At 38.8% G+C, this 139,892-nt stretch overlaps 1 protein-coding gene across 4 annotated transcripts; it reads right to left on the reverse strand.

Moving 5' to 3' along the window:
• Window positions 1-21,276: 21,276 nt before the first annotated feature.
• Window positions 21,277-93,595, reverse strand: LOC137100340 (protein shisa-6). 4 transcript variants are annotated; one of them, XM_067478110.1, is made up of 9 exons: window positions 93,373-93,593; window positions 92,059-92,964; window positions 86,656-86,813; window positions 80,970-81,065; window positions 80,445-80,513; window positions 32,321-32,383; window positions 31,324-31,344; window positions 29,239-29,397; window positions 21,277-25,102 (listed from the first exon to the last, which is right to left on the reverse strand). In XM_067478110.1, exons 2-9 carry the CDS (start codon window positions 92,625-92,627, stop codon window positions 24,498-24,500), a joined length of 1,740 nt encoding a protein of 579 aa, XP_067334211.1. In that variant the 5' UTR covers window positions 92,628-92,964; window positions 93,373-93,593; the 3' UTR covers window positions 21,277-24,497. The 4 variants fall into 4 exon arrangements, with proteins under 4 accessions (XP_067334211.1, XP_067334213.1, XP_067334212.1 ...); XM_067478112.1 differs by having other exon boundaries at window positions 29,269-29,397; window positions 93,373-93,590; XM_067478111.1 differs by lacking the exon at window positions 31,324-31,344 and having other exon boundaries at window positions 93,373-93,595.
• Window positions 93,596-139,892: the final 46,297 nt, after the last annotated feature.

Consider the following 139,892-nt stretch of genomic DNA (forward strand, 5'->3'; position numbering starts at 1 on the left):
AACTGCACTAACTGACAAAAATGTAACTATCACTAATCATAGCTTGAATCTGCTTGTGTGTGAGTCATCATTGTGCTGTGACAAGGACATGATCCCCCACTGGCTTTCCACTGTAAACACTTTTACTGTGACATGGTGCACAGGTGTTTTTTTGTCCCCTTGGCCCTGAAGGGTCCAGTCAATGTGTCTCTGTAGGCCTTGTGCCAACTAGAGGATTTTCAAATATTAACTGACGAAAAGTGGAAGACCACCAGTAATGCATTTTTAATACAACCTCAATTCAAAAAAAGTTGGGACCATGTGTAAAATCGAATCTAAAATCAGAATGCAATCATTTTCAAATCTCATCAACACTTATTTTATTCACAATAGAACATAAACAACATATCAGATGTTGGAACTGAGATGTTTTACCATTTCATGGAAAATATTAGCTCATTTTGAATTTGATGGCAGCAACACATCTGAAAAACATAACAGGGGGATGTTGACCATCGTGCAGCATCCCCTCTTCTAAAGAGTTTTTTGTCTTTAAAACTGTGAGACGACATAAGAAGCTCACTGGTTAGTATTTTTTTTTTCCTACAGGAAAATTAGCAAGTAGTGAACTACTACAAAAGAAGCAACCACATTCATTATTAGGTGGCCAGACACGCAACTCCAAACTGATGCCAATGTCTGCGTCTGCCAGGAAACAGAGGTGTAAATAAGCAACTTCAAAGGTGATGTCAATGTTGTTGTTGTTGTTACAGCTTGTTTCTGCAGCTTCTAAATACAAAATAAAAAAACATATCAAAGTTTGATTGTGTTACCCCTCTTATCTGTTGTACAAATTATTTTAAATGTGCAATAACTGTAAACAAGATATTAGGATTAAATCACAGACAATCTACCTTGTGAATAAATAAAGGTCGAAAAAGGGACACTTCTTCTCCCTAGAGAGCTTATTATGTTGCTGTTATACATATGAAAATATAATTTTTAATTTAAAATATACTATTTGAAAGTGAGATAAAATTACAGCAGCACAAAAATGAAGAGCAATTCATGGCTTGCCACTTTAAAGTCTGAATAAAGATTTTCCAGTATTTCTAGAGACCATTGGATAGTGTTGTGTGTCAGAAATTAAAGGAGATGGAGGCAGACAGGTGAACCTGTGCTGCAAATATCAAATTTTCAACATGTCATCTAAGATCAAGTCAGGTTTTTGGAGTGTGAAAAGCCCTTTCATGTACACCAACACAGGCCTTGAACCTATGTGATTTGAAAAGAAATGCAGCGAGGACAGATTATTTACAGGCCCATAAAATTGGGAGGTGACAACCACTTCTCATTGCAGTAAAGTATTTTACACAAGATCTAGTGATAAAAGGCACAGATATACAAACAGAAAATGAGATGAAAAGAAAGAAACTGAGGTAGATGACCACTGTTTCAAAAACTTCCAGCATGCCATCTTGGGTTTTCTATGATCCTCTTAGAAGCAATAAAACCCTAATGATGTCAGCTCTAAAACAAAGTGGAGAGAGTTTGGACCAAACCAAGTGAAGCAATATACAGCAAGTTATGACTCTGTTACACAAGAAAGTCTCTGACATCTAATTTCATATATCAAGAGAGCCTGGTTTCCTGAACCATGGGAAATAAGAGCAATCTAGTAGGGGTCAAACCGATAAAGGCCAGCTCACTATTCCAGGTCATCTTAAAAACTGAGATCAGTTTGCTATAATGCTGAGATTTCCACAATGACCAGGCTGTAAAGCTGCCTGGTGTTTGACGGTGTCTTTCTTTGCTGAAAGCACAGAGATCACAAGTCAAGGCTCTGACATGTCTCACCTTTGATGGATAAACCCTCCTGTAGACACAATGTCAGAGTTGTTGCTGGAGTAACTTTTGAAAGGCTAATTCCTGTCAGAGAAGTGGGGACTAATCAATAATATTGACCCACAGGCACATCAGAACCCTGCTGTCATATGGGTAAGTATTTTACATCCTGTTTTTATTCCTTCATAGACTTCTACATCTTGTATGTTTGCTAAGCAGACTCATCACTCATCACCAATGTTCAGAGGCTGAGGCTGTACAGATGTTTAGACCTAATCAAGACAAATGGGAGCATTTTGTTGCAGGCTGAAAATTCAATATGGTGGTCTTTCTGAGTTACCTGGAGAAGGTCCCAGTGGACTTCTGAGGCCTCAGCGACTTTAGATTACTCAGGGGAAACAGTTCAGGACATCCAGCAATAGGCAAGTTTTCTTCTACGGACTCTGGTTCTGCTATTTCAGCTTTAAAGTGCCACATCATTAAAGATTTAGAAAATAATTTAGTTTTTTAAAATAATCTAAGTTATCCTCATCTTATAAGTCATAAAGTACATTTGGTGTGTCTCAACTGTTTTGGTACACTTAAAGGAATGTGCTGTTTAAAAAAAACTGCAAAGTTTAGTTACAGTAGGCAATGTTTTTGTCTTTCAAAACATTACAGTATCTTAGTGTGGAGCAGTGCTCCACATAAAGTCAGACTCACAGAACAGCACTGGCAGTGACATGAGCACATGCAAAAAGCTTTGACAAGCGAATTATAACAATTTCTACTTGATCAGTAGATTTTGCAGCATTCATAGCAGGTGGTCGAAGAGCATACTGGAGCAGGGAGAGGGGGGCTGCAAGATGCAGAGTAGACTGATCTCAAGTCTCATTCTGGTGCTTGCTTGAACTACACATTTTAGATTGAAGTAAAGTGTTTCAATTTTGTAAATTTATGACTTGACTATGACTTATGACAGGATTTATGAAATTTATGAATTTATTTTTACAACATACAGTGTGATTCATTCATATTATCCTATAAAAAACAACTCCATAGGCTGTTTTTGCAAACATCTAATTATAACCCAAAATGATGTTTTATTGTAATTAATTTACATCTAGTAATACAAGAAATACTCAGGTCATCAGACAATTCAAATGAAAGTAGCACTACCATAGTCTTCAAATATTCTGTTAAAAGTGCTGCTTTTAAAACGTAACTTAAGAAAAATTATAAAGGGTATTAGCTGAAACAAAAACACTCTTCAGTTCTTAGGATAAAATCGCAGCCAATCTACCTGTGAATAAATAAAGGTAAAAAAAAGAAACACTTCTTTTCCCCAGAGGGCTTATTATGTTGCCTTTTTTTAATTTTATTTAATTTTTTTGTCCTTTCGGCTTATCCCGTGAGTTCAGGGTCGCCGCAGCGAATCATTGTCCGCATGTTGATTTGGCACAGTTTTTATGCCGGATGTCCTTCCTGATGCAATCATCCCATATTATCACCGGGCTTGGACCGGCACTGCACAGCTGGTGATAAGAATGAGCCGTTGGGCATTCAGTGTCATCCCCAGAGACATACAGCCACGACCGGGGATCGAACCACTGACCCTATGGTCCGTGGATGACTGTATGTTGCCTTTATACATGTAAAAATATATTTTAAAAATGTACTGTTTAAAACTAGGTAAATATCTCTTAATGTTCTGATGACTAAATGTCCTGAATAATTACACTTTGAATTACTTTATGTACTGCTGGATAGCATTTGAAGTCTAAACAAATATACTGTATTTTGAATTATTAGATTATGAGAAGTAGCAAATAACAATAGTTATTAAATACATGAGTAAATGTATAATCCTTGTCTCCGCGAATGAAGTACAAAAAAGTACCTTAAAATTGTACTTAAAAGCGCAGTACTTTAAGTAAATATACACCTTAATTGTTCATGTCACCTGAGACAGACAGAAAAGCAGAATGTTTTCTTTTTTATATTTAGCCTGTCACATGTGAGGGTGTCAGGTTTTATGTATGAAGGGTCCCAAGTAAAGGGACGGCGAGAGGAGGTGTGTTGGTAGGAAAGAACAGCAAAACACAAGACAGGGCTGGTAAATCTAAAAAATCTAAAGTGACCAAAAGTACAGGAGTGTGGAGACTAAGGTAAAGTGGAATAATGGGAGACTAAGAAACTAAACAGGAGCACAAAAGATAATCAAGGAAACTGCATGAAGCGATACGAAAGACATTAAATGAGACAGTTCCGGGTAGAAGAGAATATGCACCTACAGGGAACTACCCGGGGCAGGTATTAACAAAACGAGTGAAAATAAATCAGACTATGCTCATGTAAAAAGGCTGATCAGAGGCTCAAATATAAATCAATAAGGGGAGATATAAACAATTAATCAAGCCTCAGACTAATACTTTGAGTAAACAGAGTGCATTAACAGGAGTCAGGTCAAGCAGAGCAGCTCCAAAACAGAATGAAAACGGTGACAGATCTGGAAGCGGGTCAAGGTCACAGAGGGTTTAAATGGACAGAGGCACAGCTGAAATGCAATCAGGGTTAATGATGAGTAGTGAAGTTGTCAGGAGAAGCTAAGTGCAACAGGAAGTTGGGAGGAGTGACTATAAAATAAAGAGACAGGAAGTAGAGCACAAGAGAGAGAGCGAGAGAGTGGGGCTGGGAGAGACAGGGAGGGGGAATGCAGGTATAGGAACAGACGTAGAGCTGGGTGTTATGGGCAGAATGGGGCAGAAATGGCCAAAGGTGAGGGTACACAGAGTCCAGGGTATGATTCCTGACAGAGGGAACCAAAACCTAAAATCCCCATTTGTGGGTGTGACCACCGATTGTGACCACAGGGACCAGTTATAATAGTAATAATCCACACAAGCTGCTCTGGGCTCTTGTGCCTTTATGTATAGCACAGTGTTAAACCACCTGTTAAAGGTAAACCACCTGTTCAGGTCCATTTTCTTGTGTCAGTCTGGGCAGAGAATAAACTGCTTTTATGTAGTTCTACGTTAAGCTTGTCAATCAGTGTAATATATGGACAAAACAGAGAGCAATTGGTGGCACAGATGAGTCACTTTATGACCTGCTTGGCACTTAATCATAAGCACTACTGTCTCTGTAAACCTCTTATTTTAGGAAAATATAAATAGCATAAGATGAGCGTGAGGTATAATTTAAGTTTGATACTGTTTTGTTGCCACTGTGGCCATTTTATCTTTGAGCTCTTCCATCATCCAGATGCTTGGATTAAGAAATGTACTGATAAAATTCCTCTCTGATAATGGCAGTCTCACTACCTCTCTGCTATTTGAGCTGTAAAGATTTCATTCAGCACTTCCCTGACAAACAAGCAGAGGAACACTTACTACCTCGGATTATGTCAATAAAATTGATTTTTCCCTCTCTTCATTTTCATCTCTCTATTGAGACAACCATTGATTTCTTTCTGGGTTTTTTTTGTTGCTTCAATTTGAAAGAGGAACAGGGATATAATTACAGCAGCTCCTCAGTGTCTGACGATTCAAAACAAACAGTTTTTCTCCAAGAAATAGTTGCTTGCCTGAACATGTTTATCGATCTCAAACTGTATATCTGTATTTGTCGCCTCCTTTCTGCACGTTCACGCTTGAGTTTCGTAATTGACTCAAACATTGTCAGTATCAACACGTTCTTGGCAGCTTCACTTTCTTACACTCATAGTTCATTATAAAGTGCTGTTTGCTGAAAGACTAACATTTTGAATTATTCATGAGTGTACTCCGATTTCTCTCAAATCTGTTTTTGTTTGCTCCAGACTGTGATGCTGCATTTGAATTATTCCATAACCTCTCCAGACGTACAGAGGAAACACAAAAAGTTTAGACCTTAACGGGGCATCTTATGCAATATGAGGTCAAAACATTTTTCTTCATTTTTTATTTGGGATATTAGTTGTATTGATTTTCATAAAAGTTTAATCAAACAAAGAGGCTGAGCTTGATAAAAATGTAGAAACAGTAGAAAAATTATCATTGAGATGTGGCACAAATCAGATGCCAAAGAGAGAAAACTCAAACTAAATTAGTTTTATGCCTTCAAGTGCAAGTAGCAACCTCCAAACTGGCCTGAGTCTGACCGCCCCTATGACACAGGTCTGGATCTGCCATTGAGAAGTAACAAAACCTAACAAATTCAAAATGTGATCTGAAGTGAAAGAAACTCTGAAGTGAAACTGTTCTAAAAATTAAAAAATTCTTGGAAGGTCTTTACTTTTTAACCAGATTTTGGATTGTTTTTCCAAAGTTGCCCTATACTGGACAGTCAAATTCATCCACACCAAACTGCAGTAGGAACAACTGGACCTGGAATTTGTACATCAGATGATTGTTATGTTGGAACAGGAAAGTTTTCCAAATTATAGTGTCGTAGCTAACATATCATATTATAAAACAAAAAGACAAGACTCTAATCAACAAATCTCAAGTCTCAAGCATAATTGAGAATTGATTAAATTTTAACAGGTTGCATTGTCCTGCATTATGGTTCTCTTTTTATATTCTCACTGTAAATGTCCAGTTAGAATAAAACCTCAGTGGTTTTGTATCTCAGGGTTAGATATGTGGAAGATAAAGTGTAAATAATATTAATTTCGCCTTTTAAAAGTGCTGCTTAATCTCTGAACTACTGTAATAATTCGTATAATTAATGTGAGTCTACTTTAAATCAAAAGTGTATTTGTGCTTAATTGATTTTCTTTGGATTAAAGGAAACTTTATGCCCTTGAAATGGACTTTATCTCCATCTAACATATTCTTTGCCAAAAGCATTCAGCATTACTGGAGCATAAACACAAAAAGTTACTTGATAACAAAGGAAGACACATTTTTTCAAGGCTTTAGGTAGCTTGTGCAGTGCTGGGTGAAATTAGCACTCTGTGATTTGGTAAATCACAGGAGGGAAGACATGTTAATTAGGTTAGCAGTTAGCCTGGTTTCCCAGAATTTTTCACTTAGCAATTCATGAGTTTCGTTGTGCCTACTCTCTCTGAAAGGATTTCACTTTGAATAGTTTATGGCAGGTGACCTCGTTTAAATTCGATTACCCCAGGTAAATTTGCAACATGATGATTTCAAGAACAACTCTCAAACAACATTAAGTGACCCTGTATGACTTTACACCCAAGTTAATACAAAATGCAATTTTGTTGTTTTTTTTCCCCCCATAAAGACACTTTTCAACTAATCATGTGAAGGGATGATTGCCTCCTCTAAAACTTCTGATCAATCGGAAAATTATCCATTTTTTTTCTGCTTTTTGAGGATGTTTTGTTGTGGCGTTGAGGTGTCACTGTTACGGTTAGTATGAGTAATTTTGCAAGGACCCAAGTAAGGAGACGGCAAGAGGTGGTATAAGGAAGAGGGAATTTATAAAGAAACAGGAGGGGTTAACACAACTTAAAAATCCCTCCACAAGGAGGGTAACCAACAAAACAAAAGGTCTTTTTTTTTTTTCAGTCGAAAGCTATTCAAACAAACAGGGTGCACACATACAAGTTAGACAAGGTCATAACTAATTCAAACACACATAAATAATAGGGACTAAAGAACAGAACTAAACAGGAATAGACAGACAGGAATAAAAACAAACAAACTAAACTAGAGGCAAAGGGAAATTAACAGGAGTAACTAATACAGGGAACAGTGTAAAACAACCAGGCAGAGGATAAACTAATGCAAACCTAACAAGAAATAACCAAACCAAAGAACAGAGCTAAACAGGAGAAACTAACATGAGGAGCAGGATGAAACAAACAGGGGGGGGGGGAATAAACTAATGCAAGACATAAAAAAGGAGAACCTAACCACATAACAAGGACAGACCAACCCTCAGAACAAAACCTTGACAGAATCCAGACAGGGATCAAGCACAAACTTGTGTAGAATGCAAACCGACACATACTACAAACTGGCAGAGAACAGTGGGGAGAGCAGGGTATAAAAGGACTGAGGAACAGGTGAAACAAATCAGGACAAAATGACAAAGGAAAAGACAAACAGACTCACAGGAAGAGACACAGGAGGAGCAACAAAATGAAAGCCAAAAACAGGAAATAAAGTTAGACAAATAAACACGGAGACAGGACTGTAACAGTCACACACCACCCTGACTTTTGAGAACCTGAATGTTGGACAGCTTCTTTGGGGCTGACAAAACGATTCAATAATAACTAATCTGTTAGACTGGGATTACATGGACAAGAATATTGTAAGCTGTAAGTAAAAGTAACAAGCAGATACCGGTAAATGTATAGCATTTTATCCCTGTATCAAAACATTGATCTTTTATAAATTAATGACAAGGCTTCTTTGGACATACAACCAGTGTTGGGCAGAGTTTGATCAGCCTTTATTTCACTCTATGCAACAGTGGGGGAGTTCTTTGGTCTAAAAGTATTAATCACAGTTAGTATTTACTGTATTTGGATGCAGGCTTTTGGATCTGTGTCCACCAGCTTCCATACCAGAGCAGGCTGTACCAGATCAGACTAACACAAGGTGGAGCTTTTCTTTTATGCTTAAGGAAATAAATGAGAATTCTGTAGGGTTTTCTACTGTACAAATCAAGGCCATTCAGTGTCTTTACAATCTGGGGCACTTGCCCCATGAGACAAGCTGTTCATCCACTTCATATAAGCAGTTCTGGAAGTTTACACAACCTCTAGCTGTCACTGCTATACAACTAGCTTATTGCATAACTGTATCATTCAATCTGAGCTGGCTTTTTAAAATACTAATGTTAATTCAAATGCCTCTTTACTAACACAATCTAGTGAGACACCAAAGGACTCTGGTCCTCATGATGCATCACTGCAGTTGATGGATAAGTTTGTGATGTAAACTCCTTCAGAGCTGTTTACTGCAGAAATATGGACTATGGATCATGATTGAGTATTTTCCTATTCTTTTATGTGCTAACTTCTCCAGTTAATTCCTCTGAGAGACTTCATCCTAGTTGCCCAGATTTAATATCAGTTTGTAAGTTGTTGGTTTTAGCTGACATGCAACTTTTAGTTCCTCTTGCTGCAGATAAATCTAAAAATATGACATTTCAGACGTTTCGTATTAATCTGCTCGCTTCCACCTCAACAACAAGACAATACAGAAATACAGTGTGAATATTACTGACACATTTATATAGACAAATGAGCAAAGGCAAGCACATGTGCATGCACACACAAAAACCTCTCTGTAATCAAGTGCTGGTCTCTGTTGGTGGCTCCCACTGTCAGACAGTTCTCAGCAGGATACAATCAGATCAGCAGCATCTTGTTGACAGCTTGGGAACATCCACGTTTCATCATGTTCAAACAGTAGGAAGCCTCACACCTCACCTCAGCCCTCCCCTCACACACAGGAAAGTGGAGGTCTCACTTCATAGTCCTGTGTTACCACCAGAATCCAGATATCATTCAATCTACAGCAGTGCATTATTACAGTCTTTATGAAAAATAGAGCACTGCAAGTCTGCTCTAGAGCAAAACAGCATGATTTTCTGCAGTTCTACCTGCTTTGGATGTTATCAACCACTGAGTACTGGGGGATTTGATAACATTCACCCCGTCATAATGCTCAGAAATCAACATGACTTCCTCCTTCACTTGACTTATTCCAACTCAAATACTGTCTAAACTGCTTCGCAGAGGACACTATAACCTCTACACTTCATGCACATCTGGATAAGAAGAACACATCTATGGATGGTGTTCATTGATTTCAGTTCACACTCTAAAACCATCATCCACCACACTTGGTACACTACTCCTGAGCACCCACTGTGCAACTGGACAATAAACTTCCTTATTGACAGACCCCAGTCAGTTTGTGTTAAATTAAAAGCTTTCACAAAATATAAAAAATAAAACTGTCACACGGAACAATGGTGCCCCCACGGCTGTGTGCTAAGTCCACTCCTCTTCACCGCTCCTAACCTATGATGTTGTGCCAAACACAGCACAAGTCACATATTATATTTTGCGGATGAAGCAACAATTGTGGGTTTCATCACGAAAATCATAAATCAACCTACAGGGAGGAGATTAACAAATCAGTGGACTGGTGCAACTAAAACAACCTTTCCCTGAACATCAACGCAACAAAGAGATTAAGCATCAAGTTCAGTAGAAAACATGCAGACAACACCCCTCTGTAGATCAAGGGCTGGATCAGTCAAGAGCACTAAGTTCTTGGGTGTACAGTTCCCTGTCTGTCATGGAGGCTGCAGTGCCTCAAATTAAAAATCCATGCAGAAAGTGGGGAGGACAGTGGAAAATCCAGGACCAGGGCTTGCCACTTTTACTGGGGATAGAAACACTGCATGAATAGAGCCACCAGCACCCTCTTGCCTTCTTGCAAACAACAGCAAGGTATTCGGACCAAAACAAACTTAGTTTCTGCAAAAGCTTCATCCCCTGGTATGTCAGAATCCTAAACTTCCCCTAACTCCCCTCATACTGTTGAAAGAGTGAAATTTGTAATAGTGAATAGTGAATAGTGATCTACCAAACCATAAGCATGGACTAAGAACTACTAATAAATCACCATTCCAAAGCAGGGTATTGTTTAATCGGCTTACATTTCCAACACCTTTCTAATAATTGTGGTGAATTGTTTTTGTTATATTCAATTAATTATTAAGCCTTAGGCAAATCTATCTAATTATTATATATTTTATTATTATTTTTAGCTTCTACAGACTCCGTATAAAATACTGTATATAAAATGTGCTTTCTGCGAAAGCTAATCTCTTTGTCTGGCTGTTGTTTGGTGTTGGGTAGATACAGTGTCTTTATTAAGGGCTGTTTGTTGAGCTACATCTAGTAAAAGTTAATAACAGTGCTGAAAATAAACTGGGCAGTGAATGAGCTGCAACAACAAAAATACTGGTATTTCTCTGTGGATCTATCATTTTTTTAATTTCGCTGAAAGATATCAAGAAACAAGCTTTATTTTTACAAGGACTTTTATTGGCCTTTTTGCTTACCTATCCACTTTTTAGTAGCTCTTCTGAATTTTGTCATTTCAGGTTGACATTACAACAAGTGCTCTTTTAACCTTAGGCAAAGGTATAAATTTTAACCAACACATTTGTTTAATTTAGAGTTCATGTATTAGCAAGAAGTTGGCAAGAATGATAATGTCCTAATGCTCTTTCATTTTAACACAAGGAGTAAATAGTGTTTTTATACAATTACTTTTATTCTTTATAGTTTCGTTTCACATTTGAATAAATTGATACATTAGTAAGGCTTAGACCCCGGGCAGGACCTAAACTGATCCACTCTGTGACTTGAACTGTCCAAAGTCTGAGAGTTCAGCATTCAGCTTCACTGGTGGAGAGAGAAAAAACAAAAACAAAATCTATAAGTGACTTTAACCAGAAGATGTAAAAAAAATCTGAAGCTAAGGAGAGGAAGGAAGGAGGCAGAACATTTTACAGAGAAATAAGAAACCAGTGTATAGAGATCTCGCCTCTGTTATCTTGGTAGCAGATGGAGAATGAATTCTGTGTATGTTTTGTGATTGATGAAGGTGCTTGTCAATAAGACAATGCAGGTAGGATATTCATTTGTCAGTCTGGCAGGACACTGACTTTAGCTGTAAAACTGGCCTTAGAGGGAGCTGAACACTGGTTTGTTGTGCTCAATGATCATAAAAAGTCGCTGGGCCCTATTCTTCAACCCCTTCACCCTAGCCTATCATCCAGGTAGCAAAAACACCAAGGCATATTTGATCCTAACCCTGGCTTGGAAAAAACTAATTACTATCCTGCCTCCCTCTCTCTGGTTACCCCTCAATCGACTGGAGATTGTCATGAGCTCAAAATAACATTCCAGTTCCTCCCACCTGCCCTGATTGTCTCTTGTTTGTTCCGGCCCAGCTCAGATTGAAGTTATTAGATTGGTGTCACGAGTCTCATTTATTCTGCCATCCAAGCACCATGTTTGTTGTATGTCGGCGGTGCAACTGACTTTGGCTAAAGGCGTCCGTGGATTTGTGTTCGCTTGCCCTGTCTGCGTCCAGCACAGACCCAATCCCTTCCCCCTTGCTGGTCTTCTTCACCGGATTATAGCAGATTTGTGTTTTAGCTTACCTAAAGCAAAAAACACTCCCACAGTTCCATTATCAATAGCGATTTGTGCAAACTGCCTACACGTTTTCATGCAGCTGCAAGAGACCATCAAACATTTGGAAAATGAACTAAGTGAAAAGAATGAAGTTATCTTGGAGTTTTCCAATGTTGCCAATGCTGTTTCCCCAGTGACCCAGGACCCTGATGTCACGCTGCCGTGGTCTGGCTCTGTAACCTTTGCTGGAGACACAGTGCTGACCGCAGTCTTCTGGGCCTGTTTGAAAACCAATGGCCTGCCCTGATACGGGCCTGTTCCTCGCCGCTGACACAGGAGGCCTGGATCACGGCTAAAAGAAGACAAGACAACACCTGCCGCACCTCATCTGGTCACCGTGTTGGAACAGTCCATCTTTTTCCGGTCCAGGTGGATAACTGGTTCACTGTGCTAGTGGAGCTGAACAGACTGACCTCCACAGCACCGGCTCCCTCCGACCACCCGCCCTGTGAGATGCCAGACTGCTCGGTCCCCACAGGTGGCTGCTCCACCTCCCACAGTCAGTGCACCTCACTTCACTTCACCCATCAGTGTGGTTGGGGCATGCTGCCAGGGCCTCGCCAGACCAGATATGCCACTACCACCACCATGACTCCAGAGAAGAATCCACATGCTGCTCCTCGGCGCACCTCTCAACAGCGGCGTTTAAGTCGTCGTAGTAGTAGCAATCCTCCACTCAAGCTTACCAACAAATCCTTGACCTAAACGTAGTTATGACTCATTTGATAGCCTAACTCTTTTACACCCAAACTGGAAAACTCAAAAACCACTTCTATCTGTTATTGCCCCTCCAATCTTTTCTGACTGAAATTTCATCTTTTCTTCAACATTCATCTAGATTGGAACAGTTACACTGCCTTAACACTGGATTTAATATGTTATTAGATTCAATTGTTTTTTCCCAAAATGTAAATAAACCCACTCACTGTTTTAGTCACACCCTATACATTTTCCTTACATACTGCATCAAAAATTGATAATTTAACTGCATTTCCTCATAATTCTCTTTTATCTGACCATTTTCTGATAACATTTGAATTTACAATAATGGACTATAGAGCAGTTAGAAAAGAATTCCACTAAGGCAGGTGCTTAAGCGAAAATGCTGTGAACAAATTTAAGAAAATGATTTCATCATCATTTTCACCACCATTTGTCAAAGTTAGTAGCCATCTTTATTTTACTCCTGTACAAGTTGATTGTCTAGTTGATGTTTACGCAGCCTCACTGAATATGATACTAGATACTGTTTCCCTTCTAAAATAGAAAGCAGTGAATCAGAGGAGATGACGTCCATGGTATAATTTACAAATGCGCAGCTTAAAGCAGTCGTCATGTAAGTTAGAAAGGAAGTGGAGTTCCACTAATTTAGAAGAATCCTGTTTAGCCTGGAAAAACAGCTAAATAATTTATTTTAAAAAAGGCCTCCGTAACACCAAAACAGCATTTCATTCAGCACTAATAGAGTGCAATAAGAACAAGCCTCGGTTTCTTTTCAGCACTGTAGCCAGGTCGACTAGGATCCATAGTTCTGTTGAGCCTAGTATTTCCTTAACTCTGAGCAGCAGTGACTTCATGACTTTCTTTAGGAATAAAAGTTTACCTATTAGGGAGAAAATTTGCCAGATCCTACCCACAAATACAGATCTTCATGCCGCCATTGCATGACATTAACTTTGTGTCTTCTCTCTTCTGTAGCTGTGCTTCTCCCCTCTCTACCTCCCTCTCTCTGTCCCTCTCTGCAGGTGTCCCCGGCTTTGGAGCTGTCTGTTTTCCAACGTGCAGCTACTGGTCCTACCGACCTGCCTAATGTTTTTTGTTGATTTTTGTTGCTCTTTTCTTTTCTCTCTCCACTTTCTACTCAGCCCAACTGGTCAAGGCAGATTGACGCCCACCCTGAGTCTGGATCTGCTGGAGGGAGATTTTCCCCTGCACTGTTGCCTAGGGCTTGCTCAAGGGGGATTTATTGGGTTTCATTTTATGTAAAGTGGCTTTGGATGACTTTGTTGTGAATTGGAGCTCTATATATATTGTTGAATTGAATCGAACCCTTTCTCCATTCCCATGTGCCCATGGTCCCATATATCATTAGATTTTGTCACTGGTCTTCCCCCGTCGCAGTACCACATGGTTGTTCTCACAGTCATGGACAGACTCTGTGGTTCAAATGATTTGCTTTATTCCTCTTCCTGCTCTACCATCTGCCAAGGAAACAGCTGAATTACTGGTACATACAAGAGATCTGCTTACAGACGCCGTAGCTATACGCCTCAGTATTGGGTGGGCCAGCGAGTAAGGCTCTCCGCAGTGAACATCACCCTCCATGAGCAGAAAAACTGGCTCCCCATTTCATCAGTCCATTTCCCATCATCAAGACTGCCAGGGTCATGCAAGATTCACCATACCTTTCACCTTTCAAATGTCAAACCTGTCATTTCTAGTAATCTGATACTTTGTTTGTTTGTTTATTTTTATTACATTTAAACGAGTCAGATTTGCGAACAGATATATATTTACTGATTATTGCCTCAACTCAGTGTCCTCTATTATCTTCAGTTAACATATTGCCTCTCATATTGTCAATCTATAGTATGATTTCACAGGTTAAGTGAACAATATCAGTGCGTCTGATTTATTGAGAAGGAATGGTTTCTTTTTCATTTGCCTGTGATAAAACAAATCTACCGCCTAGTACATTCTTTATCTTAAACCATAATAATGAAAAAAATAAAGTCTGAATAATGTTATATGTCATTGTTAGTAGCTCATAAAACCAAAAGAAAAACAAATGCAGTTACACATTTTTATTTATTTTTTAACAAAATCTTTTCTTCCTCCCTCATTCAGCAACCATCCATTCCACTGCAGATACACTCGGGGCAATCTCAGAGACAGCTCTGCTATTGACTGCTCTCATTTAAGCAGTGGTGAAGCAGTGTGTCAGAGGGATCAATAGCAGCCACCTTTGAGAGCTGTATGTGTGGGTGGGTGGGCAAGTGTGTTTGTATGTGTGTGGTGCAGGAAGAACTGCCTCAGCCTATTAGCTGCATTCATCATCAGACTCTCATGACAGTATGACCACTAGTGAATGCCGTGGTGTTTACACACTCAGGCTTCTTCAGCACCCTGGTCTATTAACTCGATGCATTTACATGATGCCCACATCCATTTTGTTTGTTCCCTTGAGGTAGGGAGCTGTAGATGGGAACCATAAATAACATGAATTGTCCAATTTCTACTCAGGTTGGATGCTGTTGCTATTATTGCAGCTCAGATAATAGGCCCTATTTCTGTCGAGGTGGTTGGTCAGTAGTGGAGAGTAAATAAGTATATTTATTAAGATTGTTTAGTATTTCCTTTTTAATTTTAAGTTTTCTAATTTTAGACTAACAGTAGTAATTATACAGAATTAGATTTTATACACAAAATGGTTGATTATTAGTATATATAAAGTCACAATTGTTATTAATTGATATAGACAATAATTCTTGTGAAAAATTATTTAGACTGAATAAAATCTAAGGAAAACCACTATGAAAAGTATTAAAACGAAGTTGATAACATATTTTACATTTTAAGGATACTAATTAAAATTGTAATGAATAAAATCTTAGACTATGGAATACACGTCTGAATACTAAATTAATGTTTGCGAATATTGAATGAAAATGTACATGTACTGCAAGAAATTTGAAAGACAATTGTGAAAGTATTGCATGAAAGTGCAAAATAAATTACTGACAATTTAAAACTGCTGGGTGAAAATTTGATAATTAAAGAGCTACTTCACCAATTTTCAACTTTCTTTCTATGGGTTTAGTTTAGAATATAAATGTACACTGATGCTTTTAAATGTCCCTCTGACTTCCCTATGTTAAAATATTTGTCGGCTTCTAGCTAAAAAAATTCCTCCAGATAACATCATTCAGTGGAGTTTTTAATAATTATAAGCTCAGATGATGTCATTTGGTGGAGCTCTGGAAAAGCAGGTTGAGCATGATAACCAACTTCAACTTATGAGCAACAAGATGACATAATCTGAACTGAAGCTTCCTCAAAGAGATGTCATCTCGAGGCGTCTTTCAAATCCATTTCAGTGGCTGTGAAAAGTTGTTGTCAGCACCATATTTAACGTCCAGTAGGTACCTGCCCCATGTTGAAGCTGGATCACTAGATAAACGATATGCACTGCAATTTTGCTTCATATTGTAATCAAAAAAACAACAACACCAAAAAAAACATGCCTTTGGTGATATTTAGACACAAAAACCAGACAGTTTGGGTTAGGGATAGATTGTCTTATCTCACCCAACCATCTGTCCCGACCACCTATGTGGTGACACTTTTGTACACTATGAATTACTTAGCCAAATGCAACTCTGGTCTTTACCAAAACTGCTAGATTTCCACAGTTTTTTACATGTAACTGATTATATTTTGCCAGTATATAGTAGCAGGTGACAAAAAACATAGCTATGGGCTGATAATGAGCTTGAATTGACTGACATGTTAAGAATAATAATATAAAGTAAAATAAAAGCAGATATACAGGCTTCATCCCAGTGGTTTGAATGCTATTTTCATTTATACAAAATGGAAAAGCATCTTAACAATACAGACTTTAGAGTTAGGCATCAGTTAGACATCACCTTTGTTGGACAGTACACATTCATGCCAATGTCAGATAACCAGGTCAGTTATTCACTTGATAGGATGAATATTGGTGATTTGGTTTACCTGACAAGGACACTGGAAGAACAGTATTCAGTTGTTTAATGGCCAAACATTTGACCATTGCTCCTCCGTTTGGGCCACATTTCTCCAAATAGCCTTGTTCTTTTTCCATCTAAATGCAAATGGACAAGTGTTGAAGAAAGTGGAAACCACTGCTATTTGCTATCTTCCCATTTGTGTGTGCACTATTGTAACCATAAGGTTGTGTTCTGACATTATAAGAAATGCACAGCACGGTCATTCCTCTATGAATTTCAAGAAGGCTTTAGATGGGCCAGGAGCTGATAGGTACAGTAGGTACTAATACTGCGTCATAAAAGCAATGGGAATCATCATACTTTCTGCTGATGGTGTCAGTGACCAGGAGAACAATGATTTACCAGCTTGTTGGGATTAGGAAAGCTGGGCTATGATTTTAGGGAAGTTTATTATTTGTTCATTTGTATTTCCATGGTAACAAAATACATGTGATGGTAAGAAAAACATTTTTAATTAACCATGGGTGGGAGCACAGTTGCCACTGCTGAAATTAACAAGCTTAAAAATGTTACAGAAATGATCAATGTTTATTTTTCTGTCAAATGCCTTTTTCTTTTGCTTTTATTTAGTGGCTCTAATAAGTGTGCCTCTCGGAATAAGATGAAAAAGAGTCTATTCTGCTTTGTGAGACTTTAATCCAAGAGCTGTTTCTAAGGCAAGATTTATGCTTCATGCACACAAGAAGGGTCACATTGGCAATGTAAGCCTGGAGACAGTAGGTTTTTATTTATGGCTGAATTTCTCATAGTAATACCAATACTGCAACACTAGATGGATGTATTTTATGTGATCAAATTGTCACTTGGTAATTATCTTATACACATTCATTTACTTTACATTATTTCATTTATTATATTATAAAAGCTGGCGCTGTGTTGTGCATGAACGAATAGTCCTAGCAGCAAATTTCAGATGCTGATGTCACACTCTAAGGTTGTGTCAACATGAGAAACCTGCCAAATCCTACATACACACACTCCTTTTCAATGTCAAGAAGTTGCAATTAAGTGAGGTACGCAAAACCCTATTCATGACAAAAGAATGAATGAAGTTCGACTGATGATTTCGTTTACATCACAAGTGAGGTTAAGCCCACACCAGAAATGCACAATACAAATCACACCCTTTTGGAACAGAGCCATGGTTGACTGAGCAGCCATGAAACCAGAGACCTGTGTCTTTATTGATTCTGCAAGATGTCAGACACACAGTCTGTCTTAAACAGTAAAAAAGGCGTTCCCTCCCAACTGCTTTCTCTCCAAGGAGACTTGAGAAAAACTCACTCCACAAGGTCACAAGTATTGACTTGCATTCTCAGACATAACAATCACAGATGTAACACCAACAAACCAAATGGCGAATGAAAACGGTTACCTATTGACCACATCTTTCAGACTCTGAGAAGATAAACTGGAATAAAGCTAATATGCCACAAAACAGCCTTTAAGTAAGTGGTTGTTCAATTACAATCTGGAATTGGTTTATTACTGTCAGTCTTTTGATAGTGTGGGAACTGCAAAGCACCAGTCTTCAAAGAGTAAATTGGATTACATGGCTATTTGGTTTGTCTAAACCTGAGGCTGAAAACAAAAAAAACTTGGCTTGGCTTTTTAATCGCTCTGTGGTATTGGAAGAACCCACTTACGTTGTATCATTAGAAACATAAAGCTACTTTACAGATGGATGGGGGTGGAACTGCTGAAAAATAGTAGGTTCCTGCAAAGCTCTCACTTTGAGAAAAGAAGACTGAGTCTCAGAAGACTGAGAACAGAATGAATCCAATATCTCTGAGCCATTTGAAAAGTTAAGGGTTGATGTATGGTTAATGGCTAATATGTACAATGCTAAAATAATCAACTAGTAAATCCACTGTGAAGCAGCACTATGAAGATAACTGAGCAGCAAATAATAATATGTTTATCCTGTTTAATCTTAAATGTCAACGCTTAACACAGGTCTGACTTTAAACTTTTAACTAAACTCCCATTTTAATTGTAATCAGTTAAGCCAATGGAGCCTTTAAAAATGTCAGTACACTTCTGGGATTAAGCATTAAAATGTAACCATGTTATTTTCCCAGTTTTACAGCTGCATTACATGGGAAAAAGAAACAAGACAACATGTTATTTTTCTAAAATCGATAAACAGACCCCTGACATTAACATCTTTATTTAGAGTGAAAAGATCAAAATATTGAATTTAAATATATTATTATTATATATATTATAATATATACTGAGCTCCACAAGACCCATTGTTACCCGAGGGGTCGGATTCGGTTTGTACAGAAATTTTTAAATTACGTTGGGTTGAGTCGCATAGGTTAGCTAAACAGGTGTAACGGTATATATCTAGACCATGGGTTGGGACCTTAATGCTCCTTAATGTTTTTCAATGAGATTAACTGGATCAGGTGTGTTCATCCAGTCATGCACTGCTGGAAGAGCAGCGTATAGGTCAGGGATACCTGGAAAACAAGCAGTAATGAGCAAATAATGGCCACAAATCAGAGTTAACACTTGTCAAAGCAGGTCATTGTTTTGGGCCCCTATCCTAGAAAGCCCCCAAAACATTTACCGTTTTTTGATAAAACCAAAGTGCTTTGTTATTAATAATCATATACAGCCAACTCTGAAATATCCAACCCAACCCAAAGGCACCATTATTTATCATCTACCCTTACACACCACCCCCACACATTACAAGAAAATGGACTATTCCTTAAACAAGCCCCTGCCAGCACTGATAGTTTTAAAATACTACCACCATTTTATGTCACCTGAGGTAAGCAAAATCTGACAGTAGTTTTCCATAAGCTACAAGTGCCTCAATTTCTTATAATGTTCAATAAAATGAATAAATTACACAAAATATTTTGTTCTCCAAACAATTGTTGTAACAAATAGATTACATTTCTTAATTCTGTGTTGAGAATGGAATGCTTTTAATTTGAAAGAGCAGCAACAGAAAATGTTTGGATAGCATTGCACCTTGGCAAACAGAGGGATGATCATAAACAAGGGACAGATGTTTTATTTTCTACAGCCATTTTCTGTGTTCATATTGATAAATCTCAGATTAACATTACTGAAACTAAATGAAGAGAGACTGTGGGCAACTAAAAGTGGGAAATTTTAGTCTGTACACGACAAAACGTAAACATAAAACCCTTGACAGATCCTAGGGACATTTTGTGCCATTCCGTTATTTTCAGGCCATTTTGACTGTGTTGAATGAATATTGCTCAAATTGGAGGATATTCATTTTAATAACAGTTTAGAATTGTTTATTCATTCATTTATTCATTTATTTTAACTTAATCTATTTCATTTCTTTAGGTTAAAATTTCATTTTGAACTACAGGACTTCTATTTTTAATTTTCATATTTGTTCACCAGACGGTGTAACTTTTTCCCATTTAAAGCATGCAGAAACATTTTCCACTCATGATTTTATGCAAGGGCGCCTGGCTAATGAAATTATGCATGTGTGTCACTACTGATGTTGGATTGATGATGCGTGATGTGTGTAGTGTGTGTGTGTACATTGATAATTGCATCGAAACTTTGTTTTGATAAAAAAATTATGTGCAAACATATTGGCTTTTAAAGGGTTAAAAACCCAAAACTATAATTAATATTTGATATGTTTATTTCAGGCTGAAGTGTTCAAAGTGAAAAAATGTATTAATATATAATGTTTTACAGCGGTTTTTGGGAAGGTGACATTTTTGTCATTAGGATTAGGTTAAATCTGAAACTGACAGTGGTGGCTCAGTGGTAGAGCATTGGGTTGGGATGCAGAAGGATGTTGGTTCAAATCCCACCCCACCAGATGTGGCCCCACCCAGCCACCAAGGGCAACCTTGGCTGGTCTGAAACCCAGATAAATAAAGGTGGGTTACAGCAGGAAGGGCATCCAGCATAAAAACACATGCCAAATCAATGTGCTGAACATGTTCTACTGTGGCAACCCCTGAAGGGACAAGCTGCAGTTTTTGGGAAGGTGACATTTTTTGTCATTAGGATCAAATGTGAGTTTTTTAAAGGACATCTTAAGGGTTAAGCGGTCAGTGGAGGAGGGAATGAACGATCTGTCCTCTAAGCCTATAGCTTTGGCCAAACCAATTTTATTTTCAAATTCTGGACACTTAAACTGCAAAGCACAACATACCTTGTATAGAATTCAGTTCATGTTCTGCAAAGAGGAAGAGAAACATGTGGTTTAAGGTAAGACCAGTCAGACTATGTGATTTATGGCTGATTTTGGTAATGCAGAATAGAAGTATTATGATCTTAGGGATTTGCACCCCATTGCACACAAAATACACAGACCCTAGCACCAATTCTTTGGTGAGAGGTTTGGAGAGAAAATACAATCTACGGTCTAAGCTGAAAGGACTGGACTCATTGCAATTGGTATCAAAAAGAATGAGTCATTTTGTTTATTAAATTGGTTGTCTAATTCGCTATACTGCTATTTCAGAAAATATGAAAGTATAATTGATCAAATAGATGTACACAACACACAAGATGTGCTTTAATAGTTTGTAAACAAACATAAATAATGCACAAGAACAGTCAAATTTTGTTGTTTGAAGCCTTTAGGTTACTCTAATTTGTGCAGTTACAGACAACTGTTCATTCATACCACATTTAGTGGTGTTATAAAAAACTCCTCATTGACTATGAAAGACAAACAGTTCTAAATCAAAAGGACAACAAAGCGTTAATGGCAGCAAATGAAACTCACAATATTTTAAAAAGAGTAACTGGCTATAGAATTGTACAGCATGAATAGGAAATATTGCACATAGAGAAAAAAGGCTCCTGGGGTGACATCATTATTAAGTGAAAAGAAGAACAGATGTTTGTCTGAAGCGGACCACTCAACAATTAACACCCCTAACTCACTACACCACCCCTACCTAACCTTAACTCACCCTAACTACCAAACATGCTTTATTACCTGCAAACACATCCAAAATGGAGGAAAAAATATTGACAGCAGTTTTGGGCAAAAATAATCTCTGACATCATTTAATGCAGACCTGGTAAAAAGGTCAAGGTAAAGAAATACATTTGCGGAACTCAAGACATTTGGCCAGCCTTTCACATCTTCACACTGTAAATCATAATTGATTTTTGTAAAAAGACTAAAGAAAAACATGCACCATGAGTGTACTTAACATTAAACCAAAGACTTATGTGTAATAAGATGTTGCTTTCCTGCCACTGGACTTTAAAAATTCTAATCACAGATAACATTATGTCTTTATATACAGCTCAAATATCTGATAAAAGACACAGCAATGTTCCTGATGCTTTAACTTGTACAGCCAGGTCACACTGTAATCTGGTGGATATTATCACAATTTTTTTTCAATAGACTTTCTACAGGTTGTCTGATGGACTATAGTCCCTAAAACAGTTTGACAATCAGTGGAACTTGACAAAGTTGTGTCACTTGAATCACAATTGAAATTAGACCCCTGGGAGATTTACATGATTTTATTTGTAAAATTATCTATTTAGTTCTTTCTTTTAACTAAGGATTTAATGTTTATAACATGGTACATATCATTTTAACTTGACTGACTTGAGTATATTCTTTACGTTTCTTAACATGAGACTGCACTGCCTTTACCTGGGACTTGAAACAGGGCTTCACAGCCAAGACTTGACATCTTGGCATCTAATTTGTAAATGGCCACCAATATAGGGCTTTTATCCAAAGCACTTTACAATGTTGCTCCTCATTCACACATTCACACACACCCACACAAGCTGACAACAAAGCGGCTGCCATGAAAGGTGCTCACCCGACCCACCAGGAGCAACTTTGGGGTTCACGACACTTCGACACATAGCCAGGACCTGTGATTGAACCACTGACCGTGTAGTTTGTGGAAGACCGCCTTACCGACTGAGCTACAGCCACCCCATTAATTTGGCTGGTGGCAGCATGATTCTCCACAATTAACTTGCAGTTCAACTTTAAAAAACAGTAAAACTTTTTGCACTTTATAGTTCACACAATCAATTGGTCTTTAAAATGTGTATTCTTCTATTATGATTGTGAAACACTGAAAGACGCTCTAAAAGAATTAATTTGGATTTAGTTGGTCATTAGGCATATTGACTCAATTTGATTAGATAGCATTGCATTTGGACCCAGTCCGACTCTTGCCCCAGACTGGGTCTTGACTAGTATAAACCAAGTAAACCAAAAAAGAAAAATTCCAATGCTGCACTGGGTTTGAAAGAACAGCTGAAAATAGAAGCACTTTTACTAAGGTACCACATAAGAACCCATAACCTTTAAACAAAGGTAATTCTGGTTAACAAGTTTCCAATAAGAATACATTATAATGATGGAATTGTGTTTAAAGTTGGAGAGCTTTCAATTTAGATTTGCCTTGTTGAGGTATATGTACTATAGCCTCTATCACTTTATATATTGTTACTGCTGGTTCTGCTGGTAAATAAGATTAGAAATATTAACAAAATGCCAAGACACCAGGACATAACATAAAAGCAAATTTCTTTCACTTAGGGGCAAATGGAAACAATAAGGCATTGCTTTAGTGAAAACATCTGAACCAACTGTTCACAGTTTTAATTAATGCTTGATTGACTAGTGATTATGTCATCCACTTTATTACTGATTGTTTCAGTCATCACATCAGCACAAAACAAACTATAACTGCACCTGCAAACTCCTCAGTTTCATCTCAGAGTATCTGATATGTTGAGAAGGAAGCAGCTGGCCAGTGACAAACCAAACAAGGTGAATGGAACATATGAACAGAAATTAATTCATACTCAGCATTTTCACCAGGCAGCATTTTCACCTGTGGATTTACATACTGTATGTCTACAGACATAACCTGCCGATGGTGAAATGTTGTTTCATACACAATCATTCTATGCTACAAGCACAGTTAAAGTAAAAATACTCCCCTTATGCATATTAGATCCACATACTTTGCAGACATCTGTGGAAATAATATTAATTTGGGATGTTTGTCTTATCTTAAATTAAAAATATTAATTGTGAATCCACTGTAGATTCCAAGTGGGAAAAGAAAAGGGGCCAGCTTTTCTTGTTTAAATGCTGCTAATATAGCTTATTTACACTTATCTATTGTATGCAACAGAAATAGCCTCTGTTTTCACTAATAAGCTGATATGTTCTGGCCGTTTACCAAAGAAGAATAGTAAAATGAACCAAACCCAAAAAAAAGGGAATTCATAAATTGTGCTTTTTAACCCACAAATCCACTTCATCATTGAAATTGGACAATTTTAAGAGGCACCACTTGAAGTGCTTACATCAGTCAATGAGAATCTCTAAAGCTATAACAAGGACTGAAAATACAAATAGTAAATATAGTATATTTATATATTTATAAATTTGATACAATTCCCTTCTAGTCCCATGTTTAGTTTAAAAAATATTTTTATCACACTGTCAAATGTCTGACACGAAGTATCCCTCTTTGTGTCAATGCGCAAAGCCCTTATGATGCTCTAAGAGAGAAAAGTCTTTGCCAGGTTTGTTTTGAATTACCCAAGATCTGGATGACACAGGAAGCTTGTGCTAAAAGCGGGAATAGTGTGTAATGTAGGAGGTTTTTTAACAGGACTGACCACCTCTGCTTAGACGCTCTGATCTTAAAACAAGTCTGTCAATGTCCACGTTGTGACTCAGCAATCCTTTAACTTTGTGGTTAAACAGTTACCTCATTCTTACTGGCAGTGCGGTATGTGTGGTGGTGGCCAGGAATATACTGTAGGTGGTCCACTGTGTGTGTTCGTCGGGAGGCAAATGCCTGCCTCTTAGACGTGGTCACTTGGTGGTTGACCGTCAGCGTGTTGTAGGAGTCGTTAGAGGCACTGGGTTGGGAGTGCATCTTGGTCATCTTGTGGCGGTCCATGACAGGTGTGGTGGGCATCAGCATGTCGGCCTGAGACATTGCCCTTGCCATGGCCTTCTCTCGAAACTTGTCACGCCTCATTGCTGGGGACAGCAAGGGATCCTGGGAGTGGAGGCGGTCTGCTGCCAGTAGCTGCTCTTCTGACAGGTGTCGGCTGCTTCCGTATGCAGCAGCTGCCATGCCACCATATGAAGATAACCCATAATCTCCACGACGGGGTGTCCTGGGAGGAGACAGGACGTGGTCCTGGGACATAGCCCTCTGGACTCGACGGGGCCGTTGTCGCTGCTGGTGCTGCTGGGGATCTGCATTCAGTTTTACCATTTGGGTTGGTCCCCTGCCACCAAAGTCAGGATGATGATGCTTCCTTGTGTAGTAGTCATCCAGGTCCTTATCACCTGAAGGGTAAAAAGATAAACATATTGAGAGTGACACAACAGGAACAAACTGCCCGGCCTTGCTTTGAAAAAGCCCATCCTTGCACAAAAGTAGAATTTGATTTAATTGATTTGAGAAATTTTTTGTTTATTATAAGGTGCTTTAGGTCTTGCAACCCATACATGATTATGCAAAAGCCCTGCAATAATTAGAATCTAAATATAAGCAGCGCTCAGAAATAACCTTTTTGAAACAGGGCCCAGACCACAAAGTATGCAGTCAGATTTTTATGCTTAGTTAAAATACCCTCTCACAGAAATGTATGAAACTTCATAAATTCAGATGTTCTGCGCATCTTCTTTCCTTTTCTCTAGTAGCACATATTCCTGAAAGCATCCTCAAAGATTTCTGTCCAGCCACAAAATTGACTTAGAAATTGATCGGCCGCTAAATCGGAACCATTACTGGCAGACCCCCCACACTAAGGGTGGAAGAGGGAGGGGAAATTAATCTTTATCATAGTATGTTTGTCCTACACCTTCTGGCTGCTGTTGAAGTAATAACAATAACTTTGAACACAACAGTTGAAAGGTCCAAGAGTTTTGTTTCTTTATGAAAAACAAAAGAACAACAAACAGCCATCAGCATCAGCTAGTTGTCCATCAGAATGGACAGGTATCATCAGAATTCTGCAGTACTCAATAGTTTATGCACTTCTGGTGCATGAATTGGCAGCAATTTATTTAATTCCTTTGCAAGAAACCAAGTTGAACTCTCTGCTGCATGACCACACACCTAATGGTAAATTCATTAAATTAACCAAAGGCAAGAATGAGCTTTCAGCAGACTTTTATCTACCTGTTTTTGGCAGCTTTGGCACTCAAGGGGATATAACATAGAAGCTCCGTGATTCACTGCTGGAGATGAGGGGTTGGTACCTGTGTAGTAGTTAATTATTGCAGAACACAGAGGTCATACGGTTGTTTTAGGACCATACCATGCTTTACCAAGTCGAAAAAGGCCAATGAGAATCGTTGGATCCTCATCTCAAAGGGAGAGGTGTAATGCCTGGATACAGAAGGGCACCTTATTGTCCCTCCATGAGGGGTTTCACACCCACTGCTCTGTGCATTCCTAATGAAGTAAGCCCAAGTCTGGCCTGTGGCGATGCACTTCAGCATTTTTCCCTAAAGGTTTCGTTTAGATTTGACATTATGGCAGAAAATGTCAACCAAACCGGAGGCTGATATATACAGACAATTGACAAGCCATGGCCCATAGCTCCATTAATAGGTCAAACTTGAGTGTCCAGTCACTTTGAGAGATCTGTAGTGATTATACACTCAAATGTTAATGCAGCAGAAATGCATTATGTCTCGCACAGATAAATAATAAAATGCGCCATGAGTTCTGAGATAAAAGGCATGTACCAGGAGTTAGGCTGACACACAAAGCTTATGCTTATGATATTTGTGCACATGGGTGATGATATGTACAGTATGTTAAAAAGACAAACAGTAGGACAAAGTGTTGGTAAATATGAAGTGTACACGTTGCACAGTTTACACTTTAGGTGACTGAATTGATTTAAGAGAGACGGTACATAATTCTTGATCTCATCTCTGTGGTGCGGAAAAAATGCAGCACTTTACAATTACCATGATTGCAAGGGGCTCAAAGGGTCCCAAACGTGGAGCGAAGCTACAAAAGCAGCAAATTGCTAGCAACAGGTAATTAAACCCCAGCTCCCACTCTGCTAGATTAAATTCAATATAGGCACTATATTTATGTGTCAGCTATTGATCACAGGATACTGTAATCATATAATGCACTTATATAAACACTTGTGAAACTGGTGGAACATCAATTATAAAGTGATCTTTAGAGGGGTTTAAAGCAGGAGGTGTGAAATTTCAAGAGGAAAAACAGCAATGTGGCTCAGACTGTGCACAGCACTGGCACAAGTGCAGGTAAATTTCCCTCTAAAGTTTTTTGTGTGAGGCTTGCATTTGTAACCAGGGAATTTCAATTATTTCTAATTGATAGGTAACTTTTGGAGAATTCTTGTATCCTACCTGAAGCACTGGGTAGAGCTTAGTGGACCATATATTGAGCCTCATGCTAGCACTATTGCATGTTGTTGTGACTTTTGCAGCATCCTTGGAGGTGCTCTGTGGTTTATTTTAGAGCAGTGTCCTCAATCTCTACCTCATTTACATCACCCATGGAAGGACAGGATGGAGTTTTACAACAGACATACACACATCTGCACACACACTATCATTTAAGATTGGAAATAACCCATACTAATTTAATTTAGTCATTATCATCTGTCCAGATGGTTTCATTTAAATAGCAAGTAATTACATTACTTTTAGGCTTGTTTCCAAAGACGTCACTCATGCTTGAACCTATTTAATTTTTGTTTGAGTGGAAGGGCTTTCAGTAAGGGATGAGTTTGCTACCTCGTTTAACAAATTCTGCAGGGCTCCTGTTTCAAAATGGAAAAGTCTTTTTGTAGTTCAGCGTAATTCATCTCTGTGATTTTCTGTGTATGTACAAGGCTCCAGTGAGATAAGAGCAAAGCCTCCAGTTGATAAGGGAGAGAAAATGCAAATGTATAAAAGAAGAATGTTGAATGAGCTGAAAGGAGATTGCACTAATGCATGTTTTTCTATCACCGCTGTGTAATGAAAAAGGGACCAATGGCACATTTAAATGACTCTCTCTCAGTGTGTAAATTCTCAGAGAAGATTCAAGGACAACAAATGGCTACGTGTTCCGAATAAGTGCATAGCAATATGAAAAACGGCAATGCATTGAATTTATTCCTGCAAATGCTTTTAAGGAAAGTACAGTATTCTACTCTGCGTGTGGGTAAAGAGGGTAAAAATGTTTCCAGAAAAGATTTACTGTTGAATCTGTTATATGTGATAACTTAATACATTAGCAAGCATCACTCGAGAGTCACTCTACCAACAAACATGATGCCACTCTTAACAGCACACATTTAGTGTCTGTTTACTTAAGTATATTAAAAGAAGTCTGAAAGCAAAGTCTGAAACATGGTGGGAGGAAATAGTGCTATTTGATTAGTTAACTGATTTAAAGGAATTTTCATGCTCAAGCGAGAGCAGCCCAATTGCAACCACAACTTCCCCTCCAGTGATCTCATTGCTCTTCGGTTCATCTCAAGAATGACATATGAAAAAGAGATGGTCTTATGAGGAGATTCTGAGCGGTAGCAATCAGCGGAAAATGTTGGTTTTTATGAAAAATTTTATATTTTCTGGCATCTTAAGAATTCCGTTTGAACCAGATTGGTGAAACCCTCTAGAGCTCAGTTTGCAACAGAAGAAAATAAATACACCCAGAAATCTCTGTGTTACACTTTTACACTTTTATTCTAACCTGCATGTCTATGGTCTATGGGAGAAAACACAGGCAGTCATGGGGAGAACAAAAAATCAACACAAAAGGGCCTCAGCTGGCTGGTGAGGTCACAGTATTAAGCACAGGTAAACTCCTGACTAAATAAGCAATTGGCCATCTTATAGTGTAGTCAACATCATCATTGTGTCTTTTTTCAATGTGACTGTGGATCAACTAGTCTACTAGGCATGCACTGGTCATGAGGTTGAACTGGCAGCATCCATGTCACCATAGAGCAGAAAATGTCATCGTGAAGATAATGAACTGTTACATTGCTGAGACATTAAAGCACCATCTTTTTGGCATATAAAAGCCATTCAGCAGAAAAGATGTCTCTTAATATGTCATTAAGGGACATTAGCAACATGACACGGGCTGCAGATGGAGCCATATTACACGCCAATTAGATGTCAGTGGACAGGCCGATAGGCAAAGTCGATGGGAATGAGTATGGAGGCTGTAGCATGTTGCCATGCATTTTAAAACGTTTATTTCCCTAAAAGGTGAAAAAGCGAGAAGACTTTCTGCATGATGAGCCTCCAAACATCTGTGGATACTTATTATGATGCACATTTCTGTAATGGACATAAAGACTTTCATCAGGCCAGATGCATAGAATGTGGCAACCCTTTGATGCACAGGGCACAAGGGTGACATCATTCCTTTTCTTTATTAGTGCATCAGACAAAGCATGATGATGGAGGACGATTGAAGGACCACCTACTTAATCTGTGGAGAGAGGAGGAGTATTTACTTAAGTCAGACTTGAGAGCCAGCTCGTAGGACGGTGGCAGATGGCTCAGGTTCTGGAAGGATCTGGAGAGAGACAGGTCGTAGGGCTCCGTGGCTGAGGTCAGAATGTTGTTCATCCGCTGTGGTCTTTCTACAGGGGACAGGGGAGTAAGTGCCGCAGTGGAGTGAGTACACAGTCAGTCAAAATATGGGGTTCAGACACTGGCATTCTGCACTAGGGAGAGAAAGATAAGCAGATAGAGAGGGCAAAGGATGATGTACTGGAAGTATGAGTCAGTGTGATGGGTGTTTGGGCTGGAGGTCTTCAGCTATCGGGAAACAACAGCTCTGAACATTTTTTGCTCCTTTAAATCTAATGTGATTTGGCAACTTTGCTCCAGAATGAATAAAAGAAGCAGTCTGTGCAAACAACAAGCCTCCTCAAAATATTTTTCCACAAAAAATGTAATGTGAAACAAACTTGTGGTGCACTCATTTGACGTTTTGTCACCTGTACCTGTATTTGATTCTTGCGTCTATGCAAATGTGCACTAGTGTTGTAGAGACATTCGCATAGCTGTTTTTTTTAAATAGCTTGCTTGTACAAATTGCTTTTTAACAAGCTTTTGGGTCAGCCTATTGGAGGAAATAGGTCCACAAAAAGATAAAGCAAATTAGCTTGCTGTTGTAATAAAAATGCCATGTCTGTTGCTTTTTATGTGTAAAACTGGTTTTAAAATGCCAGGTTTGTAGAATGCTGCATGTTAATTCACAAGTCAGTGCTGTTCACCTCTGCACCCTAATAGTTCTTGTATCTCAGAAAGTACTACCTCATAACTAGGGACATTTTTTTAATGGTATCGCTAAACTAAAGTAAGAGCACGTTTCTATTAGTGAAAACTAAGCTTATTATTACATTAAATATTGGAATGGGCTCAATCAAATATTTTTGATTTCACTTTTTTATATGTGGTCCTTGATCTGATTCATATCAGAACAACGAGATTGGAGATTGGAGATGTTGTTTCATATTTGTTATGTATTATGTTTATACTGATTATCATAACCACATGGTTTTTGAGGAAACTGCACGTCTTCTAGAATAATGTTGCAGTAACATGTGGGTTAAATTTCAGTTAAATGCCCTCAACTGAGCTACATACATGTAAGTTATTGATTTGAATGTGAAAAACCAACATAAAACCATTGAATCTGACAGAAAATATCAGAATTGAGCATAAAGGCTTATAATGTTAATGTAGTGTAATTCTCTAAATATTCCCATTACCTGGGAAAACTGTCCTAGAGGATTGAAGAGAGTGTAATGACCTTGCACTTGTGCATATTGTTTACTGAATGTTGAGAGGTTGCAGCATCAGTAACCTATATAACTTAATAACTTATTAATCAGTTTTCTTTCCTAAAGGAAAATCAGTGCCAGCTGGAAACTGCATCCTTGAACTCTTTGTCCAAGCCGCTCAAGTGATGCCCTTAGAGAGTGCCTTTAACAGCTCATTTTAGTTTGTCACATATATGTGTGGCTCCATTAAGGCTTCTTGCAATGTATGGAGCTCCTGTGGCTTCAGTATTTGGGACGCCCTGTCATGGGTCAGGAGGCACAGTGAGTGGGATGGGCTCAGATACGGACAGGGACTTTGGTGCTGGATTTAAAAATAGATGTGGGCGACCACTGCAGCAAGGAGGACGTGGACACACAACACCAAGGTACATAGCGTATAGAGGGGTGGCATTCACTAAGAGAAAAAGTGTGTGTGGGTTTGTGGGTAAGACAGAACCAGTTAGGTGAAGTGAATGTGGGAAAAAAAATGTATGAAGAAAAGATTTTGAGATTGGTCTAAAGGTCATGGATTATAATGCAGCAGTGTGAAGTTTTGTGGTTGCAAAAAAAACAAAACAACAAAAGAAAATACCTCACAAGCTAAAAAGAAAATAGCAAGGAGAATAAACAATGACCCCCAGGGTGTTGGTAAAGATTTTTAAACTCTACATGATATATATGGAGGAAAATGTGATGAAAAAAATACACATAAACACCATGTGCATGTGTATTACTTACCATATCTCATTTGTCTGTGGGCTAACAAATCCAAGTGAGAAAGAAAGGATCAATGACAATCAATGTGCACAGTATGTTTTAACCAAACCCACCATACTAGAGGTTTCCCTTCTTCAAAGCCAATATTGAATGAATGTTGCCACAGGTTAACACAAAGTCCTGTTGAATTATGCATTGCTGCTATGATCCTCATCAGAAGCTAAATAGCCTTCCAAAGTGCTGTTTGAAAAGTTTTATTTGATGCCAAAAGTACTTCTAAAACCCATTTTCCCACTGAAAGGGTTGTCCTGTTTAAGTGGCGGGGATTCACAGGCAGGATATGGACTAGAGCGCTCCATTAGAGTAAAAAGAGTTTGTATAATGACTCAGTGACGATCTCCTAGTTTTGACCTGAAAACACTGACAAAAACACATCGGTGTTTGCAACATTTATAATATCATAGGGGAGATTTCTGTAAGAAATAATACCAGATTTCCTCTTTAATTACTCGGTGTTTCATTTCATTGCCGTTTAGAGGCAGTGCCATTCAATAATTCCACACTGAAAGAAGCTCTCCTTTTACAGTAAATAACATTTAGAGAAGTAGATGGGATGCAATAACTGTAATTGGGTTTTCAATAACTTCAGCCAACTGCACAGATGATCCTTTGATTATTATAAACTTTTTGCTATTCATTTTCTCAGAGGGCGCCTTTATCAGTTGGTCAGATTTTAATTTCCTTGTGGAAGACAATAATTGTTTAGCTAAAGTTAATTTGGAGACAGATAAGAATCCATATCATTTTGGAAAGTCAAGTCATGTCAATCACCACCATCAAATATTGCTAAAACTCAGAGTAGCCTGTTTATAACTTTATTTAATTTTAACACTTTTCAAACTAGTTTTCTGGCATGCATTCCGATTTTACATTTGCAGTATAGGATTAATAAGAGAACTTTTGCACCAACATGTAATGGCACATCTCCAATTAATGGCTAAATTATTGTCTTTCTTACCAAGTTTAGGTGTGAGCGCAGTCAGATCCAGGTGGCTGTGCTGGTAGTCATGGTGGTGGTTTCCTATTGTAAAAAGAACAGAGTTAACACCACCTTTCAAGATGGTACACTTATGTACTGCGTATGTCGTCTTTGTCCTAGATTCTGAGGGTTCAGTTCACCTAAATAATCCCCTCTTGACCTTTGGAACATCTAGCTATGCCCAGTGGGAAATTTCTTTCACAGCCACAATACAATGGAGGACATTTGAACATTTTATCAACCACAGGTGCCTCCCTTTAAAAACACCAATTACCAGGCCTTTGAATTTGCTACTAGTGCGTCACAGAAAGAGGCGCAAAGTGCTACTGTATGTATATTAATTTAATGTAAAGCTTCCAGGACACTTGTGTGCTAAATGCAGGATAGCACCTGGTCTTTCACCATATATAAATCATCTTGACCTTTTAGTTCACATAGTATTGGTCTGTCATCCAGAGCTATATATGGTTGGCCAGACTGAAATATATCAAAAACTCTTCTATATACTATACTCTTCTAGTATCTACACAGCCCTAATTAGCAACTGTTAACATGACAACTAAATTAAAGTAGTTAATATTACATGTAGCAGCATCATCAAGTTACCATTGTCAGTGTGAGCACATAATCATAAACACACTGATGTTAGCATTCAGTTCACAGAATTCCAGCGCCTAAGTAAACCTTCGCATAGCCAGGAGACTTAATGTAATACAAAGAGAAATGTTCTCATCTTCAGAGTATCAGTCAGCTTCTCCATCTACTGCAGTCAGTGTTTGCTTATTCCCCAGATATAAGAGTTTTGATTTGTTTAGCGTGTCTCAAGTGAGTAGCTAACTGTCACTGCTCAGTTATGTGACTGTGAGTGTTTGATCCATTTGACAGCATCCACAGCGATTTACCAAAACTATTTATCACAGCCTCTTTACACAGGAACATGGAAGCAACTACACGTCGTGGTGATCCATCTTTGCTGTAAGTGAGTCATCTGATTTTGCAGTAATATTGTTGTTTGAGCGGTTAAAGAACAAAGCAACATCATCTGAGACCTCCAGCACTGAGCAGCAATGGAAGTTAAAATATAAAAATATTGCCTATTGCTAGAGTGAAAATATTGCCTTTATTCAATTATGCCGGGTGTTTCTGACACGGCAGAGCATATACCCACTCACACACACAAACACACACACACGGCATGGATATGTGATAGTTGTACACGATTTGCATTTAAATGTGTTCATCTATCATCGTGTAAGAGTGGTACAGGCGAGAAAAGCAGCAGTCTGATAGCTTAAAACAACATACATGAGCTCTTTAAAATGCTTTTAACTGATGACGGGGGGTTGTATTCCCCTTTTGTTAAAGATCAGTGGCAGAATAACAATGATGCTGCTTCCCCAGCGGGTGGATGTGACATTTTAGACAAATGTTATTTGACTTATGCTAAGATCCAAACCAGTATGGGGATTAATCTAACACATTTAAATGTGGTGATAAATATAAACAAAATGGAGAATATAATATCAGTCTCACATGTACACATTCTAAACCTTGGTCATTACTTTGCTGATGTTAAAGCCTTCAAAGATGTTCTGTTTGGCTTACTCACATTCAGCCACTAAAGCATTAGAGAAGTCCAACACTGAGGTCAAACAGGGTCATTGCCACATTGAACCATCAAAGGGTCTTCCCACATCTGCTGTCACAAAGTAGGAAAGCTCTCAAATGTATCCAGTATCACTGAGTTGAGCTCTTGGAGCAAATATACCTAGCCCAAGATAGAAAAACAACCATCCCAGAACAAAGTGCACAAATACGGCAATATGGCATATGACAATCTTTCAAAATATTTTACACGTTAGTAATTTAAAAAAACATTACTGCTTAAAAATATGGTTCAAATGAAATGTCTTCAAAATAATAGAAGAAAAACATTTATATATATAGGCAAATGTACAAAAGGAGTGTGCACAAATTGATTGGTGAAGTATGTAGCAGGTTTCACATATTCCAGTGTGTGCCCATAAACTTCTTCAATCACATACTTGTGGCTGGTTTGTGGACCTGGTCTCTTCATTGAAACTATGTATTAAACACAGCTGGAAACTGGAGTCAAAGATGGCAACCCATGACCTGAATGCTCATCCTGCACCCTGACACAACAACTTCCTGTTCCACCTCCTTCTACTGATAGTAAGTTAGAAGTGGATTTATGAGGACCAGAAACGCATGAAAGCAAGTATAAACCCAGCAGATGTGTAAACAACACTGACGTACAGGCTCTGCAAACGTAGCCTCATGACTGGCCCACAGTGCCCACTATAGTGTGAGAGAGTATCAGTGGGTATGTACTCACATGAATAACATTTTTTTTTTACATACATTTTTTTTACATTTTTTTACACATTTTATTTACATATTGGTTGTTTGTGATAGAGCACAGACGTCTACCGGGAAAACCTGTGTGTATCCAAACGGACGTGCATAATGCAAATATCAAATACCTGGAAATAACAACACCCTGAGAAGCATACATTCTGCTATTGACCAAACCATTAAATTTGACATACAGATATACAGAAAAAGACAGGCAGCCAAAGTCTAAAGATGAGCTGTAAGATATGCCTGGTAAACAAACCAGAAGATTAATCTTCAAGACAGTTTCCCCAGTAGTTTTGAGATGTCCTAAGTGCAAAGGGAGGTAACACTAAATACTGAATTTTGCCTGTAGCTGCTTTGTTCAGAAAAAAAATGTTTTTTAATGTTGTATACTCATTTACTGTGTTTCCTGATTATATCTTAATAAAAAGACCTATAATGGATTCCACCCTTCTTAAAAACAGCAAAATCTTTACATGCAATTATTTTCTTGCAAACAATCACTAAATAATCTTAAATACTGTATTACTAATACTAAGGCTGGTGTTAAAGATTTTACTACTGTAGACCCACCACTACTCACTGTCAAAGCATTTCTCCCTCATTTTCTGAATATCAGTTTTAGCATTCAAACTGAGGCACTGACATCCTGAATTCGTCTGTCACAGAGCTCAGCAGTATATAAAGTATACGGAAGAGAACATACCTGCTAAGTGTTAATACATAATGCAGCAGCTCTCACTGTCAGTAAAATGTGTCGCACGGATTGGCTGTAGTAATGAAGGCTGCTCTCTCACAAATGAGTCCAATGCTTCCAGGTTCCAGCGGGTGGACAGGGGGGATCCCACTGTGACCCAGATCCATTTTAAACGCCTCGCTCTGGGGAAGCTGATGGACAGACGCTGGCTTCTGTGAAAGAGCCCGTGCTATGTCATTATGCTGGCAGAGTATGAAGTACCATGTGGACCTGGTGGGACAGATCACCTCATTTTGCCCTTGTGCATATGTATACTACAGTCTGTGTGTGACGGAGAGGCAGAGTGACAAGGAAAGCAAACTAGAGAGAGAACGACTGGAGGAAACTAATTTTAGGTTTGTTTCACAATGGAATTCTGTATTCAGAATCGGAAGTAACAGTCAGATTCACTCTCTTAGTGAAGTCCTGTTTGTTTTGTTGCAACTTTATTCACATTGAACTAACACAAGGAGAGACTTCACAATTTATTCATGCCATCTTTCTATGGCAGAAGCAAAAAAACAAAAATAAATAGTTACAGTACTTTAGAAAACTGTATTGAATACTGATAAGGTGCATCAAACTGTAAAGGCTGTTGTAAGTCAATTTACAGAAGCAGTGGCTCAAACAGAAACAGACTTGTCCAATGTTTAAGTGTCTGCATGAAATGAAATGGAAATTGTGTCAGATTTTCATTTTATGTTATGTAAAAAAAACACGACAAGATGCTCAAGTAGCAACAAGAAATAAGTGTTTTTCTTTCTTTTTGATAGTCAGATACAAACATTGAGAGATTTATGGTCAATGAAATTCCCACTGCATTTGTAAATTAAATGTTTCATCCACCATTTATATTCAAATTTCTGAATTTGAGAGCAGTGAGAAGAACTGTTTACCAAGTTTCAATCTCATCAGTTTTTTTTCTGCCACCTTCAGTGGAACAGAAGCTCAAGAGTCATTTTAGGTAAATGGCCACTTATATACCGCTTTTATCCAAAGCGCTTTACAATGTTGCTTCCCATTCACCCATTCACACACTGATAGCAGTGGCTGCCATGTAAGGTGCTCACCTGACCCACCGGAAGAAACTTGCGGTTCAGCGTCCTCCCCAAAAACACTTCGACAAGTAGCCAGGACAGGGGATCAAACCACTGTGGCTGTGGTCCATGAACAGCTGCTTTACCAACTGAGCTACAGCTTTTAGCTCTTCTAGACTTCATACACTGTACACCATGAATTATCAGTAGGCCTGGCTCCATTACATATATTTATTAATACTTTCTCTGACTCTTCTGAGTCTAAAAACTTTTAATTGTTACCCCCTACATTTCCATTTTGTCAGTTGTTTTTAATGCAAAGTAAAAAATGTGAACAAGTGTGTGTGGGAATCCACTTACAGTCCAAACTGCAAAACATTCTGAAACAGGCAAAAGGTGGAATTTTTTTGTGGCAGTTTTGTTTTAGATGTCAAGTGAGAAATAGCAATTTTTTCATTGAGTTAAACACCAACGAGCCTCTTAATGGCACATCTCACTATCTTGGGTAAAAAATAATAATAAAAGAAACTACACTCCAAGCATTTTCCATTTTGTGTGCTCATCTCAATTATGGATTTTCTCTGTGCACATGAATAACTATTATATCTGTTAAAAACAGAACCATGTACAAATCATCACATCCTGCGGTGACAGGTCCTTCAAAAATATTTTTACCAGTGACAATAAATCAGTTCTTTTTCCGCTCTATTCTGCTGCTTTTTACCCTGTAAAAGGATTCTCTTACATTTGCATTTATTCAGATGTGCACAACAGAAACGATCAGTCCACACAAACACAAGAGTCTGTCAGCCTTACCCACACAGTGCCACGAGCTTGACCGACGGCGTCTGGCGGAGTACACTTCTTGGAGCCTGTGAATTACTAACAAGGATAAGCACAGATTTATCTGATGTCTTCTTCGATATGTCAGAAGTAACATCACACAAAGCTGCCGTTATCCTTGCCGTCGAATAAAGGACTCCATCAACCCGAAGGCAGAAAACAGAAGAAACTGGAGTATCAGAGTTAACAGCTGAGCCTAGAATGATGTCTGTGTCTTCAGAGAAAAACCTGGGCTGTGATAAGACTCTGCCAAAACCAAACTGACTAACAGGTTGGCTCATATATTGATATTTTACACTGCTTCCAACTTTGTGTCAACACTTGAGGTTTTGCACAAAGCCAGATAAAGAAGAGTTTCCCACTGGTCTGTACACAGCTCTGAACGCAACCCCATTCAACATCTCTGGGATGAACCTGAACCTGATCCAAGGCTTCGTGGCTAGATGTTCAGATCAAAATGATGTAAAATGCATTTTCAAAACTAGTAATGAAACAGTAGCTGTGTTGGTGTGAGTGCATTGCTTCGGGTATTAGTGGGATGATGAGATAATATCCAGGACACACAGACACACCAAACTCAGCACAGCAGAAAATGTAAAAAACACACATTTTCTGTTTACCAAGAGGAGTACGCCTCAGGAAACCCAGCCTTACTCCGTAAAAAAAACAAAGAAACTTGCAAAGGCTTAGTTTATTAATTTTACAGGAATGTGTGTGCATGTATTTCTGGAATTGTGGCAAAACGATTTAACTTTTTTGCAGGACAAGCCAAGCTTTTGTGACAGAGCTTTGAAGGTGACTGCCACTTCATGAATGCAGTGTCCTCACTGAAATGCAATGCCAATGTCTGTCTGATGCTGCATTGATGTCATATCATTTAAATGGTAATTACAAGCAGCCAAGTGTGAAAAATCCTTCATGTCAGCCTCCGATTTGTAATTTGACTTGGAGATTGTGAATTTCTAACACAGGCGATCTCTGTGGGGAATAGAACTACAGACATATTGACAAGACGTTAGCAGAACGCTCGCAAATCCACCAGTGCTGCTGCAATGTTACATCCAACTACGTTACAATTGGGACTAATACAATTGATTAAGCTCATTTTATAGGAGCTGTGTATAACTCCTGGTTTCATTTGGTATTGAAGTATAGCAAAACAGAGCACAGCCAAAGTAGCAAACCCAGGACAAGATGACTAATAGAGTAAAACCTTAATACCCTGCTCTTTCATTCTGCCAACATTGTGTGAATGAAGCAAACATACAACCTTATCAGCACACATTGGGGTCGGACTACATTAATGCTTTGGGGGAAAATCACAGCAACCAGGATACAAAACCTGGTGGAACGTCTAAAAGCAAAAAACTCAGGCTTTTACAACAGCAAAGTGTTGGACACTGTGGTGAAATGACATGTTCAATCTCCTTTGGGTGTTCACAGAATAAAAACGTTACATTTAATTGAAAACTGATAAGTGTTACATTAAATAAAAGTTTGCTCCTTACAGTATGTCACACAAAGACAGGATTTCTTTTGTAGCTTATATTTCTCTTTTGTACATAGAGAACATCCACTGACTTCTTGTGGAAATAGTTTAATGATGAAACTTTGACGGTTCCAAGCTAAAAAGTAGACTTTAATAAGCCTCATGGCACAAACAGAAGACAATATGTGGCAAAAGCAATTAAGTGAAGAAGCACCAAGAATTTTAAGACACTCTTATCACGTTGTGCATAAAGGAAAAGCAGCAGAGTATTCCAAAAATGAATTAACCAGTAAGTTATTTTCCATAATTATGCTCCATGTTTTCCTGTAATTACGTTTGTAGCTTGGCACAAAGCAACTGTTGATAAGCGCGTTGATGAAACGATTAAATGAACGAGAGATAGCAGGTTTTGTGAAGACACCACAAACTGGAAAATTACAACCGAGATCCTTTAATGACTTTGCAATTATGGGCCGAACTCTGCAGCTTGTTGGCGTTTGACAGAGAACATGCAGAATGTTAAATCTAAATGTTTACATCTTTCACTTCAATTTGGCAAAGCGTTTTAGTTGAGACACAACTAATTAAAGTTCAGGTGAGTTCACACTCTGTTCAGACACAACTCCCCTGTCAAGAATTATATAAAATTCATGAACTAGAAGCAGTGAACTAGAAATTCACCCTGAAGAAACGACTTGTTGGTGGATTCCGATGTGCACTTTTAAGAAGTTTGGACCAATAAGGACGCTTCCAGTTCAGATGTTCATATTATTGGCTTTTCGTTTGTGTTCTAGGACATTCTCTTTGTCCCATTTATGTTTCCTACCAGTGTGGTTCAGACAGCTCTCCCTCCTCTCTAAGAAGAACAGAGACAGGAGAACTGAGGTAAACGGCTTGGCATTACACATGACGACAACCCTCCCGAGGCCCCTGAGGCCAAGGATTTTTGTTTCTTCATTATTGATTAGGGATTGTGTGTCACAGCTTCTGGCCACGTCATGCACTCCTGACATGCTTTTTCCAGTCAAGTGCAGGCACGGTCTATTGTTTCCCCCCCCCTTCAGGCTGACCTTGTGACTTTAAAGAAATACGAAATGACTGCAGACAAACTCTTGAGCTCTCCAGAGACTTCAGGCCAAAAGAGCAGCAATAAATTATCACAGAGTGACCAGGAAAAGAAGAAAGAAAAAAAGCTTTTTAAATAGATGCTGTTTGAAGTTGTATCCATCTTTGGATCTATGTTGGAAAATTAACAGCGGTTATCAATATCCAAGATCTTATCATAATTCTATCTGTGATTTTATTCTAAAATATTATGTAATTATATTATACCATCTCAAGAACATTTTGGCCTAACAGAAATCAAACCTTCTCTAGTAAGGATCACACGTACCGGCAGGCTATAGACTAAAGAAAGAAGAATAAGACAGAAACCTAAAACCACAGTGTGTAACTGTAAATTGTTTTCTAGAAATATACTCCAAAAGATATCCTACTGTGGAGAGCAGGGCTGGGTGATCTAGACCAAAAAAAGATATCTTGGTGTTTAAGGGTTGAATGGTGATTTATATCTTTTGCCTCTCAAGGATATCTCATATATTTCTCCTAGGGAGTTTTATGAGAAAACCGTGAAAAACAAGTGAGGTAAAAACAGAAAAATTAAAATGCTAAAATGACAATGACAACTTATGCCCAGTAGAATAACAGCATAATTTTACTCTTGGGAGTTGTTAGGTTTCCCTTTAAATGCCTTAACACTAAATATGAACCACTAGACAAAAGTCAGAAGATACTGCCAAAAGTTAAAGTAGATGTATCATAAAAAAACATATTCACACCAAGCTGATGTAATCTGATGCCCGAAGTTATTAATACCTGGAACAAAAAGTAACAAAGACACCTGCACTTGTAGAGTGTAGCAGGAGGGAGTGTGGCAGTGACAAGCAGAATTTAATGACATAAGTGAGCCTACTTTCTTTGGGTCACCGCTAAATTGTTCTGGAAATCTGCGATCTAGAAGAAAATTTGTTTAAATCTCTCAAGATATGAGTCATTACTAGGGAATATCCACAGTAAAATTGATGATTTGGGAATGTCCAACATGATAACACAATATATGTGTAACAATATAATATATGATAACATGCAATATATGTGGGGGTGATGCCAGTACAATATTTTTTTAAGAGAAACTTATGATTTTGATACACAGATATAATGATTCTGCCCTTCCCACAAGTTATGAATGCAGTTAACTGTAAGCGAATTTATACTTTGCAGATTCAACAGCTGGAGTATTGTTGAGTTTGAGGTCTTAATAGACATGTTGATAAAACTTGCTCCTACTCTTTGTTTGGATTATAATGTGTGACTCGCCCCAGCATTTCTCTGGTTCTCATCCAGACAAGGTAGATTTATTGCTGCCAAAATGGATCGTATTTATTTTTATCTATATTGTCCTGAAAGAAACAAACGATTGGTTAAAGTGTTTCACAGATTTATTAAATCACATCACTCTGTGGAAGCTCAGGAGAAAAGAAAAGAGTTGAGTTTGACAGACTGAGAATCACTGCAGCCCAGTACGACTAAAGTTTCATATGAGTCTCAGGTGAACTTTGAAGTACATTTTGAGACAGAACGAGGGCTGTACAGCATGGTCCTCATTTCTTACAGTGTAGCCACAATCCAGGTGGAAACATTCACAGAGACTGTCAAAGCTGGAAAAGTTTTAATGGGGAGAGAAGTCACTTAAGTTTCTGTTAGGACCAGCTTGAAGGATCCTGAGCTATTGCTCTAAATTCAGATTCCAATAGTATCAAAGTGGCCCCAATTCAAAGGTTTTTTTGTATAAATCGATCATGAAATATGATCTGATATTCACCAAAGTCACTAACCTACCAAGGCGAACAAGATGTGGCCATTAAACCAAACCAGCGACCTGTTAAATAATAAAAAAAGAGGTCTGTTAAACTGAGGGGAACTGGAGAGTTGAAGGAGCTTCATGTTGATTCAGCACTGTAAGTGACCAATTTCTAATTTGATTAATTTTCAAGATAGAAAATAATGACTTAGTCACATAATAGTTTCTCCAAATGATTTTCCTAATCCTGTGTTATTTCAATTTGTACATTTGGATGTTGTTTTTGTGCCTGAAAAAACAAAAATCTATACATTTTCAATAAAACGTCTTTACGAGTTTATTTAGTCGCAGTGAGTTAACAAGATCCAGTATTAAAAGCTGCAGACTGGGCTTGTGACTAATATGACTTATAGCAGGAGACTCTTTTTTCTTTCCAAAACAGGATGACCCAACCCCGGTGTTCCTGGAAGGCAAAAACTAAACAAACAGCATTATTGTCTCGCCATTCAGTGTGAGAATCTCTTATCAGGGAGATTTTGAGTAAGTGGGTGTTATTTTACAGCCATTTCAATCAGTGCAGCATTTCTTGGCTACATGCTGCACGTCTTTGAGTGGCTTTGTCTCCTTCACACTTCTGTCACTTTCACAGAATTAAAGCAACAAGCGCTTTTTTCTTCCCTGCCTCATGAGTAATGTGTGATGATTAGAACAGATAATTACATCTATTTACATATAAATGTGATTGATACTTGTCCTACAGAGTTAAGCTTCCTTAAGCCGCTGCAGGAGCCATTTGCCTGTGATCTTATTATAATCTATGCATAATATTTGGATCCTCCATCTGAAGTTACCTAATTAAATGATCATTCGCGACAAGTAAACAATCGGGGATGATGATACTAATTAACGATGGCTGAAGACTGTGAGGCGGTACGTGTTAAGAGTTGCCACTATTGCATTCGACTAATGGTGTTTATTAGGGGAGTTATGATTAATGATTAGAGTCAGATCTGTTTCTCTCAGTAGCAGAGACACGGAGACAAGTGTCTTTAGCCACGCACACTGTCTGAGAGGCCGTGGGCACCTAATTGATTAGGTGCTGTCATCCACAATATCGACCGCCCTCATAAGAATCTCAAATGAACACTCAAGTGATAATGCCACCCCTCGTTAAAATTTGAGCACAGTGGGACTTTTGGAAATGTCAAGATCAACCCAAATGCTTTCAAAACAGAAGGACCTTTTTAAATAGATGTCACAAATCTCATTTTCATAACAACTAGCAGCAAAATCTTGATTGTGTATTCATATATTTACAGATATAATCAAGTACTTCTACCTGCTGTGCGTTTTAATTTTATTGGCCCTGCATGAAGCCCCTGGGTAAAGGTATTAAGAACATTTGCTCACCTACAGTAGCCTTGTGTCAAACATGCCCTCTGGTCAGGTTTCGCCTCAACAGGTACACAGTCAGACTGCTTATTAAAAGTTTGGCTTTAAGCCCAAAGAGCCTCTGGGTTATTTTGATCTGGTAATGTGCCTCCAGCTTGCCAGTGGGCTGCAGGTGCAAAGTGTTGGATGAAAAGGTGTATGGTAGGAGGTCTGACCCTGGGTCAAAGTGTCTGTTTCCTTTGACATAAATGTGCAATAATATTCCTGACAAACTGGATGACAAATGTGGCATATGTCGTGATGTGCCTTAGTTTCCTAGAAAATGTGTTTATATAATAAATAGTTTGCCCTGTTATTTTGCCGTGAGAAATATAGTCACTGCCTGAGTTATGAATGTTTTTTTTTGGCCAAGCAACAACATTTGGTTGTGGAATGGTGTGAAGCCTTTAAAGATCACCTGAGTACAGGGTTTGCATCCTAACCTGTGGAGCCCTGGAGCTTTTGTAGATCAGATATAAGGTGGAAAATAAATAAAATACATTGTCATTGAAGATTGCCTGATATGCCAAGAATAAATTATTTCTAAACTTCTGTTTCTTAACACACACACACACTCGTGATCATTCAAAACGGGTACAAGTACACTAAGTACTAAATAGTGTTCTGTCAGAAGCTATTGCTGAAATGCCTCTTGTGTACACACCATTAAGAAAAAGCATACAGACTATTTGTTCACAAGCCAAATGCCTTCTGGTATAAATCTAAACTCCCCCTCCATTTGTTTTTACATGAATGTACATCATAAAAAGCTCTTGAGGACTAAGACATATGACATTTGAATTGACAGGCACACAGCTTGACTACTACTCTGTATATGACATGTCGGGCTTGTGCTGTGAGCCACAAACCAAATGTTAATACTGCAGAATATCCAGTTTCCTCTAATGATCGCCGCTTCAAGCTTTATCACTGTAACTGTTTTTGGAAATGATCTTTCGGTCCTTTACCTATGCTACTCATAAAGATAAACCTTAAAACGTTAAAATAATTTGAACTGGATGTCTCAGTTAATGAGTTGGAAAGAAATCGAGCCCGCAACAACATTTACGTCTAATATTGTGGTTGATTATATCGGCTTATCACCATCCATCTTAAATTCCAAACTTTTCCCATCTATCGACATACGTCTGTTTGCCACTGGTGTGTGCAATTAAATTTCCACCATGCAGTAATGTTTTACATTAGGTTTAAATTGGCCCTTTTCGCAAAAAAACTCAGAGTTATTACAACAGCAGCGTGTTCTCTGTAATTTTCCCAGCACTAAAAAGGTACATATGTATAAAACCCTGCTGTTCTTCTAGGAAGCAATTTAATTGACTTGTTTCTCCAGGAGGTCCTTTTGTACTCGCTGTGTCCAGTTGTTGGTTGTATACCCAGCACTCAGTCCACCCCCCACGGACCTGACTGCAGGACTGACTACTAATTACTTGAAATGACTTGAAACACTTAAAAATATAACTTTTTAAAAATATTCCTGTTGCTCAGTGTTCTGCTTAAACATGATACTGGCTTAAGGCAGGTGGGTGTTGAAAATATGAAAGAAATAGAGCCAGATCTGAAGCAGTGTTGTTTCATATGGCCTACCTGCAAAAGAAACAAGATGAAATCGGATTATCACGGCAGGATAAAAGATTTATTTCAAAGAATACAAATGAGAAAATGTTTCACGACTCTTTATAAAAATGAAGAAAATACTTTTCCTTACAAATTCTAAAAAGGTTGAATCAGAAAGGGAAGAGATCAGATTGGAGGCACAGGTAACAAGGGGGCGATAAGGAGTAGATGAGAAGCTGGAGATGAAAGAGAATGAATGTGTATGAAACAGTGAAGTGATTGTTGGGCTTTGTGTCAGAGCTTTTGAAGAGCCGTCTGGTTTGCACAAAAGGAAAGGTCAGTGAACAGATAAGAGTAGAATAGGAGGTCTGTTCCACGCACAGGTGAAGAAATCCCACACTGCCAAACAAAGAGAATGAGAAATACAGGGGAGAGCAGCAGATGGATGCAACTCTCCAAGCGATGCGAGACATTTCCTGACACAGGCAACATCAAAGAGGTGAAGATGATGAACGGCAGGAGCGAGTGAAGCCATAAATCTGCCTTACAAGATTAGTTCTTGGCTTATACATAGGGTTGAGTAGAAGATACTTCATCTAAAGTGTGTCTTGTTTCCAGAATGAAGCTGTTGACTATGAATCAGTGGGCACCATAGAAGATTTAAGGCAGCTATACATAAAGTTTCTATGACATAGCATTTTTCAACTCATTCTGTGGCAATTTTATGCTGTCAGTGTTGATTAATCTCACTTGTGGGATGCAGCTGATGTCTGTAACAGCGTAGTACTGTTATTACTATACTGTTATTATATTACTCCCAACACCACAATGTTTTTAAAATGCTACTACTACTACTACTACTACTACTACTACTACTACTACTACTACTACTACTACTACTACTACTACTACTACTACTACTACAACAACCAGTTCTACTACTACTACTACATACAGACTGCAACACTGCATGTTTTGGTGTGTATACAATATCTGTCTAGTTGCCCATAGTAGCCCACAAACAAATTAGGATTTAGACACTTGCTATACGTTATGTAAAACTCAACAGCAGCAGGAGGGTTCAAAGGAAACAACCTGCGTGAAGACCATCGATCATTGTTACTGCATCATGTAGTACAAGGAAAAAAAAAACTTTTTACTCGACGTAAAAATTATCTGCCAACAGAATAAGTAATATGTCACTTTTCAGAGGGTATATTATTTTTGCTTGACAGATACATTTTGTAGCATTTATATTAAAACACATAGCAACCACAAGGCAACCACATTGCTTTTTCAATGAACAAAATGTGAATATGCTGTTAAGTTACATATCCAAACTATACTAAACATTTAGAAACCAATCAACAAAATCTGATTTTGCAGCACAAAATCACCAGTGGTGACTGCAGTATCATTTTTGTCACATTTGGACAATATTTTCTATTTGACTAAATTTAGTTTAATTTATAAACATTTAAAATGTTTAATCAAACTGCTTTAAAATCAAATCTTATCAAATCTGACCAACAGAGCAATGTTATCAAGAGACTCCTGCTATCAGTGAGCCTCCACTACAGTCACATCTTGATCTTGGCTTTCATGTCTCACTCGCCTTTCACTAACCCCCCCCAAACAAACATTTCACGTTTTTTATTAGACGTACAAAAAAGTTGCTTCACTTTTCACGTGTGTTCTTCACTTGAACCTCAAATACAGTTCATTACTGACTAATTTAGATCAAATTACTGATGAGTTTACTACAAATATGACCTGTGCTTCGAACACACGGATGATCACACGAATAACGATTTATATTAGTAAGAAATAAAGAAAGAAAAAGGTAAAAATGAGCAACAATAACTCTCAAACAAAAATTGAGCGCAAGCTGATAAATAAAAAAAATAAAACACACACACAAATTCACACACACTCTCACACACCTTTGTGCCTAAAAGTACAAACATCCAGGCACTTTTCACAAAACAGAGTGATGCACTAACAAGCCCCCGTTTTTCCACACTCTTGCTGTTACTTTTCATTTTGGGTGCCAGACACATCTGTCTCCAAGTTCTTGGGGGTTATAATTGCTTGGAGATGAAATCCTAGTGGGCATTGCATGACTGGAATCCAGGTTGTGATTTAGGCTCCCGTCTGTGTCGGCTGTTACTCCTGACAAGCAAACACGTTGCCAAAACAGAAGCTTTCAAGGACAGCAGACTAGAGGTAAAGATAAGAGCAAATGTTTACAATGGATGGCTTCACCGAATAAAATCTATAGGCCATAAATCTGCTGGAGATCAATATTATTAATTGGTTAAGACTTATAAACCCTCCCATGCCTGCATTTTGTACTATGCTTTATGTTCGGCTATAAAGATAAAGATTTCATCTCCACTGCAGAAAAGCATACAGACCAGCATGTTAAAACTATTGTGCTCCGACCCCTGTTTTGTGCAGAACTCTATGGTGCACAGAGCATAGTGTGAGTGCAGTGAAAGTTCAAAATTGTTGATCTTTGATCTTTGCTGCTCTGACCTTTGTAGGCCCAGCCAATCATTGTTGACCACCGCTTGAACAAACAAAAAGTTAATTAGCTTAATTGTGTCTTAGGTTTACAGAACTTTACTGTCTAGGCAAAGACAGACATGATAACATGACAAGGGTGCTTGACTCTTTTAAATGTATCAGTTTACTGCTGGCGACATGTGGTGGCCCCTTTAAATGCAGTGGATATCTCTGATAATGTAATTTTAATGCTGCAGTATTCATTGAAAAGACTTTCCTGCCATGAAAATCACAATGCTCCCATGCACAAAGTCAGGTCCAGAAAGGATGCTTTTTTTATTTTATCCAAAGCGACTTACAACTTAGGTACAATGTTGGCAAAAAATATAAGTCATAGAGAAAAAAAGCAAAGTGCAACAGTATGAAAGGAAATGTTTCCATTTCATAAGGCACAGATAGGATTTTTAGACGTTCCTTCCACTGGTTTTGTGAGGGACACGCTGTGTGGTGAAGATAGGACTTGTAAAATGTAAATATAAATGTAAATGTGAAGGGACAACCAGACACCATCCGTTAGCTGTGTGCAGTGGGCAAGAGGGATAGACCTTGATGAGGGTGTTTACTGTTGAGTTGACCACTCTGTAGGCAAGAGTCTGAGCTTTGAACCTGAGGCAGGCAGCCAACAGTGCAGAGACCTGAAGAGTGGTGTAACGTGTGTCCTTTTTGGCTGATAAAAAATGAGATGTGCTGCTACATTTTGGATAATTTGGAGGGGTTTGATTGTGCATGACAGTAGCCCCATCAGCAGGACTTTGCAGTAGTAGAGACATGATATGACCAGTCCTAACTGCACTGAAATGCCCAAGTCAGAGAGCGGAGACAGGAGGATCTAAGATAGACTATGATACACTAAGTAGGATTAAAACGCCTGAGATTGAGCGACAGCTGTTGCAGCCCACAGGGAATCCAAGACCATCAGGAGGACTGTTTGTTTCGAATGACCACTCCTAAAGCCAGACTGGTTGACATCAAAGAGGTTGTTTAGACAATGAAAATCTGAGATTTGATCGGTGACTGCTCATTCAAGGGTGTTGGGCAGAAATGGAAGAGACTGGTAATTCTCCACAAGGGAGGGGTCAACATTAGTGTTTTTAAGCAGTGGAGTAATCTGGACCTTCTTAAATTTATTTTCTTAATATGGGAGCCCTGGCCTCAGCCTGATCTTCACCTTTGAGACCTGGAAATCTGACTTGTGGCTCAACATTAGTGCTGGACAGTGCTTGGAGGACATGTTCCATGATCTTTTTCCCTTGAATATCACAGAATCTTATATTGGTCAGCATTTTTCCATCAGTTGGCTGTTTCACAAATGTTTTAATTCCAGCTGTTTGCCTTGGGAAAGGCCATAGATTAAGTTTAAAATTATCTATATTACGAATCATCAAGCTTAAAGCTCTTTAAACAGTTACAGGAGGAACAGATTTAAATTTAATTACAATTTCCCAGAAATGCTAATGAGCAGTATGTGAAGTAATGAACCAGTGTTCAGTTCCTTTGCTGATGACAAGGCTAGAAACCTAATATAGTCTCACCTTGGCAGTTTTGAAGAATCACAGAAATACATTCATTAATTATTTCAAGGGTGCAGGATTAAATGAACCAACACTGGGATTTAAAGAAAGCCCGTTAGGAGGGAGCAGGAGTTGTTATGTCATGTTTGAGTGGAACACTACTGCATTTGCATTTATCTATAGCACAGCAAAAAATAAGAATAATGACAATAAAAAAATTAACAATTTGCCACTGCTGGGATACATCTATAAAGTTAAATGTATTACACTGCAAGTTCGCAAAGCTCATGTCTTCAAACATAATCACGCACTGCATGGTGCATAATAACAATATAGCTGAATATATTTGATGTTAAAGTTCCAAAGTAAACCTCATCAGATGTGTGATGCATTAACCTGCATATTTCTCTGCAGCAAAACTGATTTTTATTCAAGGAGAAATGTGGGCTGTTCTGTGGCTTAAAGGTTACTTTGGTTTTCAATGATTTCTGCTCCCTTTTTTTTTCACATTTTGTTTGTCAAAAGAGCCCAATAAACTATATTATATTTATTTTATTGTTTACAGGGCTATAAATAAAATTGATTTTCATCCAGATGCTTGATAACAACAATTGACACTCCATCAGTGCTGAAAAATGTGAGGAAATCAACTGTGTAATAAACATTAAAGTATAATGGAAGTGGACTGGTCTGTTACAGTTAAAGGGCTATGCTATTTAGTGTAATTGCCCTTGTTTGCATTTAGATTGACTCTTTCATCTTATTTATTTCATGCATTGTCCTTCTTTCCATTGCTTACAGCATAACTCTGACATTTGAGAGTGTTTTTCTAGTAGTGGTAAATCATTAATTTCAAGCGAGAATCAGGCTACGACAGCCGATTCATGCTTCATCACAATCAGAATTAGAATTAGAATCAGAAATCACAATCAGAAAACTGTTTATTGCCAAGCACAGTTAAGAACACTTAACAGTACTAGGAATTTGTCTTTGTGTCATGTGCAAACACATAATGTAAATTATGAAGTATGTACACCGAGATAGAATAAAATACAATAAAAATAAAATAAGAAGTTATGTACACTCAGAAAACAGAAAGTGCAATGGGAGGTAAAACAGCTTGAAAAAGTGAGTGACAGTTCGTGACTTGCAAGGGGGAGGGGGGGGGGGGGGTATCTGGGGGGGTTTGGGCGCTGTGCAGTAGGGTGACCACAAAGGGTAGGAAACTGTTGTTGTGATGTGAGGTCCTGGTCTTGATGGACTGGAGGGGAGCGGCTGAAACAAATGGGTGGGCTGCAATCCTAACTGCCTTTCTTCAGGTCCTGGAGCTGTACAGCTCCTGGAGAGATGGGAGGCTCCAAGTGGATGACACGCTGCAGCTTGGCCTTGTCCCTGGCTGTGGCTGCTGCAAACCAGTTTTTGATGGAGGATGTGACAATTTATTTGATGATGGCAGTGTAGAAGTTCATTAACATCTTCACAGTGAGGTGAAAAGTCTTCAGCTGCTGCAAGAAGTACAGCCTCTCCTGAGCCTTTTTGGTGAGGAAGCTGATGTTCTGCTCCCACTTGAGCTCTTGGGTAATTGTGGAGCCCAGTTAGCTTGGACTTGACAGAGGTCACTGGAGTTTTGCAGAGGATGGCAGTGGGGAGGGGTCTGGTTCCTTTTTAAAATCCACTATCATCTCCACTGTCTAGAGAGCATTGAGCTCCAGGTTGTTCATGCTGCACCGAAACCGGTCCATCTCACACCTGTAGGCCGACTCGTCTCCATCAGAGAGGGGGCGTCATCTGCAAACTTCAGGAGCTTGAAAGACTGGTGACCAGATGTGAAGCTGTTGGTATACAGGAAGAATAACAGAGGAGAAAGAGCACAGCCTTGGGGGGAGCGAGTGCTGATGGTCATTGAGTCTGAGACATACTTCCCCAGCCTCACGAACTTCCGTCTGTCTGTCAGGAAGTCCGTAATCCACCTGCACATAGTGTTGGACACATTCAGCTGGGAGAGTTTGTCTCGCAGCAGAGTTTGAACGATTGTAAGTCCACAAAGAGTATACTGGTGTAGGATCCTGGGGAGTCCAGATACTAGAGGATGATGTGAAGGGCCATGTTTACAGCGTCGTCTGAAGTGGAGAGAATGGTGAGTTTTCAATCCTTATGAACCCATAGTTATGATGTGGCAGGTCACCTATTATTTGAGGGAAACATGTAGAGAACTGGTGATATCTAGCAGTCATGGTAAATACTACACATACTGTAGGCATCTGGCGACTTAATTCATAGTCAACAAAGTCGATAAACAGGTTGGTGACAAAGAAAAAAACTTGGCGACAAGAAAAAAAAGTTTATGTCCTGTTTGAAAATTTTAGTAAATATTACTTTAGTCAGTGTTGCTTATTTGTTTTAAATCTCACCCCATCATCTTTCCCAAAAACAAAGCTTGTCATTTTTGTGCCTAAACTTGCATGACCAGTAAACCTTTTACTCGTCATGCAAAAAACTTTTCTAAATTTTGGAGAGGTTGTTGAAAGCAGCTACTAGGTTCCATTTGCATCCCATTTTCTCCCAACAGTTAGTGATTTGTTTTGACTATATATGACTGCACTACTTTTCAACCTTACAATATGGAGTGGACCTAGTAATATATAATGATATACAGTATGTAAATTATCTGATGTGTTGAAACTAGTTCAGTTTGCTGATTATACAAATATTTTCTGCAATGGGAAGAACTTAAACTATTGGAGGATATAACTAAAGAAATATATATATATATATATATATATATATATATATATATATATATATATATATATATATATATATATATATATATATAAAAAACTAAAGAAACTATGATAATTTGTTGTTATGAATTTGTTTTTCACATTCATAACAACAAATTATCATTGAATTTAAACAAAACAAAAATAATGTTATTTGGTAACTATGGAAAGAACACAAAACTATGTGTTAAGAAAGATCGGGTGGAAATTGAAAGAATACATAGGAACAAATATCTTAGTGTAAAAAAGCATCTCAGTATTAAATAAAGCCAAGCAGCTTTTGGACCACAAATCACTTCACACTCTCTACTGTTCACTAGTTTTACCATATTTAAAAAAAGTTTTAAAGTTACTGCTTCTTCTCACTCCTTTTCAATTGTGTTTTATGTAAATATTGATTTTCTTTTTTTGCTCCTTTTTCTTGACTAACAGCTTGTATTACCATGTTTTTTTCTCTTTTGCTTTACATATTCGAAATACATTTAAATTTCAATAGTTTTAGATGCCTAATTTATTCCTGCTGGTAGTAAAGACAAATTTACGGTTCATATGAGTTGAAGACCTTTTTGTTACTTGAGGACAAAGTACTGTGCAACAGAATATGTATTCCATTTACATTCAGGGTTTTAGACACTGCAACAAGATGGTGTAACGTTTGTCTTGGGTTCCTTCCTTTGGTCTGACACTACAGAATGCTTCAGAAGGAAAAAAAGGCTGAACATGATGAAGGAAGATGGAGGGCAAATGAACCCATGTGGGAAGTCTTAAAATACCCCTTTAACTAGGGCAGCACACGAGGCCCAGGGTGCAGCATGCTGTATGGCAAACCTGTCTGTGCAGGTGGGACACGAGTTACATAAAACAGGAGACACCACAGGATTCTCCTAACTGGAGGTCCTGATAATAAAAAGGTGTGGTGAGTACCTGCAATCAGGACTGAAATGTTACCATTACACCTGCTGCACCGTGACCCAGAACAGAGCCAGAGAGGGATTAACTCCAGAGCTTCAACTTTCAGCAGTGCCAGCGAATCAACTTCTACTGTAAAACCAAACTGAGCTGCAGTTGTTAAAGATTCATGGGCTCTATATTCACAACCATCCGTTTCACTGATGAGGTCTGTAGCGAGGGATTAGGGGAGCCTTGCATGTTGTTAAAAGTAAATTGGTCCCTTTCAATTCTTGCAGCATTAACCAGTCTGTCCTGCACGTAATGAACTCCAGTAATGAACTGGCCTTATACAAGAAAGCACAATATAACCCGAAAAGTGTTGTACTATGCAGGCCACATTTGTCACCATTGCAGTCAATATTTCGTGACTGCCACAAGATGAATGTGGCCCTGAGGAACAATGAAAGAAGCCTGGTCTAATCTAATGTGAGCCATGATAGTCTCTGTAGCTTCTTTAGGCCAAGGTAATAGTCTACATAAAAAAAAAAAAAAAAAAAAAAAAAAAAAAAGAATGCAGCACCAGCTATTCTCTGTCACTTCACCTCAATGCTCTACTGTACGGGCCACAATGTGAAAAAAGCATTAATAGTACTTTGATAAGCATGAAAGTACAAAAACTAAGGCAATTATACAACAAAAAGAGGCTTGTGTGAGTTTTTAATGGTGTGTGAGTTGAGGCAGGACTGACCCAAATATTAGAGTCAAAACCACCTCTTTTCTATTTGTGCTGGACGTCTCTGGTGACTTATCTTAACATGGGATAATTGAAGACTTGAAATTTAATTGTTCTGGCCCAGTAACTGAATTGTTGCCAAAATCACAATCTCTTTCAGCCAAGATATGGTTTTATATCTATTTTCTCTCCTCAATTAACCCTTTAACTTTCAGGTATTTTCTTTTTACAAAAGGGGGTTATGGCTTTGTGCTGTGCCATTTTTGTTTTTACATTTACATTTAGTCATTTAGCAAAAACTTTTATCCAAAGGGACTTACAAGTGACGTACAAGGCAAACAAGAATCTAAGTCAAGGAGAAAACATCAAAGCATATTGTGTGTATAGTCTGATCAATATGGGATTCATTTAGGATAAACCAAACAGATCACATGTAAAGTCATCCAGAGTCTTAATATGAAACAGCAAAGAGTTTCACTAAGATACTGTGCCAGGGGAAAAGGGACACATTTACAGTGGTCTGAAAGAAGTGGGAATTACGAACCTTTATTAGACCTGTTTATCAATGTGGTCAGCAGCAGCATTAATTAAGTGTTCAGTTATTGCATTGCAACATCATGCAGCTTCACCCAACGCGCTGCTCTTTAGAAAATCCCTCATTCCATCCAATCGAAATAACCTACATGCTTAGATTCTTCTAAATGCATCTCGACATATTTTGACTTCTTGGAAGCATTTGGATCTCCAGTAGAATTTAAAAGAAAATCTGTGAGTTTGAAAGCTCTGACAAAAACATGATGAGTTTGTTGAGATGAAGCCCCCTGGAGCACCAGTAGACGTTAAAGAGATAAAAGTGTAACAAGTATAACTTGTTGGTCTTGATTTCAGCAAATGCTGGGGTTTTGTCATTTGACTTTAATCCTGCTTTGTCCACGTTGCAAAATCAGATCATTTACATCTGACATAAAAGCCACATTGGCCCTGTGACAGAATGGCAGGGTGTCCAGGGTGTATCCGGCTTTTGTCCTCCTCCAAGCCCCTCAACCCCCCAACCCTAAAACAGGATGAGCAGTTACGTAAAATAATGGATCGATAAAAGTCACATTTAGTTGGTTTATTAAAGATGCAGAGTTTACAGAGATATTTAGATGCACCCAGTTTAAGCTGGGAAACAGACAGGAATCGACTCTAGTTTGCATCACTGAGGCCAGATGTGGGCCTCATATAGGCAAACAGATTCATCATGGGTCTGTAAGATTTAGGGCTGTTTTTAATCAATGTATTTGGGTCTTAAAATTCAAGATCATTTAATGTCCTTTTAACCTGGAGGTAATGAGAATGTTTTTCACAAACTAAACCCCTTTAGCCAGCTAGACTGTCTTAGGAGAATAGCTTGCTCAGCAAGTCACAGGGCAGGCTTTGATTTTTTCCCTTGACCAGGTAAATCCAGCCACAAACAGTCTAAAACCATCTGGCCGTAAAGCTTTTATTTTCTCCCACAGTGTTAGGGGAACAGTCCTCAGCTCCCCACAGTATTTTATAAAGTCTTGAAACCTTCAGCGTCATAAGATTCTGACAGCCACTCTTGACAGAAAGCTTGTCCACGGTCAAAAAGAGAGGGAGAGAGAGAGAGAGAAAGTGCAAACAAAGGTTTCTGAACATTGGCAGCCTGGGTTGGACATTAGCAGGCACACAGTGAGGCTTATTTACGTCGCATTGTGTGGGTACATGATATCTGACCTCCCTACTGTCATACAAGCAGCTCATTTTGCAAAAAGAAAAAGTGTTTCCATGGTTACCTCATACAGAACTACATGCTAGTGCTTCTCATGAAGTGTAAGGGAGATTTTTCTTAATACAATTTGTGGAGTTTTGTTTTGTTACGCATGCACTTAATCATATTTGTACACATGTGTTAGAGCAACACTTATCAACATTCTTACATCAGAATAGATCAAAAACAACTTTAATGTGTAATGGACTGCTTGTAGAAATAATTTCACATATAAGTATCACTTGAATCTGCACATCCCTTTGCAAGTAATTTTCATTTCATTAGTGACAAAAATTGAAATAAAAGAAGAATAAATATTGGATGGTCAGACATGTGGCAAAAAAAAAAAAAAAAAAAAATATATATATATATATATATATATATATATATATATATATATATATATATATATATATATATATATATATATATTAGTGTAATGTACCAATATTGACAATATTGATATGTGTAAATGTTTAAATACATTTACAAGTAGTCCTGAGATGCTGGAAAAAAGTTAATTTAAAGTTATATTTACTAATGTAGAATTCATACATATACACATACCCCAAAAAAGTATTACATAAATCCCAGCACATAAAGCAGATTGAGTGTCTGAAAAAAGAACCTTTGCCAGATTATCAGCTAGGCAAATAAGAAAACTGGTGAAATATAGTCTGACATTAAATTGGATTCAGTGTGTTCACCTAAGTAATGTATTGTCATCACTGATTCTACCTCTGTGTGTAGAAAAAGCGATGACTTGAGAGGAAGGATGATGTGTGCGTGTGTGCGCGCGCGCGTGTGTGTGTGTGTGTGTGTGTGTGTGTGTGTGTGTGTGTGTGTGTGTGTGTGTGTGTGTGTGTGTGTGTGTGTGTGTGTGTGTGTGTGTGTGTGTGTGTGTGTGTGTGTGTGTGCGCGCGCGCGCGCGTGTGTGTGTGTGTATTCAAGTGTTAGGGTGGAGGTACGGTATCATACTGAAATGCATGATTTTGAGTAAATAGCATTTTGCAAACTGAATTTAAATTTCTCAAATTCTTGTTGACTACCTGTTTTTTATTACGTTTAGTGTGCACCTGCTCATTGAGTGCAGATGACAATAATAGTATCTTAACCAAGTCTGGTACAATACATCTCTTTTGACTGCATGATAACGCTTCTCAGGAAGTGTAATGAAAAATTTGAATATTTAATTTTAACAATTTGTGCAGCTGGCAGGTTCTGCATTATGAGCCAATCTTTTGGTCGTCTCTTGTAGAAGAGCTGTGTCCAAAGCTAGATTTAAGACATGCGAATGTGCATGCCAATTCATTGACAAGCTGAATGACACAACAAACAGGTATACCCTAGCAGAAATGGTTGCTAGGAAACTCAATGATTGTAGTAAAAGTCAATAGGGACCTATTAAATAAAAAGTATATTAGTGTATGTTTAAGTTTTATTCAAATTTTTACAAAATTGTTTAAAATGGTAATTTTAATTTTATGAATAGTTACCAATGATCAACAGTTTTTGAATTTCCTGAAACTTTCCTTATGTGTCCAATGAAGGGTATAAAAGCTTTGACCCTGAGATGTACATTAGATATTATTTTAGAAGTATTACAATACTTCAGCAGGAATAGAAGAGTTAATAAAAAAGTAAAAATGGAGAGCTGGGGAGCAGTGGTATAATAAGTATGCAAGTTATTAATTCAGTGCCTTGACAGTGTGGATATCACAGCAGAGAGGAGGCCATGAATTCTAACCAAAGATCATGTAATTTTCTGAAATGAACATTGTCAGTGCAAAGGCCAATAACACACACCTCTGTGCTCTCTCTCCATAATGGGGTCAAGTGTTAAATATGCCACCTCTCAGAGTGAATTTCATTTCCTCGTAGCTCCTGTTTGTGTTCTTAACCCTTTTTTCCCTCTATGTGACATTTTAATTGCCACACTAGCTGTTGAGCAGAAATATTGCCAGTGCAACGTCACATAGGAGATCACCACAATTCATTTTAATCACGTCAGAAGAACCAAGCCATTTGTACAAAATGAGAACAGAAATGATTACATCTGCAATGTTTGGTGCTCAAACAGTAGAATAGCGGCCAATTAAAAGCTACACGTAGTGGGCATTTTTCTTTTTGACATTCGAGAGCCACGTGTGTGCAGAGAGCTGAGAGTGATCGAGTGTTTCGCTTTTGAAATATATTGGTGTATTTCACTGTGAACATGCATGTCAAACTTTTCTTGCTGAAGGGCTGTCGTAACACATACCCCTAAAATCTAAAAAAAAATCTGACATTTTATTTGAGATCCCTTTTATTTCCCTTGATGAAAATAAAGACCGTCATTCATACAAGCGGGGGAAACAAACAAAATTGTTACTGTGGGGTGGGACATCTCTTTATAGCCACTGTGTAAATCTTGGACAAATCCAGTTTAAATCTATGACAAATTAAAATTTAATGAGAATGTTTAGAAGTCATTTCTATTACATTTACATTTGTGAGAGTGGTCAGCATTTTCAGCTGGATGTTCATCGGTTGGCTAGAACCCCTCTGTGTGGAGTCTGCATGTTTGTTCTGTGCCTGTTTTTGTTTCTTCCGACAGTCCAAAGACATTGCGCTCTAAATTTCCCGTATGTGTGAATGGTTGTCTCTAGATGTCTAGATGCCCTGTGACAAACACAGTCAGGAGGATAAATATATGGACAGTGGATGGATGGATTAACTGAAATTAACTTGTTTTACTTCATTAGTTTTATCATTGTAAGTTTTGCATTATTTGAGTTTGAAATCTGTTTTCAGCCGTTATTGTTTAACTGTGATGGAATTTGTACATCAAACACAAGGACTCTGTATAGACTTTTATAAAAAATCTGTTTTGAGCAATCTGAAGTAGACAAGAGAGACAAATCACTGTTTACACACCTAACCAGCAAACCACTTGTGTCTTTTGTTACTGCTGCGTGACGTTTGCTAACATACGACATCAAGTCAGATCGTCAACTAGCTGGCTGCATGTAGTTGTTGGAACAGGATCTGTGGGGGAGTGGAGTTGCACAGTCTGGCTTGTGTTGGCCTAAACAACCACCACTTGCATTCGTTAGGTATTTTCATACAATACTGACACATTAGAGTTCTAATGCTATAAAATCCATGTGGCCAGATGAGAGGTCAGGTCAGAAAGTATTCTGATGGTTGTTTACATTTGTATATAGAGCGGCCTACTAGTGATCCGACAGCCTGAGATTTAAAACTAAGTGTAATTGGGGTCACGGATGTCATTTGAACTTTACTGTGGAACCACAGTTCTTAATAGTCACCAACACAAGTCATACATGCTTTTTTGCCAATGTGCTGCCCCCTATAACTCCAATTTAATAGCCGCCATTAGTTAGGATCCATGATGTTCACCCCTCATTCACACAGAGAGGCTGTGGCAGAAAAAGCAGGTGAAACTCACAAAGAAATACAAATAACAAAACATACCAGCTCTTCAAGCCAACAAGAATCCCTGATGTATCACAGAGAGGAAACACCATCTGTCTACAGCAACCTGTGAGCTCTGTTGCTAAGTTCAGAAACATAGATCGAAATAAAAAGTAGGATTTAGATTTTTTTAAAAGCTCGTAACAGTGGAGGAGTAATTGGTTTCCCTTTATGTCAGAAGCAACCAGTGGCAACCTCAGTGTGAGAAAGGTAATGATAAGATTCTTTAATTTTTATTAAAAGGTACATTTGTGATTATGCTTGGAGTTTGAATCTGATGCTCTGATTTTAAAACTCATAATATTATTATATTATTATACAATTAGCAACAAATACCAATTATTGTGGAATATATTGACTTCTTTAGGCTGAACAGACTGTATGGTTTCTAACTGTTATAGGCAAAAAATAAATATTTTTGTTGTATTTTTTTTTAGAAATGACAGAAACAACAAACATTTGGCCCAAATGTTCTGGACACCTCGTTTAAAAAAGGCACCACAGTCACCTCCAAAACATCTTGTCTGCTTAAGTCCTAGTTTGAGCTTTCCATGGGTCGGTCTCTCCAATAAACAAAGATGATTCTGGTGCCAAACACCCTGTCAGATTTCAGGCCAAACTCCTCCAGGGTCAATCTCAAGTTGATTAAAGGTCTCTGAGGACGAGTTATTGCTGTTGTTTGGAGTGGCAGATCACTAATCATTTCAGTGGAAAAAAAAAACCTTGATGAGCTCTAAAGGCAGCTGTTAGCTTGTCAACGCCGTGCTGCTGCCCGACTGTGACCAGAGGCCATTGAGGTTGTACCTTAGCTTCTGTCTGTACCCTGAACACATAAAATCCACAGGAAAATGCCAAAAACCTGTCAGTAATGTCACATTTCTGAACAGGTTTTCAATAGTTTTGTCCCGTCTCCACAACAAGGAAGACTATAATTCCTCTTATAAAATTGACAATGTTGTTCCCAGTTGACAAGAGAGAAAAAAAAAGTGTTCAAGAATTTCATCTACACAGGCGATACACATCTGACCTTGATATCACACTTGACACACAGGTTTTAGCCAAGTGCCTATGCAAAGTTGTAAATATTCAACATTTAGCGTCTACAAAGAAGAACTGCAAACACATGTGCATAATATGTGTTAACAGTCAGATTTCTGAGCAATGTCAGTCATTTTAAGTCGCTTTGCACCACATTCTGAACAGGAGTGAGCACAGGAATGTGGTGCAAAGCGACTTAAAATGACTTTGAGCTTATGAAGAGATCAACATGAAAAGGTTTCCTTGTGCCTAAAACTGCATGAATGGTAATGAGTGGAAATGTTCAGCATCCTAAGAAGGAAACCCGTCCAGTAGATAGTTTGTCAGGAGTGAAGCACTGCAATCATCTTTAGTAGTTTGCATAAATATAGTGCATCTGGTCTAACTAAACAGCAGCATTTGTGGAAAGAGCACCATTTTAACACATCCTAATGTTGTGCATGTAATAACCAGCAGCAGCTAACTTCTTCCCAATATGTTTTGTTAGAGATATGCTCCACACCTTATCTTAATGTGAAAAGCACTGGCAACAGGGCAGAGATATTTGCCATCTCCCCTTTCTAACCAATCAGAGAAGGCCAAACCCTACTCCAAGCATATCTGAGATGCTAAAGGAATGGACACATAGTATTTGACACCTTGGGTAGATTGATGTTGAGTCTCATGCTACAATTAGCTTGATTTTCAAAAATTGTATATTGTAGCTTTAACAGTTGGAGCAGCAGAAAACATGACAACGTTAATTTGTAATTAACACTGTTCACACATTCTTCTCCTTGTGTAGCCTATACCTCCACATGGTCCTGAATTTATTTTGCTGCACTGTACTGTAGTGACAACACTGGTATTTTTTTTCCTACTCATGAAACACCTTTTGCCAGATTCCCTCTGTTGCTTCTCCCAAAGTCTCTCACATTTTTCCCCAATTAACATTTGTGAGAAGTTTGGATCAATCCCAGTGTCAGAGTGTGCCATACTTTGTATTAAATCCCTCTGGATGGAACGTGTGGCTCCCTGGGCTGTTTATATCAAAGCAGTTTGGAACCACCTCTGCTGGTCCTCGTTAGTGAGAGTACCTGCACATTGCACTGTCCTGAAGCTGCTGTCAAAGGCTGGAATTGATCACATAAAGTCCAGCATTTGCTGAAATTGGAGAAGTAAAACAAAAATCATCTTTCAGCACTGACAGACACAACTGATCTGAATTTAAAGATGTTTCTTACTCCCAAACAGCATCAGATAATCTTTATGATGTACAGTATGTAGGACTTTGTCTAAAAAACATTTGCAGAAAAATGTATTTAATCTGATTTCAAAATTTCATTTCATCTATAACTAGACCTAATCTCATCCATGAATCTGTTTTTTTTAAGTTTCACAACATAAGACCACACTGATGAAGTGTTTTGTTTTTCTTCATCCATTGTGTTCTCAGTGCTTTTAACACCTTTGTTTGACATTCAGTCTGTTGGCATGAAAAAAAAAAACATGAATTAATTAAAATGAAAAATTCCCCCAAATATACCTCAAATAAATAACTCAATCTGGATAGTCTATTCTGAAACACACACACACAATAACCAGACACTTTGGGCTCTGTTCAAGGCTCTGCACAATTGAGAAAGCCATCCAATTATTAAAAAGCAAACAAAAAAAAGAGATTGTCCTTTAACAACACACCCTTATACGGAAACACTGACGGCGGACAAAGACCTTGAGAACCGAGTCTGGGAACAGCCCAGGTTGAAAAAGAACACGTCCAAGGCCTGTTCTCTTTTGAAAAAAGGTCATTTTTCTTTTCCTTTTGGCAGCCGGCTGTGTCAAAGCATAGTGGCTGACATATTTCATATGTAGAAGGAGGACATGTCTTTGAAAAAGTGACTTTTTATACACCTTGCAGGCAGCCATAGTACAGATGACACATATGGTTGGATATGTTTTCATGCCTGGAATGACTCAGACTGGTTTCAATTTCGCACAGTGTCTGGTTTCTCTGTCACAGCCTCCCAGTCTCCTCTCCCCATTTGTTTCTTTTTCTCCCCAGCCCCTCTTGAAGATAAATTACAGATGATAAAAGTGTGTTTGGCATCCACCCAGTCTCCCCAACACAATGCTACCACTCAAGTAATGGGCTCATTATCATGCATATCACAGATATCAAGAGGAATGAGCTTAAAAGCTTAATTGATTAAGTCAAGCAGGCAGCCATGGCGCTTTGTAATAAAGACAGCTATTTTCTTGAAGGTCACGATATGAGAGCGACACAAAGACTTCTAATTAAATATCGCTGCAACTTGACTTCTATAAATAAGTGAATGTTGATGTTCTACCTCGAAAAGCAAACAGTTCTTTTATTGCAGCTTAATTTTAAAGACAAGATCAATTCAGACCTGAAATTCATTCATAACTTTCAGAAAAATGGTTGCGGTGCTTTCAACAGTCAGTGTTTGATCAGTGCAGCAGCTGTTATGGGATTTCAAAACAATTCACCATTACGTGTTTCTTTACTGTAAAAGCTAAAAGAGCGGTAAACTCATGACTTAGACTCAAATTAAAAAAAAGTAGGACTTGAGCTTAAAGTTGAACCTGCTTTCTGTGTGACTGGCTGACTAGAGACTCTCTAAAATACCCATAAAGTGTGAAAGCAAAATGGTGAGTTCATGTGACAGTTCGATGTCCAGCAAAGTTGCATGTTATTTAGAACTTGCAACTTTGCTCGAATCTCCTCAGTGACCTGCTATTAAGGGCTTGCACTTGCAAAGCTGACTCAACAATTGACTTACTTGGACTTAAGATGTGCCCTCAAATGTCAAAGACTTGTCTTAGTTCAGTTGGATGTGACTTGGACACATGAACACAAGGTTACAGTTGGATTTATTTTTACAAATAAAGATTAGACTTAGTTGCTCTTAATGTAAGACTATTTTAAGTGGGACTTGACCTGGACTTGGTGTCCTCGAGGGCAAGTCCAAGTTGGTTGAATAGAACATAAGAGCTTACTTTGTCTCAACTGGACAGAGCTCCATTTACCCTTAAGGATTGCAGTCTTGATCTGACATTACCTTGATTGCCCTCATTTTCCTGGAAACATGTTTTCAAGAATTTATCTCTATATTTAACATAGCTGCATGTGACATAAGGCTGGATGTGACTTGGTTGACACCCACACATGTTAAAGTGTGTATAGTGTGCAGATATTTATTAGAAAGGAATGTTCATGATCTTTTCTTCGTTGGTGGACACCATACCAGACTTGTATCTATTATTCCGTAAAATACACATTTTCCAAAAACTATTTTGTACTGTCCTAAACCTCTTGGAAGAAAAACTAGTGGATCAAGATCTATTCAGAGCTGTGGTACGATTTAACTAACCTAAAACACTTCGACCAACAGGCTCTTTGTCACATACAGAACTCTTCCTCCACCTGAGCAGCAGCAGCAGCAACAGCAACAGCAGCAGCAGAGTCACAGAAGCCGTGCTGCACTCTGCGTCGCAATGTGACCTGGATGAGAGCTGAAGGATAGTTACCTAATGTGGGGCAGGGCAGATTGCATAGTATCCATGGGGCCGGGGACCGCAGAGCTGGGAAACTTCAGGGACACAAACTGCTTAAAGCAGAACGCTGACAGAGATGGCCTACTCTCTTCACTCTGAAAGCATGCTCTGCCCCTGGTCGGAGGCCCAAGGAAAACCAGAGAAATATAATTGATTCATTTGCTCCCTACTGATTAAATCTCATCAGACAACAGTTGGAAATATGAGGGCGGATGCTACCTCTAATCTTCACGTCTTTCATGTAGTCGTTGTTTCATTTTACTCTTTTAGCAACTGTCTATTAGGAGAAAAGTCAATCAAGTTTTAATAGTAAACTCCTAATTTTTATTATTTGATTTAAAGAAAAAAACATATATTTGTGGGTGGTATTATTTGACTCTTGTGTCCTGAACTAAATTAAACAAGAATTAATTTCCTGCAGCTGTGCTGGTCCTCATTAGTGAGAGTACATGCACAACCTGAGCTTGTGGCCTCAGGCTGTTGGAAACAAATCACAAATCATTCCAGAAACTGGTGTTGTTTTTATGGCTGTCATTAAAATAGTTCATATAATCTATGTTGGATCTGCTGACAGCCTTAATCTAAGGTTAAACCTGCCTCCGTGGAGGATTTTAAACCTAGACTCTGTAGCTGTGATAATCATTAAGGAAAGGAGTTCACATCATTTAATCTAAGTATATACTGTCAGCTCTCACCCAGTGACAGGTTAAGCAACAGCAACCCAACAACAGGAAAAGATAATGATTGGCTGGATGGATGAATAATAGACATAGGTAATTGAGGAAAAATCCGAAATGTACACAAAGATGTTCATAGTGTTGCACCATCAAGAATTACAACAGTAACCCTGAGAGAGAAAGCCCTCTCCGCTCAGCATGTGACTGATTTAAAGGGGACTGATTGACAGGTTGTCTAATTTTAAATGCTTCAGTCATTTTCAGCTACAAATCTGGATGAAATGGGGCCTTTAGCTCATAGAAGTTTTAACACACAGATTCAAGTTTATCAACCCCATCTCCAAAACATTCAACTTCAATACAACAAAAGTGCAACTATCATTATGTTTTTTGGGGAATATAATTATCTCTGATTTACATTTCAACATTTTACACAATGGGCAAATGTTTAATTCATATAAAAGGCAAGTTGCAAATAATTCCTGTTGAACACATCTATGAAATGTTCCCAGGTAACATAGTATCTTTTTCACCAACATATCCATCCCTGCAGTACAACAACCAGATTTTCAGACTACTGCTTGTGTTTAGACACTCAGCAGTTGATTAAAGTTAAAGAAGGATTGTGGTCTGTCTTAACAGAACAACATTTAGAAACTAGAAGTTTACTTCAAGTAACTATTTTTTTTTAAGGAAAGGTTTCTTTTTGCATGTAGGTATGATGTGCAAACTGCTTAAATAAGAACCAATTTGTGATTCACAGGATCATCCTTAAAAGCCCAGCACTGGGCTAAACGTGTCCTAGACACATAATCGTGATCTTCACACACTTATCATCAGCTTGACATGATGGATCTGTGAACAAATCTGATTCCTTTCCAAAACAATGCCTCTAACAAGAGCCAACAGCATGACAGCACGTCTCACACATTCTGATGCAATGTCACACAAGTCAAGTGAAGCTCAGCCACGCCCGGAGACATCTTGTCAAGGAAACTGACCGCGGATCCAGTCGCCGCCTCGGGGCTTTGCTGTTCCTTTTGTCATGGGCTAATGTAAGCACGGATGCACACTCGCCTCCTCCGGACGGAAGCTGGTCTCTACCCCTTGGATCACAAGTTCAATTAATTTCACAGTTGGAGGCACCCACAGTTATTTCACCGGGGCCTGTTGTCTGGAACTGGAGAGGAATGGGCCGTCTATGATGCACCGAGCTCTGCAGCCCCTCAGCCCCTCCTCCTGCTCCTTGCTCCCCTCCACCCGCATGGAGACTCCACTCACCCGGAGCCGCATCTCATCTGATAGGGCCACAGCTCTGCAGCATATTAAAGCTTACATCACGATAAGGGGAGATGAGACGGCCGCATGCATCATTACTGCTCCATAAAGAGTTCTCTTTTCCATCTCATTCAACAGAAATGTTTTGAATTTATCAGAAAATGTGCTGATTAAAGTCGTTGGATCACTTTATTATAGCAGTTGGATGTAGCCTCAAATGCAAATAAATAAAACAGTGAGCTTTTCAGACATGACCTGAAGTCTAATTCAGCTCCACACGTTTTGGCTCACTACTCCCTGTGCTGGAGTCTAAGGCTGACTTAAGTTGTATACGTTACATTTTCAAACACTAACTAAAAAAGTCCACATGCCCAATACTCTTACCTCATTTTATCATTTGATTTATAGACTGATTATTTTTGGGAGAAAATAAAATTCTGACATCACAAGAGTGGTATCTCCCTCTAATTAGACAATCATCTTCAAGTAGGGAGGTTCAGTACTGACTTGCAATGACCAATTACTTGTAGAAACCTTTCAGTTCATTATCATTCAAAGCTTCTCTGTGTTTTAGACACGAGTAAAAAAAACAAGACAAAGCAGCGGCAAAACCTCAAAATAGCCATTTCCAGAATATTATTTAAATTATTTTGTGCCTCTTTAAAAAGATTTTTTAGCAAATTACCACCAGTTACAGAAAAAGAAGTCAGATTCTGAGCCCTGATTGCTGTGCCCTAAGTCGGAAGCTCTAAATTGGCCATAGGTGTGAATGTTAGTGCTAATAGTTGTCTGTCTCTGTCTGCTGGTCTTAAGATAGACTTGCAACTTGTCCAGGGTGTAACCCAGCCTCCTGCTTTATGACAGCTGGGATCAGCCCCCCTGTGATCCTAAACAGGATAAATGGTCACAGATAATGGATGGATGAATGGTCAAACTTCTTTGGAATAAAAGATGCATTCACTGATTTTGAACTTGCTTTGGATAGTTCTAGTTTGGGTAGTACATGTACATAAATGCCATTAAACTTCCCATTGACTTCCCCATATTAAAAATATCTCTTTACTTTTAGCTGAAAAATGCCTCCAGATAACATCATTTAGAAGAAACTTCGGTTCAGATTATGTCACCTTGTTGCTCACACTATGGAGTTTATAATCATGGTCAACATGGTTTTCCAGAGCTACCCCAGATGACTTCATCTGAACTCCTAATGAGGAGAAACAGCCCCGGGTGATGTCATCTGGAGGAGTTTTTCAGATAGAATTGGAGAAATATTTTAATATAGGGAAGTCAGAGGGAAGCTTAAAAGCATTAATAAAGCACATGTACACCCTAAACTAAACCCTTAGAGCGCAAGTTAAAATTGGGTGAAGTCGCCCTTTAATAAAGGGTTTTAAAAAAATTAAAAACTTTATTAAATTATAAATGTTCTGTCCTGTAATCTTGAGACTGACTTTGTTTCAAGGGTGAACGGGTTCCATTAATGGGTTCCATTACTGCTTTTTTCAACATTTTGTTGATGGTTTTAAAGTTAAAAACTTGAATGTATGACTTCAGAACATTATACAGCCATCCTGCTATTTTCTGTACTAACTAGTGTCACTGAAGTGAATGTTAGCATTTATAGAATAAACTTTTTCAAACTTATTTGAGTTTGCACTCTGGGGATAGGATTGGATTACCTGCATGAAACCCAGGGCCTTGTTTACTGTAAAGCAACAGACCTGTGGTGGGCCGCACACCAAGCCCAGTGGCATGCAGTTATAATAATACCTATTGCTGGTGGTGCTCTGCAAACCACATTATAGTCAATGATGAATGAGAGCAACATGGGTAAATGTTCTAATGAACCACCATGCATTCCTGCTGGTACCCAGCTGGCTTTGACTCCTAATGAGTGCCAAAGAAAAGTGGCCACCCAGCTTGTTGAAACATCTCTAATAGATGTTTCACATTACGAGAAAGGTCCCTGTTAGAATATCCAAACCTCAGAATTTACCTTGCTCCCTTTTTGGTTCTCTCTCCTGTCACTTCTGAAGCCAGTTTCCTGCTCTGTCATGCAGGGTAGTGAATACTGGGTACTTCTCCCAAATGGCACATGAGGACCTGGACTCAGTAGTAAACCTGATCTCACTGTCACAGTGTGCTGCTGTACAGATGCTGAATTTTTCATATTCAACCTCTTTCACATTTGTACTTCTTTCAAAGAGATGGATTTATGAATGAAGCCTGGTGTGTGTGTGTGTGTGTGTGATGGGGGGGGTCACTCAAATGCCCACAAATGGTCTGCCCAAAAGGGACTGCTGGGCAGTTTGTCTTTTCCCAGTCACAGAAAACATTTAGAGGCACCGACTAACGAAGCATTTAGAAGCAAAGGCTGTGGCAGTGTTTTCAACCTGGAGATGACTTGCAGTTGTAATTTCTGATGCCATTGTGCATACAATTACCAGCCATTTGTACCCGAAGCAGAAGCTTGCCACCAATTGCAATTTGACACTCCAGCAGCAGCAGCGAAGCTGTGTGGAGAGGAGTGAGAGAGAGTGAGAGGTTTGATGGGAAACAAAAATCTCATCTCTCCCCAACTGGGCACTGATTTGTTTGTACAGCAGTTTTCTCTCTCTGATGAGCTTATTGTGACTTTACCGAGTCATTTGTGCAATGGCTGTGACTGTATGCTAATTGTAGATATGAGTGCTCTGGATTAGATCACTGTCATTGCAATCAACAAGAGTTATATTGTGTATAAGTGTATCTGTGTATCAGTGTCAGCATATCTGCAGATATTTCAAGCAATCATCTTGAGAAACTAAAACCTTAGGGTAGTGAATTTCATGTACTCTCAATCTATCAAACTATTTATTAATCCTAGCCATCTTTAATCAGTCAGAGGTTAATTAACTTTTTTCTATCCTTGAGACCCTTCAAGTATAAAACGTATGATGTGCCATAGTACACCCCTCCCCAAAACTACAAGGCAACATAATACACTCCCACCCACTGTAGAAATGCAGGAACCAGTAAATGTAAAAAACACCTTTACTTCTTGTCTACTTGTTTTTTACAGCGTGAGCATGATGTTGCCTTGACATGCAGATACAGAGATCAGATACAGATATATATATATATATATATATATATATATATATATATATATATATATATATATATATATATATATATATATATATATATATATATATATATATATATATATATATATATATATATATATATATAGTTATTATATATAGTTAGTGAAATTTACATCTTAACTATCACCCATTTCCACTCACAAGCCACTTTATTAGGGTCACCTGTTCAACTGCTTGTTAACACAAATATCTAAGCAGCCAATCAGGTGGCAGCAACTCAATGCATTTAGTCATGTAGACATGGTGAAGACAATTTCAAACAGATCATCAGTCTGGGAAGCACAGGCCATTTAAGTGACTTTGTGTTTTCAGTTTCAGACAGGCTGGTTCAAGTGTTTCAGAAACTGCTGATCTACTGGGATTTTCCCACACAACCATTTCTAGGTTGTGCAGAGAATGGTCTGAAAAAGAGACAATATCCAGTGAGTAGCAGTTCTCTAAGCAAAAATGCCTTTTTTGATGCCAGAGCCGAGAGAAGAATGGCCAGACTAGTTCAAGCAACAATGGAAATATCCACTTGTTATTGTCTCTAAATGCACCAGCATTGTCTTCTGATGTGGATAATAAGCTACTTGGTATGTCCAGTTTGGTCCCTCTCTGTCTGCCTGTCATTCGTGGTGCACACCAGTCCTGTGCTGTTAAATTGTGCCAACACCTTTGTCTGACACAGCCACAGCACCACTGTTTCCTCCAATATCCCGGCTTAGGCAGCTCAGCTCTTACACTTATGGTTTAAACATCACACTTTTCAGACGCTGTTTCACTCTGACCAAACAAATGTAAATGTCTGTAGCTGTGAAACAGCAGCAGGATTAAAGCAATGAGAGATGTGCAGCAGGTACAATAACTACATTAAATCTATATATCTTATGCTATGGCATTATGCTCATAGCTTTATTATTCTAAACACAGGCAGCAGCTGTACACAGAGTTACAGTTTTTTCAATGAAACAAAGCGACCTTGTCCAGGATTAGTCCAGACACATTTACTATTGTATGTGGCAGCAAAAATAACATTAGTATAAAAGACTGTTGTGTTTTGGCATATTTAGTTGTTTTTCCGGGAACAATGTTTAGCTCCCACTATTACTAATTAGGCTCCCCCTTAGCTCCCTCAGCCACAGTTTTCTGGTGCCACCACTGCTTTAAGGTGTTGTGGAACAGGAGATTTTCACTGCAGTTGACAAACCAGCAGCAACTGCATAGACCAAAATCTCTAAGACGTGTTTGCAGCACCTTGTTATGTCAATGCCATGAATTATTAAAGCAGTTCTGAAAGAAAAAGGGGGTCCAACACAGTACTACCAAGGTTTAGCAAACAAAGGCACTGGTGAGTTTCTATCCCCTGTTCTGTTGCAGCCCACTGCCTCTGCTGTATGTGCATAGAGTCGGAATAAACTTTTCTTTGTTTTGACTTTGTGTGTGTCGCTAATTGTATGTTTAAGCAAGCAAAACTATTCTGAAATTAAGTTTATTTGTTTCCTGTCCTTCACAACATGCCATAAACCCTCAGCCTCCTTTTTTCCACACTGAAGATCTTTTTCGTCCTTGGCTCTCTGCTTTTTTCCCCTTAATTATACAATTGTTTTGGCAGCTTTTTGAAATCAATCCATTCTCATTGTTAAGTGAGAATACTTCCCGCACGATGAAAGCCATGCTGCCTCAGGCGGGCCTTCCTACTGTATCAGAGCTAATTCTTTGCATGCCAATACAGGCTGTCGTCTTTAAAGTATTGGTATTTAGTTGTGGCCACAGTGCTGACAGAAGCATTTCCACGTCCAGCTCCGTCTTGTCCTTGCCCTCCACTCATAATAGATATTGGCAGGTGCAGCACAGATAGCACTAATCTGCATCCTAACAGGATTTCACATGTCATAGTGCTTTCTCATCGCTCCCGCATTCAATTCACAACTTTGTTATGCTGCTAATAGCATTTCATGGCGGCATAGCCCTTGGCCTTCAGAGGGGAGGATGTGAAAGCAGAGCCTGATTCATTCACAGGTTTGTTGTCTAAGCTGTCGCTGAGCAGGTGAACTAAGGCTGTTTCGACCATATGGCCTATTGTACCTTTAACATACATTTAAACATATATAAAATCCATCACTGATAGGTTTATTCACTGAACATGTGTGCCACTTTTGCCTCAACAGGCCATTCTCACATTTTAAACATAGTCCAACCATCAATTTACTAGTCGGAAGGGAAAATGTTGAGCTTGTGAAATCTAAAATAATATTTAAGCTTTTACTTGGAGGCTACAGCCTTTTACAAAAAAAATGTCTCTGATACAAACTGGATGCATATAGAATTTCAAACACACAGGCTGGGAGCAAAGCTTTATGTAGGATCCAACGCTGTCTGATAAAAGCCACCAGCCCTTTCTCATTCCTGAGGCGTTAAAAAGCGTCGCTTTGCACAGTCCCTTCTGCGTTAAAGGCTGACATTTATTGATTGAAGCTCAGAGCTTTAACAATAGTCAATTATAAACCGTGGCGTGTCTGTATTATATGCCTAAATTAATGCCATAAAATAGGAAGAAAAAAGCCTCGTAGGGAAGTAGATGTGGATGGTGGATGGTACAACAAGACACAGGACTTTTCCATGGGAGACTGGTGTTGGACTCTAGTGTGAGACATTGTGTGCTTTATTGATGATTGTTTCACTATCATGGTGCATGTGGTTACTATAGTAAGGAAGAAGTACGTGTGTGCCGCTGTCACTGCTTGTAGCGTCGTGTTATGTTTTTGATCTTCAAATAGTGGGGCTCCTGGAGCGTCCATTATAATGCCAAAGGGTACCATCAATAGAATACACCAAAGGACGTACAAAGCGGCAGAATTTGACAACTTAGGAAGTGTCAATATCTGGCGCTGTGGGATGAGAACGTGTTAAAGTGATTAAAAGACAGATGGATTTGGGCTCTGATGAAATTCTGTCATTTTCTATCCAGTGTGTGCACCAAATATATGGATTTTGTATCCATTTCATTCATAAAATGTTACCAATGATTTATATTCTCTCCACACCCACCTACACATCTGTTCCCACTTTCTATTTCAGGTTGTGAGTTACTTACCTGCCCTTTAATTGCCCTTGTAGCCTTCTATTGTTTTTCCTGCCCTAAGTTTTATAACCCTTGTCCTGCCTTTTAGCACTTTTGCCTGTCTGGTTGGTTATCGTTGGACTAAATTTTACTTTTAATCTCCTTGTGTTTTGTGAGTCCATGTAAACAGAACCACATCCTACAAGAGAATTGAGATATAGTATTTATGGAGCATTCTTGTAATGTAATACAACATCGACAAAATTATAACAAAATGAAATATTTAAAGGAATATTGTAACTTGTTTGGATGCAACTGACACAAATTTATTCAGCCAGATATGTGGCTTTGGTATGACAATTGAAGTAAAGGACAATATCATTTTCCAATTTAAGATAAAGAATCTTTGGAATAGGTAAGTGGTGCTTTAAGCTGAGATAGCATAGGTTCCATCTGGTCAGGCCTTCAGATGTGATTTCAATGTACAAACATGCACTACATAATGCATGAGGAGAGGCTGGATCAGAAGAGGTGTTAAGAGGCTATCTCTGTGTGTGTGTTCGTTTACTGTATGTGTGTCAGGATGAGACGTATGAGTCGCAGTATTCATTCTTTGCCATGTGGTAGGATGGCTTATGAGATTCTCAGAGTGTGCATTTCATCTAACCAACCTAATCAGGTTCATTAGCTTCCTATTTAATGGACAGGCAAGATAAGGAGAGGAATCAATTCATATTGTGCATTTGGCAGTCACAGATCTGTGCACCGCGAGAGGACTGCGTCCCTGCTGCTTCGAATCACGGTTATTGAGAAAGAAGCGGAAATTACCACTTTTGCAAATGCTGCGCTGACTTAAAATGACCTGATTAAGAGCAATCACAGGCTTGAGGCTGACTGAAAACTGCCCAGTGACAGATTGAAAGCTATGAGTTATTATGGCTTTCTACAGATCAAAAAGGTCACATATCAGCTTGAACTTCTCATATTTGTCAGTCTGGAGGACGTAGAACCACTGGGTTACATGAGCCATAAGTCATGTCCTATTTTAAATGCGAATACCAGTGGCTATTCCTTCTTACTGTGTGTGTGTGTGTGTGTGTGGGGGGGGGATTCTATTAAGAATAATAAATTCAAATTCTGTTTTTATACCAAATCTTGTCCAATTAAGAATTTACAATAAGATGAATTCAAAGGGTAGTGGTACAAAAAGTGGCTCGTTTAACCTTGAAAATAACTTCTGCAAACACATGGAAATTTTTATTTCAGTTGTTTGCTATAAAAGTATCACTGTACTAATACCAAGCGATGATTTATAAACAGCCTTTACCACCTTCCTCACAATAGGTCAGAACATTGTGGTAAATGTAAAAAAACTGTAAATATTAAAAAGACAAAAAGATAAACATGACACTAGATTGTTTCCAACATGAATTTGACTAAATGTCCTTGGTCTGATGGACTAAAACATCTAAAATGTACCAAAATACGTATTTCCCTTAAAATTACCACTAGTTGCCACATGCTGCACTATACACAAAGGCCTCCTTTCTGTCGTGACTCTAAAAACGTAATAAATATTTTAGTCTCTCATCCTTTGCACAGGCAAAGACTGTAGTTACATTGTTGTAAGTTCAGAGTTGTGTATTTTGGTTAAAATGCCTGAACCATGAACCACATCTGAACCAGCGTGGGCTGCGACGGGTTTTCACTGTCACAAAAGTCACCAGGTTGAAAAGTTCACAGCTCTGTGACAGGAAGCTGCAGGGGTAAAGCTTTCGGCGCTGTTTTATTCTATCTGATGCCTTGTGTCAGAATCTTCAGCCAGTGAATACTTTAAACTGTTAAAGCAACACTTTTGACTCCTTGTCTCGGCTCCGTCCCACGTCTGCCATTTTTGTTGGTGTTTAATGTTGTGCTGTATGAAAGTGGCCAGATGGGAGATGAGCTGTTAAAGTGAATAGCTTTAACGTTAATGTGTGGAAGATTAAACACGAAAAACTGAATATCATCAGTGTCATTTTACTGTTTTTTTTATTTTTATTTTTTTGCTTTTTAAAGAGCAGGTCAGCTGTTTGCCATCATCTTTTGTTCACCACCTTTGGAGACTTTAGCTCACATGTGGTTTCCAGTGCTGCTCATTTAGATACGTGCTATGATGTAAACTAGTCCAAGTACACAGGCTAGCAAAGTCCTGTCTTACTAATTGAAGACACCAACTTTGTCTCAAACATACTATAGATCTTGTTACTGGTAGTGGAAGGTCCTTACACATCCACACACTCAAAGAAATAAAATGTTATACTCAGGTACAATGTGTACAGAAAAATTACAAACTAATAATAAAGCAGACTTTAAGCCGAAAATCAAATGATTGCTTTTTAAATTACATTTTTGTGCATTTAGGAAGTGAGTAACATTGCTGGTCTTCTGATTAATAAGTGGATGGCAGTGGATTCGACGTGATTCTGTTATATGTTGCGAAGTGCACATGGCACAGATTTTTAAAATAGCATCCTATGCAATGCGCATATGTGACCAAAAATATGGAAAGCATGTTGGGACACTTTATATTTGGTCTTTTAAATGAGTGAGTTATGTTATGTAATATAATAAGAATATATAATATTAATCCAATTAACCTTATTTTTGTTAATAATATTACAATTCTTTAATAGTTTCATCACAAAATCACCATGTGATGCAAACAACATCCACAGTTTATTTTTGTGAGCGCATATACAGGTGGAATTCAGTTTTATTACTGACAATATTTCCCCTGAGTTTATATATTTTTTCATGTAAAGAAGGGAGTAAACCTCTCACCCCTAACTATCTGAGCCATGCAGGCAATGCATGAAGTGCAAAACGGTATAAAACACACTGAAAACTGAGGATTTGTTGTAACAGATAATAGCAAATAAAGACACACTGAGAGTGGCACAGTGAAACCTCAGAGTGGATTTGAAGCTGCAGGAATGAACAAATACCTGACCCAGATAAAAACGTGTTCAGTCTCTTTGGATCACAGTAAAGGATCATAGTCAAGTTGGTAGCTGTGAGTGTGCTGATGAGAAGACATTACATGATATATTGATTGGTAATTTTCCACATCAGAGTTTTCAGTTACACTCTGCTTGAGTTCAGAGCCACCAACAGCAACTTTAAAAACTGAGACACACAAGGACTTAGTAATGGAGGCAAACTGAACAAGTGATACCTACTTGGCACACTTTTACTCCTCCATTTGCACTCACACTCAGCTACACATGCCCATGCACAGACACACTGTAAGGCCTGGAGGGACTAAAGCATGTGGGGGTGGGGGATGGGGTGGGAGTGCTGCAGCAGTGTGTCCCAATAACACAAGGTCACCTTAAGTGGATTGCGATGAGGGGGTGGGGGCAATTCCCTTAGGACGAAAACAGGGAGCAACTCATGAAAAAGTAATTAAGCAGGATGCACATCAGTGGATGCCACAGGCGGAGAAGGCAAGGAGAGCGATGAATAAGCCCCGAGGACGAGGGCATGTTTGTTCACAAGATATCTGGGAGATGTTCGCTAAACACACACAACAGGGTTGTTTAACCTCGGACATGCTCAGAGATGTGATGAGTTTCAGGCTCTCAAAAATGATAGTTGGCTTATCCATCCTAGCCACCTTTCTAAAATGTTTTGTGGCACTATAACAATGTCACCCCACTTACTTTGTTGCTGATAGACATCACATAAATATCTCAAAGTCTTCTTAGTGGAACATTTACAGAATTTGTCAAAGCTTTTAGCTGCATTGGAACAATGGCCCAGGGGATGCAGCTGAAAGCATCAAGAAAATTTCCAGTAAGTGGATGCTGTTGCAATAAACATAGGTCTTTTTACTGATGCTGTTGTTTTCCCACTGAGGAAAGACACATTTTTTGCATCTTACAGACTAAGCTATTATTATGCACAATGTTACCCTGAGGCAACAGAAAACTTTCCTGCCTCCCTCCCACCCATTTTTCTTTTTTATTCTTCTGTTTCACTTACAAATGCATAATGATGTAGTCAATAAACAATCCAATCAGTTTCAACCGGGATGTGATGGGGAAGAGGAAGGAGGGATATTTTTTCAAGAAACTGTTCTTTTGATGTGAGGTCCTGGTCTTGATGGACCGGAGGGTCCTGGGGGAGGGGCTGAAACAGTTCGCGTCTGGGATTAGAGGGGTCGGGTTCGATTCTGGCTGCCCTTCTCTGAGTCCTGGAGAGGTACAGCTCCTTGAGAGATGGGAGGCTGCAGCCAATAACCTTATAATAAGAGTGGGTGAGGCACTGCAGCTTGGCCTTGTCCCTGGCCGTGGCTGCAGCAAACCAGACTGTGATGGAGGATGTTAGAATGCATTCGATGATGGCACTGTAGAAGTTCACCAACATCTTCACAGGGAGGAGAAACTTCATCAGCTGCCGCAAAAAGTACAGCCTCTGCTGAGCTTTCTTGGTGAGGAAGCTGATATTCTGCTCCCAATTGAGCTCTTGGGTGATTGTGGTGCCCAGGAAGTGAAAGCACTCGACAGAGGTCACTGGAGTGCCACAGAGGATGATGGGGGAGGGGCCTGGGCCTTTCCTGAAATCCAGTATAATCTCCACTGTCTTGTGAGCATTGAGCTCCAGGTTGTTCATGCTGCACCACGATACCAGATGGTCCATCTCACTTTTGGAGGTCGACTCGTCTCCAACAGAGATTGGGCCGATGAGGCTGTTTTCATCTGCGAACTTCCGGAGTTTGACAGACTGGTGACCAGATTTGCAGCTGTTGGTATACAGGGAGAATAAGCCTTGGGGGGATGCAGTGCTGATTGTCATTGAGTCTGAGACATGCTTCCCCTGCCTCACAAATTTCTGTCTGTCTCTCAGGACGTTTGTAATTTACCTGCACATGGTGTCAGGCACCTTCAGCCTGGAGAGCTTGTCTCGGAACAGAGCTGGAATTATTACATTGAAAGCAGAGCTGAAGTCAACAAACAGTATCCTGTCTGATCTTGATCAGTGGTTGGTGGGGGATTTTTCCATTGTCTTTCAAAGCGGTAGTAGAACTCATTCAGGCTCTTGGGCAGTCGCAGGTTGTTCACAGAGTGAGTGCTCTGGACTAAATCTGTACTTAGCCTCTCTGTATTTGTCTTTGTCGCCACGTTGGAATGCAGCGTCTTTCTCTGACCGTAGCCGTCTGAGATTAGCTTTGAAGTAGGGGTTGTCATTGTTATAACTCACCCTAGTGTGTGGTGGAATGACGCTGTCCTCACAGAAGTTAATGTAGGACGTCACAGTGTCCATGTACTCATCCAGACTGTTAGCGGCAGACCTAAAAACATCCCAGTTTGTATCTAAACACTCCTGAAGTTCCCCCATGGTGGTGTAGCAGTGGTCTAGTACATTCCCCTCTCTGGTCAGGCACTTAATAAACTTTTTGTATTTGGGAAAATTTGAGAGAGAGATTACCTTTGTTAAAGTGTCCTGGGACAATAACCAAGGTGTCGAGGTTTGTCTGTTCCACACACAGTATTGCTTCAACCAGCACGAGCTGGCAGGCAACGTGCGTAACTTTGATTACATATAGGAATCTACAGCATATAGAGTGCAGCCACCCAAGAAAATTGTTTGGTATTCATTAGAGTCTAAAGAACTAATCAATTAGGTAATTGATGAACATATAACGATGGCTACAACTATAACCTGCTGTCACACAAATTTCAAGCCGAATTGTCACTGAAGAAATGGTGCTTTGCCACTTGTAGGTGATGGAAATTCAGATGAGGACACAATAGGAGAATCAGGATGAAAATGAAGATCTGTGAAGATGCTTCCCAATTTCCCAAAGGTCGAACAAATGCAGTAATGAGTGCAAAACAGTGTTAAGGGAATAAACAGTGACAGTCAATAGCACATATTACCAGTAGTTGCAGAATAAGGGCTATGAACAGTTTGGGTGCAGACTTAAAAACAGCAGTCAAGGCAATTTGTTGCCGATGAGAAAAACAAAATCTGTTAAGATTATAAGTGCAGGAGTTTCTGGAAAAACTCTTTCCTTTGTTGACAATCCTGGAGGTAAATATGAATCTCATGATAACCCAAAGTATCTCAGCCACAATAGCTTAATACACAGTTTCTCTATTCTGGTTTAGTACTCTCACTCTTCTTGAACATCTACTATGTAGCAGTTATTTGCCTTCTGTCAAAACATGCTGGGGTCCAGAGTTGTTAAATGACCCCGTCACTACAGACAATCCATCACAAGGGTCTGGATGGACAGACAAACAGACGGGGCCAGTGAGCACCACATTCTCCCCCGGTGCTCACTGACATCAGACATAAATCCTTCTCTTGTCGCCTTGGCAGCGGCCTCACACCGTCACTTTTTCACATGAGCCAAACACTCCAGCAGGTACAAAGAGGTGATTGTGTCTCTCGGTAGATCCACACAAACCTTGGAGTGTTGTGTTGTATCACAGGTGCATGAATATTAATGACAACATTACTTGGAGCTTTGTTTAGCATCTTGTTAGCCCTGACGTAAGTTCAGATCTGTAGTGTTTGTGCTGTTCCTTCCATTACAAACAATGAAAGGTTACACACACACAGTGGGATTTGATATCACACTGACCATACTCAGACATGGTATTTCATGGTATATATATTTACACTTACAGATAAATTCTAGAAGAGATGAGAAGAGAAGAAATGAAAAGACAATAAAAGCAGAAAAGATAGAAGGAATACAGTGAAAGGTAAAATATGGGAAACTAAAAGAATGACAAAAAGAGAGCAATAAAGGAGAAATGGTAATAATGAAAGACTATGCAAGGTAAGGAAAAGGAAAATAAAGGGCCAAAGAAAGCATCAAGTAAATGCTGAGGAATGAAATGTACAATGTGTAAAAAGAAAGAAAAAGAGGACAAAAGTAATAGATAAGAATAAGGAATAGACAGAGAAGGAAAGAAAAGGATATGAAAAGTTCAAATGAGGATAATGAGAATGGAAGAGAAGAAAAAAAGAATGGAAAGCCAAAGATTATATTGTACGAGTCCACTTATTGTTGTACATTGTACATTGTTTCTTGCTCAGAGGGGAAAACACCTCATGCCAAATGTTTGGGCAGGTGAATCAGAAGACCTGTGCAGATACTTTAGCTTCAGATATTCTACAGAAACAAGATACGAGCAAGGACAATCTGCAGTGACACAGCGCACAACATCTGCTTCCTCCTGTGTGTGTGTGTGTGCGTGTGAGTGTGTGTGTGTGGAGAGGAAGTAGAGAGCCTGCCGTCAGCCAGCTGTTAAACTAAGACATGCACGACGAAGGCTGACAGGACGTCCACTTTGAAGTGACAGCTACCCCCATCAGGGTTCTGAATCGTGTCACTTAATAGAAGCAGCGAGGGTAACAGGTACAGTCAGCAGAGGGTCACTGCCTCAGACAAGTCTTTGTTTGAAGTGATTTCTCCTGGAGTTCACCCTAGTCATTACAGCTGAATTTGACTGTTCAGCATCAGCATTTTTATTAACTGTATACTTGCTAATATTGGTAATTACATTGTTGCGATCAGTCCAGCAAACACAAGATGAGTTTCTATTTCATCAGTTTCAGTGAAGTAAAAAAAATGATGGTTTCAGCATTTGACCTCCACAGTCACTTTACTCTCTCAGCAAATGTGAGTATCATTCAATTTATAACCAACAACCTGGAAAGATACAGTTACGTGTCCTTAGAAGTGTCTCACTAAAAGTCTAATTACACATTTAGATTCAATAGAGAAGGAGAAAGGTCCTGGCATCTATAGAGATACAGCATGGTAACCACAAGAACTGTGTTTAAGTCAATATGACACATGAACACACATGAAGCAAGCTAGAAATAAAAGGCTTAGAAGTATATCACTACACATACCACGTGAGCGAGCAAACCCATCTGCACTGCAAAATGTCTACTGAAAGTGAGAGTTGCTCTATGTCAGGAAGGCTGTATTATAAAGCTGTCAGGTTACAATCATTGGCTCAATAAAATAAACCTTCTGCCACTATGATTTACTGAGGAGAAACTACTTTGGAATAGAAATGTCTGGATATTTATGCCACTGAGAGTGCAGCATTACAGTATATGTGCAACCAGCTAAGTCCACAAATGTGTGTCCAGATTAAATCCCTGGAAGTGATACTCAAATATAATGCAAATCAATCAATTTCACAAATAACACAATATCATGTGGCTCTTTGCACAGTGACTATCAGCATAATACACTTCAGAACCTCCAGTATTTAAATTAAGTGAGTAAGGCCACATCTGTTCATTCTTATGTCTTAGTAACATTTAATAAACATCTGAATCGGGCCTGGTGGCTCAATGGGTAGAGCATCAGGTTGGGATGCAGAAGGCCGCAGGATCAAATCCCACCGAACCAGGTGTGGCCCCGCCCAGCCACCAAGGGCTACCTCGGTGCCGGGCCCGTGCCCGAATTAAAATGGGGGGGGGGTTGTTACAGAAAGGGCATTTGGCGTAAAGACTCATGCCAAATCAACGTGCGGAACAAGTTTTGCTGAGGCGACCCCTGAAGGGACAAGCCGAAAGCCATTGATATAAATAAAAATCTCAATATCGATAGATACGAAAACAAAAAGGAATTCAAATGGTTTGGATTTAATAACTAGATTCAGAAACTTCCATAACTTGGCAACAAACAGACAAAACTTTGTGGTAAGAGTGAGCAGCACTGTCACCATGGCTGAACAGAAAATCAATCACCAAAGAAAAAAGCTGTCACCACATTACTCACACTGTGACTGATGTAGAGCAAAACCCACCATAAATGAATACATACATAAGATTAAATCAGATTATCACTGTCAATCTGAGCAAATGCTTCAGGTTCAGCATGTGAGTGGAGCTTTCACTTATCTTGCCGACACCTACGCAGTGTGTATGAGCTGGCTAGACTGACACTCTTCAGCCCTGCTCAAACCTGACACCCTCGCCTGTCCACAGAAGTCATCTAAATAAACCTTGATTGCAGATCATCACATTCATTCAAACTTGCTGTCAAACATCCACATGTGGGAATATTTGGGCGCCCAAAACCACCTACTCTGCAACCGATGAAGATGATGTGATTATCAGCCAAGGACACAACTGCTCTCTGTGTGTGTACGAAGTGTGAGGGACTTTTTTTTTTAATCGGGTTCAAGCAGAAAGACATTTGTTGTGGCTTTTACTCCGGCCAGGACACAGAACATTTGGAGAACGTACCGTAGGAGATGGGGATGTCAAGATCGCCCTGCCAGGACATCTGCCCCGATTCGTCAATGGAGTGCTGCGCTGTAAAGACATAACAACAGGCCTTTGTTTACAGCTCATTCTCACTCCAACACTCCCTCTGATTTATTAGACGTCCAAAGAAATACAGTAGCAGGGCACTCTACTACAGTGCCATGCTGCATTCACACAGGCTGCCTACCAAGTGCGGAAGTGTTACTTTGTCATTGGAAGTGTGGATTTAATCATAGATAACAAAAGTGCGTGTGTGGACATTGCAAGATGTCTCTTCAAGCCATTATGTATTGTCATGTCCAACTTCCACCGAGCGCGAACAAAAGTCACAGACACGTTATTTAATTATTTTCTTTTCTGCACAGCCCTGCGCACACTCATTTGGCAGAAAGAGGATGACAGCATGACACAGTAGCTTTGCGAGTGAAATGATTGTTTTGCCAAACTTGGTTTTCGTGGCGCCATAAAGTGAAGTGAAGAATATTAATTGAGGAATGTCTTTACCTTTTAAGTGGCCACGACCAAGTGTCACAAACCCAGAGGAGATGAAGTTGTGCATGTCTTGGCCTCCGCTGCGCATGTTTTCTTTTCCATAGTGTCCTAGTGAGACCACAAAAAAAGAAAAAAGAAAAAGGGCTTTTCAGCAAAACACAGATAGGGCTTGTCTTCTTTTTCTATCATGTTAAGTGGCACATTGAAAATCCTGTGTGTTGGCTGCCTGCTTTATTCAATTATTGGTTCAAGAGAATTTTCAACTTATTTTCTAGCTAGCAGGTAGTTATCAAATCTATTGGATTGGTTAATAAAGGAAATCTATCCAAGAGACATACAGTTGGGTGCAAAAGTTTGCATCCTCCTATTAAACCTTTAAACCTGTAATTTATTATTGATCCACAAATTATTAAATGCATATTCAACTAGTACAAATGCATTTGTTTTTATAAATAAGAAATGAATTTAGTAAATTGGATGCAAAGTTTTTTTCCCGAGTAATGTTTATTTTTACTATAACTCAATGTAAAGTGAGTATTTCTTTGGCTTGGATGGCCATTAAACTCTACTGGGTACATCTTTAGTACATAATAGATCGGTTTTAGTATATTGGGTCAATTAAAAGTTAGTTGTACATAAAACACAATGGAGGAAGACAATGTAAAAAACTGTGCTGAAAATTGAAAACACAATTTACCTTTTCACAATTTATTTTTGGTCAATCTGGGGTAAAATCAGTAACTTTGTTGGAATGTTTTGTACATAAATTCAACAATGAAACATTTAGATTTTCCACCTCACATGCACACATCTGACTGGCCTCTTCTCTACTGAAACAGCAACCAAGGCTTATGGTTACTATAGAATTTAGACCCAACAACCATGTCAAAATATTGGTGTGACTGGACTTTACACTAACCTGTATCTGTATTCATTTCCCCAGTTAGTTCTGACATTTTATAAAAAAAAAAAAAACACCCATAGCTGATAAAAATACTAAAAAGGCCTAAAATGACAAAACTGAAAAAAAAAAGTAATTCTCAGGTGGGATTACAGCTTGTCAAAATGCATTACTAGGATGCCAGAGATGTGTTGGCCATAGGCGTGTTGGTGGCCACCCTCAATAGTCTCCTTCTCACATAGTCTCATTTTGGTCAACCTGCTCTAGGCAGATTTTGATTGTGCAATATTACTTCAGTTTCTCCATGATGGACTAACTGTGATTTAGCCATGACTTCCAAATTTGGTTGGACCCTTTCCTATACTTGGAGTTGCTCAGAGTGTTCTTTTGTCTTCATGGTGCACTTGGTGACAGTGATTCGCCAGCAACTGGACCTTCCAGATACTGGACTAGTATTTATACTACAGTCCTTTAAACAAATTTACTGCAATCAGGTGATTTTCATTAATACAACTGTTACTTTGGAAACCAAAAGTTTGCCCCAGTTGTGATTTACTTTAAAGGGGATGAACACTTACAGTACATAATCACTGCAGTTATTAGAAGTGCACCATGGACACAAAAGAGCAAGATAACATTTATATGTCCTGTGATCACAGACAAAAAATTTGTGTGAAAAAAACTGTAAAAAAGAAAACAAAAAAGGAAAAATCCAAAATTAATCAAATAGCCCTCTCAGTTTCCCTCGGTTAGTCCCTCTCAACATTAACATTACATTTTCCTATGAACCATTTCCAAGTCAATCAAAAGAGTCAGACTTTGGAGAAGACCTCAGGAAGCCAGATCGAACTGCTTTTTAAATTATCGTAAAAGAAACACCTGCGACCATTAGTCCTGGTCTTAACGACACCAATGTTTTGGCAATGACAATTCCACTACGCGGCTCATTTGTTTCGTGTAACTGAGAGGATGAATGTAAACTGATTATTGACACACATGTATCCAGCAACTAATTCTACAGGTATGTAGATGATACAGTGGAGTCCATCTGCATTTCTCCCAGGGTGAAAGGCCAATGATTTCTAGCCCATGCAAGCTCCAATGACAGCTATGTGAAGCTGAAATAAGGTAGCTAGAGATGCTGACTGTAATAGAAATTGTTCCTGTGTGAATGTACAAACCAACAGCCCCTTATTAACTCTGGAAATGTACCTCAATATCACCTTGGCGACACTGCATAATGAAAAAAATCTACCCTTCCTTCAAGAGAACAAGCACACATTTCATCTATATGAAGGAGTGAAAAGCTTTCGAGATAAAATCTCAAATATCCTGATAGAAATGAGCATTGCAAAGTAATGCTGGAATTTGCCTTTAGGCAAAAGAAAATAGTCATCGAATTGATTCAGTGACTCAAGGCTGCACATTTCTTCCCTCCAGTCATGTAGCGTAGGAGTTAATGTCAGGGGGTAAGGAAAGGGACATCAAATGCATAAGGTCAAAAAACTTCTTGTCATTGTTCAGAAAGTGGCAAAGTTTGAAATTGTGGTTTTACAAGATAATCTCAGTGTCAGATATCTGTATTTCTTATCTCAGAGCTTTCCCCACATCTCAGAGTCTGGATTGATATATAAAATGGTATGAAACAACACATCTGCCATTGGGGATTTCCTGAAAATCTACACCTAGGAAAGGATTAGTTTACTCCATACCAAATAAACACTGGAAACTGGAGGGAACTGCTATTGTAGACTGGTTTTCAAGCTTAACAGAGTTAACGCTACCAGCACCAAAACCAAGTGTGGTTGGAAAAAATGTAAAGCAAGTTTTTTACTCCAGGTGAATTGGACCACTTAAAACACTTCTGTGCTATAAAAAGGCAGCACACCTGTGTGTGTGTGTGTGTGTGTGTGTGTGTGTATATGTGTGTATGCATTTAATAAGAAGATTTAGGCCTAGAGTTCACACTATTTTTTTCCACACTGTGCTGAACACACTAAGACTTAGACATTTTCCCCATTTTCAAGTGGTGACACTAAACTAAGCAACTGACTCATGTCTGCATCTTTATATTTACTAAACAGACATAAAAGTGCTATGGATCTTCTCATCTCACTGTGGGCAATGCAGCAAAGCTTAAACCTTTCCTAAAAAATATCTGTTACTGCTTCATCATCCAATCCTATTTTAGAACAATGTACTTCCAGGTGTATGATTTGTATTTTCCCTTCCTGTTTTCCAACAGGACATCACCCCTGTGCAGAGGTGTTGCAGAAATGCTTTTATTTCCACTTTTTGTGAAGAGCTTGACTGCTCTGCAGAGCCCTGAACCCAACGCAGACAGCCAGCCAGGAATTGCCACACAAGCACCCAGCCTTCACGTTTAATGTACACATGTAATTATACTGTAAAAGCTCAGTGTCAACTGAAATGATGGAGGTAATTTACAAACCGTAAATGGTCAAAATAGCTTTCAGTTGAAAAAATTTCCAGAAACAAACCATCTATATTGTCACTCTGTGGGGTGACGAGGACATTCAGAGTCAGTATCAGTAGCATAATGTCATCTTTTAAGACGCCATTCTGAAATTGTTCTTTTATCATTGTAGAATTGACTTTTCAATAGTTTCAAAGCCCAAAATGAACCCAGCTTCTGAGTGTCCTACAGAGATGATTCTATGCTCTGTGCAAGATATTTGTCGCCTATTTTCACAGCATCATAGAGACTTTAGAGCACAAAATGAGAGAACAGAACAGAACTCGGGGAAATTGAAGTGATAACATTCCCTCTAGGACAGTTGTGGAGGAGCACTATCCACACGGTAAGACACACTCCATCAGCATCACTTCTGGGCGTAATATCTCTTATAGAACAGCAAGTGGGATGAGTTCACATCGTGTTCCTGATGTTTTCAATTCAAATCTGTAAACCAGACATTACTTCATGCCATTGGCCTCTTTTTGGTGCTTTCCTTTGCTGTGATATTTTTCATTTTGAGACAAATGCCATAAAACTGTCGTCTTTCATTTGATTTCATTTATTTGATGTATGTTTTTTATCACTTACAGATTAGTGAATTGATTGAAATGAGGAAATGTACTATAGCACATCACCAGGTGAGTGTGGCTTCTGACACCACTAAACTCATTCAAGCTTAATTAAAAGTGTTAGAACTGAATATTTTTAGTTTCGGTTAATGTCATATATTCATGCAACAAACTACAGTATGCTGATATGACACAAGGTGGACAGAAGTCAATCATTGCTTTAGTGATCCTGTACTGCTTGTTAACGATATCATTAATATTGATTAATCTGGGTGTTATGAGGACAATGTCTTACTTGTGTTTTCTAATTTAAAGCTACAGTTTTTGACTTGTTTTCAAATATTTTTTAGCAAAGATATGTAGGGCTCAGGGACTGATTAGCACAATGGGAGGCATTGGGGGATAATTACCTGCGCACCCTCATTTCTTTACTTTGGAATTTGTTTTTTGTAAATAGTTTTAACATATTTACATATTACATATATGTTTTAACATATTTGTTTTAACACAACATATTTAGTGAAATGGATGACTTCAGTTTCCTTTCCCACGGTTCCTCTATATTTTTGTTCATTATGTACATCATTTAGTTTTGCATGCAGGATTGTCAAACAAATTTGTTTTCGATTAATTTAATACCACAAATGTATTGCTATGTGATGAATTTTAAATTTGATTTGGTCTCATGGGATTATAGGGCCATAGGACTATTGCCCCTTTCTTTGCTTCTTCTTTGGTGCTATTTTTTCCATCTCTTCAGATTTTTTCTATCTCTAGCTACCTATTTCTGCCTAACAAATGTCAGTTTATAATACACTTCCTGGATTCCTCCTCCAAAGTAATAATGTATCAAACAGTGAACGATAGCTGCAGACCTGTTAACTTTGATTAATATATTGTTATTTGTTAAACTTTTGAACGTCATTTCCAATTATCGAAATTTTGCCCCAGCTTCCATGTTGGAGTTTTACATCTTGACACAGCTGAAAGGTTAAGTTTCATAGCATATGCACTAAGAGAGTAGAAGTAAAATGGAGTAGAAATGTAGCACAATTTATATGAAAGTGATATTTCAAAACCACCCAGAACGGTGACCAAGCGTACAATGTAGTTTTCTTTGCTAGAACAAGATGTCAGGCTTCTTCAGTTCCATTTGAATCATATACACTACTTAAACAAAGCCATTCTGCCACAGATGTTGTGAAAAGCAGCTCATGTCCTGCATTTAAAGTCTGTATCAGCTCGCCTCTGACACATTCCCTCTATGTTGGGCGATGGTGCTAGTGGAGAGGAGGGTGGAGGCAGGGTGACACAAGAGTGAAACATAACACTTTTGAATCTGGGACACCATACTAGGGCACTTAGCAAACGAACTGATCCCTGGAGCAGGGATCTGGAGACCAACGGGATAAAAGTAGGAGGAACAGCATTGCACGACAGAATTATCTCTGGACAAAAAGCTTTCGTCTTCCGCAGAAGATGATAATTGCATATCAGTTTTGAGCCAGTGGTGAGTAGGCATATGGGTGGCATCACTGGGGAGAGGAGAACTCAACGAGTGCTTTTCATTAAATTCACTGTACATTTCCTTATATTGTTCAGTCAGAGCCCACTTTAGGGAGGCAACATCTTTAGACCATTGCAATAACAAAATGTTGTATTTTTTTTATGACACAGTGACAAAGCTACGCATAGGAGATGTTATCAAGCCTTCAGGCAATGTAAAAACAGCATAGCAGTGTTACCTACCATGGTTGGAGGTTATGGTGTGAACAGGTGTGTAATGATTCTTTGAGGTTCTGACCGGTGTCTCCTCTTTGGGTGACCCATCCATGGCTGTGATGTTTTCGTGTTCATACTGAGATATTGGAACTGGTCCTTGCTGCCTCAGAATGTCTGCCAGGGCTCTAAAAAGATATCACACAAATGGAAAAAAAAATTACAGAATTTAAACTCAAGTGTTTCCCTTTTCCAATTACCACATTCTCCTCGCCATCCCCCTAAAGGTCCTCCTAATTTATTTAGCTACAGCTCCAATTTGAATCACAGAGGTTTGGAACAAGGCAGAGAGGAAATCCTAATTACGACCACAGTCATGAGGGAGTTACATTTTCAATAGTGCGGCCCACAAGGTGCAGACATGTCCTATTATTTGTGTGGGACTGGGGCTCAAGGCCCATTTATTAAGTGTTAACTCAGTGTCTCCTCTTTGAAGCCACAAAATAGGGGCAATATTTCACCAACACCATTTCCAACTTCTGGAGGCACAGTGTCAGTCTGTGAGATAGAGTGTCAACGCTGCGTTTTCTTAAAGGAAATGAAAGGGCAATGTAACTGTGTCAATGTCAACCTAAAGGAACCACATAGTCCACTTTTCCATAACTCTGTGACTTTGGGAGATATACAGTATATAAATAGCATTTCCCTTCCAGGATGAGAACACTTTAGCCGTTTCTTTTTCGCAGACATAGGCGACCTGATTTTGCATTGTCCTAGTTGGCTTGTATGTCATTTGCGGCAGTAGCTATGTTTGGAAGAACAGGCCTGGGTTTTACCATACATTTTAATAAGAAAATATAATCTATCACAAAGGAAGAGAAAGTACATAAATACATATGATTATTGTCAGGTTGGGTCAAAAATGGAGGATCATTTGTAATTACTGCTGTGACTTTTTTGGATTGTGAGAAAATCCATTAGCAATATATTGCGCACTACTTTTTTTCCATGCCATATGTAAATGACCATTCTGTTTAGGATTGCTTACATTTGGCCTATATTGATACAATTAATTATATCTACCAGCAGTTTTTCTTAACAAGTGTACATATAAAGTGCTTTACATAAAGTAGTTGCAAATTATTGAATTATAAAACTCGACTATGTTAGAATGAAGGTCAAAGAATACAGCACATATAAAATGGGTAAGTTGGAGTTGTTAAACGTGCAGTCATTAGGCTTTTTATAAAATAATCTCTCAAGTTGCATTTATGAGCAGTTAAAGATGATTGTATGTAGAGAGCATAGGAGTGTAATTTCTAAAAGTCATGTTATAGACATGGAATAACCAGCAGAGCTCTATCACCCAACCTAAATGGTAGTTCAGGCACATATCCTATCATAAAGATTTTATCTTATCATAAAGTAATTTATTTCTGAAGCTATGCCTTAACAGTCAGGAACAAGATTTCAAAATCAATACACTGCTTACAGGGTCGGGTATTATCTGACTGAGGGGGAGCATTCAAGTTGAAAATAGCAATGGGCCAAATATCGACTCTTGGGGAATGCCACAATTAAACCGACTCATAGAGGAACACAAGCTATTACAACAGTTCTATTAAAGAGATTCAAATCTTACTGGAGTCATGTTGTTGCACGTTGTTGTGAGTAGCATGTTCATCTCACAAACACTGTCCTGCTGATAGAAACACTCACTAGAGTGCAACACCTGTATTTACATGACCCAATGTAAATAGAGTGCGGCACAGAAATGTATTATTGCAATAATTACATGTTCAGTAAGGATAAATTGTCGTAAACTTGAAGGCAACAAACATGGTGTGGAAACAAACGTGAGGAAGACCAACATCTTCTTCTTTTCATGGTTGACAGTAACAAAAGCACAGAAGTCCACCCCAATAAGTAACTTTTATTTTAAATCTAAACCTGTCATGACTTTTAAACTCACTTTCTCAGTCCTGGAGAACAAAGCATTATTCTCACTACCTAGCTGGCATAAATTGCATCTCGGTTTGCTCTGCAGAAGTTGATCAATACACCCTGTTCGAATCACTGACTTCAGCTCTCACTTGGCATTTCTTGTGCTTCAGTGAAGGTCACAGACCAAACAGCAAAGGTCTGCCAGCAGCTCAGTATTCTGATCACAGTCCTCCCCTGGTCGCAGAGGTGGGAGTTTAAACCACTTTAGAGAAGCATTTGAAAATTACCAGAGAGGCTCATACTTTTAAGGAGCAGACCCTTGCCAAATATAAGGCTAATCCCATGTTCCACTACTTGTGCTTGGTCACAGCCGTCAGCATAAATGTCTGCTGCCAGGCCCTGAGGTCTATTCCAGTAGACATCATTACGACGGCTCTATACGCCAAATGGTTGGTGAAAATAAACAAATCATAAAAAGATGGAAAAAAAAACTCTATTGAACACGCAGCAAGCAATGCCTCCTAGTTTAATCGTCCACTCTCTAAACTCTCATGGCCACCGCTCATTTTGAAGTGGTGGCATTAAGCAGCTCTACTTGAAAGTGCGCCCCATGGCTAGGATAGAAGAGCAGTAAAAAGGCATAAACTTCAGCATCTCTTCATTTCTCAGAGCAGAGATGAGGAAAAAGTGCTTCATCATGAGATTTGTTCTTTTGGTGTCTGTTGTTTCAGATAAATTGCTGCATCATGAAGCCTCATGAGCCCATATGGATATTAAAAGCTGACTGTGTCAACATTTATAAAGACACAGCGATCACTGAAGCTTACATTTAATCGTTGACTGATCCACTGAAAGAGCTCCTTTGTGTTGTCATAGAATTTGGACATTTTTTATCAAGAACTTGTCAGTGTGTTTCACTCAGCAAGAAAGCTGAGTAATCTCCCTTGACATTTTCAACGCAGCGGGGACCAAAGTTTGATGACGGAGGCATAACAATGCTCAATTATCTTGATATCATTAAATCAATGTCGGGGCTCTGGCTGAGAAGCAAGAAGCCCTCCTCTGCTCTGTCCAAAATGGACTCTGGATAATAGCAGGTGACTCAAATGACTCTTGGATAAGAGCAATGACTAAGTGACAATGATTTTTTTTTTCTAAACCAGCAGGTGGAAAACATGCAATTTACTCAGACCTAACCCCTATTAAATGCTATTTTCTCCCTTTCTACATATCCAATACCTGCCTCATTGGGATAAAGAGTATATCCCAACATTTGCCACAGAACAGAAAGCTTGAACTTGTACAAGTATTCATTCAGTTTTTTGGTTTCCACTTCACCTGCCTTGTACTGTACATCCTGTTATTATTAACAGGATGTACAGTTAAAGTTATGAAAAAAACGTGCAATTGACATATTTACGTTGGGTGGGTGCCATATTGAGATTCCAGCAGTAATAAAGCAATATTAGCCCCTGTTTTGATATTATCACCCTATTTCTGGTCATTATTAGCCATTAAGTCAACCATTCTGGTTTTCTAGGTCTGCTTTGGGTCTCTACCAGAAATATCTGGTTGAAATGAGCTTCAATATGTTAAACCAGCTTGTGTCTGACTGTGTTGGTGTGCTGCGGTGGGTTTTATGACAGCAATGACAATGAGATATTACCTAAAACCAAACTAAAAGCTAAAAGATGCTAAAATGTCCTGTAGAATTAAGAAGAACTGCAGAATCAGGTGACAACTCTCTCTGCTTTCACTACTACGAGCAACTTTCTTCACATAGAAATAGTGATGTCACCCATTATAGCTGCTTTGTCTTTGTGCCAACAGTGTTAAGGCACGTAGTTTTCCTTACAGATGAATTTGCTAGATTTTCTATGAAGCATTACATCATCTTTGAACTCACGTTCATTGTTTTTGGCTTTTAGACCAATTATTTTAGTAAAGACTAGAAAACCATCAATTCCTCATGTTTGAGAGGAGACTCGTCTAATGTTTGAAATTAGTGGCTGAAGCTTGACAGTGAATCAATTAACCACTGGACAAAATTAGCTGATAGTAAATCCATTTTTACTATTGATTAACTATCAATAGATTACTTGAGTAGTTTTCTAATTTCCACAGTATTTACAAGATTTACCACCTTTGAAGGCACAGATAATGTTTTTTTTTGCACTCAGTTCCTCCATATGGGTCAAGGGGTACTCTACAAATCCAAAATCATTTGCATTATGTGAATAGTTTTATTATTTCACAGAACAGATCTGAAAAATTGATTTGTCTTTCTCTTATCAGAGTTTAGTGGCATTTTAATAAAAATTATTTGACAGTGGTAGGGTTGTTGCTAAATCAAACTTGATCAAATCAGAACCACTTTCCTAAGGATGCAACTATATAGTATCATTTACAAAGAGGAACACAAGTTATCTAAAGATGTTTTTTGCTTAAAGCCTCTCTGCTCATGTTACTTATGCCCCATATAGTGTGTAACAGACAAGATATTATTATAAATGCCCATAAATTGGTAAACATTTATTTATTTATTTATTTGTGGAAGGACAAAGGAGGTTAAAGTGAAATTGTTCAAAATAAAACTTTAAATCTGTTGTGGAGGTTTGTTTGAGGACGTGATGTTCGAAAAACTCAAACAGGACAAATATTGGCTCCAGTAAGAAACCACTGGGTATTCTGATGTATTCTGATGCTGGGGACATATTTGCCTTTTGTTTCCAACATTACCATAGAGCAATTTGTTCTGGTGACTGTATTTGCCACAATTCAATGTGGCATTAACATTTATCAAGCCATCAAGTGACCACTGCTGGTGCCTTGAAGATTTAAAAATGTTATTGTAGAAGAGACCACTCCCATCTGAATCAATGTGATCACCCGTAATGGCTTTCAGTGGCATTTACTTTATCCCCCTGGGTTTGAACGGGCATAAAATACCAACTGCTCCCCCTTCAAGGACTGAATGGGATGTGTAACGTAGAAAAATCTACAGTCTTTACAGTACATTTTTTTGAGCAGCTCCTGGAAGAAAAGTATTAGCAGGTGTTAAAGGTCGAGCTGGACTGAATCTGTTCTATTAAAGCTTTAAGTATCTGTGTGTAGGCTGCTATAAATCAGATGAGTCACCAAGTGAATGCTGATTTTCATTTTTCATTTAAAATAAGAATTGAAGGGAAAGAGCGATCAAAAAAAACTTCAGTCAAGCTGTGGATATGATGATGTATGCAGTGTTGTGCGACAGTGTGTAAGGTAGTTCATGTGTGGATAATTACAGCCTGACTATAGGAAACAATACTGAAGATGACTTCAACACATACAGTAATAAGTGAGTATAGTATGTCAGTAAGCACCTTCATTGGAGGGGCACTGGGTGAACCCAGAGTTAACACTGGCATTGGTAAATTCATGTCTACAAATAATAAAACATTTTTCTACACTTTCACTCGGATTGAACTGTGAAAACATGAACAGTCCTACCTGTGTACATTCATTTCCTGAGGGGGCTTGGTGGCTTTGTCATAGGCAACTTTAACAGAAATCCCAATGGCAATGATGAGCGCTATGACCCCGCAGGTGATGTACACCGTGGTATTGGTCTGGTCCAGCTCCGGGTCATATGTATCACCTGTTGGCGCCGGTGAAGGGGGCTGGGTTTTGATCCAGTCCGGTGTGTTGTAGTTGGTGCAGCTCCTCTGCTCCAACCGCTTCCCCCGGTCCGCGCAACAGAAGCGCAGGAAGCAGCTGCCGCAGCAGAAGCGGTGGTCGGTGTTGTTGCAGGCGAACTCTTTGTCGTACTGCCCGCTCACGTCGTAGTAGCCCAGGCAGGTGTCGTGTTGGACAGCGCTGACCGAGGGAGCCTGGACCTGGGTGATCTTCCCAGGGATGGCCGCGGCCACCGGAACCGCAGTGCTGCTGCCGTTGACCTCCTTCACCTTTGGGTTCCTCCTCGGCGGGGTTTTACTCTTTTTGTTGGGAGTGGCGGTGCACAGGACATTCAGCGGGTCTAAGTAAATCAGAAGAAGAAGAAGAAGCTTTATCCCCATCATTTGAGGACGCGCTGGTGTTTGCTCTTTGGCCTCCACTCTTCTGTCTGAATTGTCTCTCACTCTTCCACTTCTCACCGAGAGGAGCTTCTTGTGGGTTTCTTCATCGCAGTTACTCCTTTACGTGCCAAGCTTTCACCGACGGACTTTGACTGGCAGCTTTTGCGCTCATCAGAGACACAGTGCATCTTCAGACTTTGCTGTCATCCGGTAAAGAACCTGTTTTCTTAGGGGAATTCACTTGGTTAATGCTCTTCTTTGATTTTGGCTGCAGAGACGCGGTACAGACCCGATGTCCTCTAGAGAAATCTACCTTTTCTGAACGAGACTTGTAGTTATACTGTGAGAAGAGAAGCATGCAGAGGGGGATTTAAGTCGGTAAAACTTCACTTAACGTTAAGTCAAGCAGCCACAAAAAACTTTAGGAATAATCGGACACTATGGAAACAAGATTCTGAAAGGAGCTTTTTCAGCACCACGGACAGCGCCCAAGTTCCGATTTGCCTCTTCGGGTGCTTCAGTGTTAGAAGTGTGTTTTAAGTTAAATTAAAATCGAATAAAATTGAACTTTTCCATCTAATTAACGAAACTACGGACACTAAGCTCTTTCCTAAATTGCACAAAGATTACAAATATACCGCTTGGGAGCGTTCTCCTTCATTAAGGAATAAACTTTCGACGAATCCTTAACTTCTTTTTCTCTTGTGAGAGAAGGGTGAAAAAGAAAGAGAAGTGGATGAGGACTTACCGGTTTAACGGTGGCCAGTAACGGGGTTGTCTCAGCCTCTGCCACTGAATCAGGAACCTCAGCAAGACAAGAGGCAAGACCTCTCTCTCCTCTCCGGCCCGCCTCCCTCCACCGCTTTCTCTCTCCTCACCTCTCCCTGCTCCTCTTTCTCGTCACCGCCATCCCCACCCACGTCACCGATTCAGGTTCCTCAGTTGGGCTAATTATCAGACGGCATTTGGAGCCCCCTCCCCCCCCCCCCCCGCGCGCCCCCACCTCTTTTTGGTAAAAAAAAAACAGAAAGATAACAGTGTTCTAGAAGTTGTGGCCAGGAGCTGCTGTGGCTCTAAAATTCACGCATAAGTGCACATACAATCTGCCTCCACTCACAAGTCACCAATCACGTCCCTGTGTTGAAATGTGTGTGTGTGTGTGTGTGTGTGTGTGTGTGTGTGTGTGTGTGTGTGTGTGTGTGTGTGTGTGTGCGTAACGGAGACACACACAGAGAGTGAGAAAAACACATGCCCGTGCTGGTCTCCTTTATAATGATAAAACAAATGTCTTGTAAGTGCAGGGAGGGCTTAAAATGTCTGGTACTGTACCATAGGAAATGTTAATTCTGAAGTAAATCTACTTTTTTACTGGACGTATGAGCAGGGCCATGTGGAGAAAAGAAATTCAAACATCTGAGAAAAGACTAAATTAAACATATGCCGTTTTAATAAATGTAAATCTCAACTTAAAGCAGCAGGATTTTTTTCTCACATTGTCTTATCGATTTATTTTCAGATTTCTGGCGTTTGTCACTTATTTAAAGGATGCAGTGTCTTTATTCAGAACCCCTTTCACCTGATGATGGTCGCTGATCAATCATTTCTTTGATTAGTCAAATGATAGGTACACAGATTTATTGAAAACCTGGGAGTTTTTGGAAAAAGAAAAAACTATGTATAATTTGTTAATCTGCTTGAACATTTCTTTATCTGCCAAAAGGTCAAAGACTAATTTTTCGGTGTTTTTGACTAATTTTCTTTTTTTCTGTCTGATCAATGCAACACACTCAAAAAGCAGGGACAGAAATAAGACCAAGATTAGCAGGTAACAGTTTTGTTTTTGTTTTTATCCCAATTGGGTTAAAAAGGATCCATCATCCATCAAAGGTTCACACTTTACAAGCAATGATGGGCTGGCTCCCCACTTTGTGCCAAACCTCTCCTCCCTGGAAAGCTGCAGCTGTGAGTTTCCTCCGGGTAGTCTAGCTTCCTCATAGTCTAAAGACATGGATGTTAGGATGTTCTAAATTGTACGTAGGTGTGAATGTGAGTGTGAATAGTTGTCTGTCTGTGTATGTCTCTCTTTGTTAGCCCTGAGATAGAATGCGGACCTGTCCAAGGTGTTCCCCGCCTCTACCCCAGTGACAGCTGAGATAGGCTCTAGCCCTCCACAACCCTGTAGAGCATAATCCTGTGCAGATAATGGATGGATGGATGTCAAACTCTGAGAAATATGGTATGCTGAGTTTGCAGACTTTTCAGATTTAGAGTTTTTAAAAGGAACAACAATTTGTCTTCTTGTTTCAAAAAGGCACATTCATAAGCCTTTAGTAATGGATCACTAAATCAAAACAATTTATCTCTGCAATGACACTACAAGGAGGAATATCTGAAGGGTGGCTTAAAATAATAAAGGGCAACTTCACCAATTTTCAACTTGCTTTCTATGGCTTTGGTTTAGGTTGGAAATGTAAATGAATTTGTTTAAACTTCCCTCTGCCTTCCTGATATTAATATATTTCTCTACTTCTAACTAAAAAGTTTCTCCAGATGACATCACTTGGAGGAGTTTTTCATCATCAGGAGTTCAGATTATATCATCTGGAGGAGCTCAGGTAAAGCAGGTTGACCATGATTACAAACGCCATAGTGTGAACAACAAGATGATATAATCTGAACTGAAGGATCCTCCAAGTGATGTCATCTGGAGGCATTTTTTAGCTAAAAGTAGAGAGATATTTTGATATAGGGAAGCCAGAGGACAGTTTATTGGCATTTATTTACAGGTAATACATAGACAAGAACCTGAAGAAGCACATTCAACATGATTGAAGGTGTCCTTTAATAAAGAATAGTCATTTTCATTTTGTATGAAGCTTTAATCGTATTCACAAATGTGTTTTAATTTGGTAAAATCTGGTCATACCAGATGGTGAAAATTACAACATTAAAACACCTAGACAGGTCATTTGACAGGAAAAAGAAGCCATATCAATTTGACTTTCAAATACTTTGCTGTCATTGCTTAAACTCCGCTGTCCTCATCCACTCAGTTATTATTTGGGGTGTCAAAAGCCATCCATCTAGTGTGCAGACCAAAACCACTGCTGAGATAAATTTGTTTTAGCCAGCCTGAGTGCTATTTGATCAAGGTGAATGCTGTTTGACCAAGGTCTGCTGTTATTACTTTTATAGCAGCCTCCAGTGGCGCAAGGCGATCATGTTTATTGGGATTGTGTGAAATATTTAACTGCAGTAAAAGTATTATACTGATACTAAATAGTCCTATCAGTCTTTACAAAAATATTTTTTTCTTAGTAATCGTTTATTTTACAACTCAGTTGTATAATGCTGATAACTTGGTTCATGGATCTATTAGATATTAAGTATATTCAACAAAGAGTAGTTTCACTGACATAATTTGATATAAAAGGCATTCTTTTCTTTGTCATATTCATATAGAAGTAAAATATCTGGTACAACAAGAATTCATGTGTACAATTTTATCTGCAGCTTTACTTAAAAGCAATAACATTTAGCTATATTTAAGTTTTGTCACATTTTTTTAGCTTTTAAAATACTGTAAGGTACTTACCAACTGGACAGATCTATTTACTGGACAGGTGTGAACCACTGTATGGATCAAAGGCAAATGTGAGGGCTATGAGGTATCTATGTTTTTCTAATTTGGTCAATTTGTGTAGATTTAGCTATCATTTTCTTTGAAAAGTTGGATGGTTTGTCCTCTTCAGGGCTCTTTGATTCTAGAGATTAAATAATTGAAGAGGCTGTCATAGGTGTCTGTCACTTTTTGCTTTGAAAAGATGAATTCAAATGTCATATTAATGGTGCGACTTCACTTTTGGACTTATCAGTCCAATGCACTTTTATGCCACATCCTGGACAGAGGAAGAGGAAGTGGACTCTAATTGCCCACAGTTACTTTACACAAGTCATGTGATGTAGTCATGCACGTCTTTGAAATAAAACATGATCAACTCCACAGCATGCCTGACAGTGCTGTACAGACAGAATGACAAGGAGACAAGAAAAAGGGCACAAAGCTTTTGATGAATGTCTTTCCACGCTGGATGCTCTGGAAGACAGCAATTGCAAATTGGCCCTCAATTCTTCTGTCAGTCAAAATGGCACATCAGATGGCATGTTGAGCACAGAGGGAAGAGGGATTGTCCATTATTGTTAAGCAGCTTCAAGTGCATGAAGCTGGCCTCAGCAAAAAGAGCTTACGGGTAACGATGGGGTCGACATTGACTGAAGAATAATGAGACCACATTTCCGCAGAAGACTAAAGTAATGAATGAGATATCAGGCTTTAAATGCCAAAAGCACAAAACAATCATAATAAAGATGTTTGTGGCACCAGAGGAAAGCTTTGAAAAGAACTCACCTTCTAATTGTCACGTTGATCAGTATCACAGATATTTGCCCCACATTCTCCCTCTAGTATCTAGTTGGTCTATATTTTGTCTTTCAATCAGTGATTCCATGTGGGTCTTGATTTGGCTTAGCTCAGAGCACCAACCAAAATGTCTGCCCCAGTTCTGGTGCAGAGGGGATTTACTCTCCTCTGACACTGGTCCTGTTCAAGGGTCCTTTCCACAGTCTTTGTTTGTGAGCCAGGCAGCTTCAACATGTTTCCAAAGCTCAACACTAGATTATGCAAAGTAAATGTTAACACCATTAGGGTGTGACTGTGTATCATTTAAAGAGGCAGTGCAGCTCATATTGTGTCATGCTGACATTGCAATTGCATGATCTTTCATTGTTCCACTGTTCTTAATCCTGTAGTGGCAATGTTACAGATGAAAAGCTTTAACCACTAAATTACATTAAAATTAGCTACTAGTGTTATTGCATATTTTAAGCAGGTTGTTACCAAGTAAACACCAGGGGGCCTGGTGGTTCAGTGGTAGAGCATTGGGTTCAAATCCCACCCCAGCAGGTGTGGCCCCACCCACCCACCAAGGTGCCGGTCCCGAGCCTGGCCAAAATGGCCCTTTTTGCAGATCGAACGTGCAGAACATGTTCTGCTGTGACCCCTGAAGGGACAAGCTGAAAGCCATTGATCTTGTTACCAAGTAAAATCAAATACAAAGATCATATAGACATGTATAGGCTGAATCGATTGGATTAGTAGTAATATTTTTATTTGCAGTCAATTTATTTAATCACATTTTATCAAAAAATCCTGACTTTTATCAGAAAATTCTCTCATTCTATATTACAAACCAGAGGTTGATGTGAGGAGTTTTTCCAAGGTAAATGCTTGTTTTTATAATTGAAATTATGTGACAGGAACACGGCACCATAATCAAAGCTCATAAGCTCATTATACCTACTGTAGAGTTGGAGCCAGAGTTAAAACAGTGGGCAGAAAATACTTTTTTTTTTTTTTTTATTACATTTACATTTCTACATGAAATATGTCATTTATTATTTGCTTAAGGCAGAAAAGAACCCTGCAGTCAATATTATTATGCATATCTATATATTTAAAGTGATGACAGGATGCCAGTTGTTCTACTCTACCAGTCCACCTGTCACCAGGACTTTTTCCATTCCCATATGCAAGAGATCCTGATGGCCTGATGAATTATTTACCAAATATTATGTAAATGAGAAATATCTCAGATTTGTTTCCATTTTTTATTCATGGAGTGTGCTCCTCACACCCTGCAGGGAATAGGGAAAGTGATGTTGAAGTTTTCTTAGTGTACTTGATGTATATAGGCCTTATAAACACAGTTATTCACAATGAATCAATCATATTCTTTAAAATAATGTAATATTATACTTAGTTATATATAGAATAAAAAAAAAATTTCATTGTGACAACAAGCCACAACAACAAGGCCTTTGTCTCAGTCAAAAAGAATTATGCTGATCACTTGTTCTTCAGTTTCTTCAGTCCAAATGAACATGTCATGTTAAAAACATTCTTATATTGGTATGTGCAGATCAGATGATTGTTTTCTTGTTTTGTCACTTCTGTTTCTCTTCTTGTGCACTGATTCACTAAGATAAATGCTGTAGTCTGATTAAAACCCAAGCAATAAAATATAAAAAAAAATGGAGTGGAATGGTGAGCTGAAAAAAGCATTAATAAAGGTAAAAGCTGCTTCTTTTTGGACCTTCGATGGTCAGATAGCTTTTCTTTCCACCCATCTGATGCACTTCTACAGGAAACAGGTTGTATCATGGATACAGAGAGTCACGCTGTGCTCTGCAAATTGCCTCACTTTACAACCTATTTGTTGACATTTTGGTAAACTATGTCCGAAGATGGTTAACACTTTTTTCACTGCAGTAGTTACCGGACGTGAAAGTTTTAAAAGTCCATCTCCGTCTTCAGATCGGTATTGCTTAAGCTGTGCAGCCAGAGAGACTTGTTGGCGAGTTGATTCCTGTAATTTGTTTTTACTTGACACACCTCACTGCTCTGTGATGCATATAAGAGGATTATAAGCTACACTAAAACTTCTAATTTGGACCTAAGTGACTGGACGAGTTGCACTTTGAAGAATACGTAATGAATTTCTAAAGAACACAAAATATGGTCCAGGGAAATTAAAACTTTTAGCACCACCCTTTGTTTAAATGTGTGTTCTTAAGATGTTGCGTAAAAGCAGGGTATGAACTGGACGTCAAGGAAGTTGGTGCTGAAAATGCTGAAATTTTCCTAGCGGACATCAGTGATCGCAAAGTAAATACCAAAACAGAAAGTGTGGGAGCAAACTGTGCATCTGATTGTGTGTGTGTGTGTGTGTGTGTGAGAGAACATCACAACATCGCAGGTGTTTTGTGATGAACAAAAACACATTTACTGTATGACAAAACATCTGGCTGTCAGAGTTGGCAGGGAAATAAAGTGCAGTTTTATGACAAACACCTCAGCGGTAAGAAGGACACTGCAGCAAGATGATATATGTCTGCTCCTCACATAAAATCAAATAATAATAAAAATAAGGTTATTATGGTCACAAAGGAAAAACTTTTTAAGAGTCGTTGTGGTTGTGCATCCTCATCACGCTGGCGATTCCAAGAAAAAGTTTCCTGCTTTTCATCACTTGTGTAGCACTGGCGATCAGGAGTAAGATTAGATTAGCAGGTGTAGACCACGGTTCATTTGTCTTGTTTAGCTAAGATTGTGGTGCTAAACTCATTTCACCTCTGCTCTAGCCCAAGTTTAAATTCAATAGGCTGCTTTGTTTTAAATTTTTTTAGGAGAAGCCCTCGATAAACAGAATAGTCCTTGGGCGAACCAACTGCTTTTTTTACACTCTGGGTTTTTACCACTTTTCATCCATGTTAGCAGATTTTAAAGGAAAATGCACAGCAAAGTTAAACAATAAACCCAACTGGTGCTTGCTAAAGATCATGTTTTATGGCAAATCAACCCTCAATTTGTTCTCGTTGAGTGTGTCATAATTGTAACGCTCCATGGAGCTCACAAGCAGTAATCATGGGTGACAACTCTGGCAGTTTTGTGGGGCCCACGTGCAGTCAGCGTGCTGCATGTGATACTATTATTTCTGTTCAGCCGGCCTGACGGTATCTGGTGAGGATTACTGCTGCTCGTCAGTCCCTCATGCTGCTGTTGTTGTTGTCGTCCGCTGTGGTGTTGGTGCTTCAACTTTGCAAGTAAGACGCACGAGTAAACACAGCCTGCAGCCTGAGTGCAGAGTGCTGCTTGCGACAGAGTCCATTCTGTCAGTGGCATCCAATCAATAACATCCTCAGCAGCATCCCCCTGCACGAGCTGTGTGCACCGTCAAGCAAACCGTGGAAAACAAGCCATGTCTCCTTTTCCAATCTTTCCTCCTTTCTCAGGAGAGGGCTCCCTAAAACACCAAAAACAACAACAGCAAAAAAAAAAAAAAAAGAAAAATAAAGAGAGAAAAGCTTGTTTCTCCTTTCCAGGGCTTGATCCCTCCTCTTACCCCAAGAGGAGAGTTGTTAAATTGTAGCTGCATACTAACGGCATCCTCTGAATCAATTACCATTTGGAAATAAATGTCACAGCTTTGGAAACTGTCACTGGGCAGGGACTGAGAGGAAGTGGTGGTTTATTAAGCATGGCATAGACGCTGAGACTTTCCTAAACACATACATTTTCCATGGCAAAAAAATGACATTTTTCCAATTAAAGTATCATCTCACACTTGGATATGTGGCACAGAGACAGAAAATAAGAAATAAAAAAGCCACTGCCTGCATCTTTTGGATAAAGCATACACATACTTTGTGTGCTGTGGCTCCATTTAGGTGCACCGATCTTCCAGGTGTGAGACCTATAGGTCGGTTGAAAGCCCAACTCCAGTATGTAGGATAAATGGAGGCTACCAAAAATGTACAAACTCTACAGAGGACCTTTGTTGTGACTATGCAAGCGTTTCATATACAGCAACCAAAAAAGAAGTCCGAAGAAAAATTTCTTCAGATACAAGCATCCACTGTCACCATCCTGAAGAAAGCAATAAGGCCGAGTGATTGAAATGTCAATATAATGTTTGCTTTTAATAACCTAGAGGCAATAAGGAGTTGGCATGTATTATGAGAAAAGGAGTCTTTGAAGCCTCTTTCTTCCTCTTCACATGGTTAGTGGACAGTGTTTGACAATACAGTAGAAGGACTGATGCTCAGTCTTTGTCTTGCATCATTCAGAGACATTGAATCCAGCTGTGTAACTTGATTAATCTCTTGTCACATATGAGTCTAAATCCAGGCATATATAGAAACCAGGGCAGCCTATGCATTTATATCCTCAACAGTACAACAGATCACACACAGGATGTGATTTCGAATAGATCAGTTTGGTCTCTAAGTGTGCTGTTGGTCTAGAATGTGGTTAAGGTGTGGTGAGGTGGTGGTTGTCAACCAAAGAGCAGAAATGTTTCTTAGCATGAAAAATGATTTAAGACTTTAAAAACTGATCTCAGAGCCTTTGCTGCACACTAGACATATTAATATACATATTGTGAGGCAGTTTATCATTGTCTGCTGTGCTGAGCTTGATGTGTGTTTGTTGAGAGCAACAAGATCGGAGCATAATCATAATGATAATAAATCTAAATGTTTGCAGTTTGTTTCAGCATGATGAGTAAAAAATTACAAAATAAAAATCTGAATGGTCAAATGTAATCACACGCTTACCTTTTTGTGATTTACATGTGATTTTACATGGCGTTCAGTGTGACTACTGAACCGTTCAAAATCCTCATTTACTTTCAAAATGAGTCTAATGAATCCAGTTTCATGCTTCAAGGTAAATTTCTCTGCAGTTATAGTATTGTCATTGTCAAGGACACATTTTTCTGTCTGTGGCTCTTCTGACCAGTCACAGTGCAGCTTATTGCAACATTACACAAAAACATTTCACTTACTGTAGTCTGATCTTTGGGGGTAAATTACTTACAGCCCACAGTGCTTCGCTAAAATATGTAAAATCGTGTTTGCGCTGGATGAGTTTCATATCACACAGACAGATCCATGTCCTGTTGTGGATTGATCAGCTCTCTGAAATTGCTCCTCTGCTTCTTCAAATGTGGTGTTAGCAGCACCAACTGCTAAATCTTTAATTTTTTTTTTAGTCCTTTTGGCTTATCCCAGGACTGGCACTGCACAGCTGGGGAGGGGAATGGGCTGTTGGGGATTCAGTGTCTTGCCCAGAGACACTTTGATATTTAGCCGTAAGTAGGGATTGAACCACTGACCCCGTGGTCCTCAGCTGCCTTACCAACTGAGTTACAGCCGCCCCCTAGCAAAACTGCTAAAACTGTTCCACAGAAATCTTGAAGTATGTCTAAAACCAGTGTGGCTGCAACTCCTACACCAAGCAGTGAAACTTTCCACGTTCTACTTACTTTTCTCAGTATAGGTTGCACCCATTCAGGTCATCATCACTGTATGTAAAATCAATATTTTTTGTGCAAATGTGACTATTTGTGGTCCATTTAATTTACTTTTTGTTTTTTCTTTTTTAGGTGTCATGTATTCGGAACTATTAAGCAGGAACTATTAGGACAAATAAGCCTCTTGTGTGTAACCGCGTGAATTAATGCTTTTATATTTTTTGTTGTCTGTCTTGCAGGACGTTAACTAAATTGTGTTCTTTCATGATGCAAAAGTGAACTTTAAAAAAGAGGGCATACATCTGTCAAAGCTGCAGAGCAAAAACAGCTATACATCACCACAATTGGAAGATAAGAGCTTCTTTTTCTGTGTTTTCTAAACTCAGTTACAGAGCACACCCTGCAGAGCTACATGGGTGTCTTTGCTTTCTCCTTTCCCCAGTTATTGTTTTTAAACTTGATTTTAACTTGTTGTTGTGTCTCCAAGAGAAAATGAAATCTAATCTGTTTATTTTATATATATATATATATATATATATATATATATATATATATATATATATATATATATATATATATATATATATATATTGTATATAAATACAAATATTGAACTGTGAACGTAATTGTATTGGGAAAATATTTGGTCCAGCAGCGTAAACATAAAAAAATGAAAAAGAATGAGACAATTAGGCGTGAGGTGAGATGGAAAATGTGAAACACTACAAACATAAATGTTCCTACTACCCTTGTTTCTCATTTACACTTTCAGCATCTGTCAGTCTGTGAATGGCTGCATCAGAAAGATGCACGGATCCGGTAAAGGCATAAGATGATGACGGATAGGGTCACATCTCACTGCTCCCAGAGAATAAAATATAAAACACAAACCTCAATGCAGACAGGAGTGAACTTTGCTTCATTTTGCCCACGTAATTGTCCAATGCCACCTGCCAGTCGGCCTTTATCACCTCCATCACTCCACTTAATCAGAAGTGCTGGCTTAGGAGTCCCTCTAATCAGTCCAATTAGACTTTAGGGCTTTGCCTTTCTGGCAGATGTCCCCTTAGTTCAGGAAACTCTTTGGCTCCCTCCTGTCTGACTGGTGGTGATCCACTCACTTTTTCAGAGAACAACCTTGAGCTGTTTTTTAAAATTATTTTTATGCTCTACATAACATTTACTTAACAAGGAAGGTGAATTTAGAACAAATTATTACCCATAATGTCAGTTGGCATCAATGCATCTAAGGGTTTGGGTTAAAGCAGAAGAACATACAGTACAACAGAGGTTTCCTAACAGAAAAGGGCACTTTTCTCACTTTTTGGATTTTCCGCATTTTGTTTTTTCCACACATACTGACAGAAAAGTCCACATCACAAGCTTTGTCACCCTAAAGCATCCATCGCAGTTCTGGCAGGCTTCAGTCAGTCAGGCAGGCCGGTGAGCATGTCTGACTAAACATCCAATGGGCGTATTTTCACACTCTGCAGTGTGACAGCCATGCTAAGTGATTTAATCATCATAAACAAGGAACATTTTGTTTATAAGGTACACACTGTCAGATTGCGTGGAATATGCATCACATGATCTTGATCCAAAATAGAAAGATAAATTCATTGAGTCACAGTGAGCGTAAGTGCAAATCATTTAGGACAGCAGTCGTATCATTTCCTATAAATTATAATCCAAAGAAGTGAAGAAGTGACTCTTACTGTGACCTTGTAATAGTTTATGACATTTGGAATTTCTGAAACATGTTTAATCTCAGGATAATCATGGTAAATCTGACAGTGCTATCCATCATAGCCAATTGTAATTACCTGCATATAGATCACTGTCACATGAAAAGGGCCATTAAGGGGAGCTCCGAGTGTGAATAGAAAACATTCAATCAAAATGCCACGGGCAACAGAAAAGTGATTGAACAACAATCCTAACCAGGACATCCCACCGCTGATGGCATCGCTCCCAGGTGGACTGGCTACGTGTGACATGCACACAAACAGATCTATCAGCACAGGGAGGTTTTTCTGTATTTGACCAGCTTGTTTCAGCTGAGCCCTGTGGGATATTACCAGGATAAAAACAAAGCCTCCAACATGCTGTGTAAAAACTGTTTACTTCATTGTTAAAGGAAAAGTCAGATTTTATGATCCAAACAGGGTTTTACTTTCCTAACTTTAACATTCATCATCATAGTAACATTGATGGCTTTGGGTTTATTTAGCTTTATTGAGGATTTCTGCTCTAATCTGTGGCCAAACTGTCATCCATTCAGAGATTGTCCATTCATAAAGAAGCAGTGTAAACAGTCTGCTCTCCATGCAGGTTGTGTGACCACACCAAGATGGTTGATGAGTTTGTTTGGAACATATTGTGGTCCTGGCTTCTCCAGTCCTGCTTGTTATAGGATTGTGTTGTTCCATACTGAGAAACAAAAGTGGAGAAATAAACATTGGATGAAGTCATCCAAGACAATGCTTAATAAAATGGAAAGTGTTGACATGATTAAAACGGCAGGTAAGATGTTACCAGTATTGTAATAATCTGAAGCACCAAAATAAGATCTGGGTTCTGAAAAAAAGTAAGGTTTTTCGAACCTAAAATGGGCTTGAATATGCATGTTCTATTAAGATTGAAGGATATCGTTCAGTTTAAATAGAAAGGGAATAAAACAAGTTAATAAAAAGGCAATAATTGTGTCAAAGAAAAACATCTTTGTGCCCACAGAGAGAAGGAAAATGTCTAGGAAACTAGAATGAGCCACTGCTTCTTTTAAAAAAAGTTAATTTAGAGGTAATTAAGAAGCAAGAAGCAAGTAATTCCGTGTGTGTATACAGATGATTTTAAAGAATAAATGTGGCATATTCAGCAGTCGAGCCCAGACCGAGATATAGTCCCCATATCTGAAAGTAATGTAGATACATACTTGTTTGCTTATATTAGTGCTTGGTAGGCAAATAAGGTGTAAACTCAAACTGTATTGATTATGTTTGTTATTGCCTTGAGCAAAAATACCCAGGAGGGTGTTCTTCCCTGGGATTATGGCTATGATGCCGGTGCAGCACCAAGGCACCTATAAGCACACAGAATATCCTGAAGGTTATTGCAGCTTCAATACACTGGCTGCCAAAGTCTATGTGCAATCTGAAAAGTTTGCTCCCAAGCAGTAAACAAAAAAATAAGGTACAATTTTAATGTTTCTAAATTATAGGAGTAACAAAGCACAACAAAATAGTTCACATTCCTGTAAATGCGATGTTTGATACATAATTTTTAAAATTTCAGCACGTTTCAGCACGTTGAACATAATGCTGACAGTTTACACTAAATGAAATAAAAGGCTGGATTTTGTAGAATTCTCAGCAAAGTTGAGTCGACTGAGATATGGCCATTTAACATTTAAACCACATTTAATGAGAAGGTGCAACAATGGCAGTAAGACTATGTAGGCGGAACAGGGTTTGGCTTCAAACCAAGACACTCAGTGATGTTTAATATTTTATGTGCTCTAAATTAAAAGTTCTAAATGATCATGTGATTCCTAATGATAGCAATGTGGTGCTACCTGCATCAAATTTTAATCTTTTAATCACAAACGCTGTGCACCAAAAATTTCATACCGCATCTCTATAACTAAGCTAAACTAAGCTATAACACAGCTAAACTGATAATAAGCATCAGGTTGGCCGAGATTATCTGCCACATAAAGACAATGTAGGAAAAAATACAAACACCTCATGGAAAAGGACCTTAAGCAGCAGTTTATTAAGATTAGAACTGGATCAATCATTAAGAAATCAGATCAAGTCTCTCGCACAAAAACTCCCAGTGGAAGCCATATTAAGGCATCCACTTTAGTTGTAGCAGCATACAACTATAGGGGGGAACATGGCAGACCAACATGGAGAGTAGTGATGGGGGATTGGAGGTTTTAGAGCAGCATGCAGTGTGAGCTGTGCCCTTTGACTTTGGTTTTCTTGCTGGATGTTCTGGTGAAAAATTCTCTCAACTGGGTCACAGCTAGACTGCCCACTGTGACACCATGGCACAATTCTCTATGCCTGAGAACCATCTGAAAGCCGGGTTGTTAAACTGCCCCCCTTCCAATAAAGATGAGAAGAGCAAGAAGTCAGAGCAATAAATCATTAATTCACCATAAAGGAGGAGGGGGAGGAAACGCATCTCTCTGTCTTTTAATGTGTGTGTGTGTTAGTTGGGGGGGGGGCACTGTGGCTTGTACATCTACCACCTTGTGTGGCCTTCTGGTGATGGAGAGAGGAGCTACAGTGCAGTGACTGGGAATAAAAAAAAACAAAAAGTTCCTTTGAAATGTCCTTGATGGCTCTTTGGGAGAGAGCAGAGGCAAAAAGTGAGCTGGGTAATAAGAGGTTCTAACCTTGCTTTATTTCTTCATTCATCACTGCAGGCAGCAATCAAAAAGCAACGGTCAGTTGTACATCAACTCAGCTCTGCAATGATATCACTTTTGTTTTTCGAAAAAGTGGAGAAAGTACATAACAGTACATAATATACACTAAAACAGTGACATTTTAATTTAACCATTTAATAATTCATACATGCAAACTTAGATTGAATTTCTTTCCAGCCACCACTCTGGAGAGTTAGAGGTCTGGCATTAAATGACTTTGTCTTGCCCTCAATTACCACAGGGAATAAAGATCACCGAATCAGAGCTAAAGTGATGCAGATGCCCAGGTTATAAATTTGTATAATCTATACCTCTGTTGGTTCAGATTGTCATTAAGACACGCTCTTATGCTCTCATTGTAATAATAGATAAGTGGAAAGCGTGACCAAAAGTTAAATAAAAAAATCTTAATAATCAGCATTTAGGGAGGTCAGGCTCAAAAGGTCCTTAAAGCCATGCCTAAGTTTTGATAGCAGGAGAATTAGTTTCCATGTTCCCTGGTGGAAGCAGTTGGCTACAAGCTCCTTCTCTGCCCCTACTTTAATTCACAAAAAGGAAAAAAAAAGCACCTTATTTGTTTTGCTGTTTACATTCTGTCCTGTCATTTTACCCAGTCTCTCTTTCTGGTTCATTTTCACATATCTGTAGGCCATGAGTTTATGTGCCGCTTATTATGTTTACTGTGCAACCGAGGATGTGTAGGGCAAGTGGCCACTGGGGTTCTTAATAAACAAACACCTCCAGTTCACATGAGCGTGGAGATTTGGAGGCAGGCAAAAAGGTTCTATAGGGTCTCCTTCAGCCAGCAGAACTGTCATTTTAATGAAACAGGACCAGCAAATGTATATTTAGTTCTTGGCGAGCAATGGTGAACGAGTTTCCTGTCGTAAAACATGAAAACATCAAAATCACACGTGGCCACATCTTTTCAGACAAGGCCAAACATTTTCAGCCATTATGCCAACAGCTCTATGAGGCTCTAATCGGGCAGCTACTGTATGTTTTAAAACTAATACCACCATGCTGCACTCTTTACAGCGTCAGCACAATGGAAAAAACAGAAAAATGCTCCTTTTTTGTGTGTTATTATTTTAAGGTGGTTAGCAATCGTGCTAATCTTCTGCTTGTGGGCCACACGCACTTTGGTAACGTCTGGCTCATTTGTGCATTTAATGATTAGGCTCACACCCAGTTTCTATAACCTATGGCATTTTATCTGTGAAGCACTTTTGTTTTGATATCATGTGGCCTATATATGCATTTTATTATGTGGCTTCATGTAATCCAGATGTGAACCACATACATTTTATAGCTGTCAGGACCAGATCTTCATAATTTACATTTTTGTCAATGTGGTATGATGATGATGCAAAAGGCTCCGTTTTTGCAGGGATAAGTTAGTTCAGCATGGTAACTTGCACAGAATAGAAAACACAGCAGATCCTGATGGAAATGTCATTAATTTAGCTGGTATGAACTTGGACAAATGGGAGTGAAAAGGATCTCTGTGCCATCTAATAGTTGCTGACATTTTTCACTAAAAGACTATCCTGACATTTTGACGCTACAGGTAGAAACATGTGTTTAGATACATAGGACAAGAGAATTAATGACTCATGTCAAGTTGGATTTTGAAAGCCGTAAAAACGTCTGTTATGCGAGCGATGGAAAGTCCCCATTTCTTGTACATTCTCTCAAATATTGTACCTCAGTACAGTTTTATTTTTCACGGCTGCAGTTTTAGAGGCAAATACTGTTCTTGCTTAATTTTATGCTTCAGGTTAAAGATTCATTCTTTTCCTTTTTTACCCTTGACTACAAAGTTTTGGTCTAAGAGCAGAAAGTACCACATCACTGTAGAGTGGGTTAAGAAGACTAAAAAAAACCCTCTTAAACCAGGAAGCTGCTATTTTTACACATTGTTCTATTGCAGGTCTTATACTGTGTCATGTTGAATAGAGGTCAGGTCCTCTGCTCACAGTCAGGTACTTTGTTTAACAGCTGTATTATAAGCTCTGCATAAGTTAGAGTTATACAATGAGCGTTGGAGCTGACAGTCTCTACTTTATTGCCAAGCACACAAATCAAAAGCTGGGATCACTGTGCACTTATGTACAGTGTTTGCTTGTTTGCTGTTGATTGTTGCATGTCTTGTGTCTATCTTACTTGTTGATTTTGAGTAATCCAGATGTTGGAGATCACAGGTGTACTATTTGCAGATTCTATCTCGGGCTCAATTTTGCTTACAAATTTAGAAGAAACATTAAGTTTTAAACAAAACAATCCTTAAAAATGGTTTCTCATTAAGGAAACGTCTCAATCCTCCTCCAATGAAACCAAATGTCTCAGCTGTTGCCTGCAATCACCGGCTAATTGTAGCACAACCTCACTGCTATTAGCCCACCGTGGCCAAGCTTGCCATTAGCTGATTACTGCACACCCACTATCTTATTAATGCAAATCCCTAAAAGAAAATATGGCTATTTTGCAAGCTATTCACATGGTACACAGCCTCACTTGGCTCCAATTCTTTATAGAGATTTTTAATGAGTCTTAACCAACCACCAAAGAGGACGATTTAATATTCCATCCTGCTGCCTGCTTAAATAAAAAAAGAAATAAGCAAATAAATTAAACGAGAAAAAAAAAAAGTTGTTGCAGCAGAAGGTGGCACCTGCTGAGGTGAATATGCTGCATTTTAATTTACCGTGTGGGAACAGAGGTAATCCATCTATGTTTGTATCTCAACAAATATAATTTAGACCCCATACGTATCTTGTCTGCACCAGGTGATATACAATGCTCCTTCCTTTGTTGACTCTTTTGTTATAAATTAATCAGTCAGCTTGTCCCATTTCTCATTATGTGGCCCCTGCGGTTTGCTTTGACTGAAGCTACAGTGCACACTTAGCAAAAAGAATTATAATTGATAACAGGGCAACTTTATTGATTTATACAGAAAAATGTCTTGTTATCATCTTTGAACAGACAGCCGTAGGAATGCTCCTACATGACACTTCATTTGTATTTCTGCCATGTCTGTTTGTCAAAGCCTCATTTTCATAGCCACTTAAAATGCATTCAGTGTGCGCTACAGCTACATTGCTGTGAATGCACATTTGTAAGAAAAAAACATAATTGATTTTATGCTTTTTGGCCCCCGGTGCTGATTTTCAGCTCCCCCATTAAAACCAGAGGACATCCGCTATCACCTGTGCACTTTTGGCTGCAGACAACATGAAACTCTCGTCCTGTCTCATGCTGCTTGGGCGCCTGCCAACATGTCCTCATTTAAGAAATCGCCCGGGCTGATACATGCTCGCACTCTCTGTCCCCATAACTAACAGAGTGCTGGCTGTCCATAGGGTCGACAGAGAGGTGCTCAATCTGGTGTGACAAAATTACATCTTGTATCAGCCAGTGAGATGAGAGCCAAATCACAGCATCACCGGAGCACAATCCTTCCCTGATGTATCCTAACTGGGTTATCTTCCTGTCTCAATCTCTAACAACATTATGTGATTTGCTGCAATGCTCCCAGAACAAAAAGAAAGTCTAGGAGTCCTTAAAAGAGTTAAGGACGAAGCTCTTCCTAAATCTTGAACTTTCAATCAATTCAAAATCAATACAGTGATCTCTATTATCTTCAAGGTGGAGAAATAAGCTGTTGTCTAAAAGCATGTGTGAGTCCTCGCTGCCTCTAGCAGTGGGCCGGTAAGGCCAGGAGTAATAATAAACTGACGTCTGTTTAATTAGCTTTTCGTTATGAATTGATTTGACCTGCCTACAACACTACATAATTGGCCCCAAACAATTCGATTGCCAGATCCTCTGGTTTGATGTTATCATTTTTATTCTTTACCAGTAGTGAAGGATTTCCTTACTTCTTTGCGGCAACACAGAGGAATATTGAGCCAGGGCATTCCTGTCTTTAAAATGTGCTAAAGTTGTTACATGATAATTTTAGACTCTCCGCTGGACTCGAGGTTGATTAATGCAGCTCCTTGCCACAGTGAGCTGGCCAAAGCAGGGCAAGCAGCATCCACTCTGCTCTCCCCCCTCCAGTGACTGGAGGCTTGTGGTTGTTCACTTGACTCGACAAGAAAATCTGCACTGTGTGATTGACCAAGAGTTGGGGGAGAGAGTTTGATTCACAGAAATGTTGCAGAATAAAAACATGTAGAAAAATGAGGTGGTCAGATTTCATGTTTATTGAAAAATAGTCACCACATTCTTTCCGAGCAGCTTCTGTGACACCTCAATGAGCTAACAATTGAATCTGTATGAGGCTCTTGATCCGGTCTCTGATTGAGACACAGGTGAGGAGGAGAATGGACAGCATGACACCATAGATTCTCAAGTGGACAACAATATATAATAGGATCCAGACCACAAGAAAAATGATGAGGTACAATCAAGTGATGATGTGGAGGAGGACCCCGCTGGGCCTGTAGAGACAGACTGTCAACTGAGAATGTTGTGAGACTGTCCCCAGGCCAACGAGTTATCCCAAAACCCACACTGATGACATCAGATTCTGCTTTGAATCCTCCCTGATGCCAATCAAATCATTGTCCTAATTATAATAAAACTAGAGGGGAAACAGGAGGATGAGACAGACATCCACAGTCTGCTGAATTCAGATCCAGAAATGAATCTGCCTCTAGTTTATGCCATGCAGACACTGGCCAGACATTTTTCATGTTAGTGCAGGCATTTCATATGTTATGGGTGACAGTGGAGATACATGACTTGTTTCATGCCAACACAACAGGCTTGTTGGTTGATTGTTTGGTCAATAATGTGTCAATGCGGTTATAGAATTGGGAGATTTCATCTAAACTTGATATGCAATTATTCGCTGGATAAGAGCTGATGAGAAGCCATATTTAATAACAGGAGTTTCAAGTTTAACTCTGTATCCACTATAGAATAACTATTGATATGCATCCTGTAATATCAACAAAATATCAACATAAAAATATTTACAGTGTTTACTGCATAAAACCATCAAATCAAAATGTCACATTCAGTCAATTTGGAAATTAGAAAAATGCCATTTCATCTGTGTCCATTGCCTCTTTCTGCTTAAGCATATTTTATAGCAAGAATCCAGTGTTACTTGTTACTTGTTAATTCGTATCTGTCTTGAGAACCGTTCTGTAACTCTGATTGTTCCTGAGTGTCACTTTGCAGTATTATGTGAGGAGAATAAACAACGCTGCCCCAAGACAGTAGTTAGATCACTAGCATAATGCTAACACACCAAAGGTAAACACAGGCCTGCCTGTGTGAACACCTGCTCAGAGAGATTAATGTGGGCACAGGGGCCAGTAAAAACATCATTATCATTTGCTCTTATTTAGTTGGCTCTGCAATACAAGGTCAGGCCAGATGTTCTGCAGTGTGAAAGCAGCTTATCATTTGTGTTGGATTCTCATTATTAGACAGGAATGTGTGATATACACGCAGAGAGACACACACACACACAAAGGCCAATTCTCAGCCAATTTATCTCAATATTAAAGTATTTCCATTTTATATTTTCTACAAAATAATCAACTCATCTCTATTATTAGTACACAATTTACAAAACCAGCTTTGATAAATAATCTAAATCCAATTAGCAAACTTTGCTTCATTTGTTTCCATTTCAGAGCAAACAGCTGCACGGGTCATTAAGGATTATTGCTCTTGTAACACCAAAGTAAGAAAAGTAACATTTGTTAACAAAAAGCTGCATTCGTAATAGGACAATGCTCAGGTCACCCGTTCATGCAAGACTCATACCCATTAATGGTAACAGATCTGGTTTGAGTTCAACTATGGGACATTTGTCTCAGGGTTGGAAATTTGTTTTTTTTAATCTCCATACCAAAAGTGCAGAAGCACGTACTGGTTCATCATTACCACAGCTGAGGTGCCATGGAGCAGGGCCTTTAACCTCTTTGCTCTAGTGGAGCCACTCAGTTTTCAGCAGATTTGATTAAATTGTTATGTGCAGCTTCTGCTTGAGGAGTTTGCATGTGTCAGTGTGTTTCATTTTTCAGCCAAAGTAGTTTAATGTCATGAAATGGCTGGTTAAAAAGATGACAAATGAAATAAAAACTTTCCTGGAATCCATTCCATATGTCTTGTTTCACTTTCACTGAAGATAAAAACAAATCTGAAAGTGGTGTTTTAATGGTCTCTATAAGAGTCAATTATCAAATTCTTTTAGACTCAGTCAGAGCTTAGTGTTGAAAGTAGTTCATTGTATGATTCAGCCCCGTGATACTTTCATAAAAAGAGCAGCATGGATCTATAAATGAGAGGGGTTTTACAAGAATCCATTATTAGAGATGTAATCATGATAAAGTGGCAATTCACAGCCAATTCTGCATCTTGGTTAATCAACCCACTGACTAACAATTAAACTGAGAGGCTGTGGAAGAGCTACCACATGTTTGCTGTGTGGAATTAAAACTGGCATGTGGTTAATCTAAATAACTACTATCATTAAGGAAAAACATAAATGATTTTCATGTTCAGCTATAGATTAAAAACCTTCAAGGTCTACTTACTTGCATTTCTCCCTTTGAGGACATTTGATCAGTTATATTGACAACAGCTCAGCTGACATCATGTAATGAAAAGTACATTGAAAGCTTGTTTATATAATTCACATTCATGGGTAGTAAATGGGCAGTGGCCCCAGATCATTTTATGAGACGTGTAAACCAACTGGAAGACCATTTTAGGTTTAAATTTGTGATTTAGTTCCATCTAAATGACAACTAGATCAGTAAATTGTTAATTGAATTAAAGAAATTTTCTTTATCCCCACTGTTTTGAAGTAATGACAAAAATGTCAACATCAGATGTGTCTCAACTAAATTGATATATATGAACCAGGCTTCAACTAAGCTTCTATACAACTTGAGTTTCAGAACTCAGGACAAGTAGCTGAAAAACTACTTCATACCTTACTACTACTTCTTTCCTGATTATAATGATTTTTTTTACACAGGTAAGCCTTTGGCAACTGGAGGTCTTCAGAAAAGTGACCAATCTAATCGACGTGATTCTGCGCGTAGAGGCCCCCTATGGTACAAGAAGTACTGATTTCCCAGCACACCTAGCATTTACATTTTTTTTATCACCTGCAAACTACTGTACTGATGTCAGTTTGCTACTGGATGCATAAGGACAACAAGGGGACTAAAACACACCTGTATAGGGTAGACTGCACTCCCATCCTCTTCCACAAGCTCTCCATCAGCATCATTCAGATGTGTGATTTGGCTGCCTGAGATCCTGCGTTGCAACCACATCGATCTTTATCACTGCTCCGTGAAGCCCATGGTGATGGGCGTCGGAATAGAACTGCCGGGCTTATCTGTTGGGCATGTCTTCTTAGCTTCACCCTCTGAGAGCTTTGAAGGGCAACTTCTTCAGACTGATAGCAAAGAGATGGATGCTGGAGGCTGTCCCCCCTCCTACACCATTACTTCACTCCTAGCTTCATTCATAATATTCATGTACAGGGACGCTGTTCCTCGATGCGTTTGGAGCTGTCAAGATGAAGACGCATCTGTTCAGTGGGACTTTACCGACAGAAACTCAAAAGAGAATGGTTCAATTTGTAGCAAGAGAAATTGAAGCAAGACATCTCAAGCATCTCATATTAATGATGGAGGTTTTGGTTTCGTGTTCTATACAGGAAAACAACTTGAGGTATTTAACAGCAGTCATTTTCAAGACTTACCGTGATTTATGTCTCATGTCCTGCCATGGCCATATTATAACTTGTATTTAATCAATCAGCTTTTGCCTTATTATTTAATATGACGTTAACAGCTTAATCCTACCACAGTGTTGGAGCAACAAGAAGTCATAAAAGACACTTAAAGTAATGAAACATAAAGGATGACCTAGTCAACCTCCACCTGTCCTCCACAGAGTGACTGTCTTTATTAAATCATGCAGTTTAATTATGAATGAGTTATGTGTGGGCATTACAGGCATGGCTAATATAATGTCTCTTACTGAAAAAAATGTGCCTAGGATATCTAAATTATTGCTATAGCTTACAAAGAAAACTGAAAACACACTACATTACAGTGCAATTATGAAGCAATAATCACAGTTTACGGCTTCAGGTCACTGCTTTGTCTGTCACTGAATATTAAAACAGATTTGGATGTTTGTAGATGGAGTCTACTAATATTTATCAACTCAGAAGCATTTACATTTTATGATATTCTAAACATGTATGCTACAATTAGCTTGATTACCAAATGTTGCATATTGTAACTAAAACTGCAATAAGCAAAAAAGAATGAAAGAAAGATATATTCGATAATGGGGAAAAGTTTGTTTTTAACACAAATTATTACCAGGTAAATAACACAATCCCACTGCCAGATGCATATGTATTATCACTGAGGAAACTCCAGCTTATTTTGCTGGACACACAGTGTCACTTGACATAATCACAATATAATATGGAAGATTGCGTTGGATGGATAAAATAATCATTACAAGGACAAAGAATATGTGCAAAAGCCATTACTCTTCAGGCTTAGTCATAATTAGGTAAAGAATAATTTACAACCATGCAAGCTGGAAAGCTACGTTTCACTGCCCTCCCAGCTTGGATGCCAGTCTGAACTCTGGCTTTAGTCCAGGTCCAGGTGGACATCACTGCAGCAAGATATTTTTTAAGGCAGAAAAAAATAACATTATCTTTTATATTTCTTGTTTATGTTTAATAGCTTGTTAGTTAAATTAGTCCATGTCAGTCCAAAGATCAGCATATGTTCAGTCTTAGCACAAATGCTGAAGGCAAGGAGAAACTCATGGGTTAGCCCAACAATTTCTCCAGTCTAATCACAAAAACATTTGGTACATAAATTTGTACCAAAGAACAGATTATTTACACGCCAGTGTTATGGTTGCACTTTGGGCACAATCTCAATCCATATTAACTGTTTTTTTCAAGTTTTCCCTTGTTTGTTCCCCCTCGAGAAAAAGTTAGAAGAGATGGAGGTTGAAATATCCCACTGTTAAATGGGACAGCCTGCATGCAACCCAATAATAAAATAATGGATCAAATGTGAAAAAGCAGGACTGCCCTGTAGAAATCAGCTTTATTACAGTCATAACGTTCACAGCTCTAATTTGAAGCACGATATAGGAATCGGGACACCTCTACCACTACATGTGCATGTGCAAAACGAAGGGTCGGGGTTAAGGAGAAGAACTGGGGATTGCAAAGGTTACACAAAGATTATTGTCACGGTAAAAGCTATCAAAAGAAATGGCGTCGCAAAAGCTGCAACATCTAGACTTCTTCTCCAACTTGCAGCACCAAGTTACATTCAATAAAAGTGAAAACAATGTGCCTCCCAACAACTATCATTAGACTATTGAGAAGTCAGCTGGGTTCTGTGCATGTCAGAATTAGTGTCATCATCTGTGTCTGAGGCCTGGTGTGATGCCGCCACTCAGTACACACACCTGCTGCAAGTTAATAATCAAGGCCCTAGAGTATAAAGCCCCTAACTTGTTGGGTTGTTGTCGACATCTGTACCATTTAATGGTGTGACATGTAACACTGCTTTTTTTTTTTTGAGAGACTGTGCAAAAAGTTTGATGCTGTTCTATAAAGTTTGTGTTATATTGCCACTGCCATTCTCCTCTCTGCTGTGTGTTTTTGTTAATAAACTGTGCATCTTCTGCATTTGGGCCCAACCAAAAAACTCCTGACAATTAAGACAGTACTCAAATCATGCATTCACATTCAGTTGATAACTTTCATTTTGAAAATTAATTGTACTTTTAACAATTCCCACACAGACACTGTGAACACTGATGAATTCTCTAATGACATATTATCTCTGTAAGTCTGCAAACTGGATCCTTCGGTGACATTATTTGGGGATTTGGATGATTTGGGGTAATGTTTAATAAGTTGTATATTTAAAGTAAATTTAAATTTAACCAAAGTGTGAAGTGATGTAATCCTGCACACCAACAAGCTGTAGCCTAATAAGTTCTCTAAAGCGTCTTCCTGAACGGAACAAATACACATAAGTGATGTTCCATTGACCTGCAATATTATTTTATGCTAGTTGTCCATTAGGAAGGTTAAGTTTCGGAGCCATTTCTTTCCAGCTATCTCTACGCCTGTCAGCAAAAATTAATGTGCAAATTAAGCTTTGAGAAGTAGCTGTAGGCCCCCTTCACAGGTCTAATGCATAACGGTGTGTTGTAACAGAGGCTCCCTGTCCATAATGAGCCAAATTGCACTGCAACTGGAACCTTTCATGCTTTCAGCCTAAACTGCTTTGCTATCACAGCCACTTGAGGATGATTGACTACTGTCGAGGATTAAAGCTGTGTCAAAATAAGTGTTTTTTTAATTAAGACAAATTTTAAACAGGGAGGTTGTCATGCTTTCGGTGTCATTTTAAAGGCTAAAAAATTAAATTTAGTGTCTATCACTGTTGGTTGCTTTCATTCACTATACTATTTCCAATTAATTGGTTCGCAGGTGTTATTGATATAGATCAAATGTGGTGATGATTTCTTTTTACATTTCTGTATAGATACTTTTACCTAAGCAAAAGATGAGAATGGTTGCTTCACCACTGATCTGCAGATGTTAAAAACAGAGATAGTAGAAGTACACAAACTCAAAATTAAGTTTTTGCCACTACAAGTACAATTACCACTTTAAAGTCCTTACTCTAGTTGATATACAATATACATGGTCTTGCTTACACTGTTACACTGTCCATTCTGAAGTCACATTTTAAAACCGTTAAAACACAGGGGCCAAAACTAAGATGGCCCTGAGAGCTCAAAGCCCTGCAAATCGAGAAAACAAATAATAGAAAACACATGCAAATGAAAAAAAAAACAAAAAACAACTGCATCAATTTGACAACACAGGTGCAGCATTAAGAAAGGCGCTGCAAAACCACAACACAACCACATTGTGAAAAGCTATGATTCATTCCTGTGTGCAGGTCTTTCTGCAACAGTCTTTGACACGCAAATGCAATATTGTAAAGTGAAAATACACAAAAATATAAAGAAAAAAAATTAAACTTACAGGTGGATATACCAACAAATCTAAATGAAGACTTGAAATTCTCTGACTTTTACATGAAGTCGTTTTTCTCCTGTCAATTTGGCCACAGGTTCTCATCAACACCACGCTGACTGTTTTCTCGCCGTCTTTAAACCAGACTTGCAAATACCAAAAAGAGGAGCATTTTTTTAGATGAAGAAGGACCGATCACTGAAGAATTTTGCAGAGGGATTTGCACACATACATTAGGGATTCACAATTTTGCCAGTGATTTCTGCTAAGAACCTGTGTTTTCCTTTTGTTTACACAATCAGTACAACAAGGTATTGGCTCACTGAATGACTTGTGTTAAGTGTTTTGAACAAGGAAGTACAAACTGTGTAAAACCAATGGAAATGTGCTAACACATTCACACAAGAAAACTTCTGCTGTGGTAAGAAGGTGGATGTCAGTTTCATAAAAGGATCTCAGCTGTGCTACAGAAAGACTAGCAACCTTGAAGTTACTTTAAATACAGTACTTAAGTAAATGAATATAGTTACCATGATTAAAAGCTATCAGCTCTATGCATTTTCTCTAAAGTAAAGTAAGAAGAAGCAAGAGAGAAAATGTTCTCTGCAACCAGAAAATAAAATACCTCGGTAGGAAACCCAAACAACCATTTGCAGTTTTCAGGATATTCAGTGTTCTGGATAGAATTTGTCATCATTTGTCTTCCATGCCTTACTGAGACATCCATCCCTGTCAAAACACTGAACAATGAGGAAAACAAAACTTGTGGGCCATGATAAGCTGTCAGTCGTGGTCATCTAGAGGTAGTGCACTGTCTGAGCCCACCATAGTCAGAGAATTTACTGGCTCCGTTGCAAATTGAAACAAGCATCTAGGCAGAACATTTGGGAAGCAATTAGTCATGTAATGTCAAAAAGAATTGCACTGAGGCGGCTTTGTGTGTGTGAGAATCCCCGAGCTGCTGGAAACCTGCTGGTTGTTACAAACGGGCTACTGGTGAACATAGGAAGCTCAAACCCAGACTTCTTTGGTGGTGGCAGTGCTACAAACAATGACAGCCCCAGTCTGAATGATGATCTTGGAGTGTCTGTGCGCCCAGCAAGAAAGAATGACGTTCCCTGGAAAGTTTTCTCATTTTCAAAACATCCCAGTCATCTCCTGACTACTTTCTTTGCCCTTTATGAAACTTATAGAGGGGGGAAAACAATTCCATCAGTAATTCATTTTTCCTCTTTGCAAACTGCACATTGCTCATTAAATATTAACTGACAGACCCGAGCTTCCTTGCATTTTGATTATTTAGTTTTAATATAATTATATATGGCAGAGAGGTTAAGAAAGTCTGCAGAATGTCAATAAGAGGGTTTCAATTGATGCAAATTAAGAATAGGGAAAACAAGCAGTATGTTTTCTGAATTTTAATTGCTGTATTGTTCACCTAAAATTTCTGACTTTTATTGATACCTAGGTCACCTGAGTCTGCTCCATGTGAAAATGGAATGAAGTAGTCATTGTGGGTAGTGCAGAAGCAATAGTCAGATTAATCTAAGGTATAATTAAATGGATAAATTGCAAATAGAATGACTTACATTTGCCCACCTGCTTTTGTAGTTAAACAACATACGATGCATAATTTTGAGTTATATCTTTGTTCTGGGGCTCTACTGAAACAGTTTCCAAAACATGCACACGCAAACGCACACGCAAACACACACACACCCCTCTACCCCACCCAAGTCTGCTTTGTTCTGATTGACTGGATTGTGGAAGCCTGCCGAGCAGGGCCACATATACATAAAGTATTTAACATAAAATAACACATAAAGTATTGACATAAAGTATTTTTGTTTATACACGGATAACATTCATTGTGGAACCTTTTGGGAAAGTCGAGAGAAAGTGCTGCTGGAAAGCCCAGAGAAACTCTGAGGACACAAAGTTTTGTTTTAGTGAGCTTCTATTTTAAGCTCATATTTTAGAACTTTAGGATTATTATATGTACACCCATCATCACAACTGTTAAGTTACATATAAAAATTTAAAAAAGTATTTTATAACTCCTTTAGGTCAGGTTATGAATATAAACAGTTTAAAAAATACCTTTCCAAAAGGCTGATAAAACAGCTTCCTTTTCCCAAGGTCCTAAAAAGTGTCCAAAAAGGTTATCTGTCATCCAAATATGAAAGACAGCACAAACTTTGCATACATCAATAGCTAACTGTCAACTAATGGTCTGTCAGAAGTTTAATGGTGCATTCAGCTGCTCCTCGCTAACAAGTCCCATGTAGTGGATATTGTGGTTGTCATCACTCATTGACAATGGCAGGCAGACATAAAAGGGGCCTGAACATACAGTAGGCAATCAAAGGCTCTAAAGTTGATTATGAAGATATTTACTATAGTTCAGGTGCATTTTTAGGCAGTTGTTGAAGTGAAAGGTCAGAAATTATACTGTAAACAATAGATTAATTGAGCTTATCACTGTATTTATCATTTTTTGATAAATACAACATTTTCATGTTGTTGTTTTTTTATTAATTTATTTAAGTTCTTTTTTTTTTATTTGAAGTTCAGGTCATATCACAGATACAGCAAAATAAATATTACACACTGACAAATCTAAAACTGAGAACACCTGTGATACCTTGTGATATCAAGTAAACTAAAATTGAAATGACTGTATTATATATTTCTGTATTCATTTATACTTCTGATTGATCATTACATATGTTTGTTGCCTGTGCTATAGGACGTGACAATCCCTTCAAAGTTTGAGAGCTCAGGCTGTTTTTTTATCTAACTGTTGTAGAGTCACTGACTGCAATGCAGGCACCACTGCCTTTTCACCTCAGCTGTCCCCAGACACCAAGGTTTTCTCTAATAATAATGTACCACAAGACATGCTTACTGGCAAGATTTGATTATCAATAAGCCAGCTGAATTGAGAATGCACTTGCCATAGCTTGCTTGACAAGCTCTGACTAGACCTCATCCAGCAGGCTAGTGAATTATGAAAACCATTGATGGATGAAATATGAACATCAATCTTCCTCAGCTCTTGTCTGCTGAATAAATTACTTTTAAAGTTCACTGCCATGTTTGCAGACATGTGCTTCAAAAAATGCTCATGCCTCCCAGTTTTCCCCTGTGTACTAGTCATCTTCGGAGTGGTGGAAAACAGTCTCAGTGAAAAACAAGGACATGAGAACATTCTCTGGACTGATGAGAGGTTTGTCCTGTTGAGTGCATGAGGAATAAAGGCAGCAGGAAAACAGGTTGACTGTATCATTTGTGTCATTGTAAATGAATAAAATAAAACACAGTGCTTTGAAAGTGTCAGTAATGGGTTGCCGTCCATGCTGACGCTGTTCGTAGTCTGGTGGGGGTTGGCACGAAAATTTCCCAGTAATAAATGGGGCTGTATTTTCTCTCGTGCCTTGAGTACCCGTAAATAATGCTTAGGCCATAAGAGACTATATAACAGCAAGGTGGTGTATAGCATGTTCTCCATTCTAAAAAAAAGTCTTTCTCTAGCACAATACTGACTTCCTGACTCTGAATTCATTGCTTCCAGTTCAGTACTTATCCCTTTTTATAAGTTGTGGTATGTGGACAGCTGTCTGAAACTATTGCAAAGGTCTCAGTCAAATTTCCCCTGAATTCTGTGTCAATAGTCAGTCTGGACTCATGAATTTATGGAATAAGCACATTTTAAAATGCAAATAAATGTTCTGTCCACGGAAAGTGAGAGAAAGCACAACCAGATACAGGTAGTAGTCTGGCATTGAAACAGCAAAGTGGGAAGCAAGAGTGTGCAGACCTTGGGTTGGTTGAGTGGCAATAGTGTGTGTCCACACTTAAAGCTAAAATGTACTTAATTTAAGGTAGCAATAGCCATAAACACAACATTGTTTTACTCTGCTCCACCCAGCCCTCCTTCTTCTGCAGCCCATGAGATATTATAAAAAAGAAAACTGTAAAACTTAATATATAAAAAGACTAATTGAAATGATCTAGTTGGTAAGGAGAGTGAGCCTCGCTCAAAAACGTTTAGAACTGAACGAACAAGTCTGGGTCACAGGAGGCTTTGACAGCATCACTTTACCTTAATACAAGTATTGGAAAATATTTTGTCTTTAATTTTCTGCCAAATTGTACTTGATCTTACTCTCCAAAATTGTCAGTGTACAATCTTATCTTAGTATGATACAATTAGTATTTACTGCTCACATTTCTTTCACTATAGTAAAGCAGTGATTAGGAGATCAGTCTGATTATCTTCGGCTTGTCAAAAAAAGAAAAAAAAACGACTCTAGATCTGACAAAACTGACAGAAATATTACACTTTTTTTAAAAGCCTCACCAGACACATTGCAACTCCAACTTTTGCATTATATTTACCGCTTTTGTTTAGACTGAATGTAAGATAAAGATTCAAAGGGAAAAACTACACTTGATTTTTGGCAGCATTATGGTGTGTATGAATCACAAATGTATATCATTGCAGTTGGTGCTATATTGCAGTCCACTAATAAAACGTTGTTATAATCCAGAAGCTAATATCTAACACAATGTCAACCTGCAGTTTGGCTAATCGTCTGCAGATTTACATTTTCATTACCTGTCAGTTGTCAAGGGCCTCTTCTGCCAGTCTACATTTACAAACAAGTGACACTGGGCTACGTTAATCCAGCACACATGGAGGCATCAGTCAGGCCTCATTATAAACACACCGCTGAATCAGAGTGTGGCCCTAGTGTTGATGCTGTTTGGCATGTTAGGCTAACACAGTGTCATTCATACATGTTCCTTGTGTAGGTTCATTCCAAACCACAGTTAAATAAAACTACCATAAAATAATATTTTGTTTGCACAATTTCTCTGTTAGTTGAATCTCCACATATACATTCTGCAAATTAAGTCCATGTTCAAAGGTTGCATTGTATCCCAGGAGGACTGGTGCTTTGGAACACCTTGTTTTTAAAAGATGCAAAAAAAGATTTATTGCTCTTTGTTAAAGTCAAGGGGGGGGGGAACAAGGTTCAACCTCATGGGTGGTAAAAATTTTAAGGGCATGGGATGGGGACCATGGATATTCAATTAAAATGTGAAACAGTGCCTTCCACCAAAACGTATTATGGTGCTGTAGTGAGCATAGATGTATTAGAACTGGTGGTCCCGAACAGTGGTCCCGACGGCAAAACAAAATCAAAATTCTTCCCGACTCTAGCTTTTAATACGAGCTACATAATTCTCATTGTTCTGCCTTTTTGTGCCAGTGGAGCATGCATACTAAAGAGCTCATCCACTTGCCACTGGTCTCTGATGTTTGGTGACCTTCCTTTATGTAATGTTTTATGATGTCACCCACCTTCTGTTATAATTGCTATAGTCACTAGAGGTTATAAACAAATGCTGTTCTGGGACATTGGCTGAAATGACTGTTGTGGTCATTCTTCTCAGGAGGACAGTGTCTTTTGTTCAGTCACCAGCATTGCCACACATGGGGGGATCAGCTTGGTGGCTAGGGCTGCAGTGGAAATGCAGCATGACACAATTAAAGTGGACTATAATGGATAACTGGGAAATGTCCTTTAAATAATTTTTGGGGGACAAGGATCTATTTCCTAATGGGCTTCTATATTCTTCACTGGACAAACTTATTTTTTACATTAAACATGACTGGGTAAATATTGGGTGTGTACAAGCACACAGGTCATTTTAGAAAATTAAAAGCAAATCTGATGGTGCTTTCATCTCATTCACAACTGTGTTATATGTCTACCAAATAAGAGCCAAATAATCAAACACATTTGCAAGCAATTGTATTATATTCCATTGCTTTTGAGTCCTTTTTCATGCACCCATGATGTTTAGATACAATTATCCAAAATATAGTGTACAGCTATTGTCTCCTGACTCTGAAAGTATGGCTTTTTGCTCCATAATACTGTTTCTCTTTGGGTGCAGAAGCAGTAAATATGGAGGCCTGGCCTCTCAGTGTGATCAATAATTCCTTCAGCCCCAGATTCCACACTGATAAGGCGCTTTGATGTGGACCAAAGTGGAGGAGAGATAGGCCATCCTCAGGGAGAAAATGTGAGGAAAAGAGGCTTTATTATTTCAGGCAGCTGTCGGCAGGTCATATTCAATTAGCTCTAATACGTTTGTCAGTTTGGGAAACACAGCAACAGTGTGGAAGAAGGAGTAGATAAAGGGAGAGATAAATAAATAAAACCTTTTGTAATTTCAGGATCTTCTCTTAGTGATACCAAATCAGAGCAGGATGCATAGCAGGCGGTTTGAGAAACTTCAGAGAAGGATCATGTTGTGAAACCAGAAAAACAGAGATGCAATCAGCTGCTGGGCGGCAAGAGCCCAAATATCTGACACCAACAGACCATTCTAACTATGCTGAAACATAAAATATTGTGGCTCTGTTTTGAGACACGAAGCATGTAGTGGAGCCTACATCAGAAAGTTTCAAAGCAAAAAAAGTTTAAGGAACATTTTTTGGATCACTGGAGTAAGAAATTTCTGACTTGTTTTGTGCATATTTATGTATCTTCCATGTCTGCGGGAAGAGTAGGAGTCCAGTTTTTAGTCTCTAGCTTTAATTTCACAGGATTGAATCATTTTATAATAAATAGTTAACCGACCAGTCTGCAGAAAGTGAAAATGGATGCAATGTTTGCTAATTAGCTCTGAGATAAATGGCTATTTCAAAAAGCTAATTCAGTTTAATTATTTTTATTAAATAGAGTTCATGCTGTTTCAACAGAGTTAAGAACGTATCATAAAGCAAGTAAACCTGGAGCTGTTAAGCTAGTGAAATTACATTAGGTTAATTTGCCTTTTTCTTTTTTGAATTGGTTCGTAAGTGTTTCCTGACAAAGGATTTACTTGACAAACAGCTGTTGCACTCTCGCATGTGTAAACAAACACCTATTTCTTCCACTGACTTAACTGCTCCTTAGAGGCTTCTGCTAAATTAAACATGCGGCTGTTGTCATGGAACACTTGCAGACTTGAAGAGGAAAATGTTAAGTCAAACTGTGATGAGATACATTTCTAAGCAATTTGTTAAAAATTAAACATACACATTCATCATTACTTTCATACAGCAACTCTACTGTAAGTAATTAGTGTTCGGTTCTAATGCATGTAAAAAAAACAAAAAAACAATTAGAGCCGGTGAGGCAGTCTGTGTTCGAGCAGTTATTATTTTTTAGACCTCGTGGAGCAATTATCTCAAGATTTAAGTAACTTACTCTTCTGTGTACTTGTAAAATATATAAAACACAGCATCAATGCACTTAATCTTCTCTGCAGTTGTAGTGGAAGTCAATGGTGAGATGCATCAGTTCAAATCTGTCTGAGTAGGGCACTCAAAAAACTTTATGGATACGAGGAGTGCTCTTTGTTTGAAACTACAGGAAGTAAAATAACACTTGAACTGCAAGTGCTCCAGCAGTCGTGCTATAAAATATCAAACTAAAGTGCAAGATGAAAAATTCCACTTTCATAGAAATAACACCTTGAATAAAAATACAGAATGTGAAGTTAGGTCATTTTGTATTAACTGTTGGTTGTCGGAGGCCCCAACTTTTTTCCCATGCTGATATTCTCATGCCTATTTTTTTTATTGTTTGTGCAATAAAAGTAAAAAGCCATTAAGCATATTTTTTTAAATCACCCATCAAGCAGATAAACTCTAATGTCAACTCTGCCTGTGTTCTCTCATCCAGTATATGTGTTGTTCATATTAAGGTAGAGCAGTGGTGCACCAATCCCAGGGTTGTTGGTTCAATTCCCGGCTCCTCCTTTCACACGTTAAAGTGTCCTTGAGCAAGACACTGAACACCCAAGTTGGTTGCTCCCAGTAAGTGCAGACCAGCTGCAAAACAGCTTCCCAAACAGTGTGTGAGAGTGCGTTTGGGTACCTTCAAGGTTGAAAAGAATTAAATAAGTATGAACCATTGACCCTTTGCTGACTAATTGCTATGAATATAATGCAAACCTAAAAGAACAGTGTTTTGTATGTTCAGCCTGATTTGTCACGTGATTCATTAACTAAGAAGCTTCTCCCTAAGACAGAGCTCCCACACTAAATCAACCCCCTTCCCTCTCCCAGCAGGGCCTGTCCAACAATAAATCACATTAGATTTTATTCTTCGTAATATTCAACCAGTGATTAAAATCAGGACTGTTGTTGATTTTCTGTGCTTTTTACATTTAATTCCAGGGAGTCATTGAGTCCATGGGACTTTGTTGTTGAAATGAATGAATGAAGGTTTGCTTAGTTTACAGTTTATTAGGACATTAAGTCAGTACCGTCAGTACTAAGTGATCCTACTATGTCGATAAGAGTATAAAAACTTAAACTTAACTAAAAAAAATATTTCTTTACAGTCAATTCTGAGTAGATAAAAGGTGTGATTAATTTGCGATTCTTCACAATTAACTATTGACAGTCATGTAATGAAATTGCAATTAAACATTTTAATTGATTGACAGCCCTACAAATAACACAGGAGGAGCATGAAAGCAATTACAACAGAAAATTAAACATAGATTCACAATAGTTTTGGTGTTTACTCAAGTACAGAATGTGGCTTGTGCCTATGAATATGGGTGACACCATGGTTGGTCTACAGACAGGTCCTCGTACTGTATATGTTTGTAACAGCAGCATAAAAATACTTTTTTTTAAAAATAGGGCTACGTCTCACAGCTGTAGTTTTTACACACAGTGACATAATATTTAGAAGCACAAACCGAAGGAGAAGGTTGGAGTGGATGAACGACAGCACTTTTCCGCAGGAGAGTGGGGTTTGAGTTGGGGGAGCTCTTTAGTGGGGGGGAACGAATGACATATATGGTGGTTTAGGTTGGGAGACTGGTTGAACCTGCAGTAAGAAATAATTAAAGTTAAACATTTAAGAACCCCAGCACAACCCAAATATGTTGTGTAAACTACCTACAGTATGTAGCATGTCAATATTTAAAACATAAAGAGCTATTTTTTCCAAAGCTGAAGAAGGTTTCACAATTTTTCTGTTTCTTTTAACCAGCTGTTCTGATGGCCTCCTCTGCCTGATTGGTATTCAGTAGCAGTGCAGCCGGTAGCTTTCATTTCATGTAAGTTCTGCTCTGCACCCCTGATTCAAATGACTTTCAATCTCTTTGTTCTGGGCATCGGTCCAGGCCAGAGGGCCAGAGAATGATGCATTGAGGTGGTATATTAATGTGATATGCTGCACAACCACCCACGACGACATTCATATTTCTGCTCTGCTGCATCTGAGCCGATCTGCCAGAAGTACAAGATCACCCCAAGGTACCACTTCTGTCAAACCATGATGGTTCCTACATAAAAGCTCTGTTCACCAACCCCAAATCATCTGCTAAAATACCATATATCACACTAAGTCTTCAGGTCCTGCCATATTTCTCACTAACTGTGAAAGACAGTAACTAATTGAATAGTAGCATTTTTGGTTTGTCAAACAGATGTTGACAATATAAAGCTACAGGGAACTTCAAGTTAGCAGGATCAAATGGCAGGTTGTCCTGTTTGAAATTCACCCACTTAACAAGACCGATCAATTTCAACATAAAAATTATGACTTTTGCTAGAACTAAGGAAAATTATAATAAATTAACTCTGCACACTGTATTACTAATCCTAGATTTAACAAAGCCAGAGAATAAAAATAAATAAAAAGAAATTGCAATGGCATGTGTTTTTTTTTTTTTTTTTTTTTGTTTATCAGCTACTTGATGTTAAAAGAGCCACATAATGGACATTATACTTATTTAACAGATCAAGTCAAATAGCAATGAATGGGTATGAATTCAAGTCAGGTCAAAATCCTAAATTTGCCTCAAGTGGCTTTACTGGGATTTACCTTTGACTCATTCCAGATTAGAAAAATCTCCACTTAAAACTGCTTTAATAAGAAAAAAAATACTTGCCAGAACATAACACAAGAACAGAGAAAGCCCCTCAGGACAGAAAAGTAAGATTCTTATGTGCAATACAGAGAAGTAAGAGACAAGGTAAAAATTGCAAAACGAGAGTTGCAATATTGGAAAAATTAAGTGTAAACGTACGGTGTACAATATAAAAATATGGCGATTACTGAAGGTCTTACACTTCCATCACCCCTGTGGGACTGAGGCTGCAAAAATATATTATATATTATGGACGTCTGGAAAGACGAAAGTTGAGAACAAAACGAGAGGATATAAAAAAGGCAATATGTGATGTCCCAAAGATGCCAGTTATGAACAAGAAGTTCAGAACTCTTTGATTTATGACCAATTGTTATTATGACTCATCACCATCTCAGATTGTCACAGAGGGAAAATGACCTTGTTGATCTTTTGCTCAACCTTAAAAATGTCATATGTTAATGTATTCAGTCTGACAATCCCAGCTGTTATGTCTCTATCAATAATGACTCTCAGAAGTGAAGTAGTGCGACACTGACGAGGCAAAAAGTTGGATAACAACTTCTGTTTGGAGTTTTCTGATATGGCTCCTCTCTTAGCAATAAGGGACGACTGGTAAGTGCCTTCCATAAATAGTAAAAAATAATATTATTTTGAGGTTCTTGCTGATATAGCCCCTTTGTAATTGCTGTACACAGTGTCTTTTGAAAAATGCTGAAAAATACATACTCTGCTCAGTCCGTAACAATGCACTGTGGGTTGGAGCACTTGTTACAGAGGGTGCACATCTACAAGCAATTCAACTAGAATGATGTTCTCTTCTCAAATTGCTTTATTACTAGTGTTTTAAAAGGTAAAGCTCTCCATTGGTTCACAAAAAGCAAAGACTTGAGAACAGTCAGAGTAAATAAATATAATCTTTAAAGAAGAAACATGTATGTCTTCTTTCTAAAATGAATCGATTTGTAGCTCCTCCACATTATTTCTTTAGCTCTGTGGTTTACAGATAAACATTTGTTTCATCAAGGAGGTCAGGCATCTGGTTGCTAAAACATGAGCAACATCTTCTCTGAGGTGTTCCACAGTTGGATGAGTTTGTTGGTTTGCGCCTGTTCGACATCAGGAGACATGAGGAGGTGGTTAACACCAGCAGCGGAGGCCATTAGTGGGCTGTGGATGTTCAATTAGCAGTGAGATTCACACAGGTGGTGTTGATCACGAGGTCCAAGGTGGAACAAGGTCCAGGACATCTGCCGACTCCAGCAGCCCTGCCAGGGATGCTGCGCATGAACATCTGTTCACCATGAAGCTCTGAATGAACAATATCTCCCTTCCACTTAACACAAATGGCAAGCACTCAGAGCACCCTTGATGGTGCCTTTAATCACTACAACTGAATATTTTATTATCTGCCATGTTTCTTTTTTCTTTTTGCTTCAAATCGTCAGTCACTCACACACACACACATACATCAGTGATTATCAGAGTATGGGCACCAGGCAGTGCAACCCCCAGTTAGAACTGGGCTAGAGTACAGTACAGTATGTGACTGCGAGTGAGATCCTCGGCGGAGGAAACCTAGATACACCACTGATAATCTGTATATCAAGCTCTCAATCTGCCACCTGCTGAAGGCGGAAAATAAATCGCCTTCATCTTGGTGAAAGTGTGCTCTACTCGTCTGCTCAGTGGTAAATCTCGCCCATTTTGAAAGTGGGACATGCTGAAGCACAGAGGGAAAAAGACAATGACAAGGGCACTGGAGCAGGACCACAAAGATGGAGGAGAGGGAAGCATGATAGGTTCCTTCTCCTCTCTCAACGGCAGCATCACGTTTCACTTACACTATCTGCATTATTCGGATTTTCCCCTGCGCCAGCTCGCTCAGACGACCTTCCTCTTGCAATGTCACACCAAGATTACATGTTGACAAAGCAATCAGTGGAAGCTGGTCCAAGTCTGCAAATGTCATTTTTGTTCTTATCTCCCGAGTTGGTGGTTCTCTCCTCGTGACCTCATCCCGAAAAGAGTCGGTCATCCAGACCAATTCAGAAGTGTCCCGTAATTATAGACTTGTCAGTAGTGATTTTCATCAACAACTATGCATGTGATGATCCGGCAGGAATGTTAATGAGTCCTCAATTGGAGTTAATCAGCTGCAGGCGCTGCAGTGGCCGCCTCAGCATTCACTCCATGGTCCTCTGCGCGGCTGTCAAATGTACACTCCGCTGTGGAGCATTTTGTGAGAGGGGGCTAGTGGACGATAAGACATCGCACAAGACAACCTTTTTGTTCTCTTCTACCCCTGGCTTTCATAACAGAAAGTGCTTCCCCAGCAAAATCTTTAATTTTTTACTCAAAGTTTATGTCCGCTCGCTTCACTACTCTTGACTCGGCATAGAATCCTTTCACTTAATTAGCAGAGCCTGTATTTCTTCTTCAGACAGCACTCCCAGAGGGTCATGGACTCAAAGAAATTTTTCAGCTAATGGGAGTTGGAGGCCACTTTGTTCGATTTAATGTATCTCAGCTGGAAAATTTTTTGACACTTTATGAAGAGGGTTCTCTAACAAAAGGTTTGATAATGTGAAAAGTCCACAGCACAGCATGGAAAAGTAACAGTCAAACTTAAAAGTCACTCCTTTCTGTTGGATGGCAAGTCATCGTAATTAATTATGTGTCTTAATGCTTTAAGCTTTGTTGCAAATGTCATGTGCATTTGATATGTACGACAGTTTCCCGAGATGGTGCAGAGGTGACTGAGGGTATAGATTAGGCCCTGCTGAGGTCACTGTAGCATCGTGCAGCTTTTGAACCTCTTTTACATCATCAGTTCAGATAAGAAAAGTCTCTACAAAAATACAAAGTCATGCAATAAACACAATACATGTGCAGGAAAAAAGATTTTTTTGCTAACAAAACTTTACTGAGCCGCAAAATGTTTGATGGAAATGCATTGTTTTTTTTAATTTTTCACATTTTAAATCCTTAAATTTAAACATATAAAATATATTGCACTGTTAAACAGTCAACAGTTAACCTGCAAGTATAAGTAATATTTGTACGTAATGAGCTACTACTCAATTTATAGATTAATGTAAAAGACAAAAATTAAGTAAAACATTGTGTGACAGTCATTCTTTTGACACTAGTACTCTAAAGTAGAATCTGCAGACAGTAGTAATTCTCCTTGAAGCAGTATTGATTGTTGGCCACTTAGGAGCATTGGAACAACACAAAGCTAAATACAACACTGACTCAGTGTCACTTTGAGCGAATGTGGTGAACTTACAACCATCAAACAGTTAGCAACATTATTTTCCATTTGTGTCCACCTGATGAAGAAACGTCCGAAATTCATTCTGTTTTGTTCAGCTCTGTTTTGGGGCTCTGAGGGATTAAAACACTGAGCTGAAATGTAAAAGTTTGAAGAGTCCATTGCAAAGCTCTTTCTTCAAAGAAAATCAGTTTTTGTCTAAATTAGAGCCACTGTCCTGTGCTTAAAAAAAGACTTGGCTGACCTGCATTGTAATTAATCAGAATAATCACCTTATTCTTCATGTGTGCTTCCCTCATCAAATATTTCTAGGGATAAACGAGTTTGTGGCATTTAAAAAACACATCATAAATCACAAATCACCTTGCCTGTGTTTGACATTAATCAGTGAAGCAGTTAAATCACCTCTGAAAATGTACAGACTCAACTAGTCAAATCATGAAGCTAAAAAGCTTCTCTGCTCTCTTGGTTGTAGAAATTATTTTGAAAATCCTAACTCGGCTTAATCATCAGGCTGTGCCGTTGTTCCACTAATGACTAGCACAGTGTGTGTTTGACACGCTGGTACCGGATCAGCAGCAGCCGACTGCACACGGAGCCCCGATGCCAGCGGTACTGACAGTGAATTCTAAGTAGGACACCAGGGCTGCAAGAACTTCTAACTTCTTCTGTGGGATCATAACAGGGATGAAGTGAGGGCAAGTAATGAATCACAATCTACTGTCCTTCACCCATTTTGTCACTGTCACTGAGGCTCAGGTGACTCTACCTCACACATCCTCATTTTTGTGTGTGCTGTAAATTTCTACTTGAGATGCTTCTTTAAGTGCAAAGGAAGAAAGACACATTATTTTAACACAGGGTGAATATTAAATCCTGGGATGGCCTTAAATTGTTGCTGCAGCTTTACATGGGATTCCTACAGCAGATTCCTACAGCAGAATAAAAAAACATAAAGACTTTAACATTACTTCTACTAGTGTGTAGCAATGCAGACAGTTTTGCAGCATAAATCTGCAGAGCGGGTAAGTTTTAGCAGCAGTCATATTTTGATGGTTTCAAATTTACCATAAAAAATAATTAGATTAAAAAATCTCCCTCATTTTCCGATGCATTAAAAAGTGGCACTTTCTCCAGCTCCTTTGCGTTAAAAGGTGACACCTAACGTAGCTGTTTGCCTTGGTGATCGACTCTTGGAGCTTTCACTGTAGTGCAATGGAAACCATGACGCTTCAACGTGTGACGTCTAAAGCAATGATGTAATGTAATATATAAAGGAAAAAGATTCATAGGGTGGTGAATGGGACAACAAGACAAGACAGGACTTTTTCACAGGAGACCAGGGTTCAACTCTAGATCTGTGTTTCAATCAATGTGGAACATGTGGTTATTATACTAATGATATATGTGTGTTTGTAGCATTTTGCTTTTGTAAGTTAACCTTATCCTGAAGTTTTTGTGTCTAACCTTTACTGATGTTGTCTGTTGAAATAGCCTCACCCTGAAACTGCTTTCCCTCACTGAGGGTTCGTGTCCCTCACCAGCCGTGGCCTTTCTGTGTGGACTTTGCATATTCTGCCCGTGCATGCGTGGGTTTCCTCCGAGTACACAAGTTACCTCCCACAGTCTGAAGCCATGCATGTTAGGTTACTTGGTGCCTCAAAAATTGTCCGTAGATGTGAATGTGAGTGTGAACGGTTTGTGTTGCCCTCTGAGACAGACTGGCAACCTGTCCAGAATGTTCGCTGCCTATTGTCCTATGACAGCTGGGATAAGCGGTTACAGATAATAGATGGATGGATGTTAGAGCTGTTTGAAATAATAATTCTGAGTAGACCTTACTAAGTATTGTGTGTCTAAGTGTTTATTTATCATTACAACTTATTTCTTTCTCCACTTTACTTGTTCTTTTTTGGCAATCAGTTCACAAGCTTTTTTTTAAATTAACATTAACTAATTAGACAGTATTAATTATTAGACACACTCTATAAGTACCTCGAAATACTTGTCATTTAAATACAGTGGACAGTCTACACTATGATGTGTGTATAAGAATGAACAATTAACATTTCCCAATATTCACACAAAGCATTTATTATCATTTTTAAAAGCTAATGTCGATTTTAAGTTCTCCATAGAGGTTTTAACAGATGTCATTTATCAGATTTGAACATCTGGCGAGGAAATCACTTTGTTAACTATATCTGTGTCTAATGACTGCAAACTATCACTTTGAATTGTACCCATGACCATTTTCCTTGTTTTACTCTTTAAAATTTTGAATTAAAAGTTGGTGCTTTTTCCAAAACACTAATGAGAAATGATAAATAGCCTGAAATCTCAGTACCCAGTGAGGTGATCATTGAGCCGCTGGTGCTAATCACCAACTCGGATGGCTACAGGTTTATATTGTGATATTTTTATCAAATGCAGTGGAAAAAAAGACTTTGCCACTAAACAATAAGGCTTTCATTTGGCATCTGTGAAAGCAGTTATACATTACACAATGCATGGACAGTTCTGGAGAACGAGTATAAGACTGTGCACATTGAAAAGGGAGCGACTTTATCGTCACTCTCCACATTTGCTCTTTCTATGGCTGAAAGCTCCGTCAGTTGGCAGCTGTCCCTTTCTTCCTCAGACATAATCATCCCCGGCAGAATTTGAGGCCTCAATCAAAGAGCCGCTTGCGCAACGTGCACTGTCAGTGGAGCACTATATGAGACAGATCTACATGAAACACCTGGGGACAATCATTACAGTCCCCCTAAAGGATTGCTGGGGTTGTGGACTGTGGGAAGCGGGAACGCTGGCAGACAGAAATGATTGATGCTTTCTAGATGTTACTAATGGCAGATGTTTAATTTTGGGAACAGACTTTGTTTCCTGCTAAATTTCTACAATTGAGTAAACCTTTTTGAAAACCACTGTGATCCTAACTTAAATATCTTCAAAACAGTTGGATGAAAACTTTTTTATAGACATAAACCAAAATCTTATTAAATTAATGCATTTCTGAAAGCAGTCTTCCTTTCCTGTCCTGTCTGTCCATCACAACCACTCCATTACTTACTTCAATGTGAACAATCACAGGGAGAGACTTGTTTTTTTTCTCCCTGACAATCACCAGAAACAGTGTGTATCCTGATAAAGACTGAGGTTAGTCTGAGTAAGGGTGGTAGGGTTAAGCAGAAATAAGCCAGCTCCTTCTACTCTGAGCCGGGAAACACAGTCTGACTTTCAATTAACATTCTTGTGCCCTCTCCATCACTCCACATTTGCATCACGGTGCTCACCTAGCCATTGTTGGGCTCCTCACAAATTTACTTGTTTACGAGGAAGGAAATTGGAAGCTAAAGTGTTACTTGACTTTGTAAAGGACATCCTGTTAGGGAAATGGTCAACCAACTGAATCAACCATCACTCCCAAAATACTGGGCCTCCCTAATGAGTCCTGGGGGCATGGCAGATGTCACAGCCCACAAAGGGAGGGTTTACACAGGGACTGTGGCTGAGGAGGTAGAGCAGTCGTCTCTCTTCAGTCACATGTTGAAGTGTCCTTGAGCAAGACACTGAACTCCTACTTAGTTGCTTGTGATGAGTGCAGACAAACTGCGTAGCAGCTCCACCATCTGTGTGTGTGTGTGATTGTGAGTGCGAATGGGGGAATGAGTATGAAAGTGCAGACCATTTACCATTTACCATAAGATTCCTAAAGTTAATACAGTACACACTCTGAGACATAGTTTGAGTTCTCCCAAAATGAGAGAAGTACCACTATGACCTGTCTGTGATGAACGGAATGACTGGTGAAAAATGCTACATTAAGTAATTATAAACATTTTATTCATCTAATAATTATTATTATTGTTAATTATAATAAAAAATATTGGGAATTAGTTCATCCTATTAAACAAGGGCACATGTGAGTTAGTCACCCGTTAATCTGGACTGTGGGAGGAAACAAGAGTAGCCATAGGAAACCCAGACAAGGTAAATTTGTTCTACTGCAGCAGAGTACAGGTCCTAAAAAGGTCTTTAAATGTATCAAGTGCGCAGATGCTTTATAAATAAGCAATTTTAACCTTTTCTGGATGTGTAAAATAGGTTCTGCAAAGACAAAGCCAAACCTGTACAGGGTGTCTATGGACTTTCAAACAAAATCTGAGTTCAAACGAGAAATGAGCTAGTCATACCTTAACCCCTATAGGCAATTTTAATTTTAAATGCCAAATATCATAAAAACAAAGTTAGTGACAACCCATATTGTTTTACCACAGGATATGGGGCTGTTCATAGGACTGCACACTTCTGCACAGAGATCTCAGATGTTGTTTCTGGAATCTGCTGGAGCCACTCTCCCAGTTTAGGGTTTACAGCGCCCAGTGTTCCACTTACCACTTGTACCTTCACCTTCCACATCTTTTCTAACTCTTCTTTCAGGTCTTGATATTTCTCGAGCTTCTTGTGTTCCTTCTTCCTTATGTTGCTATTGCTTGGGATTGCTACATCTACCACCGCAGCCTTGTTCTTCTGTTTGTCCACAACTACTATGTCAGGTTGGTCGGCCATTACCAGTTTCTCAGCCTGTATCTGGAAGTCCCACAGGATCTTAGCTCTGTCATTCTCAACTAACTTTGGAGGTGTGTCCCATTTGGACTTTGGGACTTCCAGCCCGTACTCAGCACAGATGATTCTGTACACTATGGCAGCCACTTTGTTATGGCGTTTCATGTGTGCCCTGCCTGCTAGCATCTTGTGGCCCATTGCTATGCTGGATTGTCCCAGGGACATCTTTGCACAGCGTGCACCTGGAGTCCTCTATTGATCTTGTACTCAGAGCCTGCTCCTGTGCTGCCAGAATTAGCGCCTCTGTACTGGTCCAGCCTTGTCCAGCCACTGGTAGGATAATTTTATATCATCCACGTCTTCTGTCTGATGGTGGTACATACCGTGCAGGGGTTTGTCTTTCCATGAGGATTCCTGCATAATCCTCGGCCTCCTTCCTTCCGCTTAGTGTACATTTAGGAGTGAAGCCCGCCATGCATTATAAGGAGCTTCTTTGTCTTCATGTCAGTGGTCTCTATCTCCTCTTTTGTCCTACCTATTATATCAGGGGGCATAGGTGTTATTTGCCTGGACTTTCTTCTTCCCATTTAGCTGACTTCTCAGGACTTGAATTATTCTTTTGTCTGTACTTGGTAGTAGCAGATTTCCTTGTGACCTCTTCATGGTTACCATTTGCCTCTGGGATCCCAAGGTACTTCTAGGTATCCTCAACATTTGCTATCTTGAATACTGGTAGTACATTACCCTCAGTTCTGACTACCTATCCTCTCCTTGTTCCGATATCCTGGCTGTATATCCTGGTGGTATGGATCAGTGAGTCGATGCCTCTTTCACTCCTGACATACAGCTTGATGTTATCCATGTAGAGGAGGTGGCTGATGGTTGATCCATTTAATAGTCGATATCTGTAACCACGCTTAATGAGGAGCTGGCTGAGGGGGTTCAGGCCTATGCAGAACAGCCGCGGGGACAGAGCATCTGCTTGTTATATGCCGCATTAGATGTTGAATTTGCCCGTGAATTTGCTTTGAAGTTTTCCTCGAGGATTGTTTTCCATTTTCCCATTGACTTCTCAATGAAGGTTCTTCCCCCCCACTTAGTCTGCATAAAATATCATAGACTGGAAGGTAAGAATTGTTATTCTGTACTGCTTAAAATATAATTTGGCTTTGCTAAACAAAGGTAAGTTAAGTTAAACTGAAATGATCAACCAAGAATGGTCAGTTGACTAAGAATAAAAAAATCACTACTGCTTATTCCAAAGTTGAAACTGAAGCAAATGATTTTTACCTGATGTTATTCTTCCATTTATTACACAGCAGTCAACATCTTGCAAGAATTCAATTAAGGTTCTGTGTGAATAATTTATACAGGGGACACGTCATTCCTCATCAAGGATATAGTCACTAAGATAACAAATATGTTAAAGTCCAAAAATACCGTAGGTAGAGATCTACATCAGAAAAGCCATAGATTTGAACCAACAAACCCCTAAAAAAAAAGGAGAGCTGATTTTAAATAGAACCCTGTGGCAGTAAATAGCAAGTAAAAATCTCAAAACAATCATCAGAAAGCGTATTTTTAATCCCAAGGGTTGTTATTATTTTAAATGATTATTCAAAAGCCTGATTTTATACATTTCAAAAAACCTGTTTTTAACTAAAAGTTAACTCCTCATATTTTTTTTTTTTACCTTATTTACATGCATTTTAGGATTTTGGCCAAACCAAGTGCACCCATTTTTTGAACAATTAGATTCCCTTTGCGTCTCATTTAGAGAAATAATATTAAGATTAAGGTCATGTAAGATATGTTCTTTAAGCTCACAGTGCCAAACTGTCTACCCATTTATTTTCCAGTGAGCTAATTTAAGTTTAACTTCATTTGTGAGTTAGGCTGTGATCAATCAATTCTCCTCCTGACCAAGTTTAACCAGTCAGGACTCCTAAATGGAGTTATTTAAGAAGACAATAGATATAGACATGATGGAAAGTTTCATTTTCTTTCAATTTCTACTTACAATAACGCTCAGCCACTTTGTCCTGTTGAATCTTTATTACTCCTTGATACTCCTGCCTGATACTCCATGTCTTTGACGTGGCTGTTAGGTCATATTTCAAAAGTACCATTCTTCTTTTTCAGTTTTGAGAAGACGAAATGTGAACCTGGCTTTTTATGCTGCATTATTGAAATGGTGCACGAGACTAGTCCAGGAGAAACACATCTTGGCTGCAGCAGTGTCTTTGTATCTGCTATTGATCTAACTCCTCACTCCAGACTTCATAGAGGATCGGTGTCCCCGTACACTTACCGAACAGGCTGCCTTCATTTAAAATCAGATTGATCACTTGTTTTTTCTTTTTTTTTCTAGCCAAACAGAAGGGAGCCTGTGAATTTTAAGCACACTGTGAAGACACGGAGCTCAGCAATATTTGCCCCCTTTTTCCATGACCTAAACAAGAGCCAGTGACGCAGATTGATTTTGTTTTGTTGTGATACTGCATGATAAGCAGAAGGAAAATAATGAGCATTGTCTCATTAATGAATTGAGAATGCATTGTGGGTCATACATTCTAAAGGAATTATGCATAAGGGATAAACCAGCCTCTGTGACAGCTGGCTACACTCAGAGAGGCCAAATGATTTCGTAGGGAATGTTTGATCATGTCTTCTGCACCTGAAGCACCTGAATGATAATTAGTGACACTTCACTGATAGAGCTGAACTGCAAATGCATCACAGCAAAGTGGGAAGGTGGACTTATTTGCCTTTTATAGGAGAGTAAACGGCCTCCTTTAATGAGCAATTTTTGTTTTTTACTACAGTAAAAGCACTGTTTCCATGAGAGCCTCAGACAAGAAATCAGCTGGGGATGACCTTTTATAGCTTTAATCAATTATTCAGCTCTTTTCTTTTCTTCTTTTAACAAAAACACTATATTGTCATTCATGATGGCCTTTTGATTTTTCACGTAGGGGGGAATTTCACTCAAAAGACACAGAGTGGGTACCTTCCTGTAACAACTCTCCTCAGCAGCATTGTTCAGAGCAATACGTTTATGCGTACTTGTCCTCACATTTTCATCTGTGTCCTACTTGTGATTGCACTTCACTATTTTCTGTACAGAAGTACAGAAAATTGTTGTTAACAAGAAAATACTGCACATGTGTTCGTACAGGTATTTTTTTGCTTGCTATAGCGTGTGGCAGGAGGTAAAGGAGGAGTTTACAGTCCACCAGCAGTCCAATGAGCCAATCATCAACATGGAGCTGTGCACAGTAGTGCAGCAGATTGTGATGTTTTGAATTTTGAAAGGCGCATGCTGAGTCTGTGCATTGGTGGTAAGTACAGTATGTACTGTACAGTAGCTGTGGTGGTTTGTGCATCAACGCACATGCATCCGCAGCCTGACACAAAAAGCATGCAATGGGACTGAGGTCTAAAGCCCTTTAGAAGATACATTTATTAAATCCCTGAATCTAAAATGTGCTGAATGGGTAAAATAACAATAAGAACACATCAAACACAGATATAATCCTTAACGGTGCTGGGACTAAAACATGAGAAAGGTGATTTAAATCACTGACCCTTTGGGAAGCATGAATTGTAATCTTGAGTAAATTTCCATCCAATCTATCTGTTCTATTACACAGTATCTTATGTGTAAAAGCAACACTTTGGAAAAGAAGAAAGCATTTAGCTACTGGACAATGTTCTCAGTATAACAAGCAAAGCAATCAACTTTTGTTTACCACAGGATGTTTTGTTCTGATGATGGAATTGGAGAAGATTCAAGTGAACTGTCCAAACAATACAGGGTTCATTTTTTGCAGACCTACTAGCTTTAAGATGTGTTGCAACAGATAAGAGTCAAGGAGAAGCTATGACCTTCAGGCAGTCTAGACTAAATGTCAGCATATCAGCAGAATCATTAGAAAGCGTCTTCACCTGACGATGAATATCCATACCAACACTCAATGTGATCTGTAGTTGGTGGGATATTGGATGGACAGATGGTATTTCTTCTCTTTAGGTCCAGAAGGCAAAATGAAATCATTGATAAAAG

This window comes from Channa argus, chromosome 15 (genome assembly GCF_033026475.1).
Source record: "Channa argus isolate prfri chromosome 15, Channa argus male v1.0, whole genome shotgun sequence".
NCBI lineage: Eukaryota > Metazoa > Chordata > Actinopteri > Anabantiformes > Channidae > Channa > Channa argus.

What these genes read in the sequence shown, in the direction of transcription:
- LOC137100340 (XM_067478110.1), bottom strand. Translation starts at nt 92,627, where the DNA reads ATGATGGGGATAAAGCTTCTTCTTCTTCTTCTGATTTACTTAGACCCG. An exon ending in CAGGAAATGAATGTACACAG is followed by an intron (nt 86,814 to 92,058) that starts GTAGGACTGTTC and finishes ATATCTTTTTAG; the next exon opens with AGCCCTGGCAGACATTCTGA. An exon ending in TGGTCGTGGCCACTTAAAAG is followed by an intron (nt 80,514 to 80,969) that starts GTAAAGACATTC and finishes ATGTCTTTACAG; the next exon opens with CGCAGCACTCCATTGACGAA.